This window comes from Seriola dumerili, unplaced genomic scaffold (genome assembly GCF_002260705.1).
Source record: "Seriola dumerili isolate Sdu_G_001 unplaced genomic scaffold, Sdu_1.0 BDQW01000716.1, whole genome shotgun sequence".
Classification (NCBI taxonomy): domain Eukaryota; kingdom Metazoa; phylum Chordata; class Actinopteri; order Carangiformes; family Carangidae; genus Seriola; species Seriola dumerili.
The window spans coordinates 197698-341230 of NW_019174971.1; the positions used below are offsets into that span (position 1 = coordinate 197698).

A 143533-nucleotide genomic window follows, 5' to 3' on the forward strand; every position below is an offset into this window, starting at 1 on the left:
TCAAGACCAATTACACTGAATCGTCTGATCCTCCTCAAATAAACCGCTCTCTGTGCCATGACGCACTCACACTAGAGTGAATGAAGTGGACAAGTAGGAGAAGCTTCTCCAAGTCAAATTAGCTGCTGTGGGATCTTGTGCATAGCAGCAGCCATGTGGTGGTTATTCAAGGTAATAAGCAGTAATATGAAACACTTTGGTAATGTGCATCACTGTGGAGATGGAGCATATACATACAGGTGACAGATGAAAGGAAAACGCTAAACAAATGAGAAACATATCGATTGCAGGTGCCTCTATACGGGGTACAAGCAACCACTGGTGTGGTGGTTTGACGGGTAGGAAAATGATGCGAGTCATATGCTACGGCCTTCACAGTCTCTAGATTCAACCCTAATTGACACCTTTGGGAGATTTTGGAGTGAAGCGTTCAGCACTCCCCTCCACCAGCATCTTCAAAACACCCAATGAGGGGAACATCTTTGGGAAGAACGGTGCTCATCCCTCCAGCACAGAATCTAAAAACCTTGACAAGCTATGCAAAGAAGCACCGAAGCTGATCTGGAGCCTTACTAACACACTTTATGCCGGGTTTCCTTTCACTTGGCAGCCCTCTGTACCTGCCACTTTCAGACTGCAGCAAAGGGAGTTAATCTGCTGAAAGCGAAGGGCTTCACACCTGCAAACTGTTGCAGGTAACAGATGCTTGTAAGACATTAATTCTTCTTAACTCTGTCTAAATGGAATCACTTGATTTTTTGAACAGCCGAGAGTGAAAAGAGAAACAGACAAGCAGCATGAATATGAGAAGTTTGTGTGAATATACCCTGTGCACGTTGCAGCAGTTTAACACTAAAATGTATCTTCTATATCATGACAACTCATTTGTATCTAGTGAGACGACCTTTTGAATTTGTAAAGATGATAGATAGTGACCTTATTCATCTGCTCCTGTGCTTTATATAATCGATGTTTGGTGCTTTGTGATGTCCGTACCTCGTCCTCGTGGGCTTCTTTCAGAGACTCGATTTCTTCTTCATGTTCGTCGTTCTTGGTGTTGAGGGCATAAATTACCTGGAGACAGGAAGAGAATTAGACAGCAGGCTGAAGACGGGGAAAAAGATGCTCTTATTAACTGTTTCGATATTAGATCAATAGCTCTACAATGAACAGTACAGCTCTGAGATGCATTCAACAACAGAATCAATACCAATAACTTCAGGAAAGTAGAGAAATAGATTTTGGACTCTGATTAAAAACGGCATTATCCACAGACAAAGTTGTGTATTCATAGCAGCTGCTCTAAAATATATTCACCTCCTTTTTCCAGACTGTTTTGTGTCTGTCTCAACAATCTGTTTCTTTAACAACACGTGTTTATACTCTAAAGGAAGCTAAGAAAAGTAGGGATTTCTGTGAAAAGCCTGACTTAACAAACTGATCCAGGATTACATCATAAGCAAAGACAACAGTTGACGACAAAGATGATAGAGAGAAAGCCAAGCAGCGCACACTTAACATAAATTATGCAACAAAAAAGACAAAAGCACCTCCGCCAATAAAAAGATCGTCATCCATCCTGCATAGCATAGCACTTCTCTGTAGTGTCCTACACAGCCAGGTGTTTGTGTCTGTTTCCTCCGTCTACAGTTTCATCTTCTGTTGTGTCTCAGTCAGCACAAAAATTTACTTTCAGTCCCACATGGCTCTCAGTGGTCACCTGTAAGGCCTCTGCTGGCTGTGGCTCCTCCACACACAAACCTAAGTGAATCTCAACTTGTCAGTCATGCTTGCTCTCTCTCCCTGGATTATGAGTAGGTTTTATGTAAGTGCTGGAGGTAAATGATACACTGGAGCTTTAAAAAAAAAAAAAAAAAAAATCAGCTTCAGCAAATTGAAGCCCCCAGTGAGCAGCTAATATTCAGTCATGGTCAGCTAAATTACCGCCCTGCCGGCATCAGAGCCAGAAGCTCCACATTTTTTCCACTTACAGGTGAGGTGAAAAGTTTGCATACATACATACATACAGCATGTAATGGGCAGATACATAGTAATTATCCACCATAGGGCGTAACGACACAGTCATTTAATTACGACTGACATTTAAAGACCGCTTGGTTCAACATCCAGGTAATAATCACAGCAGTGAATTTTCTGGTTATTGAAAGTTTCGCTGTACTTGACTTGGCAGGAAATACTGCGCATAAACCACGGCTGTAATAAGAATAACATTTACCTAGTGAGAAAATTTCATGGCATTTTGGCATTTTAGGTGACACGATGTGAAACACTTGACTTTGCATAGATGCCTCTTCATTTAATTTCAGGGAACTCCACAGTGCTCCGACATCTGTTTGGCCAACTCATGCTCCTCCTCATCACCTCTTCAGCTTCCTGCTTCATACTCCTTGTCTTAATCTCAACATGTTTCTGTCTGTTGATGAACATTTCTGATATGTATGATATGATAATTCAGTATTTTTGTGTCTGAGCTTCCAGGCGGACTGTGTCATGGCGCGTTATCAATCTGTACACTTCTGTTATCCGAATTTTCAGTTTGAGCATCAGTTTGATAATTTCATGTGTTATTTTGCAGACAATTGTCATATTGTAGTATATTACAGTGATATTTGGAAACATCTTGGGCTGCCTCTTAAATGTCAGGCTATAAACTTTTACAAACTGAGTCTTGCCAGAAATGAACAAACTACAAAAGTAACTGTGATGGAAACAGAGCCAGACGGTGGTACAACAGCTTCCTCTGCCGTTTGTTCTGCCATAAATATACAAATGTGGATAAAGGTGCACACTTTCAGGTGGTTCTCTCATCGCTGCCCACTTAAACACCTCCGCACACTGGGCTAATCAGTGTGCAAAGTGGGTGTTATTATCACACTGTCTGATTTATAAAGTTACATCAGATCCATTGTTGGAAAGAGGTGTTTGGTCACTGTTACATGTAGAAGCCGCCCTATCAAGGATCACAAGTCATTCGACCTATCAGAGCTCAAATCACTAAAGATAGTTTGCTATTGCAGCACAGATTCTGAGGTCACGGTTAAGTTGATCTTCAAAAAGCAAAAGACTACGATAAAACCAAAAGTTAATTCACCCTGCTAATGAGTGCTGTCTGATATACTGTAATTTGAACATAGCAATGAAAGTGTTGCAACATAACAAAGACCATGGGTGTATTAACCACTGTGTCACTGCTGTTACCTCGACAGCATGTCGGCGTTTGAAAGAAGTCGGAGAAAGGTGGGTTCGAGTGCGAGCCTTTGATTCCCAGCAGTAAGTCAGCCATGGAAATGTTACTTTAATTATACATGATTATTTTAATGACACTGGCATGCCTGCTGCTTTTCATCTCTCTCTCTCTCTGTCTCACTCTCCTCTGCCTTTGCTCTCATCCTTTTATCTCTCCCTCTTTTTGTTCTTTATCTTCTTCTCTCTCTCCTCCCCCCTTTCTTCTTTGTCTCTCCATCTCCCAGGAATAAAGATACCTTGCATCACTACTTGCGTCTGCAGCCCAACATGAGAGCTTGCTTCCCATAAACAATCTTTCACAAAAATGGTTCTGTTACAGAATACATTCGGCAATAACATATTTAACTGTTGTTGCAGGTTTGGACTTATCAATGAATTCAACAGTTCTCACACAGTTTTGAAGGACCTGAATATCACAACCCTGAAAGACACATGTTCTTTCAGAGTAGTGCTGAAATAATTAGTCAGTTAATCAGTTACTGAAGCTGGGAGAAAATAGAATTAACATTTCTGATGATCAATAAACCGTTTCAGTCATTTATGGAGCAAAACATGTCGAATGGTCTTGTTCCAGCTTCTCAAATATGATGGAGCAGATGGAAACATCATGGATAAAGGTGATGTTGCTTTTTGCCCTTTAAAAATGTGTAAATGTAAATTGCAAAAAAAAAATTGGTAAATGTAAAATGCTGCTGCGCAGTAACATCAACATAATCACTGAGGGAACAGAGGCGCCACAAATGGTCCACAAACGCAGTTGAGCAGCGGGCTGTGTGAGCTGCATTTAAACTGATCCGAATGCATTAAGGGTCAGATATGGTCTAGTTCATAGTTCACACATTACAGTCCACGCTCATGATTACAGGCTGTACGGAGGAAAAGCGACAGCACTAATCAACACTTCACTGCCAAGTTACAAAGATACTGTGTATGGGGCTGTTATTTCAATTATAACTTGGATATTTTACCATTCGCCGCTCCTACATCTGATTTGACAGACATGACACAATTTGACCGTGTGTTTATTTTACAGTCTGAAGCTCAGCCGATTCTGATTTTCATCCTGGGATCTGATGGTTTTCAGATTTGAGAGTTTCAATGTCCCATGGTCTCCAAGGCGTATAAACCCTGACACTAATGATATGCTAAAAGAAGCCCTGAAAACCTATTATTATTTTGATTTTTTTGAGATTTCAATAGCCACGTTTACAACTTAAATCCACAACTTTATGCACATTGTCATCTGAAGGGTTGAGCAAAGACGGTTTAGCTGTTGTAGACGACTGCGTGGAAGCAGAGTGTGACATTAATGAGCACATTAAACTTTAAATGCGAGTTGATTTCAGTGTGTAAAGATGTAAACATGCTGTGAAATCCATTGCTTCCACTGCGCTGGAGCTGAATCTGTTTTTACAGACTTTATTGGCATCTGTCAAACAGACAGGTGCAGCCTGACGGGCCATGACAAGCCGATTAACATTCTCAGCAGCAGAGAACTGAGAGCATCCAGCCATGATGCATATGGCACAATACACACAGGTAAATACATCAACAACATACATAGATGTCTTTATACTGAGTATGTGCCACAACATTTGTTTTCCGTGTAATCTTCCTCCCGTTTTTATCAACTCATCTCTTAACCCATGAGCAAACACATGAAAGTGAAGCAGGGCGTGCACATGCCCATGTCTGTATATGGCAAGTTTTACAATAAAAGAAAACTGAGAGGAGTGACAGCAGGTAGCAGCTTCTCCCTCTCCTCCCTCTTCTTTGCATGTGGGGGGGTTTCACAGGAAAGTTTTCAGGCCCGAGGCTCCGATCAAACCAAGCCTAAAGGCGACACAACCGCCTGCAGCTACAGAGTTCAGTCATTCAGTGCTGGAAAAAAACAGCAGTAAGATATCCTGAATCCTCCTTTTGTGCAGCACGGTCCCTGCTGCTACTCATGTCTTTCTATCAGCTTGTGTGGAAGGAAAATTACCTTGTGCTTCCTCGTAAATATACCAGCTCCACAAGCTGCTTCTTTTCAACCGACCCACAGAAACTTCAGGAGGCGAGCACAGAAAAACTACCTCCTGTGGTTGTGTGAATGATGATAAATAATGAATAATGCCTTCTCTAAGCCTCTTGGACAAAGATCAGCGCCGATACCGACCTGAATAAACAGATTGGATGTTGAAAATGAGGTTATTAATATTATATATGGTCTCTTTGTCAATATCATAAAACTCTGTGACTGTGCTGTGCGTCACTGAGGTCTGCAGCCTTGGCCTCATGTTACCTCACATAAAAATTATTTCAGTGAGTTCCATGAAAAAACGATTTTCTTCTCTTCAACCATTTATGGTCTGTTCAAAGATGCTGTTACAATATGTTTTATGGCATAATTATTCATGTTGCATGTCTTCTTATGCAAAGCTATGCAGTGGAGTCCTTTTTTCCCCAAGCTTTAGTTTTAATGCATTCTATTTTAGTTTTCTTCTTTTAAATTGACAGTGACAGTCCCAAGCAAAGTAGATGCAGCTGTATAATCATATATGTTAAAATGGACCACCAACATTCAGAATTATGATATCAGGCAAAACTAGTCACTAGAATGAAGCTTTTCTTCAAAATTGCTTAAATTAATCTTTTAAATGATGATTTTTTTTTACCAGAATATAAAAAATATATAACAAAGATTAAGTTTATTGCATCATTTTATTCCTGTCAGAGTGAAAGAAAATTTAGATCATTATGGTTCACTAAAACATCCCCGACGAATCTCATTAAAAGGTATCATTAGAGATAATTCAACTTGAGTTCCTCCGAACTGGCGGAGCAATGATCGATCCTACATGTGCTGTATAATCAATCAAACTCCACTGTATCTATCATTACAGAAGTGGACAAATGGCTGGGTAACATTAAAATGTCATCAGTTATCAGCCAGGTTTATAATCGGAGGCCTTTTATAACGACAGTGTCAAATATAGAGCTGCTCAGCTCAGAGCGAAAGAGGACCAATGGTGGAAATGACAATAGGGCGACTCTGAGGCTAAAGGACGTTTTCTACAGTTGATCACTATTGATTGAACCACAGAATAAAGGTTGCTAATGTCTGGAGAAGAACAACTCCCATATTTGTCTCTAACAAAACTCCATTGCTCTGCTCTCATCATTTTCAGAGGATTAGCATCATATTCACTAATTAAAGGATTAATGAAAGCCTGATTCTCCGAGGTGCTGTATTCTTAACAGGATCCCACGACATGTGAGTTTTTAGTCCGCAGTTTTCCTTCACCAGACACGACATGAAGTGGCAACACACACTCTGTTACCAATTAGCTGAAGCACATAGTGTGTTTTCTTTGTCCTCCCTGTCATGGTGTGAAAGCACTTTGCATCTGTTCCTTCTTTCGTTCTTGTGCTGCTCCGATGCTCCAAGGACATTCAGCACACACACTTTCCGCCCTGAGCATCACCACACGACATCACGACTGAGTCACAGACACAGCAGGCAAGAACGAAGGCACGCTGAAGAGAAAATATAGTTTTCTGTGATATTCAGATAAGAGCAGGTCACAAAGTTAAATCAAAACATCTTTTGGTTCCACTTTGCTCTGGAAACACTGGATCTACTCTCTCTTCATACTGAATGCACAAAAGGAAACTGATATTTATACGCTGCATTACACACAACAGCACAGACTTTAAGGCCTCAATCTGTGTTCGTGTGTGTATTTGTGTTCTCATAAACCTTTAAAGAGTGCTCTGACATTTTCGGAGATGTGAGGGTCCACAAGCTGGGCAAGACCCGCTGGGCAGCACCCACGGTCTACTCAGGGACATACTGATGTCTCAGAGTTCAAATCTAATATTTGCTGCTCACAAATTGGTTTAATGGAAGGTTATTAGGCAAATACTGTTACACAAGAGCGCTGCCTCTGTTTATTCCTTCCTGTATGTGCTGATGTTGTTGTTGCACTGCTGCAAGCTCTTTTAGTTTTCTCCCCAGGGATGCAGACTAACAAATCAACTCTTAAAAGACTTACCTATTCCTTTTGATAGTACTAAATCATCCTGATAATGTGTGCTGTCAGTTATGTCATCTTCATTGACATTTTCAATACTTTCTCATCATTTATTCAGGAGTGTGATGGCCATGCCATGCACACCGTGGAAACTTAAGAGGCAGAAATCAATTCTATGATCTTTTGAGCGACCTTTTGACCTCTTGTCAATGTTTCACCATTGCAGTCCAACTGTGAAGCCACTACAATAACCACAGCCAGGCATTCAAGCTGCAAATCAAAGTGACCTGGGAAGTCAGTCAACATGTAGGGCAAGCTCCAGATTTGAGTACTTTCTTCTCCTCCATCTGATGTGCTCTTCAACAAACAATAGCTCCACCAGGTGAGTGTAAAATAGCTGAGGAGTTGACTCAAGGCCCTTACACAGGAACAGCCAGGTGCCAAGGTGAGGAATTGCTCCATCTCTCCTCGGGGATGACGGCAGCTCTGAAGAAGTTATATTTTTCTCTTAGTTTTAATATATTTAGAATATGTTTTGTGCTATTGAACCAGCACTGCATTAACTCTTCAACATGATGTAACCGTATGAAAGGCGAGACCCAGGATGTCTTATTTAAATCGCTGCTACAGACTACTCAACAGATCACATGTGATCAGAACAGAGCAGTCTACTGTATCACCATGACGATAAGTATGTCTGATCATGGACCAAGGACAAGTACCTCATCAAGTTTCTTTGTCATTTACATGCAGCAGAGAAATAAAAGCTTTGAAACTCAGCCCTCTAATTATATTCTACTGGTATGAATAAAACAGGAGCCTCTAGTTTCTCTTGGGAGTATGGGTTAAAACGCTTTTTGTTCAGTTGAAACCATTCGTTAATCAATCAATTAGTTAAGCAGAAAATTCCTTTGGATCGTTGTTCAAGTAATTTTCAAGCTAAAATGTCAAACATTCTCTGATTCCATTTTATTAATTGCGAAGATTTGCTGATTTTCTTTGTCTTATATGACAGTAAACTGCACATCTTTGGGTTTTGGATGTTGGTGTGGACAGAACAAGTGATATGAAGACATCATTATTGCTTCTGGGAAACTGCAATGGGCATTTCACCTTTTTTAGGCATGTTATGGACAAATTAATTAAAACAATCTTTAAATAGTTGGAATATTATTGGAATAGTAACTTCTGCCCACCATCCATTTTAATTTTGAAGCGTTTGATTTTCGTTATCTCTAATGTGTAACGTGCTTTTAAGGGCTTCTTCTGATAGTCTATAAAAACAAGAAAGGTTCCCACAACTAGAAAATGTCCTACTTTCCTGTTTTACCTGAAAGCCCTGCTGCATGACAGGTATTGAAGGAAACAATGAGACACCTGCATGACTTCAACAACGGAGCACACAGTGCAAAATTGAAAGAAATGCTCGCACATCACTGTTCACAGAGGTGGAGTGACTGCAGCTTCACAGAGAACCTGGATTTAGTTCATGCAAGAATCATCACCCAAACATGGGAATCATAGTGCGGCGATATCTGATTCACTCATTTGAAAAGAAAATGTTTTCCACAGAGGAGTAACAATGCACCACGCTGAGCCTGACTAGTAAACAAATAGCGGTAGCCTGCAGATACTGAGACAGAAGCAAAACCAAGAGGCATAAATCTGCCATAACACTTTCAATTTTTAAAAAGCAAAGACAGCTGGACACAGAAAACCGGCAAGTGCTCTTTGGCGTTAAGGAGGTTTGAGAATACAACAGCAGAAATGCAGTAATATACAATGTAATTCCTGAAATAACTTGAAAAATCAATTTTAAGTGCATTTTCTAGACCAGGGATCTCTGTGACTTCCTAAGACAGGGACCTGACCTTGATCCCCACTGTACCTTTTACACTACATCTGATCCTACTAACAAATTTTCATTATCAATTAAATTACCAGTTCAGAACTCAAATATACTCAGTCTACAATGATATAAAACAGAGAAACAGGAAGCAAATCCTCAGATTGGGGAAGCTGGTACGAGAGGATGTTTGAGCTTCCACTAACAACCTGTACCAACCATACGCTACAGGTTGATCCTATTCACGTCACACTCTCTAAAGACCTGTCAGTCCATTTGTAATTTGTAATTAGTGATAAGTGAGTTGAATCTTGTGTTTACGTGTATTGATTGTGGCCTCCGTCCATCCATCCATGCAAATTTTACACTTGCTTATTCCGTTCAGGCTCATGGGTACGGTGGGGGGGTTGGAGCCTCTCCCAGCATGCACTGGGCAAGACATATCCTGGAACAGGTTATCAGGTGTAACACACAGAGACAGGCAAACACAGTGTTATTCACACCAATGCAGGCAATTTGCAGTTCACCTAACCTACATGTCTTTGGTAAACATGAGGAGACCCATCTTGGATCCAAACACATTCCCGGGACGGACTTCAAAGAGTTAAATCTGTTATTTGTGGACCTTAATTCCCCCACTGTTGTCCTGCCAATCTCTCCACCACTGCGAATCATTTTAATCAAGCACTGAAACACAATTTAATCCTGGATACCCACATTTTCAATCTATTTGCAATTCTGTGGATATTTGTCCATCTTATCTGACTGTACACAGTGCCTTATTCTGCCTTGGAATAGTATCACCATGCCTGTTATGTAAAATTTTCTGTCCTTTACCCCTGCCTCCGTCTCCCCATGTACTGAATGGTTGAACAAATTGCTTTATTTACATTTTATCCACCCATCCACTGAGACAAAAGCCTAGATGCTGAAAACGTAGCTGCCACCTTAAATCTTCCACCAATGAAACGACACATAGTATCCCTGTATGCTACACTGGTTTCAGGTGGACTACAAAGAAAGAAGCAGCCCTGCCAAACCCCTGCATCCCTCCAAGATTACATAACTTCCCTCAGCCCTTGGTGGCAATGGCAGCCCTACCATGACAAAAAAAAACACACATGCAAAGATTAAATAATAGAGTAAATTCACAGCATCACATTCCTCTTGGCATTTGGAAACCTCTTCAGCTATCAGTGTAATCACTCATGAAATACACCACGGTCAGTTTTTTGTTTTGTTTTTTACGGGCAGAGTACAGTGTACTACAAGCCTACAGAGAGTAGTAAGATTACAGGAGGATACAACTCTTTCTAGGTCTTGTTTTGAATTCACCTCATCAAAACTGCTGATACATAACTACCACTGTCCATCAGCAACAGAAAAAATAACCCTCCTTGGGTGTTTAATGGTGACCTATGAACCATGCAAGGAGCATAACTGTAAAGTATCATCAAAACATGCTCCAAAATACCAGCACATGTTACATTGCACATGTTTGGTGCTAATGTACAGACAGTACATATAAAAAAAAATACAGCAAAATAGCACCACATCCGTCCCCATCAGCGTGTTTACAAATGACACCCCATCCCACATCAGCACCAACACATCTCTACAGTACTACTCCACATCCACATCCCAACCTGCTCTAAATGACTTCACCACTACACCCTCCGTTATTCATTCACATCCACACACCTTGGTTAGTTGTGCTATCTTCTTGCTCATCTTCAAATGCAGGTCTTGAGTGTATTCCAGCGTTAAACTCCCGTCGTAAAACATGCTGGACGTTGGAGAGGGGGTATATTTGGTGTTGCTAGTCGAGGTGTTGTACGGAGGCTGCCAGCCTGTACCCGTCGCCATTTTCACCGGGAATAAACCCAAACACGACGCTTTAAATTCAAATAAAATGGAGCAGGAGCTGCTACGCGTTAAATCCGCCCATTGTTGTGTTTGTGGTTAATCTTCGGTTTCACTGAGGGAGAAAGACGGGAAGCAGGGACAGAGGGGCGCGAGACCGTCCCGTCGCACGCAGAAAGAGCGGGCGCGAGCGGTCGGACTGTTGAGAGAGGCGGGGACGCGCGCCAGATGCTCTGTTGCTTTACGTTTTAACGCAGCGCTCTTTGACGGCGCTTCTGTGCCTGCTGATGTGTTAAATTACAGACAGAAAATATCCGACATGTTGATGAAGAGCAGCCTAAAGTGAGGCAGGTCTTCAGTCCGGAGACGCACCAGCCTCACAAACTGCATGATAAAACCTTCAAGGCTGTCGGAAATACGGACGTTTGAGCACGAATATCTCAACCAATGGTAAACACAGCTGAGAGACTCACATAAAATCATGTCTTCAAGTACAACTTACTCAAGTACTATACTTAAGTACAATTTTAGCTAGCCTACTTGTGTTTTACTTTAGCATTTCCATTGTGTGCTACTTTATTCTACTCTATTGCAAGTTCTAGTAGTTCTAACTCTAGTTACTAGTGAGTTGCACGTTAAGATAATTAATACTAACCAATATTTGATATAAATTATATCTTAATTGGTCCAACCTTTACCAGCTGCAATATTTAAACGATGCTTACACACATATAAGTATTTATAAGTATGATAAAAAATCAGGGTCAATCAGCAACTGTAAACATATGTGATGCTGTTGGTCTTCATTGACACTTTACTGCATTACATCACTCTGGAGACGATGAAGCTGTGACTAATCCTGCACTGACATCTGCTGGTGATATTCACAAACTGCAAAAGAATTAGAAAAGGATTAGTTCATCCAATCTACAAAACTAAGTCAGGGCTTGCTGCACATTAAAAAAAACCTCTGGTTACTTTAATTATGAACCTGATAAGATTGTTGGTCTCAGGTAAAGGATGAACCTTCACTCTCAACATCTGGGTGTTTATGTTACACCTTTTTGCAAGCGTTTGGTAAAGGTGATTGAAAGGTGTTTATTTCATTTGCAAGCCTCCCTTGTCAATTAAAAGAGCATATCACAGGAACAGTAAAAACAAAATCATGTGATCCCGAGGGTCACATAACAACTGCACACAAACATATAGTATATTGCATACAGAAATAAAAATCTCAATTATTTTTGGTGATGTGTAATCCTGTGCATAGTATGCAGTTTATGAGACATTTTTTGAGACTAGTTTTAGTTTATCAGTTGCTGAGATTTCTGCCTCCATTGCAGTAATTTGTTTGTGATGCTCACAGCACTGTAAAATTACATTTGAAAAATGCAACCACATCTTGAAACAATGTCATGGATATTGTGGATGATCCACAAACCTCACCATGTGCAGTTTTCTTGACTGAATATATTTTGTGAAAGCTTTATAATCCCTTTTCCTATTTCATTGTTAAACTAAAATCTGAAAAGGCATCTGTATATTTGTTCGTTATGTGGTTTTATTAAATGAGGTCTTGACAAGCACCACACTAGCACTGACACAAAGCTGTAACTCAGAGGACTCAATACAAACACTTATCACTTGTTATTCAGCTCATGAGACCATCCCACTGGATAATCATTGGCAATGAATGAAAATTAATCAAATCCACCCAGTATAAAGTCTGTCCACAGTTACGTGTTATCCACAAACACACGGTTACATTTGAGCTTCATGTCCTGTAGATGGCAGCATTTCCTTACTAATACCACTCATGGCCTGCACCAGGACCAGTGTAACATTACAAGTGTGGTCATGCTTTATTCTGTTAACCTAATGACTAAAGTGCAACACTGCATTTTTGTTTGGGACTGGCTGCCGTGTCATTTTCCACCATCACCACCATCACCTCAGTCCTCCTCCCTCCGCCTTGCACCCCCTCATTTGATTGACACTGTTCTGCTGCAGCCATTTAGAGATGCCTTTTTCCAGATGCCTTTATCTTGTGCACCAGCTACTCCTGCTCAGTCTTTGCAGGAATTCCAGTGACAGGTGTGGACGGCTTAACTTAGCTTATAGATTTATATGCAGACGTATGCTCTGGGCTTTTGGTCCTTCCTATAGTGAGCCTGTTTTGTAAGAAGCAGTCATTCTATTCTGTAACGCAAGCTTGAATTGATTATATTATATGTCATAAATAAATAGAGTGATTTAGATGACAATGATTAATGTCATGAAAAGTAGACCTCTGTACAGAAGACAGCTTCATAAAACTGTCAGAAGTCAAATTACTCAGTAGGCAGCAGAATGGCCAATGTCAGTGTTATGTCATTTTGCTGGATTATCATCACTGAAGCAGTTCTGTGTAAGTGGAATTTAATGACCTTACATACTTTTTCATTGTTTAATCTACGACGATGCATCATATTTTATAAGCTGATTGTTGTATGTTCAGTCTTGATCTGCACAGTAGCAACAACTGCTGTAATATGAAAGTAATAGAGGACAAAGTACAGCCTGTTGTTTTTCTAACCAATTTTTGTGCTCTGATGTCTCCAGGACTCCGAGGGTCACATCCAAAGGGCAAGGGCAAATGAGGAGTTTCAATATAAAACACCAAAACACCACATACCAGAACTTCAAGTTACAGGTACTTAAGTTTCTGATTTTGTCTGCAGTTAGTTTGTGAATGGAGTTTTCATAACATGCCCAACATGCCAGTGGGCACTTGAGTTTACAAAGATGAATTAAAAATGAATCAGCCAAAATTACTTTACTGTGGGTTCAAGTGGCAGTCACATAAACTTTCACAATTTCACCAATTTATATTACATATTTATTTCAATTTAAATCAACAGAAAAAATGGTTACTAAATTCAAATAGAGGTTATGAAAAAGCATAACAAATGTCAATGGGAAACTTGAACCAACAGGAAACTCAGACATCAAACATCTGTTGACTGGAGGGTGTGCATTATCTAATGAAGTCTATCCATCCATCATCTAGCCTACAGCGTACTTGCTCTCCTAGATGACACTGGGTGAGAGGTGGGGTACACCCTGGACAGGAGGCCATCTATCAGAGGCCAACCATCCAGGCTCACAGTCAATTTAGAGATTCCAATTAACCTAAGATGTATGTCTTTGGGCTGTGGGAGAGCACCCATGGGAAACCAATGCAGAAACAGGGAGACCAATGCGAACTCCACATATAAAGCACCCAGCATCATCCCTTATAGAAGCCTGTTGTCAGCCTTGCATCACAGTATTTGGCATACTGTATGCATATAAAATATGTTATTTGGAATGCATGCCAAGTATATGTCCCTCATGTGGAGCAACATTTAACATGTGCGGGGTTTGTATTGTTCACACATGGACTAAATTGATGAAATACAGTTTGTATTCAGCACAGTATTCAAGAGTGGGTCATCTTTTGTCCATCCTGAATTAATTATTCATTTCGTTCTTGGAGTGACAAATTCTGCAGCTTCAAGTGTGAAACGTGGCAGAGAGACACTGCTGGAAATACCAAATGAATTCATAAGCTATGTCTGCCCAAAATAAAGAAACACTTTCATTTCCCCGCTTTAAACGGGCATTCATCATCAGAGCACCAAAGGATGAGAGGTGAAGAGGGACTGGATTTCAAAGAGAGAGGGAGAAGGGGTGCACAGGCTGGGGAGGGGGGAAGGAAAAAGCGAATGGAAAAGCTTGTTAAGTCTATGATGCTGAAGCGGGAAAATATTTGGAGAGAAGAAAGTGTTTGTACAAGAGAGGAAGAGAGAAAGAGAGAAAGAGAGAGGGAAGGGGAGGAGGAAAGAGAGATTGCATTGCAGTACACCCGTGCGTAAATGTGACCATCCTCGCAGTGGTCCCCTCCATCCATCCCTCCGTCCTCACCCCTCCAGCCTCCAGCGGCTCCTCTCTCCTCCTCTTCGACAGGATCACCTGCTCGGTGGTCGGTGGTCACTTTTGCACCGTGGAGTCTCGGGTGTCTCGGCTCGGCGCCCTCCTCCAGGGGTTAGGGGGAGCGCCGGGGACCACGTCCAGGTTCCTGCCGGGCTTCGTGTCCACTGCCGGCGAAAGCCAGGGCTCGGAGCGCCGGGAGAGACGCGGTTCGACACGCTCTCGGATGCCAGTGATGCGGGGTCTGATCGCACCACAAAACACCTTCTTGGACACCATCGCCACTCGTTTCGATGGGACCCGTAAGTACAGAGTTATCCCTGATCCCTTAATTTTACGATGCGCAGTTTCAAGCAGTTTGTTTACTTTGAACTGTTCATTTATTCAGAACCGTGTATTAATCTAATATGGAACAATTAAACTCTTAATGAGGACTGAGGTCACAAGCCTCACTGATGAATGAATTATAATGAATGAAAGCACAGACCCAGAATCCATGAAGCACTTACCTGAGCAGCCAGTTTAAAGATGAATTAACCACAGTCTGCTGGTCCCGACAGAGTCGGAGCTGATGCAAAAATAAATGACATAGGCTACTTTTGTATGCACAGAAATGCAGATCAATTAAGTCCACATTAAAGCAAGTGATAATTTATTCTCGACCAAAATAATTTAACCTTCCTCAAAGTTTACAAACTGTGGGAAAATTTATGGAATTGTTTAAGAAAAATTGGGGCATCCAGGGCAAATCTGTGGTGTATCTATGGTGATATGATGTTTTGCTGTAATGTAACGATTCCCAGTGTTAATTGATGCTATGAGTCAGTATATTTATTAGGCTACCATTCAAAGCCTCTGTCTCCATCTTGCAACTTAGAACCGTCAATCAGTTCAAAGAGTTGCACTTCAGCTTAATGTGGAGTCAATATGCTGTAGCCTTTACTGCAGATTCAATTAGAGATACTTCACATACAGTCACGGGCGGCTTCACCTGCTAGATAAGCCCACGACAAAGGATGAGCTGCTGCGCACATATTATCCTCCTCCCCTCTGTCTGTGCTGAAATACTACCTTTATTTGCTGTTAATTATTTTCTTAATCTGTAAAATATGAGCGCAAAACTTAATAATGAAGGTCCTTAAAGTTTCTCTCCAGACATGTTTTAAACTTTATAAGAAAATCTCTTTATATTTTGTTTAATGTGGTTTTCCCATAAAACAATAATAGTGAAAACAATAATTGGAAAACTGCAGCTGGAAGCACATCTGCTCTTACTTCCGCATTGAGAAATCTGGATCAGGCCTTGTGCCCCGCCCACCACCGCTGCAAGCTCACGCGAATCTCACAGGTGAAACAGCAGAGCTAATCAAGATGGCTAGCTTTAGAGAGACTCAGCTACATTTAATGTACACCAAAAACAGCCACATAGAAGATATATCAGAAAGGTAAGCTATTTATTTGTTTATGATGTTTGTTAGCTTGTAACTGTGAATCTGACGCATTGTTAGCGGCTGTGCTAATGCAAACTTTTGCTCTCTGTACTGACAAGGTTTCTGTGAAAGAGCAGACTACCAAGATGGTGTTAGAGGAAACATTGGAGAGACTCAGCTATATGTTTGAGTCTCAGTCAATCCCAGACTCAGATGAGGAGTGTGTTGTGACCAAAAGACGTATCAGAACGGTTAGTGCAGTTAGCATCTTTTATTTGTTTATGTTGTTAGCTTGTTCACTTGTAACTGCAAGTGGCTGACACAGTGTTAGTGGTTGTGCTAATACAAACTCTCCCTCTCTGTACTGATAAAGTTTCAGGTTGATTTTGTCCACCCCCTGTACCTGCAAATTGATGCGATTGGGTCCTTACGTGTGTGACGTATGAATCCCTGGCTGCCTGAAGCCGTTTTTGTGAGGCTGTCATTGGTTCACTGCAGTTCAAGGTGAAAATACGCAGTCATTTCCCTCATCACATGTCTTGTATTATATAAAAAACATTATATGAATGTTAACTAGGTTAACACTTGATTTTCATCGGAGGGCGTCTTCAAGAGAAGGCCTAATGGTCAGGTACTAAAGCAGGACTGCCTCTAGGGCCCTCATATCATGTCATGGGATTCTGTGTTTAGTTTCCCAAGCAAATTTTCATTTAAATTAGCACAAACCAGTTGAAACACAGTAAGACTTTGAGCTTTAGAGGACCTGGAGCAGTGGCATTCTTTGCCCCTTTAAAAAAAATCTAGCCCTGCTGACAGCATTTTTGCAGGATTGATTCTCAATAATTTACAACTGGCTCTATATAAACAAAACATTTCAAACCCTTACATCAGCTTCCAAACACAACATCGATCTATTCATAAAGTAAATGTGGCACCTGAACCTCCTTTAAAATCAGCATAATCACAGTTATGCACACAGTTCAGAGGAGGAAGAAACAGTTGAGCTGAAGGTTCCTCATATTGTTTGAGTCTTACTCAACTTACAATTATTACTCACCCATTTTCACACAGAATTCATTGCAGAACCCGACACATCTGTCAGTGCATTAAGCCATAGAGACATCACTGGCAATCAATATGGGAACTGTAGTTATTATATCTTAACACTGTTACATAACACAGCTCTGAAGGCACAAACTAACAGGTAGGACTGAGGAGCAGATAGAATGTGTGGATGAAGGATGCACTGCACAAGGGGCTGCAGGAAGATAAATTTCATTTGTGAAGATTACAGTAGGATTTCCGCTGCAAAGTGTTGCCTGTTAAGAGGGTGCTGTCATCTGATGATAGTGGCATCTGCAGGTATGTGATGTCTTCTGTATGTCCTCTGAAGACAACATTTTATGAGATAGCACTGATTCAATTAGAATTTTTCATTTTGTGTCAACAGTGATCAGTTCTCCTCTAATCTGAACATGGAACAGATTGCACTTCTCTGTATCTGATCACTTTCTGCAGTCGTCCGGCAGCCCCAGTGTACAGGCAGGCAGGAGGAGATCCATTACACACAGGACTCTTTTGATTGAGCAGAGATTTCACCCACTTCATCATTACTTGAGGGATTCTCAGCCTGCTCCTCCTGCTCCTCCTGCCATGCAGTAATAGTAATCCTTAACTTACCTGAGAACACCTCTCAGGACCTTATATTAATTAATGTAGCTACATGTAACACAAGGCTGTAATAAGGACAGATTCTGTCCATGATAATCACAAATAGAACTGGTGGCAAGCCTTTGCAGGGACCAACACCGACTAAGAATGCCCTTGACTTGCACTTTCTACAAACTCGGCTCTGGTTCTGATTATACAAGGATCAGAAGGCCCTGGCTCCCATGGCAACCTCCATAAAACGACCCAAGGGACACAGTCCACAAAGCACATACTGGACAGGCAAACTCCCATGAGCCTTCCTCTATTATCGCATGAGTAAAGAGCTGGTCTGCTGTTTCACAGCCAGGACTGAATCAATACTCTTTGGCCCTTTTGAATCTGAAGTGTCAGTCTCATCCTCCTCTCCAGCAACTTGGAATGAGATTTCTGGAGAAGGTGCAACAATGTGATACCCTGATTATTGGAGATCACCCTCTCATCTGCTTTTTTAAAGATGTGAATTGCTGTCTCATTTCACCAGCCCACAGTCTCTTCACCACACTGGAAAGGCTTGTCAGTCAGGACAGTCCAATAGTATTCGAGCCTCCAGGGTTTTAAACAATCCAAGCACTTTACCACTGAAGAGGTTTTTGGATTCAAGAGTTCCTTTAAGTGTTCCCTGCTTTAATCCCAGACAAGCTTAGCACCGTCTGGGTACTGCTTTGAGCAGCCCCCTCTGTAACAGAGGCATGGGTATATAGGTAAAGGTTTCCAGACCTTACCAACATAGGCCTCTGCCAGGGGTCCTCTGTTCCCCCATATGTTTAGACTTACTCAGTGTATCCAGAGGCCTCCCCCACCACCACCATCTTTTTTTCTCTGTGATGATTATGATTTGGTTATTAGATAAGGCATTAGCATCTGCCTGTTTTTCTACTCGTATAAAGTATTACTCATAATCTGAACTAACTACAGTGAATAAATACAACTTTTTCTGGGTATATAAAGATGAAAGATGACATCTATTAAGCAGCAGTTCCTCACGCTTGGACAACCTTATGTGAGAAAATTAAGTCTGGAATGATGCTCATGTTGAGCTCTTCATTCATGATTACACTCTTGTTCCTAACCTCTGGCAGGCCCGTGGTAAAAACACAGTAGGGGAATTTTAATGAGTTGCTTCTCCAACCAAATAACGGTATAACTGTATGTGGCCGTCTATGGGGTGCTGCCAAGAAAGTGTTGAAGAGTAGAAAGGGTTGTCCGGAGAAAAAAAAATAGTTTTTTGAGGCCTTCATGGACCAAAACACACCAAGCAAAATTGACTAAGAAAGATTTGTGGTGCCATATTACAGTATATCCTCACACTAATGACTTGGAGCAATACCAGGAAAGACAGTGCATGTGGATGGACATGTTCATTCTGAGTGATAGTGAGTTCTCAAGTACTAAAAGCCAGCTGAGCAGAACAGTATTTTCAGGTCAGAAGCTGGGATCTTCCATCTTTCCCATACAACATTAATGCAGCACGATAACCAGGGAGACTCCAGGGAATTTCTCTAGTGTTTTTTTTCTCTTACGTTGCAATAGAAAGCTTCAGTTAGAGCCCCTTTTAACCTGGAGATATCTCAATCCACTACATACATATTTATAAGGACAAAGGTTACCAGTTTCAATTAATCACTTTTTAAAAATGCAGTAAGACAGTAAATCTCATTGAAGGTAAAGGGAACTGACTTGTTTTAATCCTTTTCATTTCCCTTTACGTGCAACACTTCTGGGTAATGAAGTCCTCAAATTCAAACAGTTACTGTACCAGACACAGATGTGAAAATTGGCTCCTGTCATGTGGAGGAAGTTGAGAGCATCTTGTGAGTGTATAAGACAGAGAAGTGACTTCAGAGTGACAGAGTTCTGTGTTTTTGTCAGTGGAGTTGTGACACGAAGCCGTGGGTTATAAAGTTTTGAAGCTGATGCAGAGTGAATATGTGTTTTCTGTTAAAGTTTAGGATACACATCCGAACGCTGGTTTAACAAATAATCCTACACCCCGGAGTTATCTTGCCCTCAGTGGTGGTGTCTTTCATTTCTTTGGCATGGATACTGACTTACTTTCAAATTCAGATTCCTAACTGCTCAAATACTGCAAAAGTTTGATTTCATTTGCACTGAGCGGAAATCATTCACTGAGGTGAGGGTGAGAGCACCAAAGCAGCTGCACCTCATGTAGGAAATTCATCAATATTTCACCAGCACTGGCTTCAGCAACGACATAATGTTGTTGAGATGAAATTCAGATATTTATTAATAAATGTATCCCACCATTGTGCCTGCCTCAGTGGCAGATGCACAAAAAAGCTTGTCAGATTATTAGTTGAAGTCACTCACAAGAATTATGAGGGAGGTGAATGTTTTTGACACATTACATTTTAAATGATGATGAATCCATGACTGTCTGTAACTGTAGCATTCATTTTATAAATTGTTTCATAAAGTCTGTCATTCTCTTTATGTAGTTTTGCATAATGTGAATCTGGCACATTTAGCATAAATTTTTTACATTTAGCATAAATTTTTTAAGAATTACAAGTTCAGATTTTTAATGTGTGCACAGTGTCGAATATACAGCATTTTGAAGTTTTGATTGCATGCTTCAGATGCGGTACAATTTAAGTGTAAGCCTCTCGAAAGTGAATGTAAGTCAAAGCATTGTCCTTAAAAGGTGCAACCATGTGTGGCCTGTGTGTATGTGTTTGGCTTACATTGTGCATGGTGGTGAATGTATTGTGGCGGGCTGTCGCTGTCACTGTTATCAGCACCAGGGTTTATCGGGGTTCCCTAAGCCGCTCAGGGGCTGAGTCTGAGTGATTTTGTAGTTCAGCTCGCGTGTTATTACACCTGGACTGTGGTGTGGATGTGACAGGCCTGCCTAGTGCCTGGGGAATGTGCAGAAAATGAATACAACACAGGAAAATAGGATCACTGCATAGAGCCGGAGTAGAAGGAAAATGATGGAGGACAGGGTGTGTTTTCTGTAACCAGATCACGTCTTTGGGGGACAAGTGTTCATGTAAGTATGGGGCTGGCCACCACATACACATACTGAACACTGTAACCCTGCACAGGCAGAAAGCATCACACATCCAGATGATGTGACTTAGGCTGTTGAAGTGCAGTTAAAGTACAACATGTGGACAATATATTTTGGTGAGAAATGCTGAATATAAACCTTCCAGGGCACCTTTAAGTTAACTGCCTTTAGTAGCTACTGCCACAGCTGACTGAAAATAACACTGACTGACTGGTGAAACAAGCCAGCCATTTCTTGTTTCCACATTAAAATGCCCTTGTGCACAGTCAGGTCCATAAATAAATGGTTTTCTTAGTATGGTGTGGGAGAGGCTGACTAGAGTCCTGACCCTATTCAACACAATCCAATCTTATGGCTGAATGGGAGCAAATCCCTGAAACTGGGGTCCAAAATCTTGTGGAAAAAGCCTTGTCCATTGTATTGTCATAACATCTTCACATATGGGCGACCATGCTATTTCTGTGTGTTTCAGAGAATCCAGAGTTCAGTTCCTTTTATTTGAAAGCTCTAATGTAAGAGGCCCAGTAAGAGCTGCTATTTTAGCCTGATATAAAAGCACTACCCTTGTTTTCATGCAAAATGGGCTCTCTGCTCTTAAATATTAATATATTCCTCTATTCTACCACTTAATCATCTCAAAAGTACAAGCCTATTTTTTCTGGTTGAAGTGATTCATCAAATCCTATTATATTCTGTCACACTCTTCAAAATTGCCAGCTGCATCATTCTTATACTTAAAATCGTGGACAGCCTCTCTCCCCCCTCCCTGCCCCACAGAGCAGCTTGAATGATCGGATGTTACTACAACCATTTCTACATCTATTAACACCTGGTGAAACTGCTGACAAGGAGATGATGCTGCTGTTTGCTGTTGTTGCCCCTCACCACAAGTCCAACTGGTTTTGTATGAGTAACATGGCCTTGCACTTGTTGCATCTCATATCCCAAAGTGGACTGTTTGGCTAAGAGCCTCAGCAGCAAAAAGCAGCATCTTCACATGTGATTCTGACATATTGGACATATGACACTTTGAAAGAACCACAAAATAATCCACAAAAAGTCTGTTTTTAATTAGTCTTGTTGGTTTTTTCTGGTCTTTGGATTTAAATACAGAGGAAGTCATTTAAAACAATGATAGCTTAATGTCATATATGTGTTATTAATTTGAGCATCACATCAGGTGGTGATATTGGCTGGTAAATCAAATCAAACTGTTCCACAGTTTCTTTTCCAAGCTACAATGTAAGATACTGTTGAATATATGCATGCTATGCACAACATAAAATCCATCCATCCGTTTTCCAATCGCTTACTGGGCCCCTTGGTTGCAGTGGCAGAGGGCTAAACAGATTGATGAAGCAAGCAGTGTGACATCATCTGCAAAAAGCAGATATGCAATCCTGAGGCCACCCTAGCAGACAGACTCCATATATGTTGTTATGCTAGACTAAACTAATCTGCTGCTGGCTACAGTTTCATGTTTAGTGCACAAACATGAGAGTGGATTCAACTTGTTAATCTAACTCTGAAAAAGTCATTGTTTAAGTTTTTAAATTCAAAGTTTAATCCTCTTCGCCTCTGAATTTTGCAAGTTAGTTAGCCTGTGTCAAAAGAAAAAGTGACTATGAGCTCCACCCACTGAGGTTCACCTTGACCAATGAGATTACGTTAGGCTCAGAGAAATGTTCTCAGAGCAATAAACGCTATCTGTATGTGTGAAAGTGTATAAATATGAAATTCCTCCTCAGCCGTCATGGCCGATGTATCACTTTAAACAGCACATGTTGTTGACTTCATTTTGTCAGTTGTTGCCTATTATTGAGATCCATAACTTGTTGTACCTCTTCAGAGGAAATGTGATCCTCCTGCAACCACAGCCAGTTTACTTCTGCTCTGAGTGGTGCTTCAAAGTGGTTTGGCAAGAGTGTTTACACTGGACATGCTTTATTAAGGCATGAATTATTCAATTTCATTGTCCCCAGTTCATCTTCATGCAATCTCATTTTTGGAGTCTCTGCTAATCCATCTCTCTCTCACCCTCTCTGTCCTTCTCTCTCAATCATTTTCTTGCCTGCTCTCTCGTCCTCTATTGCTCACATTTCTCAACGTGAGCACTCCTCTTCTGGCTTCATTTATGTATGGACTTTAATGATCTCAGTCGAATGAATGTCTTGGCTGTGTGAGTCACCTATCATATGTAAGTCAGTTTCACAATAAATTATTCAAGATCGTCCCCATCACTCAGGCTGTCAAACCATTTGTTGGAGCTCCTGCTTCCATCACAGCCTGGCAGTCTGCTTACATACATTTACATGCATGTTTGTTTTTGGATTTTTGCATGTGACTGCAAACCTTACTACAACTCCTTACTGGAGCAGATGACTTTCCAGCAGAGCAGCGTTATATGAAATCGCATACGTCGACACAATGTTGTTCATTCATATCTTCACCAAGTGTTTCTAAACTTCAATGCATATGCAGATATTGTAGATAGAACAAATTTTAAAAACAGTGAATGCAATCCAGGATTTTGTAGAATCACTTAAACCGAAACAGGATTGGATGACCCTCACTAGAATATTATAGGAACTATATGTCGAATTTGTTGCCACTCCAGTGGTAGGAAAAAGAAACAGTGAGGCAGACAGAAGAGTAGGCTGAAAGCAAAAACTGTATCAGTTTTGTGAAGGCAGGAGTCAGTCAGTCTGGCACAGTACATAAAGAATCACTGTCTACAGAAACCCAGAAAGTACTTGAATCAAAATATGATTTTACTGCGTGTGAGACTGCACCGCTCGTGTCACTGCTCGGTTGTCAAGACTGAGACCGACTGGCCGGCTACTGCAGGGGTCATAAATACATCATGTACCACCCATCCTTATGACTACATTATGTTGCTTTGAAGGGCTTGCCAGATATATCAAAGTAATGTGTTACATGAGCATATATGAGGGGATGAATATGAATGTGACTGAGAAGATCCCAAATTCCCACACTGATATACAGTATGTAAGTGGTTTTATTGGTTTCTCTTCTGCACATGAAAATTCTTATAACCAATGCTAACTATTGCCCAAAGCTGTGAACATAAAGAAATTACTTTTATAATGTAAGTCTATGATGTCTTTGCTCTATGGAAAAGTCAAGTTTATTTTTGTAGCCCAATTCTATACAGTGTCTGATAAAGAGGCTGCTGCTGCTGCTGAAAATATTGTAGAGGACATAGAGGCAGAGAGAAGTGGGGAAGACGCATGGGACGAACAAAGCAAGATTATTTGAAGGGAACAATAGAGGGGAGAAGAAGGAAAAGTAGATGATAGGAAGTTCATTGAAAGGCAGCAGGCATGTTAAACTCTCCCCGAGGAGAGCTCTTCAAAGTGAGCAGAGTTACTCCGAGGCCTTTCAGAGGTGAGAAAGAACGCTGTGGAAAAAGGAGACAATGTGCATAAATTTTTAATTATGTTTTCTTTGAATCAACATTACATTGTTGTGAAATTGTAGGTCATGACCCCACAATGGAGTAAAGCATGTTGTGTGAATGAGACCGGACGTGTAACAAGCTCAAAGCTGCAACATGGCGTTTCTTGCTGACTTTGCCTTTACTGTGAATGAGTATTTTGTTAGCAGCTACAACTCCCATGAGGCTTTCAGGGAGCCTATGTATAAGTCTCATGGGAGTTGTAGCTGTTGCATGCTTACACAAAGCCAAATGGCAGAACGTGGACGCTATCCTGCAACAGTATATATTTATATCGAGTGACAGACGAGTGATGGATGCCTGCTTCATCCCTGTTCTGTTTCTCTGTTTCCCCACTACTTTCCCATCTTTTCTCCCCTCAGACAGTAACTTTGTCCTGGGGAATGCCCAGGTTCAGACCCTCTATCCCATAGTCTACTGCTCTGATGGATTCTGTGAACTGACCGGCTTCGCCCGCGGCGAGCTGATGCAGAAGAGCTGCATGTGTCACTTCCTGTATGGCAGCGAGACCAGCGACCGCCTCACCTCGCAGATGCAGAAAGCTCTGGATGAACGTCGAGAGTTCAAGACTGAGATCGTTTTGTACAAGAAGAGCGGTAAGACTGATTTGCTGGAGGATGTTGTCAAATTAAATCATGTTTAACACTGGTGGTGTCAAAAATATATCAAGCCTGGAAGGTTTGTGGATTGCAGGGTAATTCCTCTTAAAGCAGGAATACTCTGATCTCTTTTCTTTTAACAGGCTCCAAGTTCTGGTGTCTGCTGGACATTGTGCCCATAAAGAATGAGAAGAGCGAGGTGGTTCTGTTCCTGGTCTCACATAAGGACATTACAGAAAATAAGGACCTGGACCATGGAAACGAATCTGACACCGGTGAGAGGAAGCATGACAAAGAAGGAGAAAGTTGGCAGGATCCAATTCCACAATAATTCTCATGAAATGATCCAGTAGTGGCTTTGCAGCTGTGGCAGAAATGTAGCTGCAGAAATGACTGTTGATATTATGCTGGGGGTTTGGGAGCAGAATGACCCTATTTCTACTCTTTTACGACACCCTTTGCTGAATTATTTGTATATAACTGATCAATTGAAATGCATCTAAAGTTCAGATCGTATTTACACCACTAACATGCAGTGTAAAGCAAGACATTTCCATTTCCATTGAAAGTGTGGTCCTCTTGTCTGTGGTTTGGGAGTCACAGATTGAGTAACGATGTATGATGGATGTTTCTGCCACATGTCGTCATGTCTCTCTGACTTTGTGTCCCTGCTTTCAGATGAGGAAACAGGCATGGAGATCCGCCAGATCAGCCGCCCTCCAGGCTTCAACATGGAGCGCCGCCGCAGTCGGGCTGTCCTCTACCAGCTGTCTGGACACCTACAGAAACAGGACAAGTCCAAGAGCAAGCTTAAGATCAACAATGTGAGACATGACGTGTTTGGTACATTCTGTCCTATTTAGGGTTTGGCCTGTTGAATATTTTTTTTTCTAAAAGCATGACACCCTAAAGAGAAGAAGAAATATCACTGACTGAATCAACAGTCATGAAATTTGCTGAGCATATTCATGTGCTCCAAACCTTTTGATTGCAATGGCCAGACTGTTAGATTTTTAAGGCCCTGAAAGGAGTAAAAGTATTATTGCATTGTTTGTTCTGTCTAACACTTGTTGTAATAAACTAATTGTAATAAACATTGCAGCCTCTAGGAGGCACTAGCAAGGCTTAAGACCTTTACTCTTTTGCTAAATTAACTGCTGACTGGGTGCTATACACAGTGTCAGCAGATTAATCTCACAAACTTTCATTTGCTGATAAATGAGCAATTTGTTTGTCCTTTACTTAAGGGTTTCGTTTACATCATAACTGATTTGCATTTATTTCAACAAGATGAAAACTTGTAAATTCAAACAACTGACAAGACAGAAAATATGTCCTTGCAGCGCAATCTGAAGGACTCGGGACCCTAAAGGGAAGAAATTAACATAAAAGCTCTCGTTAGTTTTTTGAATTCATTGAGGGGATGACTGATAAGGTATCATGGCCGAAAGATTTCGTCCTCTTGCATCAGCTCACATCATTATTTACTAGATGGACAAATTTTGGACTAGTTATATTAGACAGTGTTGTTGGTTTTGTTTTCACCTTGTGAGTGTGTGTGTGTGTGTGTGGTTATAACTATATTATTACATCAGTACTCATCGCTCGGAACTTCAACATGTTGATGGGTGTCGTTCTTAGGAAATGCTTCACTGTATGGGTTGTAGTTTTACTCATATATATTTTGGAAGGCAACAGATTTCCGAGTGAAGCTGCAAATACGCCGTATTTTCTTTTGATGTTTCCATGTTTGACTAATGTATTTAAATATGTAGCATTCACAACACTTCATGTTCCAACTGAAACCATGAATAATACTACATCAGTAATACTGGTAATAAAATATTTATGCTGAAGAGTGGAGATCCTTCCAATGGTAATTACACAAATATAGAATATTAATATTGTTAATGTGACTTTATTATTAATGCTCTTGTGTGTGTGTTTCCATACACCATACCCAGAGTGTCCTTGGAGCCAATGCTAACCCTGTCCCAGAGTACAAGGTGGCAGACGTCCAGAAGTCCCGTCTCATCCTCCTCCACTACGGTGCGTTCAAGGCTGGCTGGGATTGGCTGATCTTGTTGGCCACTTTCTATGTGGCGGTTACTGTTCCCTATAATGTCTGCTTCACGGCTGTGGAGATACGAGAGGACGGCGGCTCGGCGGCACGGAACCCTCCGAGTGTCAGCGATATCTTGGTGGAAATCCTCTTTATCATCGGTAAGGCTGTTTTCGCATGAATGTCTCTTTTTTTTAACAAGTTATTTTGCTTTGGTATCCGCTTTAATCCAGTCTTACTTTTAAAGCCAATACCAATCCTTTAATCACAGACTTCATTCTTAATTCTGTCTCCTTTATTCTTTCATTAATTTCTCTCTTTAAGCCATGCCTCTTTGCTCCTGTCCGTTTATACTACTTTATACTACTATATCCATTTCTTCTAACATGCTGTCAGTTTAAGAGGCAGCTCCCTCCTGGACTTTATTTTCCAATCAAGTAGGCCTAGAAACGATCACTCCTGGTCTCTTAATTGGCCCCTTCAGCTGCACCATGGTCCGCAATGCCCTCCAACTCCTCCCGGCGCTTTGGAGCTGTATGCTAATTTAACCTCCTTAACAATCTCCACTTCCTCTCTATCTAAACCTGCTGTCTCCCCTCTGGCAACCAAGTCCACTAATCCCACTTGAAGAAGGCTTATTAAAGGAAATATTTTTACAGCCAGGATCTTTCTGTCACAGCTCCATATGTTTACTGAAGTGAACCTTTGAATGCAGCACTTATGCAGTATAATTCCATTGTGATGTTAAAATTTACAGCCTATATTTAAGGATTTTGTTACAGCATCCCATAATCCAGTGGTCTTTCTGATGCTTTGAAACTTAACACAGTTCATAGCTTCAAATATCCAAGAGTGAGTTGAAAAGCTGTGTTCAGGAGCACTGGTGTGTTTGTGTGTCAGATATTGTGTTGAACTTCCGAACCACCTACGTGAGCACGTCCGGTCAGGTTGTGTACGACGCCCGCTCCATCTGCATCCACTACGTCACATCCTGGCTGTTTGTGGATCTGATCGCCGCCTTGCCCTTTGACCTGCTCTACGCCTTCAATATCAGTGTGGTGAGTCTCACTTACACAACCTGGAACTTGCAAGTCATACACGTTTGACTGCACTTATTTGTGTGTCTTTCAGTGCAATTTATGGCTCTGTTAGTGTTAGCACTCTCCTGCTGTTCGATCCTCATTCAGCATTGATTTAATGTGACTGTGAAAGAGCCTTCAAACGTACAGTGAACACAGGGGCAACACTACACACATATATACACACAAAAGCTGCTCTGCTATAAAGACACAGCAGAGGAAACAGAGTAAACACAACCTTACTTTTATCTGAAAAAAGAAAAATCAAGATTTTCATAGATTTTTTTGCTGAATGTTTATTGAAATTCTGTCTCTGGCTTCTTTTGCTCATTATTCGCTGTAGTGGCTTCGAGGGAGTCTGAGCTTCAACAAGAAACTCATTATTAGGTAACTGGTAATTAAGCTGATGAATGAGTACGCTGACGACAAATTACAGGTGGAAGCAAGTAGATTAGCCGGATGATTTGGAGTGTAGAGCCTCCCAGCTGTTTAACAGCTATAATAGATAGTAGATCACTGTGCTACAGGGCAGAGGAATATGAAGGGTCATATGATGATTGAATTGTTATAAGCACGTGGAAATTACTTCTTTAAAACAAAATTATGTACATTTTTTAACCAAGTGAAGTAATACTTAGTTTGATAGCATACAAAAAACTACAGCTCCCATTAAGTCTGTACATTCTTATTGTATACTATAAGCCTGGATGTTAAATGATCGATTTTGATTTATTTGAAATGGTTTTGATTGAGGTTTTCTTACTTCTGGAAGAAAATCCAGAGGGTCTGGTTTCACTTTGACTCAAAGTAATAATTCCGGGATCTATGTGTAGATGTGGACAAGTTTATAATCTATTTTGGCAAAACAGTAGGGAGTGGTTCATTCATAGAGTATAGTGAAGTCATTTTTACCTCAGGACCACAAGAATCTTTTGAGATGAGGATGATGACAGTGATCGTCTCTGTTTACCTTCTCTGGCAAAAGCTGCAGCTGAAATTAAAGTAACTCTAAGTTTATCTTGAGTTAAAAATTGTGTTAAGGATTTTTAGTATTCCCATCTGAGCTGCAAGGTTCTGACTGCACTGTGGATGAGATCGTGGGACAGGTCCTTAGCTCCCTTTCAAGATGACTGATTAAAATTCCCAGTGTGCATGGGTAATTTCTAATTGCAAACCTCCCTTGGCTCCAGATAGAAAACCTTTAAGATTATATATGAAATCTAGTTCTAATTATGTCACTGTGCCTATCTAAGGGTAACTAATCCCATCCAAATAAGCTTCACTTTTTAAAAATTCTCTGTTAGATGTGTTCATACCTTAAAACCCACGACTCCTCCCTCCCAGAACTTCGGGGTTCACCTGCTGAAGACGGTGCGACTCCTACGCCTCTTGCGCCTCCTACAGAAGCTGGATCGCTACTCCCAGTACAGCGCTGTGGTCCTCACCCTGCTCATGTCCACGTTTGCCCTGCTGGCCCACTGGATGGCCTGTGTCTGGTACTTCATCGGACGCAGTGAGATCGAAAGTAACAGCCCCGCCTCCTGGGATATAGGTTTGTGTATCTGTGTTTGTTGTGTGTGTATGGTGTTATGGGCATTTTTACATTATGAAGTAACCATTAAAAGGTAACACATCAGTGATTACAAATAAAACTAATATTTTGTAATTTATTAGGCAATATATGCTTAATTGTCACTGAGCTATCCACAGGTATTGGAAAAGGAAAAGAAAAAGTTGGTTACCATTACGATGTACATTGACAAACATCAAACTACATGACCAAGTAAGCTTCTGGACGTCAAAGTAAAATTATATCACTTAATACAATTACCAAGTTAACTAGTCTTTAAGATTGTTGGCTGGTATCATGATAAGTAATAGCCATTGGCACCAGCCAACACAAACCCAACCCTCATTAACAGAAAAATTAAGGAAAAAGTCACAAAGGCCCTGCAAAAACAGACAACTATTAGTCCTTAACACCGAAATCAAAACCAAAACAGACATCACCTCTATCATTTTAACTGGTCCAGAGCATGAAGACTTGCTTTTGTGCGCTCAGCATGTGGTGTGTGTGTCCTTTTACTGAGAAAACACTTCTAATTATGGTGATGCGCCCCGTCTCCTACTGCGCCAAATAACACCAATCCTGTGAGGCGCTCATGGTGATGGCGGTTATCCTGATCGAGTGATTTAAATCAGCAACATGGAATGAGACTAGAGAAGAAAAATTGATGCAGAAAACACATCCATTGATGCACAGATGTACATGGTTAAAACTGGACACATGGGGTGAGGTGGAAGGTGGAGGAGTGGGCTGTCCATTAATTGTGGGGTTTAAACTGCGACACTTGAGCCCAAATTGCTTCCGATAAGCATCACTCCACCATTGTTGCTCAATGAGTGTGTGTGCATGGGGGAATGGGAGGCTCTTAAAAGGGCTTTGTCCTACACACCGTGAGAAGCATTATACTGTCCATTACTGTCCACATCATTACAATTTAACTCTAGTGTTTTTACTCATGACAGCAGCATTCGCAGTGTAATGAAGCTGCATTGTTCAGTTATGCAGTGTCAAAAATGAAAAGGGTTCATCATATGGGGAGCATGAAGGAGCTCAGTAATTCTGAAGTTGCCCAGTAGATTAGGACCAATGTGTTGGGAAATCTTGTCCTAATGGTCAAATCATCATCTGGATACCATAACTATAAATTATAATATTTCACAGCAATCTTCTTAGAGGTTATTCAGATCTGTTGCTCTGGACTAAACTGGGCTGATGGACAGACAGATCGTCAAAATTCTCGTCTTTAAGCAATGTCAATAATGATTTCAACTGAGACATTGTGAAATACTTCTAAGAATTATAATGGATTTTCCAGTTAGTGATCGTTTGGGCCATTTATGTGTTAACTATAGACATGGTTGGGTCGACAATGAGATGTTTGCCTCTATTTTTATTTGATCCGTTTTAATACCATTTAGGGTTCTGACATCTTGACTTTCTTGAATATGACAGAGCATGCCTGGTGGTCACATCTGCCATCAGGTCAACATCGTAGCTGCCACTTAATTCTAATGTGTGTTAGGCGGTTGAGTGACTTCATCTGGAGGCATCTCAGACGTTGTAAATAACCTATGATAATAACGAATAACCTTTGTTACTAACTTTTAATCTTTGAATGTAATATGTTAATATTATACCAAGATCAAGAAAGTGAGGTTTACATGTAAATATATTAATATTCAATATTTGTGTGTCTGTCTGCAACGCTGGTCAAAGTCAAACTTTAAAACAATACTATTTCATTGGTGTAGACTAATTATTATTTGATGTCCATTACAATAGGCGCTGGTACTGAACAGGGACGTAACATAATAAAACAGCTGCTAAAATATGAGGGTTGGACACATAAAAAAGCTAGATAAATAATTTTCTCCATGTGTAAATGTAAGCTGACATTATCTGAAACGCCTGCACTGTGTGGCCTGTACTACCAGATACACAAACACCAACAGTGAAGTAATTACTCTGCCCTTCCAGCCTTGTTACAGCTGCTAATGAAGCCTGCTAGTAAAGGTCATCTAACAAGCATGGATGCATTCTCATTAAACTGACAAACTCTTCTGGACTGTCCCTCTTCCCCCACCAGGCTGGCTCCATGAACTTGCCAAACGCCTGGGAACGCCATACTTCCTGGCACCGCTGACCTCCCTGTTGGGAGTCTCTGATTCGCCTGAAGGCACCGTGACAGCAGGGCTGACCAATTACAGCCAGTTGAATGGCTCGGGGTTGGAGCCACTGAACGGGGCGGGTTTGCTGGGTTCAGGCCAATGGAACAGCAGCAGGACCAGAGTGAGGACAGTGAACGTCTCGGGCACGACGCTGAGTGGCGGCCCATCTGTCCGGAGCTCCTATGTAACATCACTGTACTTTGCTCTGAGCAGTCTGACCAGCGTGGGCTTCGGCAACGTGTCAGCCAACACAGACTCTGAGAAGATCTTCTCCATCTGCACCATGCTGATTGGAGGTGGGCAAAACACCACACCAAACCATTCACACTTTGAGTCTGAGTGCAGCAGCAAGACATAAAGCCAAAGGCAAAAAACACGATCTTGGCTGTAGCACTAATCATGAGTTTTGGCATCTTCAATGTTTCCATAGGCAGACAATGGCTCACCGTGACGCTAAGCAGTTTTACTGTTGAGAAAGAGTTATTTCTCTTAGTTTTGGGAAGAGCGTATTCACTTATTCAGTAATGAAAACAGTTTAAATTTCACCAGACCATAACCTTAAATGGCACAATGTTATTGCACAATGATATTGTGCCATTTTGGCACTAAAACTGAACTGTTGCAAGAAGTCTTCACTGAGACAGGCTTTCCTGGTGTTTTTGTCTCTGTCCGTCACCTCTGCAGCATTAATGCATGCCGTGGTGTTTGGTAATGTGACCGCCATCATCCAGAGGATGTACTCACGCCGCTCCCTCTACCACACTCGCACCAAGGACCTGAAGGACTTCATCCGGGTGCACCGGCTGCCCAAGGCTCTCGAGCAACGCATGATGGAATGTTTCCAGACGACCTGGTCTGTCAACAACGGTATCGACGTCAGTGAGGTAGGAGGGACTCACCGTATCATGAATGACTGAATGAATTTAGACACATTAACCAATTAGATATCTTTACCACAAGACAATGTGACAGACTGACTGATATCAGTGTCCAATATCAGTGTTATGTAACTCTAAATGGCTGTTCCTTTAACTTTCTGCAAAGGGTATATGACCTCTGAGGCTTGGATTGACCTTGTCAGTTACAATAGGATCAGCTGGATTGGCTTCTAAAATTGAAAGTGCAAATCCGCTGACTTGCCCTTCAGGCCAACTAAAGAAACGGCTCAAAGTCATTGAGAGGATTTGGGTTTTGCTTTGGGTTCTATCATGCTGTGGCAGCTATCTTAATTTCATGGATTAATGGCCTCATAGACACTAAAATCACTCTTGGTGTATTTTACCATGGATACAAATCTAGATAATCCTTTTAAAAAAACATAACATGATGGTGATGATGGTGGAATCCTTTAAGGTAATAACCCACAACTTTTACCTTGTAAAGTTTTCCCTGTTGCACTTGCTGTTAAGGGTAAGAAGTGAGTAAATGAACAAAGATAGAATACTTTAAACCTTGAAAGGAGCTCTTTGCTGGACCAATCCAAGTGTCTCTGTTTCTGTGCCTTTGTTTCACTGCAGAGGTCAGTTCTTTTCCTTCTCATTCCCTTCACAGCTGCTGAAGGACTTCCCAGATGAGCTGAGGGCCGACATCGCCATGCACCTGAACAAGGAGCTGCTGCAGCTGCCGCTCTTTGAATCAGCCAGCAGGGGGTGTCTGCGCTCCCTCTCCCTCATCATCAAGACGTCCTTCTGCGCACCCGGGGAGTTCCTCATCCGCCAGGGTGACGCCCTCCAGGCTATCTACTTTGTATGCTCGGGCTCCATGGAAGTACTGAAGGATAACACCGTGCTGGCCATTCTGGGTAAAGAACTAAACTGACATTTTTGATTTTTTTCAGTATATGAAAATTTAAAGATTTTGAACAGTGGCTCAAAAATCAGCCGGTATCTGCATCAATATAAAGAATGAAACTATCAATATCAGTTGTCTAAAACTCGTAGTGGTTCAATCTTAATGAAAGGGAAAACCTAACTGTATTTATTACGCTTCTTTGTAGTGAAATTCTTATGTTTTATACACATTTTGTTAGATAGATTTGTTAGATTTCATATTGAATATCACATTTTTAATTAATCGGAGTGAAATAATATAATCAGAATATACAGTTTTGAAACATAAGCAGTAGAAATGCACATATTAAACAATAAAATCATAATAATATGTAATACAATACATGTCAGACACATCCCACATCACACAGCCAATGCCACTGAGGTTCAGCACCATGGACAGCACCCATTCCCACTGTGAGATTATATGGGAGGGCTGGCTCCATCCATCTGTTTTCCACCCTCTTTTATTCCTGCTTGCCCAGAACAAGGTTAAAGAAGTAGGTAAGTACATTAGTGGCCTGTGCCTCCTGTTGGGCCGACAGTCTGAGTGAGTCATTTTTCTACCTGAATCTTGAAGGGCTTCTCTGTCTTGGACTCCAAACCGTGGAAGCCCTCCTAGATTCCGGCAGCAAAGTGACTCTTCTTCGTCCGAGTGCAGTAGGAACAAGATGGAGGAGAAGAGATGCAACTGTCACCATTGTGTTAAGTGCCAAATATCCCTCCTAGGAGGTTCCCCACTGGAGCTGAGTCAATAAAACCTTCTTCAGCTGCCCAGCCATGGACACTACAGCCCTCATCCAAGTATTTTTTGGAAATGGAACATTTTAGTGGGAGAGGTTAATTTTTCATATCCAAGATGAAACAGATATGTCAGAGGTTCAGCTGATGAAGCTTTAGTTGGTAATCTACCACCCTAGACTGATTTGATGGCACCATCAAAAAATACACAGAAAAAGTATTAGGTTTAGCACAGGAATAATTATGCACATGGAAAAAGAACAAGCATACTTCAGGAACAACAAGGGAGCACAGATATGGGAATATATTAACTTGTGGGAAAGTGGTGAGAGTGATGGAGAAGAGGAAGCCAGCCAAAATTTTATCAAAAAAGTCACGAGACACAAACTTAAAAGCACTTGATAGCAAAAATACTAATTTCTAGATTGAGTTAGATATTTAAAGTGACCTATTAGGCAAATAAGTTTCAGGAAGCAGTTCTACAAACTGCTTGTACAGATTTGTTGCAGGATATAAGACTGAGTTTGTGTGTAGGTGCATGAAATTCACAAAATATGCTGGAGTGAGACCATGAAGTGCTTTTTAATATGTAAAAAAAAGACTTTTCACAATCAAATTGTGAAACTTTTTCTTAAGCATAGAGGAAGGAAGATACAAGATCTCTTCTCTTTGGACTATTTTGGAGTCCGCTTGGAGCATTATGAGCAGAAGATGAGAAACGGCTTTTACCACTGAGCAAGTTATTAGACATCCAGCATTTAATAGACAGTCAGCCAGCTTTTATGAAGAGGGACGTAATGAAGAAGAGCAGCCCAGTGATGATAAAAACTGCAATTATCCCCTTATTAAACTGCTCCTGTGGGCAGACAATTCATACACCATCAGGTGACAGATGGAGCGTGACCCAGAGATTGATGGAACAGTTTGGGGAGCAACCAGAAGTCCTACAGGAAATCCATAAACAGTATTAATGCATGAATTAATGAATGAATTTGTGCATTTATTTTGCCACTTAGCAGCAGTGGAACAAACTGTGAAAACAGAATTAGCATAATATCCCCTTATAAAGTTGTTATGGCGAAATGTGTTAGCAAACAGTTGCATATTTACGCATCCAGGAGACATGGGTCCATATTAACATTTATTTTGAGCTGTGATTCTGGTCATCTTATGAATGTAAATCCAGTGTTCACTCTCCTTTTAGCTCTGTTTTGTTCTTCATCATCTCCTAAAGGAAATATCTGTCTCTTTAGCTGCTAAATGCTCAACTATATTCACCAGCTCGGGCCAGAAAACCAAAACAAAGAGCTAGAAGAGGCTGAAAAACTGTAGAACTGCAAACTTTGCGATAATTATGTGTGGATTTGTCACCTTTTACGTCACATATTTTCATTTGATCCATTCTTGACATAAAAAAAACATTTATTGCAGCTTTTAGTCACTATTTTGTTATGTCGTTTTATACTAATGACAGAAAAAATTTGGCTGAATGATACTGACAAACCAAACTATAGAAATTCACAACTAAACACCTCAGCGCTTATAATCTTATAATATTCAATTCATGTACAAATATCAGCAAAAGATCATAAATATACAGACACAGCCCCATCCAGTCAAAATACTGCAACTCAAAAAGTCCAGAAAACATCATTCATACAATGAAAAATCAACAAAATACAACACTGATTAAACAGCTAGAACCAGAAGCCTGCTTCAGAGTCATTCCTCCAGAATAAGAGCCTCTCCAGAGCCTAGTTTTACAACACATACACTGATACTCCATCCTGGATGACATGGATGAAACAGAATGGAGAAACACAAACAGACTCACACCACTGGATTCAGTTCTGGTTCATATAAAGCAGAGGGAGCAAATTGGCAACACTGTTTCTCATATTAATGATCAAACTGGTGTAAATAATGAAGCGACTGCTGCCTACAGAGGAAAGAGGCAGAACTCATTAGCATGGTGTACCTGCTGTGTATGTACAGCATAAGCACATGCATGTGGATGTTGAAACAAGCACAAACACGCACATTCTCCTCCTCTCCCTCCTGTGTAGCTTTGTGAACACACGAACACACTTAGATATCTCTAATAGACACCCGAACAATTTGCTTTCTCTCATGCATGCAGATCGTCACACAATGCTCACACATCCTATTTTTCTTTTTACTTTTGATCCTGCTTGTTTTCTCTCTCTCTCTCTCTCTGTCTCTCTCTCTCTCTTTCTTTCTTTCTTTCTTTCTTTCTTTCATTCTCTCTGTCTATCTCACACACACACACACACACACACACACAAATTGTTTTGGCATTGCCACTTTGGATTTACAGCTTTGGAGAAAGCAGTGAGGTAGAGAAATAAAAAGCATAACACAGAGCTTCTATTCTCATCTCCAGCAGTCCATCTGTATCCCACAGTGTACAGTTTAACACGAATATAAAAATTGTCTAACAGTACACCTCAATCCTTAGGCTGTGTTAGAATATATAGTAGGAAGATAATTTCATTGACTTCTGCAGAAGTTATTTTCATAACCGCACAGGTTGATTGGATACCCTCCTCATACTTTGGCTACTTGCTTACCTTTTGCACAATCCTGCTGACAAATAAATAGACACGGGTGAAAAACATAACCTCTCTGGCAAGGGTACTAATCATGTAAAATGAATTTTACTTGTGTTTTCCAGGTCGGGGCGATCTGATTGGCTCTGACTGTTTGACACAGGAGGAAGTGATAAAGACCAATGCCTGTGTGAAGGCCTTGACCTACTGCGACCTGCAGTACATCAGCCTCAAAGGCCTCCGCGAGGTGCTCTGTCTCTATCCTGACTATGCCCAAAAGTTTGTCACTGAGATCCAGCACGATCTGACGTACAACCTCCGGGAAGGACACAACATTGAGGTACGATGATGACTGATACTTGAATGAGTCCATTTAAATCATTTGATTAATGTCAAGTACCCGAAGCTTAAACATGATTTCTGAAACAAAGTATGTCAGCATATATGATGGATTGCATGTCCAACCATCCTTTCATTTCCCGCCACTTATCGGGTTGTGGTGGCTACAGGCAAGGCAACGTATCCCAGATGTTCTTCTCCCCCAGCCACGTCCTCCAGCTTCTCCTGGGGGGATACCATGATGTTCCCCAGCCAGATGGGATATGTAATCCCTCAAGCGTGTTCTGGGTCTTCTCAGGGGTCTCATCCCAGTTGAACATGCTGTGAGGCGTCCTTATCAGATACCCAAACATCTTCAAATGGCTCCTTTCAACAAGATGGAAATTATGGATGTCTGCGCTTCTCTGCGCTATCTCTAAGTTAGCCTGGACACCCAAAGGAAAGTCATCATGGCTGGTTTTATCTCTCATTCTTTCAGTCAGCAAATACAGCTCGACTGGCATATTGAAAGTTGCTCATGCTCATCCGGCCAGCGGAGCTCCATCTTACGCTTACTTGAGAGCAAGACCCTGAGATACTTTTAGACCTTCAACTGGGGCAGCAACTCACTTCCAATGAAGAATCTTTATAGTCGCTGCCTTGAAATGCAGCCCAGGGTTTTTTTTCCCATTTGTAAACTACTATCATTATTAATATTACCATACAGCTAGGCAAAGGAGTGCATTGAAGGTGAATTGTCTCATGTTCTAAATGACTTGAAGAAAATTCTGGGTAACATGCACGAGACGAGTCCTTTTGTGTTTTAGATTAGTCTCGGCTGTGCAGTGACCTCCTCCACCCAACATTTTTACGCAATGCCGGAGTGATGGCTTTGCACTTGGAAAGGATTAGCCATCTGGACTGGGGAGTGAGGAGGAAGCCACCGCTTCTGCTTGAGATGCAGCCAACAGATAGAGGCATGAGCTAAACATGGACAATTCAGATGCCAGGGATTTACAGATGGATCTCAGCTGTAGCGTACACATGAATAACCAGCATATTCTGGAAGTAACTGAGTCACATTTTCACTGTGAGTAAGCCTGTTAATTGGAGCAGAGATCCAAGAGAACCTAGACACTATATCATAATTAAATGACCTGGATTTTGGCTTCAGTATAACAGCCAATGTGGGAGCAACGTGTTAACACCTGGCCACGTCATAGTAAGTTCTGCTTCATGTTTTGTTTTGCGACATGAATACTCTTAATGCACCTTGACAGCTTCCCAGTAATAAGTGTAACATTATACACTTGTATATTATCTGCTATACAATAGATAGGTTGGTGCAGTGGTTAGCACTGTCTCCTCACAGCAAGAAGGTTCTGGTTCGAACCTGCCGGCCGGCTCGGCCCTTCCTGTGTGGAGTTTGCATGTTCTCCTCATGCCTGCGTGGGTTTTCTCCAGGAACTCTGGCTTCCTCTCACAATCTAAAGACATGCAGGTTAATTGATGACTCTAAATTGCCTGTAGTTGTTTGTCTCTTAGTCCAATTTTTCATTTAAAAAGCTTGTCTCCAATAGTGCTGTATGTTGCCATATCATATCTTATCTTATCATATAATACAGTCAAAGGAAAATATAATCAGTTCAAGAGTAGAACAGAATTGACAGAAACGTTTACAAGACATAATAGTGAAATTACACTATAAACGTGGCCGCAGAGCAATAAGAAATAGCACCAATTTTAAGAAAAGAAAAAGTGCAGTAGAGACAATAAATAAATCAAAGGCAGAAAAAAGAAGAAGAAAAATTATTTCAATCCCTGTGTGGCGTTGTAGTGAAATAAAGCTTCATTGTGTTTGTTTCTGGTTTTACACTTTATATCAGAAACTAAGACAGAAAGTAAAACTATGTTGGAGAATTGGAGCTAAACTTTGATTCTCATATGTGAGGAATTTTGTAGCACTAACACTAGATGACAACAGTGACAAAAAAAAGCCTGAAAATAAAACTCAAATATATGCTTAGATGCCATGCAGATAAAGCTCCATATATGTCACCTTACACACACACACACATATATACATACAGCGAGAGCAGTAGAGGATCCTGCAGCAAGCGTGTCATGGGACTAAAAATAGTGCTGTCAGATGGGTCGGGGAGGGGTGGGGTCATCCCTGGCTGGATAAATATAGAGCAACAACCAGATGGAGACGAGACAAGAAAACATCAGGATGAAAGGAAGCTGCAGGGGGAAGGAAAAAGAAGAACCTTGCTGATATTTGTATTCACGTGCCAACACACAGACAACACACACACACACACACACACACACACATACACTGCGGACCGTCACACATGCAGCATCACACTCTGACACACCAATGTACCAAAACACATCATAGTTGTCCTTGCTGAATGATACAGAGGAGAATTCAGGCCAAACACACACACACACACACACACACACACACACACACGTAACACCATATATGAACACACATATTTCTCTTTCTTTACACCACAAAGACACACACATAATTGGCTGATGCCCTTATTGTGGCATGCTGCATACCAAGGGTGGCACGTGCTGCTCACACACACACACATAAACACACACACACTAGAATTCCAAACAGTGCGTTTCTCCACTCAGACCCCTCCAGGCAAACCACTGCTAAAATTAAACCACTGTGATCTAAAAATACCAGCTGGGCACGTGAGCCAAAGACTGGATGGAGATGACAACAAATAGAGGGGAGAGACGGGGAAGGGTGGTGGTGAGAGGGGAGAAGGGGAGAAGAGGAGGAGAAGGGAATAAAAAAAGGGAAAAGAGGAGATGGGGTTTGGTTGCCAGTGCTTTAATCAGCTTTAAATTTCAGTCCAGAGAAGGTGCAGGAAATATTCCCCTAATTGCCACCAGCAACAAGATGCTGACTGCAGGAATTTTACTTTGAAAGGACAATCTGTTTAGATATTAGGAGTCATGAACATCTAGAGAGGTCATCAATGTTTTTTTCAAATCTGAACTCATGAAGAACCTTCAGAAGGACTTCACGTGTCTGTGAGTGAATGGAGTCGATGCTTGTTTGATTTTGAATGAATCTCTTGCAGCGCAGCTGATAAACTGAATGGACATCAGCACCATTGCAGCCATTGTGAAATGCAACTACCCACTCGGAGTGAAGCCTCTCGATGGCTCAGCAGCTCCCCCTTCTGGTTAAAGAATTTCAACACTTCAAAACTGCTGTTAATTTCTGAGCTCAGTGATTCACAAGCTGTGTCCCATTTCCATACTGTTTATATTTGCTTTTCTTTGGGAAGTGTTTTGAGGCAGTGGCATCTAACGATACAGTGTAATTGGCATCTAATGATACTATTACATCCATCTCTGTCAGCATGAAAAGATTCAAGTATTTGATTCTTTATTTCAGATGTGTTCCACCGAAAAGAAATCAATTCTAAATGTTGTTTTATTATTATTATTTGGAACCAAATAATATCAACAGAGCTTATTGTAACCTATTGCACTCTTGCTGGCTGTCATACAACCATCATGTGGGAAATCAAAAATAGATATAGAAACACCTGGGGCCTGTTTGAGAGCAGCTTTCCAATCTCTCAATCACAAAATGAAATGACAGAATGTCTCTGAACCACATGTTGCCCACATGGACATGCTGGCTCTGTACACTCCTCTGTATCAATGCTTTTCTACTTCAGCAATGGATTAGTGATTTAACAGTAGAATAGTCAATTTGGGGGCATTTAAATATACCAAAATATTAAAATATTTATTGGATTAATGCTGTTGCAACCTTGAGGTAAACACTAGCATCATGTTTTCACCAGTCACATGAAAGTAAACCCACTTTGTGTGGATTCTTAAATTGTTGTCCTTCTTTCTCTGTCCTAAACAAATGATTGAACTTCTACCATTCTTCAGGCAGACTGCGAGAGCAACGGAGGAATCATAAAGAAGCTTGCCTCCATCAAGGAGGACGAAGAGGGATCAGGGTCCGAGGGGGAGCACTCCCCTCTCCCCAAGATGCCTGCTCTCGGAAGGCTGGGCCGAGGTCTGCGCTCCCCTCTGCGCTCCCCTCTGCGTTCCCCACTGCTGCCGCCGAGACCCTTCAGACCGGCGAGCGATCTCACTCGGCCCGCCAGCCTGCAGATCCCTGTGGTGAGCTTCAGCTGCCTGCAGTCGGACCTCAGCCCTCGGTAGGGAACCATTTATTGATTTATAAATGGGGCACTTAGCTCATTCAGTGGTAGAAAGTTGTCCTTAGTGGGAAATTTGCATTCCTTGTGACTTCTAAAATTATTCATAAACACAAACAGGCTAATTTGCACCTGTGTGGGGAGGTGGCAGCAGACGCTGGGCTGGGGAAATAATTTTATTTTGGAACAGCTGTGTGAGGATGCACACGAGCGTAAATTGTGTCACTGTGTCAGTTAGATACAGATATGTTGGGGAAACAGCAGCAATACAGAAGTAAAGAAGAAATCAACTAATATCTTGATTATTTTTTTTGATCAATTTGAGTTTTAGTTGCAAAAAATATATAAATCTTAGACAAAATTAGTGTGATCTAACACCACACCTGTCAGTGCTGCTGTAGTGAATGAAGGAGAGGTTCCAGTCAGATATAGCTTTATTATTATGAGTGTATCAGAGACTGGTTGGTAATTAGTATGCAGCAGTGTGCAGCTTCTCCCCAACGCTCCATCAACCTTTGACCTGCTGACTGTTGCCAGCTGGATAACATTTCCATAAGCACTCTCTGTCATGATCCATTTACAGGAAGGTTCAGTATGCAAGTCATGATTTTCAATTTGACTTATCGATGAGCTTAATAGAGTTTATAGAAAGTGGAAGCAGGTCACTTTCTGAGATCAGCAGGTTTTTTTTATTTGTTTGTCATAACTGCTACATAACCACGCTGTAAGTTTGTGCAAAATTGTCACTTTGATAAATGATAAATAACTAAATTTAAGAGTGAGATTGCCATGAAATTCACAGAGCATGTTTATTATCCTCACAGGCTACATGATCTTTCATCCAGCATTACTCTGATGCCAAAATATCAGCTTGCTCACAAGATGTCTCATATGCTACTAAGCAAATCATCCATCAATTTTACTGAATACATTCATGCTCCCAAAGGGATCAACCGTGGTAATTTCTCCATACTTCAACTTGAAGTTTACAAATTACAAATCAAAAAGTTAATGCCACAGTTCTTAATTTGTTAACTTTTCGTTTGGTGTGAAACTCATTGACTCCCTCCTCCTGTCTGTCCTCAGGTTTGTGGACGGCATCGAGGCAGAAAACCACAGCGCCGCAGCTCACAAGTTTGACTTTTCTCCCAGTGCGACTCAGAGATTCTTACCCAGCCCTGATTCAGCTACCTCAGGTTAACACACACAGCAAACATCAGCCCCATCTGAGATTCAAAGATAAATTATTGAACGAATAACCAAAGCATTAAATATCAGCTGCTGAAGCCCTATTCACTCAGTATGTATGCATGTATGTGTCCACAGGGGCCCATGATGATGGTGACACCATGCAGACTATTGCTAAGCTAAAACATGAGGTGAGGCTGGTAATACTGGTGTTACGAAGAAAAACTGTGACATTGTTGATTATGAATGTGGACTTGATTTTATACTTTTTGGTTGTGATGCCCGGTTTAAATGCCTTTGCTAACTTGACTTGACATGTTAACTTTAACCCTATCAGTCTATGATAAGATTATAATAAAAAAAAAATTCTAGGTGTTCATCCTTGAATCCTATGAAATCAGCAAAGTTAGTCACATGGTTCGACTGGAGAAAACGTTTTGTAAAAGATACCAAAAGGAAAAGTTTGTTGTTCCACGTAATCAATCTTTTACTTATTGGTTATTGTGCTGTTGTAAGATCATAGTTTCTGTCACTGGAACCAAAAACACACTGATTAGACAGATTGCTGCTCTGTAGTGAGTTATCATGTTTGACACACATCACTCATGACTCTTCCACCTGACTCCCTCTCCTCAGATGAGCGCCCTGTCCCGTCAGGTAACTGCTGTGAGCCAGGAGTTGCAGGAAATGACGCGTCTTCTCAAACCTCTCTTCCACAACCCCGCTGCTCTGCTGATACCCAGTGCTTTGACTCCGCCTCCCAGCGTGTCTTCACACAGCTGCTCCCCGGCCCCGCCCCTTCTTACCCAACATGCACCTGTGGACAATCAAAATCCTCCACCTATAATGGCACCCGAGCCGCCCTATCCTCAGCTGAGCATGAAGGTGTTACAAGGAGAGTTTGATGCACTTCAGTGTTCACCCTCCCGAACCGTCACCTGCCATTATCCTCCAGTTCCTCATCAGACCAGTGCAGCTCATCCACTCTCTCACTGCTCAGCTCCCCCGTCACTCAACAGCTCCCCCCATGAGCACACAGTTGTGCCACATCCCTTCTCATCTTCTTCCATCCCTTCTCTTTCTTCATCAAGTCACCCGTCATCCATCGTCCCCCTTTTAGTAGACTTATCAGGACCTGGTGGTGAGCCACAAACACAGCCTCAGTCCCATCACCACCTCCTGTCCTTGTCTGACTCCCAGCTCCAGTTTCAGCCCCAGTCCCACTTCATATCCCGGTCTTATCCTCATTCCCTCTCCCAGCCTCGCCTCCAGCCCCTTCCCCAGCCCTCCAGCATGGCTTCACACCCTCAAGAACCCCTCCTGAACTTGCAGGAGATGGAGTGGGGGGAAGACACCGCCCAGCTCAGCTTCATCAATGAAGGACAGCCGTCGGTGTGAACAGAGAAGAAGAAGAAGAAGAAGAAGAAGAAGAAGAAGAAGACCCTGACACTGACACGGGACTGACAGACAGGACCAGCATGCCACACAACTTACTGCATGACAAACATTTGCCTAAAGTTTGGCATGTGAGTTACATCGATTTTAAACTATTCTAAACTATGATCTTGAGCACCAGGTGTAAGCAGACCTGATAATAAAAGAGTTTGTTTTACAGTTTCACTTTGACTTGTTTGACACACGGACTGATATAACAGCAGGACGACTGAACTCTTTTTTAAAGTTAAGTATATATATGAATCATATTATATGTGAGATTGCCCTAGTTAGCTACCAGTACTCATCCTGATTTCTCCAGAATCTCCTGCCGCTGTTTTTCGGGACTTTTATTTTATTGCCATTTTAAAATACTAGTGACCAATTTCAGAGACACGCTGAGCTTTAGAGGTTTAGATTTTTGGATGATTTGTTTTCTAAAGTTGCAGACAGCTATTGGTTTCCATTGGAGTAACTCAACAACCCATCCAGTGCTTTAACTCTCCACATGCAGTGATGTAGCTGTGTACTCCAGGCTGCGTCAGTCCACTGTGACACAACTCAAACATCCACATTTCTAAAACAAAGTAGAATATTTTGCAAAATGTTATTATTATTTCCTTTTAACTGTGCTTCGGTCACTCAGACTAAACTCAAGAAAAACATCCCTGATATAGTACATTGCACATGCATTGCCAGACACTCACACAGTGATGAAACAACATTGTAATACTTTTCATTCAGGTTTATTGTAACCATGGTTGCAGCTGCATCTTGGACTTTTCAGGTGTCAATCAAAGGCCAATCAGCAACCAGAGGAAGAAAATCAATAAAAAGAAACAGAATAAAAGCTAAGTGGCTACTCAATGAGCTTTCTAAAGGACTGGACAGTCGGGCAGATGGCGCCCCAGTCCACCGACTTGCGGTACTCGCCTTTCTCCAGCAGGTACTGGCGGCCCTTGTAGTTGGGATGCTCATAAAAGACCCACCAGCCTCCCAGGACCCTGCAGGAGTGAACCTGCCTCCAGTGGAACTTCTCCAGCACAGAGGGACAGTCTTCAGTCTCTTCAAACACCTGGCCGCCAAAGTCCCCTTTACCATACAGCTCGATCTTGTAAGGATCTTCGCTGGCCTGAGTGAAGAAGATGCAGAGGAAGACAGCAGGTAGAGGGGAGAAACAGAAAAGATAAGGGATGGGAGATTTGGTAATTTGATGACCAGCTGGATAAACATGGAGAAAATATGGTTGGGGAGGGAATAGGGATACAGGCTGATATTCCTGAAAATGTGTCAAAATGGAGGAATCTGCACAGGTTGAGATCAAACTGGAACTGCTGTATCTTTAAACCCTGCCTTCTAGAAATCTAGATTCTGTGTTCGCAGGCTTACAAAGTGGATCATCTTGCAGGAGCTGACTCTGTCATTGAAGCCAGTCCAGCTCTGGTAGTCCGGGTACTCGCCTCTGGCCAGGACGTACTGGTAACCCGAGAAGTTCGGTCTCTCGTAGATCACCCAGGTCCCGCTCTCCACGCGGGCTGAGTTACAGCGACTCAGGTAGGAGTGGAAGTCGGTGCAGTCACTGTCACACTCATACCTGCGACCTTGGTAGTTCTTGTCCTCATAGAAGATGATCTGGGGGGTGGTAGGTGAATGATATCTGATAATAAATCATTCAAAAATCTGTGCTTGGAAACGCTAACTCATAACTGTAATTTTATGCAACTCTGAATCTCACTTCTACTCACCCTGCCCATCTTGAAACTAGCTGTGCTCCACCCGTGTGTTATGTGTGTGTGTTATATAATGTAAATACTATCGATGTGTGTGTATGTCTGTGCTCATATGTGCCCTCGTTCTCTTTTATACCTGCCGAGCCCTCTGTAAATGGTACAACTGCTTTGTCATGAGAATGAGATCCAAAATTTGAGTCAGTGTTTCCATTGCTGCTCATGTTTTCCAGAAAGAGGCTGTGGGATTACACTGCATAAAGACCTCAACCACTGACCAACCGTAAACACACCACACACAGATCTGCACAAACACAAACACACCCTGACATAAGTACAAACATTAAGGACCTCTATTTGATGATTATATAAATGCTACATTATAGTGGCTCTTTAACCAGCTAGGAATGTTGCACAAGACTGAACAAAACCTTCTGTCTTTTTGTGCACTTAGCTCAAGTCTCAGCTGGTATACACAGTACTAAATGTATGCATTGTGAGGACTGGTGTAGCTTTAGCTGCAGTTCCTCTAATAGCCACTAGATGCCAGTGTTTCTTCTCATTGATCCTCTTATCTTAATGTGAAGCCAACCTTGTCCTTAAAGCTATCTCTTTCTACTTTCAGGATACCTCACTTTGATTAAAACTCAGAATATGTGGACTGCAAAAATGAGTGTGTATTACCTTAGTGCACCTTTATGCACATAATGAAAGCATATTTTGTAATCAAATGAAATAGATAGTGAAAAAAAGATTAAGAAAGTCAATTAAAGTCCCACCTCCATGCTAAAATCTGTTATTCTTAGTGTCACTTCCCTTCACTTCCGTATGCTCTAGATGATTTGGAGTCAGTCATGGCCCAAAATGCAACTTACACAAGTGTGACGTGGAAACCTGTGCACACAGTGACTTCTCACTGAAGTGGGAGACATCTGGTGTTCAGCAGTTCAACTTTTGAAATTAATATTCAGGATTCTTCAATAACAGAGAAGGAGGAAAAAAACTTACTACACACAAAATATTATTCAAAGCAGAGCGTTTACACGTCTTCAACCATGTCTGGTGTGGATCTTTGAATTATCAGGATGCTACTTACACATGATTACAAGAGGCACCACAGTGGGGCAGCATTTCCACAGTGAAAAGAGAACAAGCTCTTCACACAGGTCCAAGTTTTCTATCGTTTTCTAAGTGATATGTCTGAACATAGAACAATCTCTATGCTGAGTGGGATGAACTTAGAAAATAGGGCATATATGAATCATGGACAGAAAATAAATAACCAATAATCAATCATTTAAGGAAGTGCTCAAGCGAAAATATCAAACATTTGATGTTTCCTCTTTTACTTGCCTTAACATAATCGATCAGAGATCTTTGGGCTTTGGACTGTTGGTTGTACAAAACCCAACATTTGATGACGACTCTAGGAAACTAAAGTAGATTTTAAATTTTTTTCTCCACTTTTTTCACAGACTGGACGATTAATGGATTTATCAGTCATGAAAATAATCATTACCTGCAGCCATAGTACATGGCATTTCAATTAAAATGTCACACATTTCATACACAATGAAACTAAGCTTTAAAACAACTTTTTCTCACCAGTGGACACTGGTGACACACTCCTGCCACTCCACTCCACACACATCTCAGCCACCACTGTAATCAGATATGCTACATGGTACATGGTGGTTTGAGACCGTAAATGCATTCAGAGCATCAATATTTGCTGTTACAGGTAATAGAAGCTGGCTTGATTTCACTGGAGCCTTGTGAAAGCACTCTTTAATTGCAATGCATACCATCACACACACACACCTCTTGCTCATGGTGAGCGACTTGTGGTGAGCTGTCAAAGACTCTTAGGATGATGTAGGACAGACAAGTGTTGGCAGTGTGTGCACAAACACACACACACACAGAAACCACAGAGGAGGAGCGACAGGAAGGCAGACAGCCTGAGTAGTAATGATAGGTGACTATTCTTCCATCTGTAAATCAAGGAGAGCTGACCACTACTGGTGAAATCTAGGCCTGCTGTTGGGAAAGTCACACAAATAAACATATAAGTGATGGATGGATAAAATATGTATGAAACAGATTTCACAATAGAAAGTCAAAGTTGGTGTTTTTCATTTCATGTATCTGCTCTTAAGAACAGGTCAGATTTCACTCTGAACTGCTTCTGTTTCGACCTGTGAGACTCTAAACTCTAAAAATGGAACTCCTGTCTGCACCAGCTTCCAGCCAACACTCACCTTCATCAATTGTTTTTATGGATTTATAATCTGAGTAGTCATGTTGTCATTGTTAACCCATTTTTACACATTTCTCCAGATTATCTGCATCGTGTGCAGGGCCTCAGGTAAGGTAAGTACAATATGAAAATATAGGCTCCGGGAACAAACACAAAAAAAGTACTAATCCGATAATACCTAAATTATATTATGTCTAAATCTAAATTGAATTATTTAACTGTGCAGAAAAATGCCTTTTTGTCAAGTTGTGCTACTATGGCAAAAATACACTCATTTATTTATTCCCCCCAAAAGAAGAAAGAAGAAAAAAAGATTGTCATGTACATATACTTGTCTTTTTGTGGAAAATACGGTGCTTTTTCCAATAGCTGCTCTTATATATTATATCTTATATAAAAAATAAACAGGAAACTGCAAAGGCACATTTTAAAACTTACAAAAACATAGTAATAGTATATAAAAAAAAGGGCATCAAAGGGGCAATAAATAGTGGGTGGACACTTACTTAGATCTTACCACAAGTGCTGTTCATGTATAATCAAAGGTGAAACTCAAATCAGGTGATCCAAGATAAGCAACCTGGTCTAAATTATCAGATGTAAGTGACAGGACTAGAGTTAGGGCCATGGTTGCCAAGCGTAGTGAAGGAGGAAGGTCTTACAGGGACAGGACGGTTTGCCTGGAATGTTCAACTCGGGGCAAAAAATTCCCCAAGGCATATTTTTGTCCCGTTCAATCCTTTAATTTGACTTTTTTTTTCTTTTCACCACTAGGCGGCAGACAATCAGCTTCACTCAACTATTATGTCCTTTTTGTAGAATCATATTCTGATTATATATAACTTCTGCATATCTCTTCAGTGCAGAGTCAATGAGCCTTACACAGTCTATAGATCTGTAATCTTATGTATCTATTTAGGTACAAGAGCTGTGACGTTGTGATCATGATGAACATTAATCACCTTTTTCTAAGCTCACACTCTTTCCACTTCTTCTCCTCTTCCTGTTCTCTGCCATCACAGCATCTGGGAAATTAATTATCCTTTCTAAATTTGTGATCACATTATTCATTTGGCTTTTCTAGAAAAAAAATAGATTTAGCTCTTTTCACCCACAGCATCTTCCTTTGTATTTTTACTGATTTAAAACATTATATTCTACCTGAGGGTTTTCATTTCAGTTAACATTAAAGATTATTGTTTGATTAAATGTAACTATGTTTTTTTCATGTCTGTCATCCGTCTCTAGGTTTCCCTCCCAAACCCCATCCACTCCCTCCCTCTCTCCCTCTCTCTCCCTCTCTCCCTCTCTCTCCCTCTACATGTGTCATTTTACTGCTCTTTACTCAGCCGGCAGCAGCAGTCTGTCCTCAGCCCTCCTTGTCTTTATATCTCCTTGCCAGGTCTCCTCATCTGGTGCGTTCTTTTACAAAGGGGAAACGTTGGAAAATTCATATTCTCTCAGGCTGGATTCACTCGTTTTCACCAATGGATGGAGTTTACTCCCCAGCAAGTACAGTGACTTCTTAAAAAGTGAGTAAGCATTTACTGAAAAGTTATTCACCTCCAGGTATGTCGCATTAAAACTTGGCAAACTGTAATAAGATGTTTAAAATAAATAAGTTAAAATGTAAAACAAAATGATTATGATGCAGATTCTCAGACATGCCTGACAATGAGATTATGACTTATGTTCATTACAGTTTGGAGCAATACAGAACTTATTTCATGGGGAAATGCTCTACTGGAGCTAAACTGCTTTGTTTTATTACCTCGTAACCATAACCAAATGTAACCTTGACCATAAAAACATACTTTTTTGGCTTTTTGCATCATTGCTACAAAACACAGCTGCCACTTTTTATGAGATCTGATATGAACATTTGTAGAAAATGCAGTTAATGATCGTGAAAATACATAACAAGTTGTTGCATTATTCAACCTTTGGTACACTTACACTTGATGAGTATTTAAGTAGAGTTAAAAATGTTAAGGAATTACATATGTGGTTTCTCTAATATAAATAGCACTCGTTCTTTCTTTGACAGTGCAGAACGCAAACAAAGTGTGGATGTTTGGTTTTGCTTCTATAAAAATACTTCTAACTCGTGATCACGCTGTCACATCCTTTCTTCTTTACACAGACCTTGCATTGGCACTAGGGGTCACCAGTAATTTGAAATAAATCTAATTTTCTAATTAGATTTTAGATTTTGTGATGGCAATTTATTTCAAAGACTATGATATTCAGTGTGTTGTTTTCACATCCACCAAATACAAATACATGCCCTCACTGAAAAGGATAATTGCTAAACTTTAATGTTATGAGGAAAATGGAAAATGTATGAGCAAAATGGCTAGTAGATAATTTATTTAATGCATTGTTACATGCAATGTATGAAATAAGAAAAGTGAGGACTTTACTGTTTGGAGATAAAGGAATCAATTAACACAATTTAATTTGCTTTTGTTAATATTTATGGTTTTGATTACTGAATGCTTTTGACTTTTAAGGTGACTTGTAAGCTGCATTCGTTGCTTCTGGGACTCCTAAACTTTCTACTGTATAATGTTGTCTTAAATTAAAAAGCTACTTCAAAGCTATACAGGACATTTGCAATTAATTATTAGGAAACCAAACAAAATGAAACTTCTTCTATTGCACTTTTACCACGGTCCCCAAGAAGCTACATTACATACCTGGACATGGAGAGAAATAGACAGAAAAAAAGAATGGAGTTTGGTAGAATCCAGGACTAAGAGCTTCTAGTTTACAAAGTGTTGTTCTGTTAATGCCAGACTCAATTGAATATTCCTAGAAACTAATATCGCCTTCTTTTAAGCGACGCAAATCATTGTTGAAGCATCAATCATTTTAATGACGTGCAGTTTAACTGACCCTCTTCACAGACGTGTCATTGGTCAAACACAGCTGCAGCTAATAAATTTAATAATGAGCAGAGCTACGTTTGATTTACTGAGCCATTGAGCATTAACAATGGGACACCGTTTTGTCAGTGCTCATTGGCATATATTGTCAGTGGTGGTTCATTTGGCACACCTGAATCAAACGGAGCTATTATTAGCCTAATTTCATTAGCTGCACCTGTGTTTGCCCTGCTGTCACAAGTCAAGTGAAAAGGCTCTGCTTTTAGAGCAGCTAGTATCAGTAAACTGCTGCTGCTGATAGCAAAGAAAGCACAGGGAGTCCAGTTGTAAAAGTTGAATCGTTACGACAACAAAGTAAGTAATCATTTGTACATGGTGGTAGTCAGTGTTTAAGATATGTGTGCATTTACAGATAATGCATCATACCAAATGAACAAATTATGATTTTAGATGCATTTAAATGAAATAGGTTGCATGCTCATGCCAGACAAAGTAGAGGTTACATCTCTGGTTGAAACAAGTTGGAAACTCTGTGCCTTAGCATCATTTAAGCCACTTAATTATGAAGATTATAGAATATAATATTATCAGCATTTCATGAACAAAATATGACTCAATAATATTATGTTATAGTGTAATATGATATGGTACAAGAACAGAGGAATGAGCTCTTTTGAAGTTAATGCTAGAATAATGTTGCACTGAACAAAAAAACAGCAAAGTTTGATGAATATTAATACTGTTCCCACTATCTGATAGGTGACTTAAATAAGCATATTTTACAGGGGAGAAAAAAGCAAAGAATATAAATAAAGACTTCAAAAGGAAAGCTGGAAATGTACATCATCTGCAGCTATTTTCACTTCAGTTTAAAGTCATTCTCATTGTGAAAGACTGGACGTTTTAAAGACACTGTAGGATAAAAAAGTTTTCTGTTCTGAGAGTGACATGGCAGTATCCCATTCAGCTTCTCCCCTCCGAGCTTCAGATTTACATTTAGTGATTCCTCGTGGATTGGATGTTGCGGAATATTATAAACCTGGAAATTTGAGCTAAAGCTTTGCTATTGTTGTTGTTCGACCTAAATAGAACGTGCGTTTGTGGCGTTTTGTATGTATGAAGAGAGAATGCTGATGTTTAATATACTGTATTCACTGTATCTGCCTGATTGTCTGCATGAGTCCCAGAGTTGATCTGATCTTGATGAGCCAGACATCAGTTGTTTGAAAGTAGATTGTGGCCTGCAAGAATCTCATGAATGATATTGTAAGCGCAGTTTGTTCCTGCTTCTGGTATTAAATCAGTTTGAAGTGTATTACTATGAATTTGTAGTTGAAGGGTTATTAGTATATTCTTAACCTTGCATCTGATTGAAAGTTAATCAGCTACTAATTGAAGCAATTCAGTACAAGTGTTTTAGTAAGAACTCACTGTGAGGCTGGCTGCATCATTTGATCAGACTTGAGATTGTGCGTCTTATTGTCTACATGCTTCTGTAATGTCCATGAACCCACCATTAATTTCTACTGAACCAAACTGTCGTCTTAATTTTACCTGGGATGTCCTGGAACCTTCTCAAGGACCCTGTGAACTCTCTCAAGGGCACTTGGGTGTCATCAAACTCCACTTCAATATCCCAGTTAACTTAATTACAGTTAGCCACTAAAATGCAGTTAAAGGCCATTAAAGCACTCTTAAACACCTCAAGAGACGCCCTAAATCAGACCCTGCCTACATTAATCTGCTGTTGTGCAGCCGGCTGAAGTTTCCTGTGTGTTTCTATGTGATTTGTCAGTTGGACGCTACTGAGTGTGACTGTACATTTGGTCTCCATGTGTGCTGGAAATGTGAACAGGAGTCTGTGCTGGGAGTGTGTGGTCTCTTGGCTGTGCAACCCCCTGAATGTGTTGAGTGAAGTGGTCTTGCGTGTGTGTGTGTGTGTGTGTGTGTGTGTGTGTGTGTGTGTGTGTGTGTGTGTGTGTGTGTGTGTGTGTGTGTGTGTGTGTGTGTGTGTGAGTGAGTGAGTGAGAAAAAGATAGGTTCAAGTGTAGCAAAGGTCTTATTCTTTTTTTTCACCTTTTCTGTTTTTTTAACTGATATTCAAGTATTTATAATAGTGTAGCACTTAGTTCATCACCATCACCTTGTGTGGAACAGAATGGGGATAAACCCAGAGTTTAAATTGGAACATAATGAATCCATTCAAGTTGAAGACAGGACACATAAACATAGAGTGACCTGTGTCTCAAAGAAATTTACAGACTCAAAGTAACAGTACGAAAAACAAAACCTTAATGAAATCATCGTAGCAGCATTTTATGCATGAAGGAAAAGACTTTTATTATGACATTTTAGACTTTGAGCTGAAACTTTAACTTCTGATCGAGCGCCTGTTTTGAGGAATCAGGATAATACATTAAACTGGATAGCAGCACAGTAAAGATTCTTTAAATCTCCTTCAGTCTTTGACCCACTGACACCTGCAGTAACGTGGTATCTTCCCTGGTGATGTGGCTGCCTTCATTTTCCTTCCAGTCAGTAGTAGGTGGCTCCTCATCAGAGGTGGAGAGGTCGTTGACGGAATAGGAAAACAGGAAAAACATTAAAAGATGCTTTTTTTCTCATTAATTATAGTTTCCTTTTTCACAACTAAAATAGCATAAAGAAATATCACTCTTTAATTGACCTGGTCACAAACCACAGGCACTAAGTTAATCAACCAAAACTAATCGGCAACCGTTTTGATTGATTTATTCAATTTAGTCATTTTTCTAGCAATAATATCAAGCATGACTGTAGACTGAGCATTTTGACTACATAATCTCACATAATCCCCATTGTTTTCTGACATTTTTCATAAAACAATTAACTGGCAGATTAATTGATAAAACATACCTGTTAGTTGCAGCTCTAGTCACAAGGAGACATTGCTTTGTTTTAAGGTGTCACCAGCCAAAACGATTGGGAACTGCTGCTGTTCACCCTGTATGAACCTAAACACCCTAAAGCACTTTTAAAACTGGCACTTTAACCTAAGTCACTGATGCTTAGCAGATCTAATGTGCTGTAACAGAGAGACAAACTAAAGAAACACTTGAGCCTCGCTGCTCCACGATTGATCAGACGCTTCTCATTAACTTCTCAAGCCGAAGGCAGCCATGTTCTGTACTGTAAGTTTGTCTTATGTGCACAGATTGCTCCGAGTGTTTCTTTCAAACACCACAGCCATTTTTTCCCCCTCATTAATGACTTAAATATTGCTCTGGTTAAGGGAGAAAATATGAAGGAGGGAAGGGGGCTGATTATAATCTATCGCCCCAAATATTCCAAAAATGTGTTTATTAAAAACAGACTAAACTCATATTGAGGAAAAGGGAGAGAGCAGTTTATGTTTAGAAAGTTGACATGCAATTTAATCATTACATTCCTGTTGATCAGCTGCTTATGATTTGGTACAGTTTGTCAGAATATGAAAACAATGTAGTTTCATTGGCGTTGCGTTCTTGTTTGGTGTGTGTTGATCTGCGTAAATGACTGAGGGAAATAAAGCACTTCGTTATTTTCCTCCCTGGAGTGAAATTAAGCCCCAGCAGGGGGATTTCTCAGGGAAGAGGAAGGAGCTTCAGAGGTTTGTGGTTTTGGTGGACTGGAGAATGCTCAGTAATGATTAAATCTCTTTCATGATAATAGATTGATGGGTAAATTAGCAAAGACAATGTGGGATGGACAGCTGCGCCCAGAGGGACAGAGATGAGCAGCAGCATCGCCGTGGTGGTCGTTTAGAAGTAAAACTGCCTTTTAATCTGTACTGTAGAAACACATAGGACACATGCTGTCTAATGCAGCGTTTGCGTTTGCTTCTTGCCACCATCTTTGTCAGTTACAGGGGTCAGAAAATCCTAATTTGGTTTTAGGGGAGGACGAGGCCTGAGATGAGGTGGGACAAACAAGCAGACAGTGACTTCATAATCAAGCAAAACACCCGAAAAAAACATTATATTCACATGAACTCTAACTTGTCCTGAACTTTTTCTGCCATGACTGAAGCGTGCACTCAAAACATTTGGTTCTTAATAATTCTGTTTATTGTGTGGGGGGGGGCTACATCTTGGTTTTAACTCCTGGCTGTAGATGTGGGTCAGGTTAAGCTTTCCAGGAACAGAGCTGGTCGTATCAGGAGGAGGTGTGGAGCATCATGTTCTAGGTGTGAAGGGTCGTAGTCCTTGCAGCTGCACTAGAGGACTGCCATTCATTTAATTTGTATTGTATTGAGTATTGAGTTGGTGTTGTGCAGGTTGACAGTATAGGATTCTATTAATACAATTTGAGGCATGAGGCGTTTGTTGTTCTTTTCAGGCACTTTTCTATTATTAAGAACCAAGGCAAGTATATCAGAGCTTTCAGAAAAGCTCAGTTGTAGTTGTTGTCCTTTTCCAGTTCACTTTTATTTTAATGCTTAATGACAGCTTTCCAAATTTGACTGAAGCTGTTGAACCTTCAGTGTTTTAGATTCTCCTGCTGCCAGCTGTTTTGTAGTATGTCACTCCCTTGTATCAGTGGAGCATGGAGTGCAAATTGAGAAATGCAAGTTCACTTACATAAAGCTGCAAGGGGTGTTGAAGTGGGGAAGGGCCTCGCTATGCTTCATACTGCGAGATATTTATTCATTATTTCTTTTCTTGTTTGTGTTGGACAGGCTTTTTTTTATCGTCAGCAATTAATTTTGCATGTGTGTTTTATTATAATCATGTGTCGCTTTTGGGTTCGGATTCGTGTGTTGCTGCCGGCTTTACAGTCATGCCAGTGGAAACCACACAGTGTGAGGCGAAAAACACAAAGCAGAGAGAGCAGTGCTCACAGTGCAGGGTGTAGCCATGCGTGATGCATAATGTTCATTTATATTTTTGCTGACTTTTGAATGTAAAAGACATGACAGCACAACAATGCAAAGACATCTTTTTTATATATATATATATATATATATATATAGTTTTGAAATACTTGTAAACACGATGCTTTACATGCTTCTGTGTGTGAAGATGACACAATCAAAGGTTTGTCTGTGTGAACATATGCAGCAGTCTAACCACATAGACACCTTAGAAACAGCCGTGATGTCCTCTTCATGTCGTGCTCTTGCGTTGTTTCCTGTGATGGTTGTGGCCTGCTGTGACCTGTCAAATGTTCTCTTAAAGGAGCCGTGTGACATTTTGGGAAATACACTTTGCCTCCTCACTGAGAGTGGGATGAGATGATTGATAACACTCTCGTGTTTGCACATTAAATATGCAAAACGTAAATGTACAAACACTGAAACGTAAAAATGATACGTGCTGAACCTGTGACCAGCGACCTGCAGTCCTGGTCCTGTTGAGTCAGGTCACGCAGTGTCATAAATTCCATGTCATATTGTGACTTGTTGGGTCATGTCCTGTTGTGTCTCGCGCTGTCATGTCACGATGCAATGTGTAACACCGCCATGTTCTGCATCCTTTCATGTCCTGTCTTGTTACTGCACAACAACTTATACAGCCAAAAGCACAAAGTCAAGGCTTAAATCACATCCATTGTTCTTCAATGACATGACAAAAAACATGTATAAAAGAGATGGAAAGATATTAAATATTTAGAAAATTCTGCTTTAATTAGCATAAGTAATGACCTCATTAGCATACGTGGATACATAATGGTGACTATGGTCAAACAGTATTCGAAATCTCTTAGTTCATCATCTTTTTTTTTATACGATAAAGTTTTATTGTGTGCGACTTTGTTACTACAGTATACAGAGTTGTCATTATAACGTGTCGTCTACTTCTCTGTGTATAAACAAAGGATAATAAACTTGTCTGTATTTAGTCTGTGAGTGAACGCCACTTGTCGACCTGTGATTTGTCTCAGACAGCTCTGACTGTCTGTCTGTTGTGGTCGTCCCTGCCTCTCTTGTATGTACATAACAGAGAAATGTGTTCGTTGTATTGGTCGGGGAGGGAAGGTAGAAAGAGGCAGTTGTTGATGGAGCAGTCTGTAATGTCTCCACACTGTCAACAACGTATGAAAGATGCTTGATCAACTGTAGGAGGACGGTTTCAGCCTGCTTGTTTTATTTCTGTCAGTTCTGAGTTTTCCAGTTGGGAAGATTTACTGATCTAGAAACTGCGTACTACTGTAAAATATACATGTTATCTGTTTTCAGTAATTAGTCCATTCCTGCTCTCATCAGAATTTGACATAAAAAACCTTGTAGCATCTTTTATTCATTTATATCTAACTGTGTTCATCTTAAAACATTTCTAAAATAAGTAGTAGCCTGTGTACCACTCTTTGTGTCATTCATGGTACTTTGTGTGATTATCCCTGTAGCTTGACTGTGACTTCTTCTGTTTCCTCCCAGCTTCGCACATTGTGCTGGGCGCTCCTCCTGAAGCACTCGGTGGGATGGAGCAGCGTGGAGGTGCAGGGGGGGGAGCAGAGAACCCCGGCCTTCGGGACAGCGCCAGTCCAGAGGAGAGAGGGGAGAGCCCCACCTCCAGCTGCCCCCCGCCGTGCAAGTTGAGCCGCGTGGATATCAACGGCAGCCCAGCAAACCCACAGACCCGGCAGAACGGCACACAGCTGAGACCACTGGGAGGTAAGATGCTAAGACACAAACACTTGCTTAAATCCAAGAGTAAGGTCATTTTTAGTATTTAGTGTGTTTGGAGTGAAGCAGCTAAAAGCCAGTATTTGTCCATATTAAGACATTAGATATGCAGTTGTAGCTTGCAGCTTGTTTGTATAGTGGACATGGACTACACTCCACTGGTTTTTAGTACTTTATTGCACCCACATAATTTCCCCACAGTGTTAGAGAAGCAAACACACTAATTAGCTGATTAATGCATGAAAAACACATGAAAAACAAAACATTGCTTTATAATTGATTAAGGTAACTTGGAAGAAACAGAGGGAGGAATGTACGTACCTTCCCAGGAAAGAAGTCCCGGATGAAAGTTTCATTTTAAAACACTTAAAACATTAACTCACATAGCAAAATAAACAGATTCTAAAATATATAAGCAACACTTTATAAGAATTGTAGGAAAAGTAGTAGTAGTAGTGGTATTGGACTGTACCTTTCAAAATAACACAATTACACAGAGTAATCTACCGGAGATACAGGCAGAATTTAGGTTCCACTAGTTCTCCCAAACACATAGTTCTTCAAGGGCTTATTATAGACACATGTAATCGTGATCATATAAAGTGCATTCAGCACACTGTGACCGCTTCTTCACACAGGTACTGTAGCTTCATAAGTATAGAGTTAAGTGGGCGAGAGGGGGCTGAATGCTTCATGGTCTGGACTCAGTTAGATGTTGAAAGTGTCCACACTGTTCCTCTTTTCTTCCACACTTGACCCCAGAGGCCTCTGTGGGATTTCAGTCTGTTATTCAATTATATCATAGTTTCCCAGTGCCCAAGATGAGTCTTAATATTTCTTATATGATCAACAGCCCATAATCCAAAGACGGTTTTATCAATTTCCAGTGATATGAAACCGAGAAAATCAACAATCCTTCATTATTAAGAAACCAGACACAGAGAATGTTTGGCATTTTGGCTTGGTTACTGATTTATACAGTGATGTTGATTATTAACATTGAGGTTGGGGAGAGGAGAGGATGTCATACAATAAAGCTCCACATCCAGGATTAAACCGTAGACATTTGTCCTGAGTTGATGCTCCAAAAGACTTTGGCGGGCCTAGAACTGTATATAAGGTAAAAGGAACATTGTATTTTATCGTGTGACCTTTATTATGTGTAGGGATGAATAAGCTTCAACCTAAGTTCTCCCTTTGCGACGTGTCCCGTCACATCCTGTCATGTCACATTACATTAGTATGAAGACTTACTGTATGTCACTCAGTATATGGTGCTGAAGTCTTAGCACCATAATACAGTCTACCAGGGACAAGACCGTGTCTACCATCCATGAGTGAGGTGGCCACACACACACACACACACATAGGTAACACACATTGTGCGTTGGTATGGCATGCACACTCTAAAATACCTAACATAGGAAACACTCATGCACAGATGCCCATTATTCTCTCATGCATTTGAAAACATCATCATGCATGATCACGTGAGGTGGCCAACAGTACACACACACACACACACGCACACGCACACGCACACACACACGCACACACACACACACACACACACACACACACACAGACATTCTGCTGTGTTGCCTCCCTCCACCCTTCCACTGAGTGGCTGGCTTATTGGCTGATAGTGTGCCTGATGCTGCTGTGGTTTGGCTCCGGCTGATCTGTCACTGTCCTGTCAGGAGCAGGATTGATAGCTTGTTAATTACCAGTTCCTGTGGGACACAGCACTGGATTGGATGGGTGTGAATGGTTCCAGGTTTGGAGGAGCTCTCCGTACTTGTCCGATAACAAGTCTAGACCAACGTCTTGTTTAGGAACCAGCTCCACCGCTGGAGTGATGGCATCGCTCCTGAGTGCTAGATGATATAGATATTATATCCAGCAGCACTTCAAGAGCGGTTATGGGTTTTAACATGTGGTGCAAACACAAATACAGTTGAACAAATTTCACACTGACTTATGTTCACATTGGCAGCTGCCCAGTTTAACCAGTCTTCCACTGAGACCACCAAGCAGCTATACTGCAGCGACACTGGAGAGACAGATATTTGTTGAAAACTGCTGCTGTCCAGCTCAGTTTCTGTAGGAATCCCTTTCACGCAGATCATATTCAAAATGCTGAAACACGGGTGACAAAAAAAACTCTAAAGATCCTCCAGAGAAGTTCCTCTCCGCCAGGTTTGTGTACACTCAGTAGAGCTGAAAAGATTTGTAGGTTATCAAGGGTTGTTTGGTTACTATATTGAATTTTGAAAGGGTTTTTTGTATTTGATGAAGTTTCCACTCAGGAATGACTGCAGTGTCTACACTTTATCTCCAACTGATTTTTATCTGTAAAATCTTATTGTGATACTGAAGAACTACACAAAGAAGCCTCAATGCTCATCCCAGTGCAGCTCAGTCTTCTGTAACTCTGGGTGAATCTCTGTCTGCCAGGTCTGATGATCCCGGTCTACTGTGTGGTCGAGCATGCAGACGTGGGCGTGGCTGGCGACTGTGAGGGGCGCGGCGACCGTCACGCTGAGTTTGTCTTGGTTCGGAAGGACGTCCTGTTCACACAGCTGGTGGAGACGGCACTGGTCGCCCTCGGTTACTCGCACACCTCCGCTGTACAGGCACGTGGTAAGTAGTGTGTGTGGGGTTGAGTGTGTACAGGGTGCATGTTCAAATCCACATATTGATGTTCACCTCTGCTTTAGAAGAGAAAAAGTTCATCACACAGATGGTATATAATACAGTTTCAAGAAATCCTCTTTGATAATGAATCAGTCATACTGTAACCCTGCCTGACAAATATTTCAAGTAAGACAATTTTATATTTTTTAAAAATTCAAAAAGCTGTTTGTCCAATTATTTATGAACTAATTTCTCTCTCTTCTCTAAACTCAATGGACTTGATGCTGAATCAAAGAAAAATCTGACAGTGAACTGAAAGGAACAGTTATCAAAAATGAAAAATCAATAACTAATAGATAAAAGGCATGTCTTCTTGATTGACAGTCAGGGTGGTTTCATCTTCCTCCTCAGCTCCTCCCAGTCTTCCTATATTTGCAAAATTAGTATTTTCTGGCACCAGGATGAGGGCGAGCAGTAAACCCAAATTTGAGCGTCAGTATTGAAACATCCCTGTTTTTCTAGTCATAGTCTTATTGTTGAAAAAAATTCATCAGCCTCCGTCTCTTAACATCATATCTGGGAAACACGGGTTTCTTAACTTTTCCATTATTACATGCTAATAGGAAACATGTCATTTTTCAGTCTTTTTACCACATTGTTTGGTAATTCATGAGTAATTAATTATTTCCAGCAGCAGCTGAATAGAGCATAACTGCTTTCCAGATGGGTGGGGTTTTCCACATGGGTAAAATGAGCACTGAAATGTTTAGGCGATCACAGGGAAGTTATTTACCAAGAAGGTATTTTAAAGATAAATCCGTCTGCTTCCTCATTTATCTGCTGATTCACTCCGCCTACCTGACAGCAAGAAAGTTGAAAAGAAAATAAATGTGTATCTGCGCATCTCAGCCCAGCATCAGAACTTCTTTTCTCATCATTTTGAAATCAAAACAAGAAGGCAGACAACATCCAGTCAGCCGTGAAACAGCAGCCTACACACACACACACACTCACACACACATAGAGAAAGTAGGGCAGTTTGACATTCCTGGTGAGTCCCCATAAACACAGGGCACTGTAACCAAATGGCCGACGCCCTGCGACCCCCCTCGCCTCTCCCAAATAGCTAGGTTTTGTTCTGAGAAATAAGCCTTTTCTTTTCAAATAAATAATTTTTGGCTGGAGTCGTGCATTTTTCCCCCCGTGTGGTCACAACCAAAATTATACAGAGTCTCTGCTATTTTCCTCTGCGATTGAATTGCATCTTGCATAACTTTGGCTGGACGAGTATTTTTAAGCTCTTAACTGGCACAGGGTTTTTTGGTTGTTGTTTTTTTAATTAACTGGCACATTATGGCTAATTAAAAAGAAGCTATTTTCTTATTTGGAGTATATGGTTTTATGCTTTGGGTTTAACACAGGCTTAGGTGAATTGCAGAGCAGAAAAAAATATAACAATTTAATTTAAGGCCGTGTTTTGAAGCATTCACTGATTACTCATTTAAAAATATCCATTTACCGTATTTTGAGCCCTGAAAACCACCAGTGGATCCCAGAAACAAACCAAATCTTATTTTAAAAAACACACTGCATTTCAGACAATTTATCTCTGAAGCAAATTATTTGAAACATTTTTAAATAGCACCAAAGCTCAACACGAGACAGAGTGAAATATTTGTAAACTTTTTTATTCATTCTCTGGGACAATGTTTTACATAGTGTGCATTTTGATATTTTTATATATATATATATATATATATATACTGTATATATATATATATATACGAGCAGCCTGATAATCAGACTAAATTGTCATTTAATTTCTCCTTCAGTCTCACATTTATGTTTGTCAATTTTGCTTTAGATGCGGGATAGTTTTGCCCAAACCAATCAGTAATGACTGATTTGACTGAAATATGTCAATGTAAGAGTTTTCTGCAAATTAATTTACAACAACCTGTCTCATCCATGTCTGTTACCATTTTCATATAGCACTTCTTCTTTGACAATTTTTCTGGCTCTGCCAAATATTCCAGTCTAAACCTATGAAGCTCTGATTTGCTTGGTTGTTCCTCAACCAAGGAAGCACCAGTCTGTGAAAAAATAAAAAATGTAGCATTGATTCAAAGATCTGAAACCAGATTAATATTGACTGTCAGGTTTTCTTACTCATACGGTACATATCAACATCTAGTCTAACAAATACTAACTGATAATGGATTTTAGATGATAGAGTTTCATGTGGGTTGGTTGGTGACATGAGAATTGATAAAGCTCCATTGAATCTAAAGTATTCATCTGTATTGTCAACCTAACTGTTCTGTTTATTCAATGTATTTTATATAGTTAGACACTGAAAATTCATATCAGTGACAAGCTCATGACATGTCAAAATTTTAACAATCATCTCTAAAGCAAAGGCAGCTGTAGGACACACAATAATTGCCAGTTATGGAGAGAAATCTCCTGCTGTCAGACAGGAGAATAATGACCTCAATGTTTATTCAGTGCATCAACATCAAAATGCCGCTCTCGTTCGCAGCCTGCTCCGGTCTTTAATGTTGAGCTGATTTTACATTTCTCCTCTGATTAATCAGCTGTAGAGTCCAAAGAGAACAGCCTTTGTTCTTTTGCCCCTATCACCACCATCCTCATGCGATGAAGACACACACACACGATTGAGGCTGGCAGGCCAAGGCCGGGCCGGGTCTGTGTTTGATTTAGCAGGTCCTAACGCGATTATGCCTGTTTAGATTTGCACTTCCAGTCATGGTTGCAGCGAGGCCAGGGGAATGTTCTCCCCAGGATGATGCTCCAAGACCAAGAGAGTTTAACAGACGGGTCAAACAGCACGAGCAGGTTCAGTTTACATTGATCAGAAATAAGCAGCTAATGGAAACTAAATGTCCAGCAGCCAACAGAAGTAAATTTAGACTTCTAACAGACAGTTAACACGTTCTCGACCAGGGGCGAACCCGTTACATTTTAAGGCAGATCCAAATAATTTCCTATGATTCTGAATTTTTTCTTCTGAAGTCTGGGATATGTTGTATGACGTAGGCCTTGGTGAATGCATGCACTCAACTGGGCACATTTTCTAATTCATGCTGTACCCTGCATGTTGAAAAATGACCAAGCGTCCGTATGTGACAACTTGGGAGTGAGAATGTGTTGAATCAGCACCTGCTTTAATTGTGTGTGTGTGTGTGTGTGTGTGTGTGTGTGTGTGTGTGTGTGTGTGTGTGTGTGTGTTCTCCAGGCATCATCAAAGTGGGCCGCTGGAAGCCGATGCCCATCCACTACCTAACAGACGCACCAGAGGCAACAGTGGCTGACATGCTGCTGGATGTTTACCACATGGTCACACTGCGGATCCTGCTGCACAGGTCAGCTGTTCATGTGTGTCTTGCATATTGTTTATTAGGGTCAGAGGGTGGGATGTTGAGCAATATTGACATTTTTGGAATCAAGCTGCTACTTTTCTGATTGTCAATATCTTGAATTTTGACACTTTTCATATAAGAAAAATCATCCAGAACGGTAAAATATAAATTTTTCTTTTGTAAGGGTGAATGATAATGATACATCTTTACCCCAAGGCCCCCAACCCAGCTATTACCACGGCTGGATTAAAGCAGTGTGACTTCTGACTTAATCCTATTCAACCCAGATCTTATCCATTATGTAAAAAGGACATTTATGCAGCAAGTTCAACTTACGATATTTTAGTTTGAGTTTGATTCAGTGTATTATAATGAAGTCGTTCGTTAACGCAGCTTCGCTCGGCTGGAGGAGCTGCCATCAGAGCAGTGGACCCACGCCACGGTGAGGAACGCCCTCAAAGAGCTGCTCAGAGAGACCAACCAGAGCGCTCTGGCCAAGGAGTGTCCTCTCTCCCAGGTAACAACTCAAGCAGCACAGCAGCTACACACTGTCTCCAGTTCATACACCTGTTGTAGGTCCTGGTACTGGCACCATGTTCATCTTTGTTCGGAAAGTACCAGGACTGTGCATGCATGTAGCAAGTAATGAGAGATGGTTTTAAATTCTTTTTCTAAAGCTAAATGGTTAGCTCGGTTTGATTCTCTCTCTCTCTCTCTCTCTCTCTCTCTCACACACACACACACACACACACACACACACACACACACACACACACACACACACATATACACCGATAGCTGAAATGCTGCTAAGTATTTTCTATAAACACATGTGGTTTCATCATCAGTTCACCACACCTCGCTCACACAAACACATGCACACACAAATACCATCCCATGGGAAAGGATGCAAATACACACACCTCAATTATCCTGCTCACACACACCCTGCAGTCATTAGACCCAAGAGTATGTCATTTCGACTTGTGATTTATACACAGGACTTAGTCATGATGTAATTAGTGATTAGGGGAAGCGTGTGGGTGGTGTGTGTGTGTGTGTGTGTGTGTGTGTGTGTGTGTGTGTGTGTGTGTGTGTGTGTGTGTGTAGCCTGACTCATGTGAGTTTTAATCCTCAGTGTTTCCCATGTAGAGCTTTGACTCCTCACTGTGCATCTTCTGCTCTGAGGAACTGACCACAGTGTGTTGGGAAAGGGAGTGGGGCTGAAGGGTTTTAATAAGTGAATCGGTCAGCTCCTGTTACCAAATCTCATCACCCAGTCTCAAGGCACGGCCACTCCCTGCAGCAGGCCTCAGGTTTTCATGAACAGGCTTTTTGTTGAATTGTATGAAAGATCGTTTTGAGAATAAACTTGAATTAATAATTACCTCTTTTTCCTCTAATTCTGACTTCAGAGATTTTTTTATTTTCCACACTGTCCTGATCCTCTTCTTGAAAATATCTCATAGAAGAATGAAATGTGTCACAGGCAGCTACAATATCCTGGTCACATTTATCCGGGTCATTAAAGTTTGGTTGATTGTATTATTTCTCAGACTCTCCTGTATGTCTCTCTCCGTCAGAGTATGATCTCAGCAATAGTGAACAGTTCCTACTACGCCAACGTCTCCACCTCAAAATGCCAAGAGTTTGGACGCTGGTATAAGAGGTACAAACGCATCAAAGGTAACTCAATGTCTCACTCTCATCCATTTTCAAAGCTGTCTCACTTTTCACAGCTCTGTCATATTCCCAGCAGTCTGGTTAACTTTATGACACAAATTGAATCCACGATGCTTTCCCTATCTATCGGATACTTTAATTTCTCCCTGAAGAGCTACAGTGGAGATGCTCTGGGTGAAAGTCTCTGAGTATGGTGGTTGTATAACAGATAACAGGTCACTCTCTGCCTATACAGACTAATCAGACCAAACTGTAACTCATTAGCTGCAGATTCTGTGCCCCTAATATTTACCCCTAATGTGTTATAACAAGGCGGATATCTCAAACTCAAAACTACCACTGGAGACAAGTGACAAAGCGACCCCTCTCCCAGATTTTTGCGGCGCATATAAACACAACACTCACTGTAGTCTGACTCCTTGTGTGCATGTAAACGCATTTCAGTGGTTTATTGTCCTTCTCCTGCCTTGTTAAAAAACTTTACAGTTTCTGTGACCAACTCTCCTGCACTCGAACCATCAACTGTTCAGCTGTTTATACTTTATTTGCCTCATGTCGCGTTGAAAACTCATAAAGGTGGAGACTGTCACAGCTCTTTTAAAACCAAGACTCGGCGCTACTCGCAACTCGACTTAATGTGGCTCACCTGCCTCGCTGTCTTTTGTTTTTTGTGATGTAGTTGCTTTGAATATGATCCTTTTTAATGAAGTCTTTCCATTCTTCTGTCCACCCCCTGTATGTGTACGAGCATGTGTCAGCCTGTATGTGTCTAATCTGCAGCATGAGACGTCTGTCAATGACAGCTCTCAGTAGGAAGGAACTGTCACACATGGTTCACATTAATGTCACCCTTAATACACATGACAAAACTAAAGGCTCTTAACTCCTAATGGAAAACAGCAGCAACCACCCCCAACACACACACACACACACAACACACACACACACACACACACACACACACACACACACACACACACACACACACACACACACAGCACCAAAACCCAGGAATAAGAGCTCCTCTTACACTTATTCCACACACACACACACACGCATGCACACACACACACACACACACACACACACACACACACACAGACACAGGGAAGGTAAAAATCTGAAGCCCTGCCAAGCCTCACTCCAGCTTTTATTCCCTTAATAAACGAAAATGTGACTCTCAACCAAACCCAGTAGAAGCATAATAAGAAGCAGATTTATGTGGAGACGAGCAGAGAGGCTGTTTAAATCCAGGAGAAAAGACCGAGTTCAGCGCAGAGATACAGTGGAAACGTTCTTCACTTACTTGATAATCTTGTCTTGAGAACTCAGAGCCGGAAAGTGAAATAGACTTTGTGGTCATGAGATCATCCGTCGAACCGCTACACCAACCTGTCACCGTGAACAGAATACAAGGTTTAGTGGAGGAGACGCGAGTCCACACTGTATGATGTGAAAATTAAATATTACCTCAAATAATAATGTATTAACAGAGCAGATATGATATGAAAGTGATTATGTTTGTGTATTTTCTTCTGAGCTGTTGTCTTTCTATAACAAATGAGAGTTTTATAATGGTTCTATACAGGAAGAAGAGCTCCTGCACTGAGATGACAGACTGTGTTGAATATATTTATGTAGGAATAACTGACAGACTTCCTGCTCTGATTTTTTTCTCCTCAGGTGAATACATTGAGAAGATGTGGTCAGCACAGGAGAAATCAGACATAAAAGGTACATTCCTCTTTATTTTTTTATTCATGTATTTAATTTCTATGCGCCTTGTGATGGTCGTGCTGCTGGGTTGAGCTTCAGTGACCAAATGAGTGGAAAAGAAATAGGTCACTTGAGGGCTGTCGATAGGGAAGTGATGACTTTTCCACTAGAATAAATCTGATGCTTTACTTTTTGGAAACGGCTTTGATTTTTACATCAGCTAACATCTGACAGGATGAATCGTTACATGTTAAGTGATTTTTGATGCGCAGCACACAGTCATTAATGAATGTCCAACTCAATATCAGCTGTTTTAAGAACCGTTAACCTTTTATCACAAAGTATAACATAAAAATGTGTGTGTGTTGACGCAGTGGAGAGGGATTTGGACCTGAGCGTCATCAGCCAGCGTCCTCCCTCTCTCTTACCCTCACCCACCCATTTGGGCACCATTGGTGGCTCTGGAGCTCTTCCCATCAAGAGTGGCCTCGGGGACACCCAGACCCCCACCCAGCCTCACTGCCTGCCCCATCCCGCAGGCCAGCACCACCCCAGTCCTCCACTGCGTCCCCAGGCCCCACCGCTCCTGGGCCACAGCGGTCTCCTGCCCCCCCAGCTCTCCCCTCAGCTCGTCCGTCAGCAGCTTGCCATGGCCCACCTCATCAACCAGCAGCTGGCCGTCAGCCGACTGTTCGCCCACCAGCACCCACAGGGAGTCAACCAGCAGTTCCTCAACCACCCGCCCATCTCAAGGACCTGCAAGGGCTCCGGGGCCGCTACTGAGCCCGGCCTCAACTGCTCGGGGGCCGAAGTGTCCTCTGACATTTACCAGCAGGTCAGGAACGAGCTGAAGAGGGCCAGCGTGTCCCAGGCAGTGTTTGCCCGCGTGGCTTTTAACCGCACGCAGGTAAACTGAATAAAATGACCTCACTGTTTACCAGAGGTGATGTAATGAACTTCATTCCCTAAAACATAACAATGTGATTTATTTGTACATGAGTAACTCTGTGTGTGTGTGTGTGTGTGTGTGTGTGTGTGTGTGTGTGTGTGTGTGTGTGTGTGTGTGTGTGTGTGTGTGTGTGTGTGTGTGTGTGTGTGTGCGCACGCGTGTGTGTGTGCGCGCTACAGGGCCTGCTGTCAGAGATCCTTCGTAAGGAGGAGGATCCTCGCTCTGCCTCTCAGTCGCTGCTGGTCAACCTGAAGGCCATGCAGAACTTCCTCAACCTGCCAGAGGGCGAGCGAGACCGCATCTACCAGGAGGAGAGAGAGAGGAGCACCAACACCAACCACAACCACACCACCAACCACATCTCCAACGCCAACACGCACAGACACACACAGGTACACACACTCCCACGGGACTGCACAATAACACCTTTCTAATACCACACACAGTAGTTTATCACCTCATTAGCTTGATGTAGCCTGTTGCACATATTTGCACTGACACAAACATTAACACATACTTTAATTAGAATATATAAATAACAAAATGTGCAGAAAAACTAAAAAAACATTTATTTTCATGCAGTATGAAATAAGTAAACGAATCAAGATACTGTACCTGCAAATTAGAAGAAAAAAGAACCTGAGCGGGGGTGGACACAATAACAGGAACAGCAGTAATACCAGATTTCAAGCTGAGAATATAATAAACTGGCTGTTGTGCTGAATGTTTGGGGCCTAAATGTGAAGTTAGCTGCAGAAAATTACAAACCATCCACCCCTCACTAGCTCCTTCACACTGGCTTTAAAACAGTCAAATAACATATTGCATTTACAGAATCGTGATGTTGATGATTTTTGTTCTGTTACTGGTATTTTTGCATTAATGTTGCAGTTTGTTTCTGCAGTGGACATAAATAAATAAAGAAGTATTGTCACAAAGTAGATGAATAATATATTATAGCAGAGATCACCAAACCTCTTAAATATAAATCGGACACTAGTGAAATTGCGGTGAATAAACAGTGGATTTATGCAACACTTAATTTTTTTCATGTAACCAGGAAAGCCTCATTGAGATTTAAAACCGCTGTTTCAGTTTCATCTCAGTTTCGGTTTCCCGCTCTGTGTAGACGAAGTGCGGCGTGTCGGGTGCAGAGCTGCCGCTGAAGCTGGACTCTCTGGTGAACATCACGTCAGGGATCTACGAGGAGATCCAGCAGGAGATGAAGAGGGCGAAGGTCTCCCAGGCTCTGTTCGCCAAGGTGGCCGCCAATAAAAGTCAGGTCAGTTCCAACGAAACAGCTGTTCTTAAATGCTTAAATATACACTCCTTGATTTTATTATAGCAGATATAGAATTGCATGGATGGATACACTGAGATGAAACCTGAGCAGAGACAAGGGCAAAAAAGAGGGACTGAAGAAAATAGAATGAAATATATTCATCAAAACCTTTTCCAAACGTCTTATTTATCTATTTATCTTTCTGTACAGGGTCTTGTTGACATATTTGATTATATATTTTTTTATATATAAGTTTACATACATAAACATCCTGTAATACATACTCGCACACACTGGGTTCATGATGTTTGAAAGAGCTGATGAGGGTGTAACGGGGAGGTGTGTGACTGCGTGTGTGGGCGTGTGGAGGATCTGATTACCCGCTGTGGCATACCATCATGTCTCCATCCTCGGATAAACAATGCGGGTGATCGAGGGCGAGATCAAAGCCGAGTCTGCACTGGAGGGAGAGAGAGGGAGTAGGGGGGGTGGAGAGGAAGACGATAGTTTTAAAAGTTCTCACATTATTTTACAAACTTCATTGCCAACACAGGCAGAAGCTGGAGAGAAGGTGTGTATTAATGCTGAAATGATAAAACAGTGAATGGACTGAAATTGAGCGAGGGATGAGGGGAGGAACAGAATGGTGATGGAGGAACAGAAGGATGCAAGAAGGAGGTAGACAAGAAGACGGAGGGATGATCACATTATTACCATTAATTTCCAGGCTGAAGGCTGCGCATAAACAACAGCTGGTGGCAGATCCTGGGTCAGCCTAGCAGATATAATCCAATCTTCACACACACACACACTCGCTGCTCCCCTCAGACAACAGTGATGGAAACTGTTGGGCTTATGTCTGGCACTCTGCTCCAAACATACACAGAACAAATAAATAATCACATGCATCAGTCAACAACAGAGTCAAAGTCAAAACAGAAATGCAATTATAGCAACTTACCAGTGTTTTTCTGTCCTAACAGTGGAGCCTAATGACGGCAGTTCATTTGTCCATCCGCCCCAACGTTTAGCTCCAAAACAACATGTTTGAAAAAGTGCCATATAATGTATCATAGACGTTTCCAGAGGATGGGGATGAAGTGAAGATTTTAGCCTTAGGGTTTGTGTCTTTGTCTTTAAAAAACCAAAATTACCACAATGCGCCTCAGGGATCTTCAATCTCTTATTGATTCAGTCCCGCTGCAGGAGGTTTGATAACATTATTTTGCCAAATAAAAGAAATAACAAGCTTTTTGTCATTTTGTGACTAACTTTTGGTCAAAATTTTGGTTATGTGATTTTATTGTGCCACGCACATACAAGCATTCAGCCCACATGGACTTAGAAGGACTACTGCTGTCGTGGTGAGGCTTTTTTCAAGCCATAATTCAGGTTATAACTTCTTCCATGTAACATTACATTTTTCAAACAAAGAACTTTGTCTTCTGTCCCATAAAATTTGCTACAAAAACATCCCCCTCACAATTGAAGTTATAATCATCCATTCAGAAGAAATGGGTGTTTTACTAAAAAAGTGGAGGCCTTAATCATCACGTACTGAGCAACCAAACATGAACTAGACTTTGTCCTCAGTCTCTCCTAAATAACATAACAATCAAAACCTTTTCTCTTCAGGGAGATCATTAAACTGACCTGTTTTTAGAGTTACTGACAGTGTACTTGAAAGTAGCACAGAGCACACACACATCTTTGACTTTTGGTTAAAGTTTGTTTCACCAGAGCTTCTACACTGCAGTCGTCTTTCATGAGACAATATGTTTGCAATTTCAGTTTGTGCCAAACATGTAGAAACCATCTTTCATTATACATAGGGGAACAATTTGTGCTTTGAAGAAAAATCAGTTGTATAAAATAAAGATTTTACCTCACTAATCAAGAGATGTCTATGTTCAGGGACATTTTAAAGTTAGGTCACCTTCTTGCTGATTTTTCTTCTTGGTGGCTCGAACCTTTTTCCCTCCACGTGTGTTCCAGGGTTGGCTGTGTGAGCTGCTCAGGTGGAAAGAGAGCCCGAGCCCTGATAACCGCACACTGTGGGAAAACCTGTGCACCATCAGGAGGTTCCTGGCTTTACCGCAGGCCGACCGAGACCAGGTCTATGAAGACGAGTCGAGGCAGCAGCACAGCGACCGGGTCCACACCGTCCTCCACATCCCAGAACAGCAGGTACGACCATGCAGGCAGTAGCCAGGTTTGGCGGTCCTGTATGTGGAATATACCAAGTTTGTTTTTGTCAACTACGATGGTAAAGTAGTTATGGATCATCATTTAGTTTCTGCTTTTGCAAAAAAAAAATTATCAGTGTTTATTTTGAAGATTAAAACTAGTGAGGAAAAAAGTCGCAATCGCAGTGCAGCCTTGTGTGAGCAAAAAAAAAACAAACACTAATCAAAGTGTGTTTTTTTTTATGAGTGAGAAAATGTGGAAACCAGCATGCGATTGCTTGATGTTTAGAAAAGTTTCCTCTATCTCCCTCCGTGTCTGATCTCACCACCTGCTCCTCTCTGCAGCCCTTCTCTTTGTCTTGTTTGTGCCCCATAAGTCATTGAAAATAGAAGTGGTAAATGACCAGCCCACACATTTCCTGCTAAACACTCCTCCATCCCACCCTCTCCCAAAAAACCAAAATGCTCTCCCGTCTGGCCCTAACCTCAATATTATTCAGAACATAGCCTGTAATTATTGAAGCAGAGAAAAAGGAATTGCCATTATCTTTATTTAGGTCCTTTCATTTGGATGGACCACAGATTTATGGTGTTGGATTCCTGTGTTTGGGTGTGCAGGCCACCCCGCCCTGTTAATAAGCTCTAGTAGTGTGGTTGTTTGTGTGATGAATTTGGGAGTTTTTGCATGTTGGCGGGTGATGGAAGCTGGTCAATCACACTTCCGCTTGTACTACATTTCCTTGTAATGACTGTGCAGAGGGGCACTGAGAGAGTGGTTCACTTATTACTGCGGTGATGAAGCGCTTGTGGTTTCATCACACATGAGTCATGTTCACGTAGACTGTGATAGAAATTCTGAGTAAAATTATAGTTTCTCTACATCCACTTGTAGATGCCTCACTGCAGCAGTTGGATGTGCTGGTTCCCACACAGGCCCAACAGTCAAAGCTAAATTTGCCCCATTCTTCTCCATATGTCATTATCAGTGCAGCATGGCCTTTAATATTACAATAATGATATTGACAGGCAACATCAGGAATGTGGTGCTTTCATTTTTCCTCCAGACTGTTTTGAACACATGCACAAAGGAAAGATCATTTTTAAATCTGTTTAACAACTATTTTAAAAATCATATGACATGATACAACTCAATATTTGATATTGACACAGTGTGTAAAGTGCATAATGTAAATGTAGTAGGTGTGTAGTTATGTTTATCCTTTTTACTGAAGCCAAAGGTGCTAGGGTCGTACTGCATAAAGCAGCAACGTCAGCGTTGCATCACAGGCACAGCTGATGGTCTGGTGCTTTTAACTGCATCTCATGGCCTTCATCAGCATTTGGAGTCTGCATGAAGATGGTTCAGTTGTCATCATTTGAACTAAAGGTACACTGACCAGTGATCGGAAGAACATAATTAGATGAAGAACATATACAGATGAAGAAAGTGAGATTTGGTTAAAAGCTCCAGAAGAAAGTAGTAAGTTGTCCTTTTTGGTCTTTAAAATGCTGTAACATCCTTTCACATACCAAAATGCGTTCTTCAAATTATTCTGATTTTCTAAACAGGCACTCCACAGACAGCCCCTGCCACCTCTGACATCCCCATCTCCGATTCATGAAGACCCACAGCCGGTTCCCCTGCTGGTGTTGCATGCCTCAGAGGACGGGTCCCAGCGTGGGATGAGCCCTGGCCCTGGAGGCGGAGGACCAAAGAAAGCCCGTTCACGGACACGGATTTCCCTGGAGGCCCTGGGAATCCTGCAGAGCTTCATTGGCGACGTGGGCCTCTACCCCGACCAGGAGGCCATCCACACCCTGTCAGCCCAGCTGGACCTGCCCAAACACACCATTGTCAAGTTCTTCCAGAACCAGCGCTACAACGTCAAGCACCACAACCAGGCCAGAGACTCCGTCCCTGAGGAGGACGACAGGGAGAGCTCGAGTCCCAGCGAGGGAGGCATCGGCACAGGGGAGAGCCGAGGGGAGGAGGGGCTCTCTGCATGTGAGGAGTCAAGTGAGGATGGGAGAGGATCAGTGGAGGTGTTCAGAACAGAGGGAGGAGAGAAAGGAGAGGAAAGAGAGGTGGACATGGAGGTAGAGAAGGAAGAGGTGGATGATGGGAAAGCCTCAGGGCCAGCAACTTCCTCTCTGTCCCCATACAGCAGTCTGGACAGCCCCCACTCTGCGGAGCAGCAGAGATAACAGCAGAGAAAGGAGACGGAGGAACCAGAGAGAAACGTTAGACGGAAACAAACGACACCATCAAACTGTGAAGACCACACACAGATAACCTGTGAACACACACACACATTTTCATCACCTTTACTGGAGCTGATGATCAGAGCTCGTTAATATCTGAAGAAATGTGGAAAAATATTGATGTAAGGTTTGACGGAAAAGGGATTAGAAGGTACTACCAGTATTTTTGTTTTGACGCTGTCTATAGACACTATTTTTGGATGATTTTCAATACTCCTGAATTCCTCAGTCTTTCCCCAAGCTGTGTTTTTCTGGTGTTTTTCTGGTGACGATGGAAAAAGCATTTCAACTCCACTGAAACACAGATCACACATTAACACATTTAACACCTTTGTTTTAACGTGATACTCCACCAAATATCTAAAACACTCGCTCGGCAGGTGACTGGAGCAAGACTGTAGGTCATGAATAAACTCCTGCAGCACAATCCACTTTGTTTGTTCCACATACACAGCTTCCGTGGCAATTATCGCCACACATGGAAACTGTGCATTTAGCTGTACAGGATTTTGACATAAGGATACATACATACTGATTTTATGCTCAGACAGAGAAGGGGATTATGCTGCAGGAGAAGTTTCCATCCTAAAAGTCTTCAGCCATCTTTAAAGACTACAGACTTTATGTTCATGTTTAGAGGGTGAGGGTTTGACACTAAAGAGATTTTGGGGACAGGCTTCTTCTGCAGACATTACACGTGTATACAGGAAGAACCAGACTTACATACAGCACAGTTTTCAGTCCAAATTAATTTGAATTTTACATGTTCTCACAAGGAAAACTGTGCATTTGTGACCAGAAACACTGTAACTGAAGTGTTCGGATTTGCTAAAGTCAACCTAACAAACTCATCCCAGTAAAGCTGATGAGTAAAATCCTCCCAAACTACACAGTCAGATATTAGAAAACAAATATAATTAATTCTATTATTTAATAGATTAAGACACATCGACAAGCTGCAGCCACACGTGGAAACACTTGACTCATATCTGTTTTCTTTTTGGGCTGAGACATCATTACATTGGGACCAGGGGTAAAGATACTGACACTGAGCAGTGGTGAAGTGGACGTCATGTGAAGGGCATACACATAAGGGCATAACAATAACACTACAACGTCCATTGAAAATGAAGCCAATTTTCTATTCTACTTGTTTTTTTGATACATAATTTATTGTCTGGGTGTCCTTCCCATGATGCTTTAAGTGGTCCCTACGTCAACTGAGCTGTTTGTGACACTTAAGCCTTTACTGACAATAATGAGTCCCCCACTCTTCCCACCTTAATATTTATTACAAAGTTTATATTTACTAAAATCAAAGTGTTATTGTTGTAATTATAGTTTTCCTATGATTTTCTTTGATATGACAAACGTCGTAAATGTGACAAAAGTGGACGAGCAAGTCTGAAGAAGTTTGAGCTCAGTGTTACAGTTTAAGTTTAAAATTATGATTTTTTTTAATTTACTATTTGTGGACTGAACGGTTTTTCTAATGGAAAATTATGTACATTATATTGTAAATGTTGACAGTCCACCTGCAAAAGTGAATCTGTCATCATATGTGGGATTCAACCACTGTCACTTGACACTGTTTTGTGTATTTTTGTGCCACAAAGGAACAGGGTAGAAAACAGATTTTGTGTTTACAGTCTGTTTCAGTTCGACAATCACTCTGTACTGGATGGAGCACAAAGTTTCTGATTTGTTCCACTTTGATGTTTAACCATTGTTTGTTTGATTCTGTTGTGGGCAGGACATGAAAATCTGATAAAACTTTTCCAAAGTATTCTGCGTGTGGAAACTTTACCCTCTTTGCCTGTTGAAACCATGAAAGTCAGTATCAGTGTGTGACAGCAGTGTGATAAAGGCAACAGTGGCAGCCCGATCAAACCACAGTGTGTCCCAAACTGCACTGCATGTACCTGTGGAGTCACAACATTTTCTAGGGTTCTCCTGTTGGATTTCACTGTCCGGTTTAAACTTTGTGGAGGTAAATCTACAAAACAGTGTCATGCCAGATGACGACTGCAGAACTATAAGAGAAGCTAAATGTCATCATGTAAACACAGGCGACAAAAGAGTTCTTACATACCGAAACTATAACCACAAACACTATAAAGAGAACAAATACAAAGTGCAAAGTCTTTACCAACCAAACCACAGACAAAACAGTACAAGTACAATTAGAAGCTGTCTTTTTAAATCCCCTGTGCAAAACGTATTGTAACTACGGAGTACTGTGCATGAGATAAAGTGAAAGATGCAACATGAGTGGGTGGTCCTCGATGGACAAAGCCTGCAGTGATCCCTAAAAAAATGTAACATCATTTTGGTAAATTAATGATAAAATTTATCTGATCTGAACAGGTTATTACAGTTGGTCCTACTGCAGGTAAGGTAAGGTATGGTTGATTGTGAATTAATTTATGATCAAACTCATATCCATTATACACTATATGATGGTATCTGTTGCTAAGTTTGCAGAGGCCTGTTTGGATTTCTCTTCTTCGCTCTGGGAACCATTAGAAACAGATAAATTTATGAGTCTTCTTTGCTTGCCACGGCACCTGATAACAATTTGAGTAATTACAATTTAACAACTGCCATGTGTGACGAGCAAGTAAGTGGTTCATATCTCCATCTGCCATCCTCTCCTCTTGTTAAATATTTGGCTTTTCCTGCATAAGAAGTTGAGGCACAGCTCAGGGTGAGCATCCACGCTGAAGGTCCAGTGTGTCAGCGTGCTGCTGGTGTGTGAGATGCCTGTGGCAGCGGGTTTTACAGACCAGCTGAACGCCCATAAGTAAGTGCTCCCAGTGGTGCTGCTTTCTGCAGACTTTTCTCTGGGTTTTACATCAGGATGGGGGTGTGAACGTGAACCCTGAAACACCTTTTAAAATATAAAAGTCCTGCGATTCAAAAATCTACTTATGTTAAGGAAATCTCAGCTAAAACATAAAATGTCCTGGTTAGTGTGTGTGTGTGTGTGTGTTTTCTGTGTTCATCGTGTGTGTGAAGTGTGATGAAAACTAATTGGAGATCATAGTTAACTCACATCTAATATTACAACTGCATCAGTGAGTGTTGGTACGGTCCACCGGATTTCTGCTCACACAGCTGGCTATTAGAGCCGTATGGCAGGCTGATACAGGGCCATTAGAAGTGTGTGTGTGTAGTGGGACAGGGACGCAGGTGCTCCGTGGGCTGATATTACCCAGGATGCTCGGGGTGGGGGCGTAAGGGGTTATAGGGGGAAGGAGGCTCTCTGTGGAGCTCGCAAACACACCTGTGATCCCTTGCTAGCACGCTCAAACACACACTCACATACACTGCCCCCCCCCAGCCTCTGCGCTGCAGCACGTTAATACACACTCTGATAAACAGGCTAATACTCGCAGCAGCAGCACTTTACACACCATTGAACACAACACACGGTAATCAGTGGAGCCAACACGTGGCCCTGTGTGTGTATGTGTGTGATGTTTTGGAGACTTCCTGTGTGTGTGTGTTTGTTCATTTCATTGCATGTATACAATGAAGAGGCATTGCAGCCTCATTAGGCAATGTTGTGTGTATATGTGTGTGTGTAACAGCAAGGGCGAACCTGGGCATTTTTATTTTTGAAAAAAGATTAGATAAGAATCACAATCATATCTGTGTGTGTGTGTGTGTGTGTGTGTGTGTGTGTGTGTGTGTGTGTGTGTGTGTGTGTGTGTGTGTGTGTGTGTGTGTGCGCGCACCACAGAATCAAACCCAGCAAACCATTTAGCTTTACAAAAGGAATTCAAAACCATCTCTCATTACTTGCTACATGCATAAATGTAAAAAGACTATATCAATTAGTTGATTGAAAATTAATTGCACTGGACTAAACACCAGTCATCATCTTCATACACCATATCATCTTGTTACAACCCAGCTCCTAGTTGGGGAAAACGGGTATATAATAATGGATAATATAACATACAATCAACGGAGAAGAGGGGAACAGGGCAAAAGAGTGATGCTAAATCATGCTAAATCATGCTAAATTTAACAAAAGAAGACTTTAGCTAAACAGGAGTTATCAGACTTACTTTCTATAAATATATATATATATATATATATATAAAATATTCACAAAATGTCACAGATAACAAGAGAATGTCACAGATAAAACGAGCTACAGAGGTAAACAGCGGCCCAGACGTTCAGAGGCAGGAAGGTCAGCAGCTCAAGCTGGAAACTCCTCCCACTTGCTGTAGCCAATCCCGACGCTGGGTCCACGCAGCTTATTTCACATATTGTAGACAATGATAACCATCATTTTACCCTCATTTTTGAAACTACTGAGTTCAAAGTGTAAATGAAGGTGGAGTTTAAAGCTGTAGTCCAAAGTTAGAGTTAAAAACTTACCAGTTTTAAGCATTTGTTGAATTTAAAGAGCTACTTTCTGACTATTCACTTACATACCATGAACTGGTTTATGTTGAACAGATAGCCTGGTTGTCCGATTGTAAAATGAAAAAAGTTGTTAACCTGTGTTCAGCACTTATCATCAGTCCCACATGTCAGCTGTGAAATGAGCACAGATACAAATGTAGGGTGAAAATGACAGAAAAACGAGCCTAAAACCAGGTTGCAGCCATCAAATGTTACAGTGTGTGACAAGTGAGCCACCCAGTTAAAGTTTGGACATTATCACAATTTATGGTTTCATTGAATATGTTTGTTCTGTATTGTGCTCATAGAGGTGTCACGTTATGATCAACTGCACATGGTAACACTAAACATCACAACTTTTGGTCCATCACACACATGCGTGCACACACACACACACACACACACACAAACACATGCACAGATGGTGAAAACACCCCTCAAATACCCAAAGATGAAACGAGTCAGAAAACAACCACATCACATCTCCTTCAAAAACAAACATTTAATTATGGCGGCTCTGCTGCATTAGTGGCAGACCAGCGGGTTTTGATGTGCGCCTCTAAATAGCGTTATAACATTTTTACACCCTCAAAAAGACATTCAAAGCAAATCCCTTTCGGAGGAAAATGAAAAGCAATTAAAGACTAATAGTGCCATAACTTCTCAAAGTCTGGAATTTGATAATTTAATGTTCCATTTATTTCCAGTAGTAAAAAGCCATATTTGTTGTAAATGTAAAAACGTTGCCATCAAATAAATTTAAAGCTAAATTAGAGAGCTCACTCGCTGTTTTGGAACAACTTTAAGAATGGCTAAATTATTTTTGGGTCCCTCATTGATGCATGTGGTTCATTAAAGTTTTTTCTCTACAACTGATTAACCTTTTTTTTAAGGTTGATATCATGACATGTCAGCAATGGGTTTCCTTCATATTTAACCCATAGATTTCAGAGAGTTGAGGATCAAAGTTATAAATCCAGAATGACACATTGATTCCCACAGGGCCATGTCCTTGCCCTCTGTTGTTTTTTACAATATGTGAATGAATCGGAATTTTATCTGTTTAACTATCTGTTTCAAATGGATTTTTAAATGCTGATGACTCACTCATTCAGTTTTCATCTCCCGGAACAGGACAGGTGAATGTGTACTCATTTTGGGTGGATAGGCTTTTTGCTACCCCAGAATTCAGCACACCCTCTTGTGTGATGTGGTTTGAATTGGGAGGTTTGCCGCAGATGAAAGAAGATGAGGGTCGGGTCCATTGTAGAAGAACTGTAGATGGGGAAACACCCTGTGGAGGAACCTCTTTTCATCTTTTTGTGGTCTCTGGTTGGGACCAATACAGGCAGCCAGCAGTGTGAACCTCTTCTAGGGCAACGAAAAGGAAGCCAGTGTGTGGAAACCAGGGTTTGTGTCCTGTCTTCTTACACAAGTCTGTTTCAGTTATCTTTAAAGTGAGACTATATGACTTTTGAAAGAGGAAATAACACATTCTTACTCTTGCAAATTAAAACTTGAACTCATAAGTGGTAAAAAAAACACACTTTGAGTTTTGATTGCTACACCCTCACTTCGTCATCTATGGTCGCTTGATGTTGTTACCTTTAAAACAACTGACTCTATAGAATCTCGACAATCAGTGTGCACGACAACGGGCCTCCTGCCTTAATGCATCCCTGAGCTTTGACCGCAGCACCGGCCTGCTGGCTCCAGCGAAAGTCAGAGTAAATGAGCTATTTAGGCTTTTCTGTGGTTACGTAAGGCAGCACTGGCTTAATTCACGCTCTGTAAATAATTGTGTCATTGCACAGCGAGCGCGCTTCACCACCCTGAATTTCACACCATATCCACCAATTCCAACTTTGGTGACTTTCAAAAGAAAAAAAAAAATAACACAGAAACAACTCACAGGCTGTGATGAAACCATATTCTGTAAAAAAAAAAATTACAAAAAAATTATTTCCAAATATTTTTATGTAGATCTTATATTTATTAAATTTTACTGTACACAGCAACATAGCAAACTTTACCTAAACTTATTTCATTTTCACACTTTATTTTATTCCCTCACTTATTGGCTGAGAGAATGACAGTAAATTTAACTCTGACCTTGTTTTAACTTTAACCATTTAGCAAAGCAACAGATTCTTCCACTTTAGAGAATTACATGATTCTTTAAATGCTTTCTTTTTTCAGAGTATAAAAAACTTTTGAAACAAAGTCAAACACTAATGGGACAGTTGAAAACACTGAAAACTAAGCATAGCACAGATCATTTCTACAACAGGTAATCAGACAAGCTGCAACATATCCATGACCTACTGTAGAAGGGGGATCAATTCTTTAACTCGTTAAGGAGGCTAACATCAGTCCATGTAACCTCAGTGTACAGCGGAGCTGTCGAGGAAGCACAGCTGGCCGGGTGGCTGTGGGCCCTTGACACCAGCTGCAGACTCTTGTGCAGAAAGAGCCACCAGGTGTCGGGGATTTCACGCTCCTTCCCTCCTCCACTGGTTCCCCACTGCAGCCTGCTGAACCGTTACCGGGTTGGATTAACACCGGCTGTTCCTCCACGGTGCCGCCATGGGCCTGCAGCTCAGCACGCTTTGCTGCTTTTTGACTTGTGCTCCCTCGCACAAGGCGGAGGAGGCTGAGTTTGGATTCAAGTTTACTTTTGAGTTGCTATTCTGTAACCTCTCCTCGGTGGAAGGAGCAAGTTGTTTGCAGAGCAGCCAATCACATGCTGTTTCCACTCTCTTGGTGCTGTTGTCAAGTCATGGAAAATTCTTCCAAGACTATTGAATTAACATAAGAAACTGAAGGTAGATAGATAAGATGGAGGATAAGAATCTGCCACGTCACTCAAATTACAAATAGGTGAATTTTCTTGTTCTCATTTTTTCATTTTCCCTGCAGATATTTTTTTTATTTCTTAGAAATCTCTATCTATGTGATACGTGTTACAACCTTATTGTGGAACTCTTTGCAATATGACTCTTTCCTACTTCTCCTTCCCTTTTTTTCCTCCTTACTCTTTTCTTCCCCCATCCTTCCTTCATTATATCCTTCCATCCTTTCTCTCCTCCTTCCTTCCTACCTCTCCTCTGTCTCTCTTCTATCTAATCATGAGTGTTTGAGGCTTAACTGGGATGTAAACAAGGAAAGGAAGTCTTTAGAGCTGTCACACACACATACATAGATACACACACTCGTGCACATATCGCGTAGGTGTATATCACATTCACAGAAACATACGAAGCTACATAAACATGCACGCACTGGGATATATGAGCATGTAGACCAGACCGAATTTGCAGCCCAGACAACTGCTAACAATTACAACAATTAGTGGTTCGGCATCGCCAGCCAGCCGCGCTGCCTGTTTATAATGTGATCGAACACAAATGTCATAACAGTGAAGTTTGGAGACAAACAAGATGCATTATCAACATGATGCCTGAGAGTCAGGAGAAAGAGAGCGCCGGTAAAGCAGACTTGCAATAGAGCGGCTCTGTCCTCATACATCCGTCGAATCCAAAGTAAAGCGTCTGCGTTCGTGCCGACATGTTAACTTTCCTGCCTCTCCTCTCCTCTCAGGCCCTGCTGTTCCTCGTCCGTCCACCAGTCGCTCCTCTTGAGTTGCCTTCCCCTGTCAATCACCCTGCTTCCCCCTGCACACCTGTCCCTTTTTCCTTAGCCACACCTTTAACTTGTCCTATTAGTTAACCCCAGTTTATAAATACCAATGTGTCTACACTGTGCATGTTTTTTCATACTAAATCCACTGTGATCTGCACAGGAAATGTCTTAGAGGTCAAACTTGACTTCGTAGAGCAGAACGCCGCTCAGAGTGATACGATGTGGCTTCGGTATCATGTCACATTCAGGTGGGTAGAAGGTTCGGCTGCATTAGGACACAGCAGGAGATCCATCAACGGCTGCTGCTGGATTGAGCAGCTCTAACTGGATTAACCCGGGGGGGGGGGCTCGCAAGTGACTAAAATAAGGTTAGTGGGCATGAATGGGAGTGTGTGTGTGTGTGGGTGCAAGCGTGCGGATGTGTGTTATGGCCACTCACAAATGAACCATTATCTGTGGCCGGCCCCGCTTGCACATCATTCTTTTAGTTGGTGAAACGCGTGCGCACACACACACACACACACACACACGCACGCACGCACGCACGCACGCACGCACGCACACACACACACACACACACACACACACACCTCTGTATCTTTATTTCCGGAGAACAAACATAACAGGCCTTTTTCACAGAGGACATTTTGACATGTCACCGTAGGAAAAGCACAGGTGTAAGTACTAAAATGAATGATGCCCCAGTTCTGTTTAGCTGCTTCAGTTTCAGGGTCCTGGTATTGTGTGTGTTGGCTCACTGTCGTGTCTTACTGGGACTCTTGAACAGAACTAAACCATTAATGACATTAGTAACACATACTGACAGGTCAGAGCGTGTGCTGCGAAAAAGGCCTGTGGCTGAGCTGTGTTCTTATTAGTTTCCTCACCTCCTCTCTGTTCAGATTGGTGATTATGGCCATTTACAGTAGGATCTAACCGTCAGCTGATAAAGGTCAAGTAGTGTGCAAAACATGAATTATTTAACTCAAAACGTACCAAATTATTAATTCAATTATCAATATTTAATATGCATCTGGATTTGGATTTGCATGACTACTCCAACTACTACTTATGCTGCAACTACTTTTTACAGATTAAAGGAAAAAGCTGATGTAGTTTTGTGGATTTCCAGAAAAGAATATGACTGCATTAAAAGAAGTGTCTGTATGTGGTTATGCAAGTCTCCCATGACCAGCGGTTATTTCGCCATGTCGGTGCGGGGGGTCAGAGTGGGGGTGGGGGCGTGACATGATTAGCATTGAAGTGGCATTAGCTCATTGCAAGCGCTCATCTTTCCCACTGTATGTTTGTCTGGGAGGTTTTTCTTTTTTTTTTTGTCAACTTTCCACATCTGAAATAACCAGTTACAAGTTGCACGCAGGGCTGGTTGGTCAACAGCCGATGATGCGACGTTGACACCGTTTATTCATGAGACGTATTTGTGCCGTCCTTCCCTGTCTCATGACTGTTACGCCCGTTTTGTGTTAATATGTAGGAGGGTTAAATACAACTGGACGGTGATGCACAGCTAACAAGCTACAGAGCTTCGTCAAAGCTCTTTGGATTGGATACCTTTTTTGGTCATATATAACTTGGATGTTAATGACACACTTTTTAATATAAAAAAAAAATCTTAATTTTCATTCAGGTTAAATCAATTTCAACAAGAATATGCTTCATTACCTCAGTCGGTGCCTCTGAGGGAAAAACCATATTTGTTCACCTGTGTCGTTTCTTTGACTCAAGCTCATATTTCATTTTGCTTTCTTTTTAAACAAGTTTAAATGGCCACTCTGCTGTAGCCTCATCCCCTCGGCTCTGAGCACTTTCATGTTGATCTCACACCAACAGGATATGTTTTGTGATCCCACTTTTAATAGAAGACAAATCTAAGATTGGAACTGTTGTCATTCAAACTGATAATGAAGATGAAGATCCCGAACGTGTTCAGTAAACCACGCTGGCTTTACAGTGGATCGACGACCATCCAACTGCATCTGTCTCTTTCTGTCTGTCCTCTTCGATCTCTCCAGTCGTCTGTCTTCCTGGCAGGCAGCAGTCTATCCTACACTGGGACCGAAGCCTCCTCGGCAGACAGCGGCCCTAATTTCATTAATTATAAACCAATATGCTGCTGGCAGCCCCTCTGGAGAGGACTTTACCCAGCGCTGGCATCTGTTCAGCACAAACACAGCGAGGGATGAAGGGATGGAGGGAGGAGAAAACAAGGACATCTCTGACTCCCGCCATGGGTGAAGCATGGCGCTGTGCAGGGGAACGGATGGGGGAGGCGGCGGTGCGTAGAGGAGGTGGTTTTAAAAGTTCATGCTTCTAACATGCAAGCTTAAATCAGCGATGCAAGACGATTTCATCATAAGTTTTAAGAAGAAGAAGAAGAAAATACCTCTTCTCAATTCAACTTGAAATGTATTTCTGCCTTTACCGCACTTCTTTACGGGAGAGGAAATCTTATACACATGAAGTCAAAGAATAGATTTTCATGACTGGAAGTTCTAAACCTCTGACCTGAGACTTTCCATAAACTTATGAGGCTTTGTCTTCAGAAAAACTAACCAGTCATTGCCCCAGAATCACATAAAGTTTGTGTGTGTGTGTGTGTGTGTGACTGTGGTCCTTGTGTCTTGTCACAGTGTTGTTTTCTCTTTCATCTTTCCATTCTTTACCACCTCCTTCCAAACGATATCGTTCCCCTGAAGGCTTATCCGTGCCTACTGTATGCCTGCGGGATGCCACAAGCACTTTCCATTGTTTTCGTTTGTTAAAATAGCAGCTGTGGATGTTGCATGATGAGTAGTGATGTGACAGTTATTGTCTTGTGCTTGCTGTAATAGTCTTTGTTGGGGTGTGATGACACATTAGGAGGTGAGAAGGCTACGTCGGTCAGCACTTCAGACTGTGTGTGAATGTCCGTCGGCCTAACGACTGCTGATAGCTCCCATCCACAACATAACAACATATGTCCAGACTCAACATGTAAGTTCTAATGCGCGTTCTTCTAATACCACCAACAGACCAACAAAGGAAAAAGAAGGAGGTACAGTAAGAAGGAAACAAAGAAGTGGAGTACACATAAACAGGCTGTTAATTCATCCACAACAAAACTGCACACACTGACACACAGACACACACATGCAAAGTGCAAAAGCATGTTGCCAAAGTGAAGCTGTTTACTTCCTCATTGCTCATAAATTATACACATAAACACGCTCATTCACACACACACACACACACACACACACAGGATCACTGACAAAAGTGGAGCGGTTTTGTTTTATTTCTCTGTTGCACAAAAAATGGAACTGATTAATAATCATCAGTGATCATTAGTGACTTAGAATTAACATGAAGCAGCAATAGTGGAATTTTAATAAAAAAATGAACAAAAACATAAATGATGTCCATTAGAGGCCAAATGAAAATTAGTAATGTATGCAGACACACAATGCACAAAAGGTAGTGATGATAATTGATGAAGATGAAATAAGGTAATATCCATATTCAATGTGATTTGTGTTATTTGTCTGTCATTTCCAACCTGTTTACTGTGACTTTCTGAATCTTGATTTGTAATTATTTTTTTTAACCTATTACAGTTGATAGCACGTAGCTGCAAGGGCCTCAAAACCAACCACGATGGGAAAAGGTGAGCTACTTCCTGTATCACAGAGCAGCTTTAATGTGATTTTCAGCTCTAATTAGAGTTAAGTCACTTAGTGTGTTGTAATGATGTTTGGCTCACAGAGCAGCAGACGCCGTCCATCAGCCAAATGAAATATTAACTGACCTACCGCTGGATTACGTGTGTGTGTGATTGTGTGTGTGTGTGTGTGTGTGTGTGTGTGTGTGTGTGCGCACATGCGGATTCATATTTGTAGTTGTGTCAGGAGACCTCCATAGCGCACAGTGCGTCCATTGCTGCCACATAGACTAAACACACAAAGAGCGACAGACAAACACACACGTACACAATTTCTGACCTACATTCACTATACACAAACAACAGGGTGTCAGGAGGGGCAGGGCAACAAATGTGCATGTGTGTGTATGTGTGTTGGGGGTGAAACTCTGCAGGTGCACTGGGCTGTGAATCTAATGCAAAATTAGTGTTATCTTCCTGCCAAATAATTCATGATCCCGCATCTGAAATGATAGCAGAATGACTCGACTTGTCATCCCCTCGGTCTTTGTCACTCTCCCCCATGAATGATGTTTTATTCAAAATGTCACATGGAGCAGAAACTAGTAAATAAGTACAGCTACAATTGGCAATTCTCTGGTTTGATCCCAAGTGACTTTTAGACCTGATTTGAGCCACAGACAGTATATAAAGGGAAGTGAGATGACCTTGACTTTCAGTATCTATAACCTTTGTGAAAAATGCTTAATTAAGCAATTCTTTACAGATACAAAAATCAGTCATGGAGAACAGATATAAACGCATAACTAATCATAAAAAAGGTTTGTTAAAGGTTTTGTCTGTGGGTTCATAATCAGATCATCACTGTAGCAGATTTTCAGATGATATTTAAGTCTTAGTATATTATGGAATTGTAAAAGTCCCGGAGACATTTAAAAGTAGCTTAACACCTGCTTTAAAATCTTGTTTCGTCTGACCTCTGGTGGTTCAACTCTCGCCTTCCTGCAGTGCATTCGACAGTGTCAGTACATTGCGACATCGAAGAGCCCACGGCCACATCCATCAGTGATGCCAGAGGTGGTCAGAGGTGTTGCACATTTGAAGCTTTTGACACTGCTTTTCAACATAGTCCTCAGTTACTCTATAAAAAGCAACTTAACACCTCATTTTAGCTTATTTAGCAAGATGTATTCAAACCAATATATATTTCACACACTGCTAATGTCGGTCTGAAAATGGCCTTTTAATCAGAAGAGGTCAGTGAAAGCATTTTTTTTCAGTTTAGTGCAGCAATTCTTCCCTCTGCCATGTGGATGATAGTCATTGTTGGATTGTGAGTAATGACAGTCTGCTTGTCAATAAGGGAGTAACGTTAGTTTGACAGAACATTCTGATTTCTTAGGAAGGAACGACCAGGAACCACACCCCTGAAAATAACCAATGCAAGTCACGCTCCAGGATTACATAACGCAGAAACGTACCAAAGGTCAGTGGCAGTACAATTTTGTACCTGCTATGTCCAATAAAGAAAGTATAGGAGGTCAAATCAAACAGCAAGGCAAGCTGGCTTTAGTTTTAGTTCACTGGCCAGAGCCCAGTTGAGTGTGTTTCCTTTATTATAGGTCAGTGTGAGCACACCCACTAACTATAGCCAGGGCCCCAGCATATAAAACCCTAAATAATATGTCTACATTTAGAGAAATCATCGGGTGTTGCTGTGGAATGCAACACCATTGTGGTGAAGCATTTTCACAAAAGAACAAACAACCACTGGAGAAAGCCAGAGAGGGGACAACACACTGTAGTTATGTTGATATGGTACAATGTGACTGACACATGTTGTTTTTTCATTTTCATTTGTTGTTGTTTTTTTTAATGGGCATAACCAAGAATAGTCTAGTTGTGTATGAAAATGCCAATAATTTGTATCATGCACAATATACCCCCCCCCCACCCCCCAGCAGATATTTCAGGCTAACAAGGCCAGACCCCTATCCAAATGAATGGGGAGTTATTTCTGAACTGAAGAGGCCTTTTGCATGAGAAGTGACACGTCTTCAAGAACCTCAAGCAAAGCAGTTGCCTTCATACAGCTCTAAGAGATACCATGACTTGGATGACTGGCTAGCTGTTTCCATCTGCTTTCAGTTTTCATGCAAAGCAAAGCTAACATCTGTGGCATCATGTATAACAAGTAGTCCTTACGTGTGCGTGCAGGTTCATAGCTATGCAAACACATTTCCAGTGAAGATTGAAGACACTGTCGACTGCTGATGCATTTTGAAGAACACAACAATAATTTAGATCTTCTCCTCTGAAGTTTCCATGTAAACTGACAGAAAGTTTGGTCTTATAACTCAAAATCATAACATACATTAAGTTGGGTGGGTCATCTGGTCCACAGTGCGAGGGTTAAAGGATCTACAGTCATTTTCCCAGTGCTGCAGAAAATGAATAGGGCTGGGAATAAGTTGAATATGAAGAAACAATGCTACGCAGGCGACATATGATCTTTGTTTTGTCATTAAGCAAAAGCTGACCAGAGGCACATTCAGCAGAAAAGCCTTCCTTCTCTCACATCTTAAACAGACACATGATTGCATATACACATATTCACACTCACAGCCACATGTCTCAGTTGCTCATATATACTAGGGAAGTCCTATGATTGTAACATAAACAAAACAGAGCCCAAAGAGGGAGGTCTGAGTCCTGTAGTCACCTGAGTATTCCCAGACATGAAGGTGTGTTTATGAGTGTATGTGTTTTCTTTTTCCCACTCCCTCACATGCAAGAAAAAAAAAGCCGGCCTTGCTGCCATGCTTTGCCCTACTACAAAGTCACTTCACCTCAGCTCATACGAGCTATTTTGTTGAACCATCACATCTTACTCGCAACCGCCCCCCCCACACCTCCCCCAGCAAACCCACTGCCATTTAGAATAACAGATGAATAAATGGACGAGGGGGAAAAACAGTAGACTGAAACCACAGTGGAACTCAGTAATGGTCAGCCAGGCCCACCACGCCTCAGCAAATGTTTGTCCAAACCTGTTATTTCTGGCATTGTACTGTCTCAAAGAGATCATTTTATTCTCCGAGAGGAATGCAGCAGCTATAAATAGTCTGGAGATGAAGGAGGGGAAATCAGAGATTTGTAGAGTAATTACAGAGCCAGAGTCGAACCCTTCTGTTATGGCTCATTTTTCATCAACCTCTGTCTCCACGACTGTCTGACTGACTGACCGACTGAGGTAAAATGGTCGTTTTCTCAGCGCGACATGCACATCTGACCTGATATTTGACCTCACACTCAAGACTTAAAGACTTGTCATCAAACTCGAGAGAAGATGATGCAGTATAATCTCTGAAGTGGGTCCGAGACAAAACTATCCTCACAACAGGAACAACAGCATGCACCGAGTCAAGTGAGAAAACCCTTACTGGCTTCCCAAGTGAGAACATGGTCAGCTGAGTTTGTCTAAATGTGGCGGAACAAACCTTTTCACGTTGGTGTTAAATTAGGTGAAGGGGATGTCCAGTGTGGAATTGCAGGTAATGCCAAACTTCACAATTGTCAGTAAGGATGTAATGGTGCTGTCATGAACTGTGATAGAACATCCTGATCCCTTACAAGTTATCTACAGCAGCTATCCGTTTCACGTGCATAATTGCAGCTGTCTGAACAATCTTTTTTTGTTTTTTTTCACATTTCATTTGTACTTTGTTCCGACTAATCAAACCAAATAAGTGGCAGATCAGAAAACATCACACATTGTTTGCCTTTTTGTGTCTTGGTGCAGGGTATTATAAAAGATTAGCTGGGTTTTCCTCAGTGTCAAAGTTGTGTCAAACAGTCCAGACATTCACCACTGCTGGTCTCTTGAGACACTGAGGCTGATTGGGATTTACCTGAGTCCTATATTCTGAGGAAAAAACATCCAAAGTCCTGTTGCTCTGTGTTTGACATGGTTGCCTGGACTGCTCTGGTACTTTTCCTCCAGCACAAAGCTCACTTCAGAGCCACATTACTCACATCGTGACATTTCAGATAAACAGCGCAGATGAAGAAATGCATTACTGGAAACAAAATGTTGCATTGAAACATCTAGTTACACTCTATGGTTTGTGTCCAATGGTAAGAATGTAGACTGGAAGAAATTTTGCTGTGTCATTATATCTAAGTGAATTCAAATTTGAAATTATCATGAAATACAGTAATTAAAAAGGCACAAACACTCATGCACACAGAACTCTACATGTGTGATCACACAAGAAAGACATTAGTAATAATAATATAATATAATAAGAACATAATATTAAAGGGAATCAAGCTAGAAACTAGTCAATACAAAGAGCGACCAAAAAATAAAATCCTCATTCACAGCTTCAATCCCTTTTGTTTTTAAATGAAAACTCAGCTAGACAAGTTGCCCTGACAACACTTGTGTCTTAAATCATATTTGTGGAGTATAAAAGGACTTTTAGCTTGTAAATTGCTGTAATTATCAAACATGCCCTTCTCATTTTGCACAGTCAGACCTTGTTGGCAAATTCACCCCGCAATTAAGAAAAGCTGGAAATAAATGACATGTAATGGTGTGGCCCACATTACTCAGATGCATACAAACAATCTGGAGAAAGGAGGTTGTAATGATGGGAAATGTGTAAGACAGGCAGACAGGATATACACACTGAATGTCATAAGCTTTTTATTGAGAGGAAGTGGATTTAAAAATGTAGGATTTGCAAATGTATCCAAAGTAGTATGGTTGTGTTCTAGGAAAAACAAAACTCTTTGTTCACCCTGTTTTGTGTTGCTCATTCATTCCTGGTATTACTGGCTATGAATCGGGTGCTTTTTTCTCTGTTGGAAACACTTTGTAGGCTTTCTACTATCGCTTTGTTGTGGTCTGAGGGAGGAGGAGGAAGAGGTGGGGGGCATAAGATGCAAATGACAATGTGTCAGAGCACTTTATTGCCAATCATAGAGAAATTATAGCTCCATGAGTATTTTACGTAACATCTGAAGAGGCTCCTTGATGATCCAGAGAAGAAAAGTAGCTCTGACTAAAATGTACATGCACTGTAGTTATTCAGTCATTGACAATTAAACATTTTGACTGCTGTGGTTAATATTTGTAGATCAATTATATAGCTGGTCTTATTAAAATGAGCTTATTACTTTAAAAGAAAAAACTGTAAGCATACCCTTAAGTACTTTGCATAAGCTTTAACATCACTAAATGTCTAAAAACAATCTGTTCAGTCTGTGAAAACTGTCAAGGTCTTATTTTCATTATCAATTTTGATATGTACAAACTACATGAAGACTGTGATGATAGGTGGCATATTTATTCAAAGAGAAGTGACGCCCCCGTGTGGGCACTATGTAGTACTGCACAAATCCGGCTCGGAGTACTATTGTACAGATTCGACTTTGAATTTAAATTCTGCTTCATAAAATTCAAACTCGAAGTGCACACAGGTTTTTATCAGTGAGGTCCAAACTGTTATGAAACCATGCATATTTCCAGGATATCTATCTTCTGATACAGTGCCTATAAACCACACCTCTTGGAAGCTTGTTTTACAAACTACACACAGGTGATATTTATTTAACTAATTATGTGACGAATATACCTTTGAAGATACAACTCCATGCTAGATAACATGTTTTTTTTTTTTAAAAAAGAGAAAAGAAAGAAAGTTTAGACCTTGAAGTTGGAGGCAGAAACGTGCAGGGACGTAACTTGCGCACCGATGAGGTCATATATTAAGCTAGGGGCGCGAGAGCAAGTAGCAAAGGGTACGTTTTGGTTTAAAGAGTCAGACCGTTGGACAAATATCTTAATATAAGGCAATGATTTATCTGAGAATATTAACTGTGTAAGTTTTCAGAGGCAGACTTTAACCAAATGAATGTGGCTATGGAAGTGGAGAACCAAAACGCGGTGAGTGAACTGCCCTTACCGTTTTGCTAGCTTATCCTTTAGCTTCTTTTTTAGCTAGCAAAACTATGTTATGGTAATAAATAACGTCAATCGGTGTTTAAAAGTAATTAAGTACATTTATTTAAGTACTTTACTTGCGTACAATTTTGAGGTACTTGTGTTTTTCTTGAGTAAGGTATTCTGAAATGGGCCATTCTGCATAATGTGTACTTTTACTTTTGCTACTTTATGTTTAGATGCTAATAGTTATACAGTTTTACTTTAGTTTGAGTTTGATTTGTAACAGAGTATTTTTACAATGTGTCACTACTTTTATTGAAGTAAGAGCTGTGAATACTTCCTCGGCCTCTGAAAGTTACTTAATCACTGTAACCCTTCATGGTAAGATTAGTTCATCATACATTATGAGCCCCTCTCCTCCCCCAAACTCAGTTCCGTTTACTTAGATCAACCGAGCTAGAAAATGCTAACTTGTGTAACTTGTAAGTGGTTCTTAGATATTAAATTTATAAAAGTTGGAAATTTATTTAAAGGAGCTAAGAGGCGAACTAATGAGTGATGCTTGGTAGTTATTAAGTCATTCACCTATGGTTTAATTTTACAAAATATTTTGGAGCTTATTGGACTTTATTTATGGAATTGGCAAGGTTATGTCAGAGCTAGATTGCAAAAAAGCTAATGTTGCAGTAATATTACATCTGCAGTTTTACTCACCAAAACCTGTGGAGTTAAACGAAGGTTCACCATTGTATACCACCCTTTGTCATATTAATCACTGCCAAAAACAGTGTACAGAAATGAACAGTTAGCAGTAATATGCCACCACACCTTGAAGAAACCGTTAACTTTGACCATGTCCCGTTGCGTTGTAGTTTGCTAGTCAGATGAACAAAAGAGAATTTTTAAGTAAATGTTGTCGAGTAGGATGGATGATGCTGCTGTGCTTGTAATTTATTTTGATCTGGTAACATATAATAGCAGAAGTAAGTGTCCTTATATCCAAACCCAAAAACTCCTCAAGTACGAAATCCCAGTACCCATCTACTTCCTTGTTGGGAAGAGGTGTTATCTCACATCACTCACCAGATCCAGTCTGAGTATAGTCAGTGTTTATTTGCCAACAAAGTAATTAGACCTCAGTGTCTTATTATTATTTTTTTTTTCAAGTTCACATTCACCTGCAGCAGCTCCTCCACTCCTGATGAGTTACCTCCAGAAAACCATGCTGACGGCCATACTCACCGCACTGACAGCCCGACCCACCACACCTTCCACCTCGGCACTGTTATCCCCAATCGTATTTTTGTTGGGGGGCTTGACTACAAGGTGAGAGCTGCAAATTTGCACCTGCAATGTGTCTGTTTGGGCTTGTCTTACTGTAGAAAGGTAGACACTAGAGAGCAGCAAATCATATAAATAAGCTAAGGTCAGGATGACAGAGTGGCCTGAGAGTGAACAGAATTCACAGTAGGCCTACTTTTAGTCAGCAATAACACCAAATTCCTCCAGAAATAGATTTTTGACTGTTAATATGTAAAACAATCAACTCTCTATTGTTCAGATGCAGCCTGAATGATAGTCAATTTTCCAATATTTACTGTTCAATTTGTCTAAAATGTGCAGTGAGGTGCACCCAAAAAAGAACCTGTATAACTATCACAGATGCCTCCTGATGCTTATTGGTGCACACAAGTACTGTTGGCTGTTATAAATGATCTGAAGTGATGTGAAATTGTGTGTGTGGTGTTTGTGTTTATGAAGGTTAATGAGAGCGACCTGCGACATTTCTTCTCTCAACATGGTGTAGTGAAAGAGGTGAAGATTATAACGGATCGTTTAGGAGTGTCAAAAGGGTGAGTTGATCGTATCATTCCTGTCATATACAGACATTGACTGATAAATAATACATGCAGCCATGGTTTTCTGTCCTTTGACTCTGATCATTATTCACAGATTTACTGTTAGCCAGCTGAAACATAGTTTGTCTTGATTCTACCTCTTTGGACAGATATGGGTTTGTTACATTTGAGACCGAAGAAGATGCAATGAAAATCCTTCATAATGTAAGTACAACAAGCCATTAAAGTATCTTAAGTACATATAATGATGTAGTTTAGCTAGCACACTTCGACATTTAATATGACTGCTGTTCTCTCAAATACTCATATTAAAGGCAAATGGAATCTGTTTCAAAGACAAGAGGCTCAGCATCGGTCAGGCTGTCCGCAAGCAGCAAGCCTCAGGACAAAGTAAGTCAACAATCTGATACTGAAGCACCTTTTGACAAATGGTTGAATTATTTTCATTCAGTTTAGTTTCGAGCCATTTCCCTGATCACACAGTGGCACTACCAAGCTGCAACGTATCACTTTTACCTCACCAGTTATAAAATGATAAAATGTAATAAAATTCACTCACTGTTTATGATGGCCTGCAAAGTGATTTTGGTACAATTCCAAAATGCCAAGGTAACTTTTTACTGATATAGCAAAAAAATGAATGGAAATGCTTCTTCATCAGAACCACAACAAGTACCCTGAATTGAATAATTAAGTCAATTTTTAAAGCTAACCAAATACTGGCCCCTCCGGACCCGTAAGGTGACATATTTGTTTTTGAAATGTTTATATTGTGTGGTTTCCTACTTTTCCCAGTTAAAAGTGTCCATGTGGCCAGCCCCGACCCTGCAATGCCTCTGCCAATGTCCTGTGGGTCCCTCTCCTTGACCACATCCACAGGCTATCCCTACACCTACCACAACGGAGTGGCCTACTTCCACTGCCCCAACATGAACCCTCCTGCCCACCACTGGCCTGTCAGTTCTCTCTATATCACACCCAAATAACACTTGACTTCAATAGAAATATTAAAGGACTGTTCATTTAAAAATATGTATGTCATTTGAATACATCATAATACTCTGTCCCACTCTGCAAGTTTTTTTTCTAAACTCAGCATTAATTGCTTTAATTTTAGGACACTGGTAAGGTTATATTTGTATAATCATCCAGTAGCTTAATAGCAGTAGTACTAATAAGAAGTTTAGCAATACACAATAGAAATTAGCCGATATAACATAACTGCAGTAAACATAGACATAAGATACTAAAGACTTGAACTACCAGATCCTGCGCACTACGTAGGAAATGTCTGATGTAAGTATTCTTCTTCTCTTGCAGCCTTCTCCTCCAGTGATACTCCCTCAGTCTCAGCCTGTCTACCAGCAACCAGCCTATCACCACAACCAGGTCAGCTAAGCCCGTTTAGTGATCCATTGATTTCTCACCATGTCACCATTTACCGAGTACAGCAGGGGTTTGAACAGTCTGCTTTTATTCTGCCTCCCCAGTGTGTCCCAAACCAGTATCAGTGGACCGTCGCCCAGGTAAGCAAAATAAAGCAGTACCTTCTTTTTTGCTCTGGTGAACCCGTTGTTCACCTGTCGTCAATGTCTTGTTGTCCAGTCGCCGATCCCCTCCAGTCCAGTCATGTACTCCCAGCAGCCAGAACATCTGTACCAGCCCGTTGATGGAGGCTGTGTCCAGCCTTCTCTGCCTGTCATGGAGGACACCACAACAGAGGTACATCACCAAGAAAAATAAAAATATAAAAACAGACATGAAAGGACGACTGTGATTCTGCTCCCATGGTAATTCTTTGGTAAAAGATTTGCTCTTTTAACTTATTGGAAGACAAACGGTTTATTGGTGGAGAGACATCTATTGAGCTCATGGTTAAATGTTGTAGCATTTGTATGATTTTAACAAGCTAGATCCTGTTCAGATTGGATGTGTAATAGTGTACATTTTAAATACAATAAAATGTTTCAGTGTGATTCTGCTGGTTTTCTGAGTGTTTAGTAAACTTGTTCTGAACTGGAGCTGACTTCAGCCTGTTCTACTTCTGCAGTTTGTAGAGCCCACAGTGCAGCAGCTCTACCAACTGTATCCTCAGAGAACAGAAGGAATGGCACCCATTGTTCTGCAACACGACCCTGGAAAGGTAAAAGGCATTTTTTACTATATATAACTAAGCTGTGCATAGAGGGGAAACGCCGCAAAACCACATGTTGTGATTGTTCAGTGTTAATGACAAGTGTGGCTGACTGCCTGTATTCTGGACTGGACCACTGTTTCTCTTCTAGTATTCCTTTTCTGTTTGTGCAAACCTTCACTGAGTCTTAAGGTCACCTTTTTTCTCTACAGAATCTGATGTTTCCACACTCGCGGATCCACCTGAAGCCAAAGTACCACAGACACGTCCACCACAAAGACTATCACTACCTGCCAGAAGCAACAGAGCCACCAGACGTCTCCATGTTTCACAGCACCCATCCTCTCATGTAGGCTAAATCCCACAGAGCACCACAACCTGTCATGTCAGTTGCTCGTCCTCCTCCATGGAATTAACATATATAATCTATCGACTGTTTAACCCACGCCTTACAACACCAAACAAAGCCAAGGTAAGCTCACACCTTGTAGGCCTTACTAGACTGGCAGCACCCAGATCTGTTTCTGTTTCTGATGGTTTAATACAGTATCTTTGCTTTTCCCAAAAATATCAAAGTTAAATTTGATTGTGAAAAGCTGAAAACTGAATAGCTTATGCCACCAAAAAAATCTTTTTTTAATTAAATTCATAGTAGCTGTAAACCATATCAATGTACAATATTGAGCAAATACCTTTTTTAAAAACTGGGTAGAAAATTTCTAATTATATTATTTACATTTCTATTATTTACATAAACTAAACAAAAAAACATCTGTGAACAGTACTTTAAAGCTCAGATCTACAGACTTTCCAATTTGATTTAGCATAACTTGAAGCCTTGTTTTGTCCTTTTCATTGTGTTTTTGTGATAGCAGAAAACTCCTAACTACATATACACAAGCACAATGATGTAGCTGAGAAAATTTTTTTTTTTTTTTTTATTCTTACCATGTCAGTTCTTTCTCTTATTTTATTGTATAAAGGGGCTATGTAATGCGTCCTCTGGATATTTGGAAGGCAACAATGTTTATTTAACATGAGGGTATATGTTCAATGAGTCAATCCTAACAGTATTAGGATGCTCTTGATGAGCCTCTTTTTGGCTTCATCAGTGTTGGGACGTCTCAGGATCCACTGTATAATTGGTCTTCAGCTAATTAATGTTAGAGCAGCGCTTAAAAACATTGTTTTCTACCATTTTTCAGTTTGATGATGTGAAGAAATTTGTCTGCAGTATTGTTACATTACTGGCCTGTATCTGTTTGAAACCAACTCTTAATTGGTTTAATAATAATATAAAACCAGCAATAGGAAGGTGTATTGTTGAAATAGTACAGATGTACAGTAACAGCAACATGACAATTTAGTATAGTCTATATAAAGTAGGCTGTTAGGTTGTTAGCTGTATGTTAGCAGTTTTGTTTTTCAGGAATCATAAATATTGATTATAATTGGAAATATAGATATTGAAGTTTGGCAGACAAAACTATGTAAGAAGCATTAAACACATTTGAGCAGGTTATGATATTTAAGCATGCAGAGACAGATTTGTAAGCACATAAAATGTTTCGAGTGAGTTAATCAATTTGGTGTATTGCTGACATTTGCATTGTGCTCAATGTCATTTGTCAGTGTGAATTAGTTCACTTACTTAAATCACTTACTTTAAATGTGTTACAAAGTTGTTGTGCTCATGTTCTGGAATCTCAGGTTGCGTTGTTGAGTTCAAACGGGCTGTTTCCAAATGTTACACAAGCCTGCCTTTAATTGAATATAAAGTATATTCAATTTAAATGATGAATGTTACTGTAAACTATTTCCCATACACATTTTATTGCAAAACTTTTACTCTATTCACTAGTTCTCACTCCTAGAAATTCCCCTGTCATTTAGATTTATGTGTGCCTATAATTCAGGTCAAATGTACCCTAAAGTCTTTTTACACCTGCAGGAATACACTTGAAATTTTCAGTGTGCTTTTATGACATTACTATTTGTCTTATTGAATTTAACTACATTTTGTCTTGGGGCATTTTTCTACTATTGAAAGCAGAAGGCTTTTTGTATAACCAAATAATAACCTAATCTAAAATATTTTTGTGATTTGTTTATGCTCTGTTGAATAGATATATCTATGTAGTACATATTGAGCTCTGTATATTGGTGGTATCATATGACCACCAATCACGTTTTGTTTTACAGACATTATTTTTGTTTCCAGTTCTTGAATGGAAATAAATGTTTCCCTTGGTGTAGTGGCTGTGTTTTGCATTCACATGCAACAGTTCTATATTAGTGATTGATTGGCTTTATGTTAGTGAATGGAAACCAGAGGCTGCCAGGAAGGGAAGAAAATACATATAACAATTTTAAGGAGTACTCAAGTGATGTAGTCTTGCATTTCCAGAAGGTTGGAAGACTCAGAGATTTAAAAAGAATGGTCAAAATCAAGCCAGCAGAGGCCGGGATACCCTGAACTTTATGGGTCATACTCCAGAAATGCTGAATACTAATGTTCACTAGTTAAATCTACCTTTCTTTTTCTTCTCTCTCTCTCTCCCTCTTGACCAGGTGTCACCCTGTGTCACTTCCTGTTACTACATTTCCTGTGTGTATATACAGTATAACAGAAACACTGCAACACTGATCAACAGTGCTGCTAGCAAGCCAGATAGTGACTTCAGTTTTATTAGGTCACCATTGCTCTTCCATGTTTTACCATCTTCTGATGCAGATAGATTTGTTTATAGGATAAAGTGTAACCCTTATCATGATTAACTGAAGCAGTAGAAACACTGAGATGTATTTATGTGGGCATCCAATGGTATAACAAGAGTCGGGGGCAGTATTGGACCAGACCCTTGGCTTTGATGAATCAGGGTTTTTTATCTATATGAATGGCATCAAAATCTTGGCAGGGTAGCAAAAGCACCAAATGCCTGCTCATTAGAATGACAAAAGACTGAATCTCATGACCTTGGATTGAGGTTTATAAAACAGCACTGTGTCTCTGTGTCAGCTGTCTGTGCATGATGAGCTTGATACTGTTTCGAGTAACTTTTCATATTTTATGGAGTTTTACCTTTCTTTAAAGCAGAAATAGTTTCGAGAAAATTGAGAGTAACCTTTCATATGTGTGTAATAGTGGACTGTAATGTACAGCATTATTCCAAAAGCCTCTACGTCAAAAACCTGTACCTCAAAGACTAAAAATTAAAATTAAAATAGGCTGCTTATTGACATGCAAACATATATAACTAATTTTTATTTCAATTTCGCAAATGTCCTTCATAAAGCTTAGTGCAATTTCAGCAATCCAAACATGTATCATGCTCATTTTTTGCCAGATATCACGGATGCTGAAAGAAGAAAAATCTATTTCTTGTCGCATCCTCAGTAGCTTCTGGGCCCCCTGAAAACACCTCACTTGGAGCCCAGAAACAGCAAATAAAGTTATGTTCAAGGGCCCTTGTCCACCTTGCAAGAACAGCAGGTGTAGTGAAGGGAAAGCAATCCGCACCACTTCAGTCTCTCAGCTTGCTAGTAAGCAAGTTTAGCCATTCATTTATTACTAATTGTTGAGCTCTTTAAGGTGATGAAGTGCGTGGTCTGTTTACAGTGCATTTGCCTGCTACTGTATATTATGTAATTACTTCAGGCCCACCTGATCAAGAGAAATTAGAGTACAAAATAACGGTAGCTTGGGCTCTAAATGCTGTGGTAATAGGCATAAAAATACACATTGAATATTAGCAGTGATTGGTGAGTTTCTGTGAGCGAACACAAGCTAGCAAGTCTCTGCAGAGCTTTGAGCTAATTGCTAGTCAGCAAGCTTACATGCTCACAACTGCATTGCTCATGCTGATGTTAATGTTGTCAGTGTTAAAGCAGGTATAATGAAATTGCTAAGTTAGTGCTTAATAGCATGCTAGCATTTGCTATTTATCACTAACCACAAAGCATAGCTAAGGCGGATGGAAATGTCATTATTTGGTCATCAATGATAATTTTTCCTTATGGTGCAAGGAAAGTTAGGATCAAAATTCATCCTGCGAGAAACATGAATGTCTACTAAATTTCATTGCACTCAACCTAATAGTTGTAGCAACATTCAGCCTGGACCAGTGGTCGACTGGTTGTTTTATGCTATTCACATATCTTGCAAAAAAATTGAACACCAAGAGAATGACACATTATTTTCTGAGATTCACTGTAGTAAATATGGATAAAAGTGCATAAAATACAAGCAGCCTGAGGGATAAATTAATTTATCTTTTCATCTGAAATAATCCTATATGGTTTAATAATAATTTGCAGCCTCTTACATTTTTATAACGTGTTAACGTAACAGATAATATACTCTTTATTTATGTATGTGTGTGACATGGTAGCGGTTGAGGCACGTTCTGGCCCTGGCATATAGTGTTAGCAATCTTTTTGAGTGAAAAGGACACAAATGACGCCTGTTGTTTTGCTGATACTGTGAACAGTGACCCCAGGGTCACTCTCACACTGTGGTGTTTTGATGAATAGTGATGAACATGGGGAAAACAGGACAACAATAACTCATCACACTTTGGTGCATCGCTATACATAACCAGATTTGTGTTATGAAACCTATTTGGATGACAATACTTTATGCTGTGCCATCACACAGTAACTATATAAAAGGACAGCGGTACAGAGAGCGTCTATTGAGCATCCATCTGGCCCCCACTAAAATAACAATGGGAAAGGTAAGCTTATTATGTGTTGCTACTGAAAATACAGAATGGAAACATGTAAGCTTTGGAGTTAATAATTAATAAATGCAGATATTATATATATATATATATATATTTATGTTATAAATTTGCAGATCATATTCTACGAGGACAGAAATTTCCAGGGTCGGCACCATGAGTGCATGAGCGACTGTGCCGACCTGCACCCCTACTTCAACCGCTGCAACTCCATCCGGGTGGAGAGCGGCTGCTTCATGGTGTATGAGAGACCCAACTACCTGGGCCACCAGTACTTCCTTCGCAGGGGGGAATACTCCGACAACCAGCGCATGATCGGCATTAACGACTGCATCCGCTCCTGCCGCATGATTCCCATGGTAAGCCTCATCCAGCTGGTACAGAAAGAGTACGGAGGAATATGCAATTACAATCTACATGAAAAGATAATGGATGTCAACAGATATCAGGAGGTTTACATAAATATATTGAATGTAAATCTGTATGTATCAAACTAAACTTACACAACATTTGGGAAAAAAACTCAGTAATAGATGTCTGTAATGAACATGAAAAGTAGCTAATAGTATGCTTACCTTAAAGATTGTCAAAGTCTTAACACTGAGAGACTTTTGAGACATAATCTTCAAAAACTCACGTTTGATTGAAATCCCCCAGAGCAAAAATATCATGAGCTATGGTGGAAGATGAGCTTAGATCAGGCTGGTTAAACTCCGCCCATCTGGTACTCCATGAAGCTTAAACTGAAACTCTAGGCTGAGGAAGAACTTCTGGTCAAGACTACTTTTGCAAACCAGTCTTTGTATAACTGTATGTGTTAACCTGCAAATAGTATTAGATAATTGGGTATTTACACTTAGGGACTATTCATGAATTTCACATGTTCACAATCACCCAAAAATACGACAGTACAACACAAAAATGAAACAAAACTAAAACAGTTTGACTCATACATTTTTTTCTTTGTGCAGCATCGCGGTTCCTACAAAATAAGATTGTACGAGCGTCCAGATATGGCCGGCCAAATGCAGGAGGTGAGCGACGATTGCCCCAACGTCCAGGACCGCCTCCGTATGTCTGACATTAATTCATGCAATGTGGTCGACGGCCACTGGCTGCTGTACGACCAGCCCAACTACAAGGGGAGAACCTACTACCTGCGACCCGGCGAATACCGCAGATACAGTGACTGGGGCGGTGCCAGTCCAAGGATCGGCTCACTCAGGCGAATCACTGACTTCAACTAGAAGTCTTCTGAACCTTCTTCCTCTCTCTGTTCTCAATAAACATGCTGGGCTTAAACTGTGTGTATGCGCCTCTGTACTTATGTGTTTGTGTTTTAGTCCCTTTCCCCTAACGTGTGATCCACCCATGAAATAATAGTCTTAAAATAATAGTCTGGAAGGTTTTGTTTTACACTATTAGTCTAAACCCTCATGTTCTGATTTCTCCACTTTCAAAGCACTGAACATCTCGAAGAGCCTCAATAAAACAGAAGCAGATAGAACTATTGGATAAATTTATTGACAGTACTTTATTGTCTGTACTTCACATAAACAGTGTGCAAACATCAGATTTTCTCACATAGTGATGCGTCTGATGGATCCCACCCTGGGACTCATGCTTCCCCACTCATTGAACCTCCTGTATTCGCCAGGGCGCATCAGGTACTGGCGTCCCCTGTAATGGGGGTGTTCGTAGAAGATCCAGTAGCCGTCCATCACGTTGCAGGAGTAGATGTCATTGAAATGGAAGCGTTCGTACAGGGAGGGGCAGTCATCAGTCAGCTCCATCATCTGGCCTCCGAACTCTGGGCGCTCGTAGATCATCATTTTGTGAGAGCCTTGGTGCTGCATAAAAGATGAGGTCATATAATTGCCTCTAGAACAGTGAAAAATATTAAAAGAAACTTTAAAAATGCCCAACGGAGGCTTACCATGGGGATCATACGGCAGGAGCGCACACAGTCGTTGAATCCCATCCAGCGCTGGTAGTCTGGATAGTCGCCCTTCCTCAGGAAGTACTGGTAGCCCATGTAGTTGGGTCTCTCATAGACCATCCAGTCACCGCTGTCCACTCTGATAGAGTTGCAGCGGCTGAAGTGGGAGTGCAGGTCAGAGCATTCGCTGCTGCACTCATAGGAGCGACCCTGGAAGTTCCTGTCCTCGTAGAAGATAATCTGGAAACATATCATTCGAGGGATGTTTCTAATTTTAGCTCATTGTTGGTTCAAGTTAAGGAAAATATGCATACTGTACCACCTAAAAAACATGCTTCCAGTTCACCACTTTCGGCTGAGTAATCCTCGCAGGTATGCAGAAGCACAAAAACCACAGAGCAAAAAAGCAGCCTTACCTTGCCCATTGTGTCGGCTAACCTTGGTCACACTGTAGCAGCAGCCGAGGGCTCCACGCTGCCTTTATAACCCATGGATGACCTGTGTCATTGTGATACAGAACAATGACTGGGCTCGTCAGCTTTTTCTGGCAGAACAACTTTTTTTGTTTTGCGTGGTCAACAAAGCAAATCAGCTTTTTTCCTTTCAGCAGAGGTTTACCCATTGAATTTGCTCTGGTTAGTGATGGAACACTCACTGAATGTACAAAGAAACTAAAAAATATGTATAGAATAACGTCAATAAATCTGGGACTTTAATGAACTTGTGTATTTATGACTTTTGCGGTTGAATTTGAACATAGACGATATAAGAGAGAAGCTCATTTATTTAGTTACAAAGTTAATTTCTCCATCTCCAGTTAACATATATCTTTAGTATCTTAGTGCAACAGAACACAAAATATTATACAACATGTGAAATCCCTGTTAGTGCAGGTGATTGAGGCACTGGATATACTGTATGGCCAAGGCTGTAATGATTCTGTCACAACAGTGAGAATACAACCAAAGATGCGGGCCTTGGTTCGCATTCCTTTTTTATGTTTCATGACACATTTTGACTTGAACAGTGCAAATGTTCTTTTGAATATTCAACATGATGCCACTTTCCTGTCCTGTGAAGTGAACACAACCACTGCCTTTTCCTCTACACACGGCAGCACCTTTTATAAGATTTACTAATCAGAAAACATTGTTTTCTTTATGTCAGCAACAACTTGTTTTACAGAGATTCTAGTTCTTTCAGTTTTGCTTTTGTTTGGCTTCAATCACCCATATTGTTGATATATTCTATGGACTAAGCTCTAGAATGTTATTTCAGTAGAGTCTGCACGTGACAGATCTTAAACTCAGAGCAGCAGCAGCATCAAGTGTAAACGGCTATTAACAGCACGTGGATCAAGACATTTAATTGAAGTAAATTCTGTCTTGACAAATTTAACATATTATGTGGATTCTGTCTGGTTAAAACACCTGCAAACTAATCAGTGTAGTATATGTTCTGCAGTACACGTGGATGAATGATTGATGCCATCACATGCTTAAAAGCAGCATTGCCTAATGTAGACACAAGCACATGCAGTATGGGCCGATGCATGTCTTTTACACAGTGTGCACTTAAAGTAAACTACCTTTTTAAACTGTCTATAAATCTTTTATATTTTATATTACATCGCAGAAACCCCATACCTCATAGATGTATGGAGCAAAAACAGCTTAAAATGTCATAATTGGCCTTGTTTATATACTTTGTGTACTGTCTATAAATTGTCAGTTATATGGCATAATCTGTAGTTGTTACTGTGGTTGATGTTAATAGTGAAGTGTTAGTGCTGGTATTCAGTACAGTGGAAACTGTAGACGACATGGAGGCGGTGTTGTTGTTGTGTGATGGTCGTTATTATGAGGAACTCCCCGTTTCAATTGCTTTTCCTACTGTAATTACAACAGTGGAATTGGGTGCATGTAAACCTCTGCAAATATGAATGCAGCATTTTTAATTGCTTCAACAAAAATGTATGAAATATTGGTAAATATCCGCATTTAAGTTACTTAATTTTCCTTACAATAGACATGTTGTAGTGCATATTTTTTGTACAGTTTCTGATTATTACCTGCAAAAATACTGAGCGGGGGGGGGGGTTAGTGTTACCTGAAATATAAAGCAATATTCTCTTGGTGATGTATAGTTGTGTTTGTGATGTTATATATTTGGGGTTCTGTAAATTGGCTCTATACACTTTCACCCCATGTTTGTATTTGGATTTTAGTTTCAGGAAAATAACCTCACGTTTAGTATTGCATGAGTGGATATATGGGGACACATGGAATAAACTATATGCTTATCTATTCATGAAACTGAATACAACCAATTGGGCAAGTCAATTATTGAAATTGTGTTCAGAAATAATTCACAAAGATATGCTGCAAATCATTTTATTGTGCGCGTCACACAGTAAAAGAGGTAAATTCATCGTGGCTGGATTGCACAGTACAACTGGAACTACATGCAAACAATGCACAAATCACAGTTTCAGGATAAAAACAAGGCTTTTTCTTTTTGCCTCTCACTTTGACAACTTGTTTATATTAATAAAACAAAGCATCTGCAAAACTTCTTAGCTAAATATAAGTCATGAGACAGTTAAGATTCTGTGATGCGTCTGATTGAGTTGAACCTCAGGTCATCACTGCTCATCTCTCTGAGGTTCCTGTACTCTCCTGGCCTCAGGTAAAACATCCTGCCCTCGAAGTTTGGCTGCTCGAACATCAGCCAGTAGCCTTCCATCACGTTGCAGGACTGCATGTCAGACATGTGATAATGATCCTGGATGGAGTCACAGTCATTAGTCAGTTCATGCATCTGGCCTTCGAAGTTTGGTCTCTCGTAGATCCTCAACTTAAAGGGTCCCTTGTGCTGTAAAAAGAACACATAACAAATAGAATGAGATACATGAGAAAACTGTGGGAAAAAGTAGTGAAAATGAGAAACTCAGTTTCAGTTTCATCTGAAAGTTTCCTCTATATCTCAAAAGTTGTCCTGTTTAGGAATGTACAGTATAGAATTGCAACTCATCGGTAGCTGCTTAACACTAAAAAATTAACTCCCTAGCTTGAATTAAATTTTTAAATTCTGCTTCTAGTGTCTGTGCTATGCATGTCTGAACACATCCAAGACACACTGTCTCTCTTCTCATCTCATTCTGGTGAGTCAAACCATGTACATATCTATCTATACTACAGTACATACTTTTTATATTTTGGTTGGCAATATCATACTCATATTTACCACAGGGACAATGCGGCAGGACTGAATGCAGTCATTGAAGCCGATGGTGTTCTGATACTCGGGATACTCTCCCGTGGTCAGGAGGTACTGCAACCCAGTGTAGTTGGGCTGGTCATAGACCATGAAAGTCCCACTCTCCACCCTGCAGGAGCTGCATCGACTCAGGTGAGAGGCGATCTCAGAGCAGTCGCTGAGGCATTCATACGAGCGGCCCTGGAAGTTCCTCTCCTCGAAGAAGATGATCTAGAGAGAAAGACACAGATTGTGTTTGGGTCCAACGTTAGAAAAATCTCCAGAGCAAAACATACAAGAAAGTGCTATGTTTGTCGCAACAGTAACAGAAACAGTGTTGCATGGCAGATGTTATTTGCTGCAGTATTTTGGTACATAATATTATTGAGCTTGAGGCAGTATATTTATCAGTTAGTTTCTGTGTCCTGCACCCTTCATTACCTTTCCACTCATGGTCAAGCTATTTGATTTCTGTTGTTCATCTCACTGGTGCACTGCCTTTTATGCATCATGTGACATGAAAAGAATCTGCCCCCTCAATTGTATGAAATAACTGAGTCAGCTTATCAGCATGGAAGTCCCTACGGTTTTATACATCAAAGCTGTGAACACTGCAGTCAGTAGTGATTAAACAGTAGTGATGTGGATTTTACAATAACAAAGCAAATTCTAGTTAGTGCATTACTTTTGTTGTTTTGTGCCATCATTTTCATTATAGGACATCTGTTTCTAGAACCATATATAACAGATTGACATCTAGACATATGCAAGATTGAGTTAAATACCTTGATTGAAAGATAAAATATGTAATTTTAGGAAGAAAATATAGGCCTAATACAATCCTCCTCTTGCAAATGAAAAGTAGATGCAATGAAACACACATTTCCTCTTGTCATTGCACTCAGGATTTCTGCTGCTACAGCCTCACTCTGCGTGGTATGACCTTATGGTGGCTGGCTAATGTAATAAAAACATTTTGATAGATATTGCTGTGTAGTCAGTTCCCTGACTTTCATGCTTCCATACTTCCTCCATTACTGGTAATTACCACCAAATGAGCATCGCCTTGCTTTTAGGATCTGTATGCAAAGATCAGTATTTATAGTGTTCTCTTTGTCTGCTTAAATATCACCCTTGCCTAATATTTTAGTGCCCCCAGATCTTTTCTCTTGTGTCACCATGAAGCCAAAATTTCCCATTTTACAAAGTCTAATGTGGTTCACTATGCCCAACAGCTGACAATATTCTACTGTGGAAACTCACAAGCTTCCCTCTGGACATAACGTTAACTTTGTACACCGGGTAGCTCATAATCGAATGTGCAGTTTGCTGAGTACGTTCATGTTCTGAAGGAGTTTCAAGCTTTTAATTTTAAAAACCCCATTGCCTTTCCTTTAGCACTACCCTCAGGGCAAACGTAGCATTTTTAGCTCCACTAACTGGTAAGACTACAGAACCTGAAACCTCATCACTATGTTGTTGTTACATTTACTAGTGGTTCCAGTGAAGTGCTGTCCATCTCCAGCGACACTAAGTATCAGCACTGGAGATTGAACCAGAAACCGACTATGATACAGAATAATGATATTTACTAAGACAAAACGGTACCTTATTATTCTTGTCTTTTTAGTTTTGGCAAAGGTGAAATGCACCCAAATATCTATTATTATTATATTATGATTAATATATTATGGTATATTGTCCACTGCAAAACTATGTACACAAAATGACTCTGTAGTGCTGTGATATAATGGCTTGTAATGGATGTTTACAATGGACAGTCTTGGTAATACCTTCATGATGTTTTAGTGCTCACTTCACTTGGCTGCGAGTGACATACTACAACCAGTGTAGCAACAGCAGCAGCATTATGGAGCATCAGTTCTATTGGATAAGAGCAGTTGTAATCATGCTGTTGAAAGTTTTTTTTTTTGGGGGGGGGGGTTATCAACCATCCAAACACTCAGAATCGACTGCCAAAGTGCACAGAGCACAGTATGTACAATTTACTGGATGCACTAGCATTCCCGGCTATATAATTCAATGGCTTTATTGAGGAATTAAAATGGTGCTGCAGTTGCAGTACTCCACACAAAGAAAAGCAAAAGAGATACTTCGAAATATGGTTTATTTGTGACCCACAGTTTCTCATAATGAATGGCAATCAGCACACATCCATGATGCGTCTGATGGAGCTGATCCTCGTCATGTTGCTCATTCCCATCTCCCGGAGGTTCCTGTACTCTCCCGGCCTCACGTAGGTCATGCGTCCTCTGTAGTTGGGCTGCTCAAACATCAGCCAGTGGCCGTCCATCACATTGCAGGACTGGCAGTCGGACATGTAAAAGCGCTCCTGGAGAGACTCGCAGTCGTCCATCAGCTCGTGCATCTGGCCTGTGAAGTTCTCCCTTTCATAGATCCTCATCCTGAACTGTCCCCTGTGCTGTTGGAGGAAGACGAGACATTATAGCATACACATTTTCTAGACCACCTCTCTTGTTCTGGAACAAAAATCCTTTGGCCAAAGAAGGCAGGGTCCTTCAATCTATCACAGGAAATTTAAGGTTTCCATTTTATAAACTAAGAACCAAGAATGTAACAAGAAATCCAGGCCCATCAGAACTCCACAAAGGCCACGAATGTCTAATTCAAACCCAGTGTCTTGGAAGAGGAGACTAACAACCAACCAGACTGCGATAGCAAGTTGTACACAAATGTCTTACCATTGGGACCATGCGACAGGAGCGAACAGTATCCATCATAGCCATGCCCATCATTCCCATCATGCTCCCCATGCGCTGAAAGTCAGAATACTCCCCTCTCCTCAAGAAGACCTGATTACCCATGTAGCTGGGGCGGTCGTACACCACAAAGCACCCGTTGTCCACCCTGCAGGAGTTGCAGCGGTTCAGGTGCATGTGGATGTCGGAGCAGTCACTGTTGCACTCATAGGAACGACCCTGGAAGTTCCTCTCCTCGTAGAAAATAATCTGCAGCGAAAAACATACAGGAAATGTACAGTTGTTAGATGTCAATATCCCACAATGAGACTCTTGTAAGATTCATCACTTGGATGGAAAAGGCTTTCTGTTACAATGCAGTTTCACAACAGTTTGCATCATACTGTAATTTTTTTTTTAACATTATACAAATATATGATGAATATTACCCTGCCCATGTTGACGGTTTTAGTTTTTACAAATGCTGCCAACCCAGCGTCACGTTTATATAGACTATCAGCAGCAGACTACCTTGCACACCTTTGTGTGAAACATCATGACTCATCATGAGGTTCACGTGGGCCTGCATTCATTTTTTCTTTTTACAACACACCTCAATAGTCATTATTGTATGTTGAATGCATAACAGGGAGGTCATGTCAGGTCATGGAAAAAGCCAAATGTTCTTCAAATGACGTATTATTAATTGCAATTTTCAAATGATACAAGGCCAAAACATTGTTGTTCTGTGGATTCTACAGTGTTTCTCGCAATTTGTTGAATGCCGTTAGTGTTATGACAAAGTTCACTCTTATCTTTAGATCTGATATTCTCACCATGTAGATTTTTACAGAAGGCTTTTTTGCAGAGTTAAAAATGTTGAAGTTGCTGGAAACAAGCATAGAACCCAATATTCAATCCTCAATAACTGTTGCAGATTCTGTCCCAGTAAAGTCTGCCCACTCTATACTGCTGCTCTGTGCCACAATATAGAGTGATGACTCAAAGGTTTCAGCACAAGTCATGTGGAAACACGACGGCTGTGCAATGTATAAAAAGGGAAATGGGTCGACGTTGAAACTGTACATCTGAGATCAGCTCACAAAAATCATGACCATGGGAAGGGTAAGTGAAACTTTCAAAAGATTTTTTAGTAAAAATTAATTCATGATGATATTTATTTATAATGTAGTGGACTTGGAAAACATCAAACAAGACATTGAGATATTTGTTTGAGGCACAGTTTACATTGTTGTTTGCAGATCATATTCTACGAGGACAGGAACTTCCAGGGTCGCTCCTATGAGACCAGCAGCGACTGCCCTGAGCTCACCTCCTACCTGAGCAGGTGTAACTCCTGCAGGGTGGAGAGCGGCCTCTTCATGGTCTATGAGAAGCCCAACTTCATGGGCCATCAGATGCTGGCTAGGAGGGGCGAGTATCCAGACAACCAGCGCCTGATGGGAACCAGCATGAGCGACTGCATCAGATCCTGTCGCATGATCCCCACGGTAGGTGGACGAGTTTGACACAAACAGTCGCAGTTACATAGTTGCAATTCTAGACAGAACTAGAAAGCTGCTGCACCGATGACAACAACTTTAAAAAAGACCTGCAGTACATCTCTATCGCACTGCATTAGATTTAACACACTGACATTTCTATTGGTCAACAGTGCAAATGTGTAAGTTGAGCAAATGCAAAAAGGCAAACCATATCTGCAATAACATAAAATCGAGGGCCACTCCGCATTTTCCAGAGCTTTTGACCATATCTCGCATCCTTTTTCAGCAAATGGAACCTGCTCGTGTGTCATCACCGAGTGCCAGAGCACTGAACTTCAGTGACACAAACACGACCCGAGCAGGTCCCATTCACTGAAGACTGCTAAAAGCTCCTGGAAAATTCAGTTCAGAATTAGGTGCAAATGTTTCTGACATAAACTGTATTTGTGCAAGGCTGCTGCCAGCTCAAAATGGGTAGTGAAAGTACACTTATAAAAATATATATATATATATATATATATATATATAAAATATATAAAACGTGTAACAACATGACTATTCGGTGATAATTTTTAGAATAATTTAGACTTGCTCTTTCTCTTTTCTGTTATAGAATTTTTTTACTGCACCATTTCATAGATCGGACACCAGCGTGTGATTTTGATCCTATGGCAGTTTTACAGATGGTCTAGTTTTACCAAATAAATATTATATTTTATTTTATTTTAATATACATTTTGCAGTCTCTCTTATCCCAAGATCCCCAAGTAATTATCATGTTATCATTGCAGTTGTTTTCTCATGATAATTATCTCGAAACAATGAGATAATAATGCTTCCATACACCAGTCTCACAGTCATCTCCCCGCTGCTTCTTCATCCACAGCACAGGGGACCCTTCCGAATGAGGATCTATGAGAGGGAGAACTTCGGGGGCCAGATGCACGAGCTGATGGACAATGACTGCGACAACATGATGGATCGCTTCCGCATGTCCGACTGCCAGTCCTGCAACGTGATGGACGGCCACTGGCTGATGTTCGAGCAGCCCAACTACAGAGGCAGGATGCTGTACCTCAAGCCAGGAGAGTACAGGAACCTCCGGGAGATGGGGATGAACAACATGACCAGGTTCAGCTCCATCAGACGCATCATGGACTCCTGCTAATTCCAACTCTAAATGTACTTTGTGAAAAAATAAAGCAAAGCTGAAATCAAGTGTTTCTAATGTCCGCATGTCATTTTAGTGCAAAATAACAATTTTGCAGCCATTCACAACTTGCAATTTGAGATAGTATCCATAAGTGAAAACTTAGCCACTGTGTTTATGGAAGCTCTGACATTCAGGTATTTGAGTGAGGTGTGAAAAGCTTTGCCATTAAAAAAATCAAGCCCACAGGAGAAACAATAAGTCAACAGGAAGGTGGTAAAAGGGCTCATCATGTTATATCTCCCAGTATAAGGGCTCAACAGCTGACTCAAAGGAGTTTCCCCACAAGCACTTCAGCATACCAGCAAGTTTTCAAAACAGTCACTGATTGCAACTCTGTGATTTAAACCAAATCTGTGCGAGCTGATGTTCATCGTACTGTCCTGAATGATACACACACAAAAAAAACTGTGCACAGGATCTGTAATGGGTTAAACAGACAAAACACCAGACAGGCTTGAGCATTAATGGCAGTGGATGGGGAAAATGTTTCAGGATGATACCAAACAGAGGTAGGGGGATACATATTTTTTAGTCTTCAGAGAGTTTTGTTTACTTTAAAAGACATGACTTTAAGAAGTTTATCTAGTCCACAGACTAATTCTCCGTTTATAAAACCTTTCATTATGTACTTAATGCTAAGAACTTGATTGGTGGACAAAAACCTCCCCTGATGTTCGGCTCTCTGATGACTTCAGAATACATTGCATTGCTTCCAGGCTAATTAGCCTGTTAAAGTTAAAAGATTTGGAGCATCAAATTTGCTAATTAGCCATTACAAGCATGTCATGATGCCTCCGTTATTATGGATCCACTCTGTAGAGGAAGGAAAAAAAATGTTTTTGACAAAGCAAAGAAAACGGGCAAAATCCATGAGCTACAATTACCCAGGACTGCATGTTTACCCATTTACCAAAATGCCAAAGCACTTCTGCACCAAAACAAAAATGATGACGAGGGTAAATACAGTGTGTCTTGTGAGAGTTTGTCCATTCCATTCCGGAAATTGATAAATAAGCTTTTGGCAAATCCATAAGGGGAACTACTTTCTCTACACTTGTGTTATTTCTAGTCTTATGTCTCACATGAAACAGCTGTAACGGATGTACCTAAATTCACAAAGAAAATCTCATTTAACTCAGCAAGTTAACTGCCTGGATGAAACCATAAGATGTATATATTTTTTTTGTCAACTCAAAGTTCTTTCCGTCACTGTCTGACACTGACCCCTCTGCCTTCACTGTTCCAGCATGTGTTTGATACAGAGTCATCATCAGACTGGAACAAAGGCAAATCAAACAGCACCAAGCCATTTTGCTGATATGTAAATCTCCCTCATTTGGGTATCAAAGACTTGCCACACTCTGCACATTTTGTTTATCGATAAATACTATGATGGGGCTGCAGGAAAGAATGAGGATTACAGTGCATCCAAATGGGGAAGGTGAGATAAAAGCTATTACAACCAGTATAATTTTAAAAAAACATTTGTTCATTGAGTAAGTATATGTTTAGTTTCAGAAAGTGCTCACATTTCTCAACTTTTTTCCACAGATCACATTCTTTGAGGAGACGAAATTCCAGGGTCGCTGCTACAACTGCAGCAGCGACTGTGCCGACCTGCACACGTACTTCAACCGCTGCAACTCCATCCGGGTGGAGAGCGGTGTGTGGGTGATCTATGAGAGGCCCAACTACAAGGGTTTCCAGTACATCCTCAGCCCTGGGGAGTACACCGACAACCAGCAGTGGATGGCCTTCAGTGACAGCGTCAAATCCTGCCGTGCCATTAAGAATGTAAGAGTCCTCACTCAGGTTTCCTCAGGAGTATTTTAGGTTACTGTATAGTCATAGAAAATATGTTGCAAAATATATGCGCTGAACAGAAAGATAGTAATGCACAAGGGCACAAGACCAAGTTTTGTGAACACTGTGAAGCCAACAGACTAAACAAGCAGGCAGCAGCAGCTTTTGCCAATAAATAAACCAAGCAACTGTGAAAGGGGAAGCTCAAAAAGATGCCAAAACTAGATATAGTGAAACATCTACGAGTTAAAGAGCCAGATATGTTTCTTAGGTGTTGGTGGAGACCAAAACAGAGCTAAAAAAAAGAGGGTGAATATTGGACTTACATTCACTCACTAATTAAACCAGTAAAAAACCTAGATGCACTTTTTTGGAACTGATCAAAATGTGTCCTGCACACCAATGTAACGCCAGCTACTACTGAATATCTGATCAGATTTGTAGTCTTCTTTACTTCCTCTTTGATCAGTTCCTGCGAGGACAGTGTTTCTAATGTCAGATAATTGTATTCAAGCAAAGCTCTTCACAGCTGCTTGTGTTTGGTCATTCATGCATAGGGAAAGGTTTGTATTTCACAGAGTGAGGTATTGAAACAGCGAGTTCAGTCTCAGGAAAACACTGTTGTGTCTTTCAGGTGTATGGCAGTGCATGGAAGCTGAGGCTGTACGAGAGGCCAGACTTCGGAGGGCAGATGGTGGAGTGCTCAGACGACTGTCCCTCAGTGTACGACACCTACAAGCTGCGCGAGGCGTACTCCTGTGTGGTGACTGATGGAGTCTGGGTGTTCTACGACCTCCCCAACTACAGGGGGCACCAGTACCTCCTGGAGCGGGGCGAATACCGGCAGCACGGCGACTGGGGGGCGTCCTCGCCTGGTGTCGGCTCCTTCCGCAGGATCACAGAGTTCTAACTCTACCTCAGATTGAGCCTGAACCAGGAAGTGATTTGAGACCTTTTCAGATGCCTACACTGACACGACACAATCAATAAATGAGAAGCAAACGCTGACTGTGTTCTTATGGTTTTTCTGTAAATATATCACATGCTAGACAACTGGTTTGATTTACTGAGCCATAAATATGGAAGACTACAGTGTCTTTGGTAGATAAAGCCATTTTTTGTGATCGCAATCTACTTATCTCAGAACATGAAATAGCAATAACATAAAAACTGCAGTAAAAGACAAGGTTGAAGTAGTTGTGAGGAGATGAATTGAGATAACACATTTTTAACAAATTTTCTCTGGATAACTGCCTTACAAAATAAGGGGAGTAAGATTTTTATTCCAAACAAACACTATCGCACCTGAGTTCAATGATTTGTACAACTTCAACCAGAGAGAAAGGATGAATCAGAGTAATTTCAGGACCTCTACTGCTCCATGCATGATGGCATTAAAACAGAAATTAAAATGTGTCCTGTCACCTCTCAAAATATACAAAGCTGCACAATTCCCCAGAAGCCACCAGGAGCATTGTTCTTGGCAAAGAAAAAAATTGATATTGCTTGTGTTTTCATAAATATAAACACACTGCATATCTACTGTGATTCATTCAAATTAAAGGAAGTATGATGCTTGTCCACTGGAAATGAGTGGAACCACAATTGTTCCCTAAACCTAACCAAACCTTAGCCTTAGTGCTGTCAGCTCAGAGAAGATTTTTATTTTTGCAACAGTGATTTGTGAAGGATTTTTGGAGGCACGGACAAATGATGCCGTCTGGCTGAGAGGGGCATCAGACTGTAAAACAGACGTGTGTTATCCTGCAGCGCAATTACAAACAATGTATTTTGTTGTGTCATTGAGAGGACTTGTTGCTTTTTTAATAGCAGTAAGTGGAACTTGACTTAAGATGTTTTCTCAAACCGCTGTTTCCAGGTTCAGTGTTCATTGTCCAGGCTCATGATTCATTATCACCTGTAAAGTCTCTAGTGCCTTCCCGCTGTGTCACTGACTCAGCTCAAAGCATTTCATTTGTTTTTGTCAGCACGCTCTGCTGCATCCAGTGGCTTTGGGGCCGCTTTGCACTTTGCATTTGCATTGTTTAGGGAAACAGGATTGACTGCATCAGAACAATGTGGGACAAGCCTGGATAAATATTTGAATTGCTGATTGAATAATCCCTGCCACACAAAGCAAGCCATGTGCTGAGCTTTATTGTTCTTGTTGTGTACAAAGAGAATATTGGAGGTGGCTGCTTTAATGTTTTACATAACATACCAAATGTTTATTGATATTAACGCACGTTTCACATTGTTGCCCATATTTAGTGCCACATATATGACTTATTCATATTTTTGATATAGATAATAATAAATACATCCAAACCATATGCATATATATAACGAACATTACATAACATAACCTCCTGGGTCATCTCCTATGAGGACAGAAACTTCCAGGGTCGCTTCCACAAGTGCAACAATGACTTCAGTGAGCTGCACGCGCATTTCAACCGCTGCAGCTCCATCAGAGTGGAGGGAGGATTCTGGGTAATCTATGAGAGACCAAACTACATGGGCTACCAGTATGTGCTGAGCCGTAGACAGTATCCAGACTACACAATATTCAACATGCAGCAACACCATGAAGACCATGAGACAGGGTTGAAAGCTGTTGAAGAAATGGATCTTGAGTTTTGTGACTTTAATTTTATGCAAAAATGATTAGTGACTTAATAAAAAACAATGTTTGGTTGCAGCCCTGGTTGAGTCATATTGAAACATAATGGCTGACAGAAGAAACCAATGTGGACGCTTGTCAAGCTGCAGCTCCTCCACCTCTACCTCCACAGGAGTCTTGAAATATAATGTATTGTTCTACAAGACTTTTGTCTCTCCTTAACTCATTTTACCTCCTCTGATATATTATTAAAGAGAAGTATTTGTTGAGTGTATGCATGCTCCATTCAAAACATTGCGTTAGAAAACAACAATACAGTTTTTCCTCTATAGCCTTTCATCGTAGCAGATGGTCAATGTCCTTGGATCTTCTATGAGCATCCCACCTACAGAGGGAACCAGTTCCTGCTGGAGAGGAGCGAGTACAGACGGTACTCTGAGTGGGGGGGGGGGGGGCAGCCCACTGTAGGATCCGTCCGCCGGGTTAAGGAACACTAGCCATGTATTTTTTTTTTTTAAGTATAATACCTTACAGTATAACACCTTGCATACTGCACATCTTGAAATATAGTCATAACACAAAAATAATATACTGTTGCTTATATATATTTTTTGTTTTGTTTTGTTTTTTGGTCATTTATTTGAACCTGTTTCATATGTTGAGTGTGTGAGTACATATATTCCAATGATCTGATGAGCTGATATTTTTTGAGCTTCGTTAACATATAACTCAAAAAAAGTTATACTTTTATAGACTAAGTGACACAGACATGAAACTAACTTTAAAAGGGTTACAGGAATTATCCAGATGTACCATATATACTGTAAGATAATATTGTAACATAATACAAATGAACATTAACATGTGTATTGTATACAAAAACAGTATTATAGCAAGAAATAGTAAAATTTCCACTAATTTCTAAGATAATAATACAAGTGATATGGAAAGTAGTGTAAATGAAAAACTGAACTAACAGCAACATAACCACTTATAACACTATTCAATGCAATAATTTTGGCCCAGTCTTTTTCTAGAGTTTCTGCATCAACACATATAAAGGCCACATACTGAAACAATTGCAGGGTCAGCTAATGTGCCAAAGTTAATGGAGAGCTCATTTGAATGACAATTGTTCCACTGGCGATGCATTTCATCAGGCCTCATATAAAAGTGGGCCACCGCTCATACAGTGTCAATGAGTGGCTTTAATTTGATTGGGTGAAGAGGAACATAAGGTGATTATGGAGCGCACGGGGAAAGTGAGTACTGTAATCCTGAATATATCTGTGTATATCTGTACAGTATAATAACACGTCACACTAACTGGTGGGTTGTAAATGTTCATTAAGATTCAAAGTGATAATCAGTGAGATGTTGTTGTTGCTCTTTGACAAAGCTGGATGGTTTATTCATTTTTCTTATAATGATATGTAATCAAAACCTTAAAGCAGTAACTGGTTGTTTTGGCCACCTGGGGTCAGTGGAACTCACTGAAACCACCATGTTTCCTATCAGTAATAATTATTGTACTCACCAAGTTAATTTATGAGATCTGGGAATGCAACAGACGGTAGAATGGGGCAAGAAACATGAGCAGTAAGACAATCAAATAGTTCAAATGGTAAAAACAAATAAAAAAGTTAGTTAATGGTAGAAATAGTAGTTGTCATGGAAGCAGATATCTGTATCACCTTAGCCCAGACAGCTTCTTACCCAGACTCCTGCTTGCAGATCTTCTTCTATGAGGACAAAAACTTCCAGGGTCGTTACTACGAATGTAGCAGTGATTGTCCTGAGCTCAGCTCCCACTTCACCCGCTGTAACTCCATCCGGGTGGAGGGCGGGGCCTGGGTTATCTATGAGAGACCCCAGTACATGGGCTACCAGTATGTCCTCATGAGAGGAGAGTACCCCAACTACCAGACCTGGAACGGCTTCAATGACACCATCCGATCCTGTCGCCTTATCAGATATGTAAGTCCTGGAAAATAGCCTGGGTCGGGTTAACATGACCTCACTGATTATATTTAAAATTGAAACAACTGGCCTGGCTTCAAGTTCAAAGTTCACAAAACATACCTGACAGAACCCCTGAGCTCACCAGTTAACATGTGTGTTGTTTAATGTTCAAGCCTTCCAGCAGGCACAGGATCCGCATCTACGAACGTCCAGATTTCAGCGGCCAGATGATTGAGTTTAGCGAAGACCTGCCCAACCTGCTGGACCGCTGGCGCTACCGTGACGTCCAATCGGCCCACGTCCAGGACGGCACCTGGGTCTTTTACGAGCATCCAAATTACAGGGGGCGCCAGTACCTGCTGGAAAAGGGTGAATACAGACGACACGCAGAATGGGGGGCCCTTCATCCAACTGTGGGCTCCATTAGACGTATTGTGGACATGTAGACACACTTGAAACCACACCTTACTCCAAACCATCTTCTTCCACTCATCCTCCAGAAACTGAACTTACCTGCAAATAAAAGCAGAGACACTGCAGCAGAATGGGTGTGATTTTTTCATGATAAAACAACAACAAATATGTGCAAATATAAGACATCCCATAGTAGATATTTGAACATGTTGTGATGGTGGAGCCTTATGGGATTCATCCTCAGGGGACCATTAACAGACTCTTAGATGAATATACCTATTAGATGTTGATATTTGTTGAAACTCAGCCCACCATGAATATCCACCGCATATTTCCTGGAAATTCGGCCATTTGTGATGATTCAGGAGGATTCACCAACATGGACCTATGCTTTGTCTGCAGCCATTTCTCTCAGATGGCAGCCTGTGCCAAAACATTTGAGCAGATTTATTGAGAAAAATAATTGTGAGAAGTTTTCTTTCTTCAGTGCAAATGATATTTCCATGAGTGTAGGAGTCATCCAGCCGTCAGGATGTGAAGGATGTTGGTATAAGCATCATCTAGTGGTGTAAGAGCTTCATTACACAGGACAGGACACAGGACAGGACAGAACAACCAGGAGGCTGATAAATAGACTAAATTCATAATTATTTCTTTTGCCTGTTTTATGCATTTGGTTTTTCTTTTCTTCCTCTCCCTTACCACTTGTTCACACCATGTGTTATAAACTTTATGAAATGCAATAAATAATTGTCACCCCCCCAACAAAAAAAAAAAGAAGATAACACATCATATTTAGTATTTCAATTTTAGAATGTCAGCAAGTAAAACCATAAAAGAGATGCAGAGGAAAAAAAGGCAATAGGACAACAGTAGAGAGCAGAAGAAAAAACATCATCATAAACACAACCTGTGGACACGTTTGATAAGAAAGTGTAATGTTTAATTTCCTGTTGCAGGACATGTTAGATGATATCATCCATGCTGATCTTCCAGAACGGAAGAATAAAAATCAGTGATATGATATGTACATAGTAGTAGACGCGTGATGGCCGGGCAAACAGGAAACGTTGCAAATCAGTAACTGAGGCGCTGAGCTCAGCTGATGTTTGAACTGCAACTTTTATCACACACACAGATCCGTTCTGGCATCTCCTGACGCTGATCAAGCAGATTCCAAGTAGGGCACGAACAATCAGTGCAACATGTGAAAAAAAAAAAAACATCCACCTGAACAGGTCATTCAGTCTGAAGTCATAATACTGCACCAGGAAGAGGGTTTCCTGTGCTTGCTGCAGATGCGTTGAGTGCCAAGTCAAAGAAGAACATAAGTGAGACTGAAATACTGATTGAACATACTGTATATTTAGTTGGTCTAAATATAGTCAGTCTCCTGAACTTTCTCAAGACTGTGTAAGATACAACACCTACATTACAGGTTGAGGATGTTTTAAATAAATAACAGCCTTTAGTGAGAAACATTACACTGTATCTGTGCTGATGCTGAATATTAAGACTTTTAGTTTTCTTGTCCAATTTAGACCAAAGTTCCGAAACTGCTGCGTTTTTATACTGTAGATTTCCATCCACAGTCTACAACTATGAGTTTACAAAGAGAAACCCCAGTGCCAGCCACTGCATTCCAGATTTACACATAATCAGGTGATATCTCTTTGCAGCGACTGGTAATGAAGTGGAAAGAGACCAAAGTGGAATTAAAAGTGGAGGAGCTGCTGTGCCACCCACTGAGATGAATGGACTTTCAGGCAGTCATGTGTGATGCCGGATTAAATCTGTCAAACGTGTGACGGTTACAAAACGGCAACGTGTGTGTCTTGGGAGAGGTATTACAGTACAACTACACTTCAACAAATGTGTCCTGAGAGATACCACACATGAGAATCCTCCTTCAGATCCTCTGCACTATTAAATCCCAGGAGAGACTCTGTAATGACAGTGTCTGCCTCTCAAAAAAATATATTTCAAATCGAATTCAATTAAACTTCATTCCCAAAAATGTTACATTGGAGCTTGAGACTACATTTGTCATTCTACATTCCTCTGAGAATCTTGTTGTTTTCAGTCAAAGGTAGACATGTATTTCTTGAATTTTGTTTGGATTTGATTTATTTACGTGGCATAATGGGAATTGCCTTGAGGTACAGAGCACCCATTGGTTTATCAAAGGTGTAAATGGCCTCTCATCTGTAATTATTGCAAATACTAACCACTTAGCTGAACCTTTCCAGTGATTTACTGCTGATTATTCTGTTTGTGTAATAGCTCTTGTTCAATGGAATGGCAGCGCTGTCCCTTTAAGAAAGCGCTGACTCCATGAATGAAACGCAGCCATTCATAAAAAACACAAGGAACGGACGTCAGAGCAGTCTGGAAGACGATTGGCTCGCCCTTTGACTGACGTTGAGTTCTAGCCAATGGGAGGGCGGCACAGGGCTCGCACTGGATCCAGCGACCAGAGCTCTTCATTGAGAAAAATTCACTGGCGAGTTTTTGATGGAGGAGCTACAGGGGACGTAGGGGAGGAAACCTGCGTCGAGTTCATTTCACACTGCCAAGAAACTTCACTGTTCAAGTGAGTCCTGCATGAATATTATTATTATTCTGTGTGTGTGTGTGTGTGCCTGCTTTGCTTCGTTTGGTCACCCAAATGCTAACTGCAGCGTCGCGGGTTGTTAGTGGCTCTAAGGGGAGCAGATATGGGTTAAGAGGCGAACGCCATTTTCTGAAAATCAAAGGCAACATTGCGTCCACCCCCCAAGCCGCATCTATCAGCTTTGCACCGCTGTTTTTCCGTCTGCAGCAGCTGTCTTTACGGCCCATTAGCATTGCGGATCCTTCTCCGTGTTCTGTGGCAAATTTCTCAATGGTGAGCTGTTGCCCCCACCCCACCTGCCCACCTCCCCCCACTTCACTTTCCTGCAAGGATCAAGTTTCACTTCATTGAGAAAAACAAGGAGGGTCCTAGGATACGTGCCTTTTGCTCAGTGTGCGTCACACCGGACTCCATTCACAAATCTCTCACTTTAATGTTTTGTTTATGTTTGGTTGAAAACATCCGGAATAGCAGTGATGTTATATGTTTTTCGTGTTTGTGTTGTTAGTAAATGGACTAAACTTTAATTCCAACTTCCCCCTTATTATTAAAACACGATTTCCTCAAACAAAAGCAGTTGCAGCCAAATGTTTTGTTTATCTACGGAAGCCCGCTGTATTCACCCGAGGGGCGAAAAAAAGAGTCATTTACTGGTAATTACAACTTCCACATGCTGTAATTATGAGAAAACTATCTCATAATTACCAGGTAGAGGTATGAGACTTCTAACTTATGAGAGAGTTGGCTCTGTGTACTGAATTGGACTTTTACAAAATGTGTTTTTAGTGGGTTTTTAGTGGGTTTTAAAATCAGTAATAACCACAGTAGTGAACTTAAAATATTGCTGGACCAAAACTTAAAAGGGATTGTTGTATGATATGTAAATAACAAAAATAATCAAAACAGAGGCTGTTCAGAAAGTAGAAAAACACATTGATCCAACTTCACTATGCTGTGAAATATGCTTTTAAGTTAGATCTGCTATACTGCACACATCATTTGAAATAAATAGGTTGTAACATAGTCAAACATTTGCCTGCTCCTTTTTAAGAAGGAGACAAAAACAAAAAACTGAAAACTCTGAAAGTGGATGACAGCTGTTGTGTATCATGTGAGACTCAGTAACTTTTTAGTACTTACTATTGAGGTTACAGTTGGTAAACTGTTGTGTAGATCAAGCGTCTTGTGAGCAGTTAAAATCCACGAGAGGATGAGTTAGCGTCAGCAGTCTGAAGAAAGAAAATAAGTTGAGAGAGGCTCGGGTCAGGACGGAGCTAATACAACTGCGAATGCCAGTTTACTAAGGTCCTGACAGAAGAGAGTGAACGGATTGTTGCAAAGTTAATTTGAAAGTACAAGATAGAGGTGTAAAATGAAAGCTCCAGTACATCCAGATTAAAGAGAGTGCTGACATGTTCAGGAGATGTGGCAGACAAAATAAAGTTTCCTGACTTTACCAGTAATTTTTTTTTTTTTTTTTTCCAAGTTGCATGATTCAGAGGAATAGTTTGGACATTTTGGGGAAACACACTTATTTGCTTTCTTGCCCCTATCTAAGATGGATATCACTCCCATATCTTTCATGTGTGTCTGCCTACCAGTGTCTCTAATGAACCCATGAAGGTCACCACAGTGCAGACTCTCTCAGATCTCCTCAAAACAAGCATTGCCATTTCAAGCGTCTTTGAAGACTGGTTCCTCCTGCAGCTCGAATCCACGTCAGACAGACGTTGCATAATGCCGTCATTGACGACAACGCTTTTACAGCGACTCTAAACCCTGTAGGGGTTATGGAGGCTAGAAGAAACAAACAAACAAACCCACTAAGAGACGTATGTAGGAGAGGGTAGTCACGTGGGTGGAGTGGTGGTATTGGTGGAAAATACCCGGGCAAATTTAGGAGAGAGATTATTCTACCACAAACCTGCAGAACAGCTTTAAAATATATCCCTATACATCCCTCTTTATTCCAGAGTGAAGACTCCTGCAACATGGACGGCTTTTATGACCAACAGGTCCCCTTTGTGGTCCCTGAGAGTGTGAGTCTGAAACATTAAATCAAATCTCATACATGTATCCTGTTTTGCACAAAAAAGCGCCTCAGGATTAATCACATTTACGTTTACTAAACTGTTTTGTCGTTAAACTTGTAGAAATGTCACACGGAAAAAGCAGAGAAATGCCTCAGCGACAGGAAAAGGAAGTTTGTGGACACGGAGCTGGCTCAGGACACAGAGGGTATGCTCCTTAAATCACCTGTGTTTACTATATTTAAATAAAGTTGTGAATGTAGTGACAAATCTTATATCTTATACAGCATCCATCCAAGATAGTAACACTGATATTTAACATGTTCAATAATGTAACACCCATTCAAATATAATTTCATGACTGTCTCACAGAGCTTTTTCAAGATCTGAGCCAGCTCCAGGAAATCTGGATCGCAGAAGGTGAGACCACCGTGAAGGGATTAATGACGTCAGGAAATGTCACCGTTAAACAAGCCAGCATGAATGCAGTGGCTATAAATGCACTTCCTTGATCGAGAGCAGTGTGCATGCCCCTTTCGACAGGGGAGGTCAAAGGGTATTCTGGGAAATGTAGGAAGTGACAACCTGAGGGAGAGAAATTTGAGGCACTAAATCTGACATACCTAACTCCGGGAGTGTACTGAGAAGAGGCTTTTAACTTTCTGTCTTTCTCCCCTGACAGCTCAGGTTCCTGATGACGAGCAGTTTGTCCCTGATTTCCAGTCCAATAATCGTGAGTAGCCGCTTCTCCTCTAATATTCATAGAGAGTGCTCAGAGTTGTACAACAGGGAGTGCACATTTTGTAGAATAACACATTCTTCATTTATGCATCCTTTTCCTAATGACTCTGTCCCTGAACACTGCAGCAAACACTGCGCAGACTCAGGAAAAGACGATGAATTGATCCTACTCACAAATAAACACTCAGTCCAGAAAAATGTGTATTAATGCACAGTTGAAAATAGTTCAAAACATATATTTTTCCTCTTCTTTAATCTGTTTTTGGAAATAACTGAACATGTTCTAAATAATGGAAATTTTAAAATGATATTTTATTGTATTCTGTTTTAATGAATGACATCTTCAGTCATGTTGAGAGGGTCATGCTGTTAATGAGTGTGGTGGTGTAAAAAGTACAATGAGGCTACAGCCAGTCTTCAGCAGATAAGCCCGGCTCAACAGTGTGGAGTGTGAATGAGTACGATCCATGTACTCCTCAAGGCCACAGGTGTACATAGAATTGTGTTTACAGTGTTCACGTTGACTGCCAATACTGTATATGGCCCTGAGACACGCCCACAGTGGATCTGTTCCAATGAAATGATAGTAGTCATGTAGCACAGGAAATTGGGGGGGGGCTATAAAATGACTTCCAGCAACTCTAGCTGTATCTTTAAAAAGAGTGATGTCACAGATAAGGCAGGAGCTGAGGAAATAGTGTTTGCTCCTGCTGCTGCTGCTGCTGCTGCTGCTGCTGCCAAACACGTACGAAATGCCTTTATTGCTGCTTGAAAGCTGCCTCAACAGAATGACTCTCTGCTCACACAATAAATCTGACAGCGACTGTGATGCGGATGGAAACATTACCGGTGGCGCTGTCGTCACTGCAGATTCCAGGAAGGCTGAGATCAGATAGGGGGCTTTCTTTCTTCTACCCAAAAAAAAACAGAGAAACCAGAGGCTGAAATCAGTGTTTAACCCTTGTTTTACCATCACATACATACTGCTCTGTAGTTATGTGTCTTTTTCCAGACTTTAATTTTACTCACTGAGGTAATACATCCTGATCATTTGTTAGGTAATCTGTGTGAACCAGGCTGCTCAGTTCTCCACTGTACTATTTTTTTTGCTTAGTTAAAAATAGTTAACACAGTTGGGGAGCACCATAAGCAAAATTCTACTCACCTATGCTGTATTGTAGTGATGGACCTCAGCGTCGGGTCATCTGCAGAACAAAGTGATACTTATTTGTGTGTGTGTGTATGTGTGTTTGCAGTGATGTTTCATGGACCGCCTGTCAGCAAAGTGAAGCGAGAGCCTACGCCGTCCAAAGACCTGTCTCCCTGCAGAACGCCTCAAGCAGACATGTGCCTTTATAGTTACAGGTACCAAACACATTTTAGGCGGAATGCATGATATGATCACACTGAGTCAGAATACTCTGAATGTCCAACTCCTTCCTGTTGCCTCCTCTCTCTTCAGTGCCTGTGACAACAAGCCAGCCCTCACTCCAGCCTCCACACCCGCAGTACAGTGTGGTTCCTCCCATCCGACTGGACCTCCGCCCTTACAGGGGCAGCTACAGCCATCAAGCCCCCAGCTGTCCAACAGCTGCCCCCCGAGCCACGTTCCTGCCCTGAGCCCTTCCCACCAACACAACCTCCCACCCACCAGCCAAAACCAGCAGTTTGCTCTGCCACGTCCCCCCGTCAGCTGTCCCGGTGCAGCTTTCAGCAGGGATCAAAGGTGAGCTCTGGTTATTACTTTTATATGATGTAAGCTAGAAGCAAATTTCATCTGAAACCCTAAAATGTTGCTCCACGATTCAGGTTTCAGCGGCAGATGTCAGAGCCCTGCTTGTCCTTCCTCCCGCCAGAGAAAACGCTAAACACATTATACCCCCCCTCGAGCCGTGATCGGCGCCCTCTGTACCAGCGCCACCTCTCAGAGCCCCTGGTTCCCCGCGGCCCCCAAGGTTTCAAACAGGAGCTGGTGGACCCGCGGTACCCAGACCCAGGGCTGTCAGGTCCAAGTCTGGGCCAGCCCCAGACTACCTTCAACCGTGTCACGATAAAACAAGAGCCAAGAGACTTCGGCTTTGACTCAGGTCTGTGTGTTATCTGCTGAGTAATGTTTAGTATGGCCGAAGACACGCTGCACACCAGCTGTAGGCTCAAATTATACGAAAGGGTGCACTCACATGTAAAACACACAGGCTTGTCATTACAGAGATCAGCATTCAGAGGTTTGCAATTTGCTCATGAACACTTGCGATTTGACTTGTGTCCTCCAGAGGTTCAAACCTGCCAGTCGTCATCATTTGGGAAATCTCCGGTCTTGTACCAGAACAACAATATCGGTGAGTTTGTGTGAGTTTCACTTTTGCAAATTGTGTTGTTGGAGCCTCCAGTTCCTCAGTACAACCGATGTTAACTTTTCTAATCATATATAATCATATCTCTCCACAGGATTTGGTCACGACAGGGAGCCACATTTGTACTACGACGACACTTGTGTTGTACCAGAAAGGCTGGAAGGTGAGACTGAAACAAGACTAGAATTTGAACTTTAAAAGATTAGTATTTTTAATTGCTGATGTTGAGATAAATATGACTCTTTGTTGTGACCAGAAATCGGGAGCTATGTTCTCATTGTGTCTCCTCTGACTCCGTAAGCAGGGAAAGTGAAGCAGGAGGGTTTGCCGTACCAGCGCCGCGGCTCCCTGCAGCTCTGGCAGTTTCTGCTCACGCTGCTTGACAACCCAGCTAACGGACATCTGATTGTGTGGACGGGACGCAACATGGAGTTTAAACTGATTGATCCCGAAGAGGTCAGTCACTGGCAAAACCTAGTGTGAGATTTTCTAAAAGGCAAAGTGCAAATTACTGACATGCTGATGCACAATATCTAGTAAAAAGACAAACCTTTTTTAAAAAGAAAATCGAATCCAGTTGGGTGTTTAATGGAAGGTTTCCTCTCTCATGTTTTGTCCAGGTGGCTCGACTCTGGGGGATTCAGAAGAATCGACCGGCCATGAACTACGACAAGCTGAGCCGCTCACTGAGATACTACTACGAGAAGGGCATCATGCAGAAGGTAAAGGCAGGTCATGTTTCTATTCTGTCCTCCATTACTCTTACATGTGGTTCCACATTTATCATGAAATCTTAGCTGAATTTTATCTTTTTAATATTTGGAACTGTATAGTCTGCTATAGATGGATGTGCCAGCTTTTTTTTTTTTCCACTTTGGGAGGAAGAGGAATAATGATATGGAGGGCTGTCAAAAACCAGTCCGTGGACAGTGAAAGTTAACCCTCAGAAAGTTAGTGTGCACTGGTCCTGAGGATCCTCCATCAACCCTAATAGAACTACACGTTAGGTTTTACTTGGGTCACGCCTATCAACATCTGCTGCATTTTACAGTACATATCCTGCATACAGTAGTGTTACACAAACACACAGAACCGAACAAAGCACTAAAATGACACAAGATGTCCTCTTTCCATTATATTATTAAATTTACCCGTGTACCTGTTTGCATTTTCAAGCAGCTGCATGTGTTGCCAAATGCTGCAAAACTCTAGTAATAATAGTAATAAGTGGAGTAACAGTGCATTCATGTTTAAAGACTCCTTCAGTGATTAAACAGTATTAATTCACAATGCCTAAACAAAGTCACTAAACAATAACTGTCCAATGAATGCCACTTAATTTCTCCCTTCTCTGATTGGTTCCTCCTGCAGGTGGCCGGGGAAAGGTACGTCTACAAGTTTGTATGCAACTCCGAGGCGCTTTTCTCCATGGCTTTCCCAGACAACCAGAGGCCGAGCCTGAAAGCTGACCCAGACGCCGTCCCACCTCCCAGCGAGGAGGACGGCCTCCCCCTGCCCAGCTATGATGAGGAGGGTCCCTACCTGGGTGATGGAGGTGAGCAGGGCACCAATGGACTGGCTTTCCCGGACAGCTACCCATACTAAACTCAATAAAGCTGGAGGGAAGATGAGATATTATAAACAGGAGGACCCTGAAATTACTGAGCAGTGTTTGTGATTTTTCAAAATGTACACCTACATTATGAAAGTCACAGAAAAGATGAACTTAACAGATCATTTTTATTGAAAGTGTCTGTTTTGCCAAAAGTTTTGTTTGCAAAATGAGAGATCAGAGAATCTCTGGGACTGTTTATTTAAAAATACTCCCATTGCAAAAATGAAAATCTGTGTACAGATCTACTGTAGTTCAGATTTGGCTTTATTTGTTTTTTTTTTATGACATAACAGTTGTAATATTATGAGAAAAAAAACTAATTTGTGAATTTACAAGAAAACGTGTTATTCAGAAAAGTCATTGTTATACAGTATATTTTGAGATAAAGTTGTAATCTCACAGGGAAACTGTCATGATATTATACGAAAAGTCAAAATATTTCAAGATAAAGTGGAATTTTAGGAGAAAACTAATATAACATGAATAAAGTTCAAATTTGGCACAGAAGCTAACAGACTGCTGTTACGACTTTGTTGTAGAAATGAACGTTTTGTTTCAATATAACATTTTCTCTTGTAGAAACAACTTTATTCTTGGAAAATTACAACTTTTGTCTCATACTCAAATATATGAAAACCTTTTCTCCAAATTATGGCTTTTATGCTCTTATTAATTATGACTGGTCTCTCAAAATATTCCAGTTTATTCCTTAAAATCTTTTTTTTGTTTGGTCCTTAAATTAGGGTAATTTTGTAGCATGGCCGTCGCTGTAGTCCTTGCATATGTGAACTCTGGGATCTTTATTTCAACCAAAAAGTATCTAGAAGCCATGGCACTCCTTCACTAATTGACCAATCAAAGTTTTATGGGTGAACCTTATACTTCTTGAAAGGGACACAAGTTTTGGTCCTCCTATAAACATGTATATTGATGGAAATGTCTTTTGTGAATGTTTTCTTGTTTTCAAAGCTAATATTTTTGGCATTATATGGACTTGTAAGTTTTTCCTATAACTGTTTTATGACAAAGGTACTGCTACTATTTTTGATTCTGTAATACTGCCACTCTGATGCTAATATTAAGCATGGACTTTCTTACAAACGGCCCACCAGTTATTGTGCCGAGATAGTTTTCTGCATTTTTGTATAGTTGATTTGCTTCAATGTGTAGAAAAGGTGTATAATTATATATGAATATATTTTTGCTAAAGGCTCTGTTTGCTTGACATTGTACTATGAGCTGCAGAGTTTAGCTTGCTAATGTGTTGCATCAATTTCAGCCTCTCCAAGCTGGAATGCCTTGTACCCTTTGAGTCCTGCAGATAGAAACTGGACGTAATGATGTATCTTGCTGTATGATCACATGGTGGTATGAATGGGGGAGGTTGTGTATGATGAAAGCTGGAGAAAGATACTGACACTGGTGTGAGTCTACCCTCAGATACTGTATGTGTGCCTTATGTTGATCTTTACTGATACAATAAACTATTTTACTCTTTTCTTTCGCGTCATTGTAAATCATTAAAAACATATTTTCATTACTACAGGGGTGTAGAAAAACTTTATGAATTACTAGTCCTGAGTGAGCATTTGAGACAATAAAGCATACTTAATTCTTCAAAATTCAAATGAATGATATGCTGCATGAACATTTTGAAGTCCAGCTCAAATAGCAGCCTCCGGCTGTAAGACTGCCTGCTAGTGCAGAGGCAGTCTGTAGGTTCAATTCTTATAAAATGCAGCAAATTTATGAGGTCCAGATGAAAGACATAACTATAGAAAAGGGGTTCTGTTGTCTGGTTAAATAGCTTAGGGTGTTAGAGGAGTGCTTTGGTGTTGTGAGGATGTAGGTTCAATTCTTATTAAGTTACAGTAGCTGAGTTTGGAAGTCCAACACCCCATGCAAACAGTCAAAGGCAGTAAGAAAAAGAGAGGAATTGTCTGATCAAATGACAGCATTCTTGTGAAAGGTTTTCAGTGTTCCGTCCGGGTGTTGTTGTGAAAAGTAGTAAGATCATATGAAATTCCAATCCACAACCTCTGAGTCTGTAGAGTAGCCCTCTAACCCCTTTAGCCACTCGGTCAAAGGTGAAAAGAACCATTTTTCTCAACTCTTCTAAGTCCTGTTAGATCTTACAACTTAGATAATTCCAGGGTGTTTTAACCACCAGAGTTTCAGTCTTTCCTCTCAGTGTTGGCCCTTAAAAGTTCATATGATTGGCTGAAATTTCAACATACAACCTGTACAACTGCTGTTTCGGGCAGCAGCCAAACACCCCTCTGTTCTCTACCCCGCTTAGTACGATCCGGGTTCCCCCTTGTATAAATCACGTTGGATTCACCCACCTCCTGTTTGACAGTCTGACCCTTCACCTTGGCTTGGAGGGAGCACTGATGGGAGCATGGATGGGAGCACATGCTACAAACATTTGGGTAACTTCAATTTAAGGAAATATCACTAAACAACTATCAAAATAAGTAACATTTAATGTCTTTGCATAGCTCTTCCATTAACTTTGAAGTCATGTCAAAGGAAATCACAACTTAGTACTCTCAAATGCAAAATAACCAAATTATTCACACTTAGCTAACTTAGCAAGCCCAGTTCACCCCACATGCTCAAGCTTCTCTGTTGACTTTCAAACATCTTAACTCATGATATCCTTCATAGGAAATGTAGGAAAAAGCAAAGAAAACTCAAAACAAAGGTCCAGAGGGGAAGACGGTCTACAGTGCTTTGGTGAGGAATTTTACACCACATTTGTGTTTGTGTTCACTTCAGGTCTTCTCTGGCCCCTTTTCTCTCTTCATTCATAAATAACATTGACAAAACATATTATATTTTCTCACACTTAAGAGATAAGGCTTTGCAGAAAACACTGTATTTTTGCTTGTGCATCAGTCCACTTTACATGTGTGGGAACAGCGCATTAACGCCTCTTATTTCCTCTGTCAGCTCTTCAGTCTTTCTCACTCTTAACAGCTCATGGAGCAACATATACAACAAAAACACCTTGTGCCGATCAAACCAGGGACATTATGCTTGCAGGGTTTCTACCTTACACCACTGCACTATGGAACATCTTCCCCAAAGACACACTCTAACACTTTCACAATCCATTGCATATGTACTCGCATGGGAAACAGCTCAAATGTCAGGCAGAATACCCACCCTCCCTCATCTCAGCCTACAGAGTCTGTCTGTCACTACATGTGCTTGTGTCTTCTTTTAATGCAGATGTCCCGCTTTAGGAGACCAGGACCAGCGCAGTCCAGCAGACCACTCCAACTCCAGCTCTTCACTCTTTACACTCCCATGTGCCACATTCACCAATCTTCTAATAAAGACCAGCGGCTGTCCATAAGACCGGAAGGTGGAGCCCACCCGTGACAAAAGGTAATGGCCCTGGCCAGCTCATTTGGGAATTAACTGCTCATCATGTACTGTAGCTGTGTAGTCACCACTCCACATTATTTACAATACTCACATCCATCCCTTAAGTGTCTTCTCATTTAAAACACTCTCATTATATCACTATCACAAAACAAACACGCTCTATTAAATACGCACATATCTTTCTCAACTGTCTCTGGACAGTGTGTCGCCCGCTCCGGAGGTGACAGCTCAGAGACCACAGGTCCCACACCATGGTATCCATTACTTTCATCTTTTATTCATTTATTTATAACATTACAAATATTCACTTATTCCTTTCTGGCCTGCAACCCTGTTACTCCCTCCAATTAAAACACCAACACAAGGCGTTCTTGTAGATACGGGCATTTATTGCATCCATACTGTTAACATGCCGTGAGAACTCATTGGCCACGTCAACTAAAGGGGGTAAGAAAATGAACCTCCAGCCTTTTGAGTCTTCATTCAGCTTCATACACTTAATACAGTGTGCAACCTTTTTCCATCCTCTCTGAAGAACCCAACCCTTTTTACCCGTGCTCTTACTCAGTGCGCAACTAACCAAAAATCCAACCCACAACAATGCAAAGAACATTTGTTCCGCTATCAAATATTACACAGCTCCTTTTCATGTATGTTTTATGTGTACTCTAACTAATAATCATCTTAATAAACCAAATCAATATTTTTATCCAAACATAAAATTATTCTCATTTTTAACTTCAATTATTAAATCAATTTCAATTGTATGACTATTTCTAATGGCAGCTACAACCCTCTTTAAATTTAGTCTGTCAGTCTGTAGTTCAGTCTGTCAATTACAAAATCAAACAATTAGTCATGTCCACACACTCATTTTTACCATTCACAACTGCAATTCAAATTCACATCTTGCACTTTTATCTTATCACCACCAGATCACGCCAAATCACCACCAATCACCTGTATGGAGCCACGACTCAACCACTTCAATATTTAACAATAAAACACACTCTAAGGCTCATTTTTACATTGATCACTGCAGCTCAAACATTTACAACACCTCAAAACACTTTTGCTTTATTTCTTCTCACAGGTGGAGTCAGCCGTTTCTCAACATCGCACTCAACTGTGTCAGGACCGTGACTGTCTGCAGAACAGTAAGAGGATTTCCTTTATCTTCACATCTTTTACTCTAAGTGCCACAGAGAGATTTCATTTAGCAAAATTATTTTACAAAATACATGCATTTTCATCTCAATTAAGTCTACCCTCCAAGCCCTACAAAACATACAAGAATATCATTTGGGCATCATCAGTCATACCAGTGTCATATGTAACCCTTCTATCCATCTTCATTTTTCACACAAGGATCATGGCTCAATCAGCAGGCCTCAGCTCTGACCACCTCCTGTCATGTCACCTTTGCTCAACTGTCTGGACCCTCTGGACCACCTGGACAACACATCACGTAGGTCACATTTTTACAAACCTCATATCAATTCATCTGCAATCAATCCTACATTCACAATGCACTTGATAATTTTAGATTCACTCTTTTTGCTGCTACAACGGTATGTCACCATTTTACTCTGCTCTACAACCTTTAAATCCATATTACATTTAAAATTACATTCAAGTACAAAAACTCATCACACAATAGTCTTCATTTTTATTCAACTCAGCATATCTTACTTCTCAATTCATTTTCATTTCATATATACTGCTAATTTACTATTTACTATTACTATTACTTATTCAGAAGATCCCAATGAATATTACGAACAAGAACTTGTGTACCCGGCCCGGAGGGATACCGGGGCTCCGCCCTGGAGCCAGGCCTGGGGTTGGGGCCCGTGGGCGAGCGCCTGGTGGCCGGGCCTTAGCCCATGGGGCCCAGCCGGGCCCAGCCCGAACCGGCTACATGGGTTCGTCTACCAGTGGGCCCACCACCTGCAGGAAGAGTCAGCAGGATCCGGTGCATTGTGGATTGGGCAGCAGACCAAGGCGGGGGCCTTGGCGGTCCGATCCTCGGTTACAGAAACTGGTTTTTGGAACATGGAACGTCACCTCTCTGGCGGGGAAGGAGCGGGAGCTTGTGGAAGAGGTTGAGTGATACCGGCTAGATATAGTCGGCCTCACCTCGACACATAGCGTCGGCTCCGGAACCCAAGTCCTTGAGAGGGGCCCTTGAGGGGTGTGGTGGGGAGGAACGGCCTGCCCAATCTGAACCCGAGTGGTGTTTAGTTATTGGACTTCTGTGCTAGTCACAGCTTGGCCATAACTAACACCATGTTCAAACATGAGGATGTCCACAGGTGCACATGGCACCAGGACACCCCAGGTCGCCGGTCTATGATTGACTTTGTAGTCGTATCATCAGACCTGCGGCCGTATGTTTTGGACACTTGGGTAAAGAGAGGAGCAGAGTTGTCAACTGACCACCACCTGGTGGTGAGTTGGATCAGATGGCGGGGGAAGACGCTGCGCAGACCTGGCAGGCTCAAACGGGTTGTGAGGGTCTGCTGGGAAAGCCTGGTGGAAGAACCCGTCAAGATGATTTTCAACTCACGCCTCTGGCAGAGTTTCGATCGCGTCCCGAGGCCAGTAGGGGACATTGAGTCCGAATGGGCCTTGTTCCGCTCTGCTGTTGTTGAGGCGGCTGTTGCGAGCTGCGGCCGCAGGGTAGCTGGGGCCAGTCGTGGCGGTAACCCCCGTACCCGCTGGTGGACACCAGAGGTGGGGGAAGCCGTCAGGCTGAAGAAGGAGGCCTACAGGGCGTGGTTGACCTGTGGGTCTCCGGAATCAGCTGACTGGTACCGGCGGGCCAAGTGGAGCGCAGCCGCGGCAGTTGCTGAGGCAAAAACTCGGGCGTGGGAGGAGTTCGGTGAGACTATGGAGGAAGGCTATTGATTGGCTCCAAAGAGGTTCTGGCAAACCGTCCGGTCCCTCAGGTGGGGAAAGCGGCAACTCGCTCACACTGTTTACAGTGGGGGCGGGGAGCTGCTGACGTCAACTGGGGATATAGTCGGACGGTGGAAGGAATACTTTGAGGAGCTCCTCAATCCCACCAACACGTATTCTCAAGGCTCTGGATGTTGTAGGACTGTCTTGGTTGACACGCCTCTGCAACATTGCGTGGACATCGGGGGCAGTGCCTCTGGAGTGGCAAACCGGGGTGGTGGCGAATACAAGCAGCCAAAATGAGTTTCCTCTGCAGAGTGGCCGGGCTCAGCCTTAGAGATAGGGTGAGGAGCTCGGCCATCTGGGAGGAGCTTGGAGTAGAACCGCTGCTCCTCCATGTCGGCCAGTTGAGGTGGTTCGGGCATTTGGTGAGGATGCCTCCCGGACGCCTCTCTGGGGAGGTGTTTCGGGCATGTCCAACCGGGAGGAGGCCTCGGGGCCGACCAAGGACACGCTGGAGGAATTATATCTCTCGGCTGGCCTTGGAACGCCTCGGGATTCTCCCGGAAGAGCTGGTGGAAGTGGCTGGGGAGAGGGCTGTCTGGACCTCTTTGCTGAGGCTGCTGCCACCGCAACCCAGATCCGGATAAGCGGGAGACGATGAGTACGAGTATTACTATTACACCCAAAAACTCTAAAAGATTATACCTCTAATCCTCTTTCTACCACAACAAAACAGTCAAGATGAGTGTTTTTACTATTTTTGATGTATTTCTTCTTACAGGTGGAGACGGCCCTCTCTGAACATCACACTCAACTGCGTCAGGAGCGTCAGACCATAAAGCAGAGGAGCTGATGACTGTCTGCAGAAGCAGTAAGAGGATTTTTCTTTTATCTTCACATAATTTTACTCTACACAAAACAAGTTGCTCACTTTTCAATTCACTCTTACATCAGAAGAGAAGACTTCATTGGGAAAAATACATTGCATTTTCGATCTCAATTTAGACTACCTCCAAGCCGTAAAAAACATAACAAAACCACCACTTGTAATTTCACATCATAGACATCACTTCTGTTTCCTCTCATAAAATCGCACACTTACTTGCTAACTTTATGCTTAACCTGTTTGAAGACCTTCAACTTGGAGAGCTGAACTGGACCTCTGGATGCTGCAGATAACAACACTGAGCCTGTCTCAGTCCAGTACGCTTCTTCTTTATAACCTTGACCCTTGTTTTCCTCTTCCTGTTGATTCCAGCACAAAGTCCAAGAGCTGTCTTGAGACAGCATACAAGTGTCTACTCTCGCGCCGTGTCTCTGGGCATTCATGTGAAGTTTATGTCATTGTTCTTTCATGTCCTCATAAAGCTTTAAAAAACATACAAACCACCACCTGCTTAATTCACATCATAGACATCACTTCTTCCTCTCAATAAAAATCACACTTCCCCAAATCTACCACAACTCTTCTTTACCAAATTTCACTTGGCTTTGGTATTATTCCTTGGAATTAATCATCAAAACTCTTACAGTTAGTTAGAATATCATTTGGGCATCATCATTCATAGGAGTGTCATATGTAACCCTTCTATCCATCTTCATTTTTCACATAAGGATCATGGCTCAATCAGCAGGCCTCAGCTCTGACCACCTCCTGTCATGTCACCTTTGCTGGACCTGCCTGGACAACACATCACGTAGGTGACATCTTTACAAACTTCATATCAATTCATTTGCAAGCAATCCTACATTTACAATCTTTACATTTGTACTCTATATTCTTGCTCTTTGGTTACATGCCTCTTTTAGACTAAGTCTTTTTGCTGCTGCAACGGTATGTCACATTTTCTTCTGCTGTACCGCCTTTAAATCCATATTAAATTTTAAATTACATTTAATACAGAAACTCAATAGTCTTCATTTTTATTCAAGTTAGCATATTTACTTCTCAATTCATTTTCATTTCATAGATTCTGCTAATTTACTATTTACTATTACACACAAAAACTCTAAAAGATTATACCACTAATCCTCTTCTCTATAAATGCAGCTGGAACCCTCCACTTCTCTTTGGCAGTCGCCCTTCCACCTCCAACTGACTGGACCGGACCGGACCGGACCGACGCGGAATCCGAACAGCCAACACATTGATTAGATTTTGGTTTAACTGTCAGGCAAGTTTCATTCTTAACACTATTATATGTGTAAAGTACATTCTTTTCTTTGCTAAAGAAAATTCATGCTTCAACTAAACCACTATTCTAGCTTAGTTACACCTGTTTGTGATTCTTCAGTAGTGGAACTTCAAAGATACAATGTGTTTGAACAAATTTAAAATGTCATTGCAGTTAAAAAGTTGCTTTAAATTTGCCAAACAAATCCAACATAAACAGTCTTTACAAAGTAATAGTTCTTGTTACGTAGCAGGCTTGTACGATGACGTAAGACACACTATGGGAAATCTGGGGTTTGTAGAGATTTGTTAGTGCAGGTTTTTGACTGAATGATGCCACACCTTGATTGTACTAGTAAAATTTCACACGGAGCAAGGACTCTCAAGCCAGCGGACCTTAGTAGCTGAAAAAATAGCAATACAAAGAAGGGCATTTAGATACAGCGACTTGAAGTTCGCAGTATCTTGAGCTTGCACTTGTAAAATCCATCATAATCATAAAAAATAATAAATAATAATTCACAATTTTCATGCCAGTAAACAAGCTGCTTTAAATTTGGCAAACACATAAACAGAATACTCTTTCAAGCATGGTAACCTCTTGTGAGAGCACCTCCAGATAAGTGGTTTGCTGAGACTGTTTTCCTGATCATCTAGAGCTGATGTCACTGATGAGCATAGAAGCTTTCTCACACATCCATCGCTTACCCAGATATACTTCAGTGACCTTGGCCAGTTTCCACGTCATTCCGTGGTCAAGTGTCATCTGCACAGATCACTATATCATCGAAACTTTGAGCCATTTTCTGCACGCTTTTGCCATTTTGTCTCTGATTGCAGGTTTAACAGGTACTCTTTCTCCATCTAGACCAGAAAGCTCATGCCTAAATGTTGCCACTTACGCTTGCTTTTTTGTAAGATACAGTTCTCCTTGACGAACTCTCCAGGGTGGTGGCAAGAGTACTGAAAGACTTCATTTGTCAAGAATATGCATTACTGTAAGAGGGGGCATCGCCCTCCCGGTTGTGGCAACAAAGCTGGGTCAATGAAAATGAGCGTTAAAGTTCTGCGTTTATGATTGTCATGACGTCTGTTAAAGGAAGTTGTCAAACCGATGACACCATCACGCCTTCTGGGATGGACTTGATCCAGAAATATGGTCCAGCACACTTCTTTCTTCTAGATTTGCCTTTTCCAGGCTCCACCCATATGGCTGGGCAGATGCGGAGGGTTTCATGACAAACTCACAGTCTAGTGCCCCCTGGGGAGGTTGTTCCGGGCAATGTCAAACCGGGAGGAAGGCCCTCGGGCCGACCAAGCACGCTGGAGAATTATAATCTCTCGTGCGGCTCCTGGAACGCCTCGGCCATTCTCCGGAAGAGCTGGTGACGTGGCTGGGGAAGGAGGGTCTGTCTGGACCTCTTGCTAGAGGCTGCTGCCCCCGCGGACCCGCATCCGGATAAGCAGGAACGATGAGTACGAGTATTACATTACACACAAAAACTCTAAAAGATTATACCACTAATCCTCTTCTTCTTATAAAATGCAGCTGGAACCCTCCACTTCCTCTTGGCAGTCGGCCCTTCCCACCTCCAAACTGACTGGACCGGACCAGACTGGACCGGACTTGAACGCCGCGGGACAAACCATCTTGCTTGGTAACTATTGCTTAACATTCAACACCATTGATAATTTTTGTAATCGTGCGGGCCACATTTTCATTTCTTAACATCTTATTTTATATGTGTAAAGTACATCTTTTCTTGCCTAAAGAAAATCATGCTTCAACTAACCACTATTCTAGCTTAGTTACACCTGTTTGTGATTCTCAGTGAGGGAAACTCCAAAATACACTGTTTTTGAACAAAATTTAAATGTCATGCAGAAAAATTGCTTTAAATTGCAAACAAATCCACATAAGCAGTCTTGACAAAGAGTAAGTTCTGTTACGTTACAGGCTTGTATGATGACGAAGACACTGGTGAAATGCTGGTGTTTGTAGAGATCTTGTTAGTGCAGGTTTTGACTGAATAATGCACACCTTTGATGGTACTAGTTAAAATTCAAGGAGCAAGGACTTTCAAGCAGGGACCTTAGGTAGCTTGAAAAATTAGCAATACAAAAAGGCATTTTAGATCAGACTTGAAGTTCAGTTATCCTGAAATTTTACTAGTACAATAAAGTGTTGGCATTTATTCAGTCAAAAAACCTGCACTAACAAATCTCTAACAAACACCAGCATTTCACCAGGTTCTTACGTCATCATACAAGCCTGTTACGTAACAAAGAACTACTTTTGTAAGACTGTTATGTTGGATTTGTTTGGCAAATTTAAAGCAACTTTTTACTGCATGGACATTTAAATTTGTTCAAACACAAGTGTATCTTTGGAGTTTCCACTACTGAAGAATCACAAACAGGATGTAACTAAGCTAGAATAGTGGTTTAGTTAGAAGCATGAATTTTCTTTAGCCAAAGAAAAAGAATGTACTTTACACATATAAATAAGATGGTTAAGAAATGAAAATGTGGCCTGACACGTTAAAACAAAAAATCTCAATCAATGTGTTGAATGTTAAGCAATAGTTACCAGCAGATGGTTGTCCCGCGGCGTTCAGTCCGGGTCCAGTCTGGTCGGGTCCAGTCAGTTGGAGTGGAAGGCCGACTGCCAAAGAGGAAGTGGAGGTTCCAGCTGCATTTATAGAGAAGAGGATTAGTGGTATAATACTTTTAGAGTTTTTGTGTGTAATAGTAATACTCGTACTCATCGTCTCCCGCTTATCCGGATCCGGGTCGCAGGGCAGCAGCCTCAGCAAAGAGGTTCCAGACAGCCCTCTTCCCCAGCCACTTCCACCAGCTCTTCCGGGAGAATCCTGAGGCGTTCCAAGGCCAGCGAGAGATATAATCCTCCAGCGTGTCCTTGTCGCCCCGAGGCCTCCTCCCGGTTGGACATGCCCGAAACACCTCCCCAGGGAGGCACCTAGACTGTGAGTTTGTCATGAACCCTCCATCTGCCAGCCATATGGGTGGAGCCTGGGAAAGGCAAATCAGAAGAAAAAGAAGTGTGCTGACATCTATTCTGGATCAGTCATCCAGAAGGCTTGATGGGTCATCTTTGCAAACTTACCTTTTACGAAGTCATGACAATCATAAAACAGCAGACCTTTAACAGCTCACTTACTCAATGATCCAGCTGTGCCACAGCCTCTTACACGTAATCATATTCTGACAATGAAAGTCTTCAGTACTCTTTGCCACCACCTGGAGAGTTCGTCAAGGAAGACCTGTATTCTTGACAAAAGTAGCGTAAGGTGCAACATTTTAGCCAATGAGTTTTGGTCTAGATGGAAGAAAGAGTACCTGTCAAACCTGCAACAGAGACAAAATGGCAAAAGACGTGCAGAAATGCAAAGGTCGATGATATATAGTGATTGTGCAAGACGACACTGCACCACGGAATGAGTGGAAACTGGCCAAGGTCACTGAAGTAATCTGGGTAAGCATGGATGTGTGAGAAAGCTTCTATTGCTCATCAGTGACTCAGCTCTAGATGATCAAGGAAAACATCTTCAGCAAACCAACTTATCTGGAGCGGCCTCTCCACAAGACAGTTACCATGCTTGAAGAGTATTCTGTTGTATGTGTTTGCAAATAAAGCAGCTTGTTACTGCATGAAATTTTGAATTATTATTATTATTTATTATGATATATGATGGATTTACAAGTGCCAAGTCAAGGATAACTGAACTTCAAGTCTGATCTAAATGCCTTCTTTGTATTGCTATTTTTAGCTACCTAAGGTTCCTGCTTGAAGTCCTTGCTCCTTGAAATTTTACTAGTACAATCAAAGGTGTGGCATTATTCAGTCAAAAACCTGCACTAACAAAATCTCTACAAACACCAGCATTTCACCAGTGTCTTACGTCATCATACAAGCCTGTACGTAACAAGAACTACTTTTGTAAGACGTTAGTTGGATTTGTTTGCAAATTTTAAAGCAACTTTTTACTGCATGACATTTTAAATTTGTTCAAACACAAGTGTATCTTTGGAGTTTCCACTACTGAAGAATCACAAACAGGTTAACTAAGCTAGAATAGTGGTTTAGTTGAAGCATGAATTTTCTTTAGCAAAGAAAAGAATGTACTTTACACATATAAATAAGATGTTAAGAATGAAAATGTGGCCTGACACGTTAAACACAAAATCTAATCAATGTGTTGATATGTTTAAGCAATAGTTACCAGCAGATGGTTGTCCGCGGCGTTCGTCCGGTCCGGTCCGGTCCAGTCAGTTGGAGGTGGAAGGGCCGACTGCCAAAGAGGAAGTGGAGGGTTCCAGCTGCATTTATAGAGAAGAGGATTAGTGGTATAATCTTTTAGAGTTTTTGTGTGTAATAGTAAATAGTAAATAGCAGAAATCTATGAAATGAAATGAATTGAGAAGTAAGATATGCTAACTTGAATAAAAATGAAGACTATTGTTGATGAGTTTCTGTAATTAAATGTAATTTAAAATTTAATATGGATTTAAGGCGGTACAGCAGAAGAAAATGGTGACATACCATTGCAGCAGCAAAAAGACTTAGTCTAAAAGAGGCATGTATCAAAGAGCAAGAATATAGAGTACAAATGTAAAGGTTGTAAATTGTAGGATTGCTTGCAAATGAATTGATATGAAGTTTGTAAAAAATGTCACCACGTGATGTGTTGTCCAGGTGGTCCAGAGGGTCCAGCAAAGGTGACATGACAGGAGGTGGTCAGAGCTGAGGCCTGCTGATTGAGCATGATACTTGGATGAAGATGGATAGAAGGGTTACATATGAACTGGTATGAATGTGGATTGCCAAATGATATTCTAATAACTGTAAGATTTTGATGATTAATTCCAAGGAATAATACCAAAGCAAGTGAAATTTTGGATAAAAGAGTGTAGTTGGGAAGTGTGATTTTTATTGAGAGGAAGAAGTGATGTCTATGATGTGAATTACAGGTGGTGGTTTGTATGTTTTTTAAGTGTATGAGGACAATAAGACAAACATAGACCCTATGCAGAGACACGGCGCAGAGTAGACACTTGTCATGCTGTCTCAAGACAGCTCTTGGACTTTGCATGAAATCAACAGGAAGAGGAAAACAAGCGTCAAGGTTATAAAGAGAACGCTTGACGAGACAGGCTCAGTGTTGTTATCTGCAGCATCCAGAGGTCCAGTTCAGCCTCTCCAAGTTGAAGGTCTTCAAACAGGTGTAAGCTAAAGTCAAAAGTTGTGATTTTTATTGAGAGGAAGAAGTGATGTCTATGATGTGAAATTACAAGTGGTGGTTTGTATGTTTTAGGGCTTGGAGGTAGTCTAAATTGAGATGAAAATGCATGTATTTGTTTCCCAAATGAAGTCTCTCTCTATCTGATGTAAGAGTGAAATTAAAAAGTGAGCACTTGTTTGTGTAAGAGTAAAATATGTGAAGATAAAAGAAATCCTCTTAACTGCTCTTGCAGACAGTCATCCAGCCTCTCCTGCTTTCATGGTCCTGACGCAGTTGAGTGTGTTATGTTCAGAAGAGGGCCGTCTCCACCTGTAAGAAGAAATACATCAAAAAATAGTAAAACACTTCATCTTGACTGTTTTGTTGTAGGTAGAAAGAGGATTAGAGGTTATAATCTTTTAGAGTTTTGGTGTATAGTAATACCTCGTACTCATCGTCTTCCCGCTTATCCGGATCTGGGTTGCGGTGCAGCAGCCTCAGCAAAGAGTCCAGACAGCCCTCTCCCCAGCCACTTCCACCAGCTCCTCCGGAGGAATCCGAAGGCGTTCCAGGCCAGCCGAGAGATATAATCCTCAGCGTGTCCTTGGTCGGCCCCGAGGCCTCCTCCGGTGACATGCCCGAAACACCTCCCCAGAGAGGCGTCCGGGAGCAATCCTCACCAAATGCCCGAACCACTCAACTGGCCGACATGGAGGAGCAGCGGTTCTACTCCAAGCTCCCCAGATGGCCGAGCTCCGTCACCCTATCTCTAAGGCTGAGCCCGGCCACTCTGCAGAGGAAACTCATTTTGGCTGCTTGTATTCGCCACCACCCGGTTTGGCCACTCCAGAAGGCACTGCCCCGAATGTCCACGCAATGTTGCAGAGGCGTGTCAACCAAGACAGTCCTACAGACCATCCAGAGCCTTGAGAATACGTGTTTGGTGGGATTGAGGAGCTCCTCAAAGTATTCCTTCCACCGTCCGACTATATCCCAGTTGACGTCAGCAGCTCCCCGCCCCACTGAAACAGTGTGAGCGAGTTGCCGCTTTCCCCACCTGAGGACCGGACGGTTTGCCAGAACCTCTTTTGGAGCCAATCAATAGCCTTCCTCCATAGTCTCACGAACTCCTCCACGCCCGAGTTTTTGCCTCAGCAACTGCCGCGGCTGCGCTCCACTTGGCCCGCCGCGGTACCAGTCAGCTGATTCCGGAGACCCACAGGTCAACCACGCCCTGTAGGCCTCCTTCTTCAGCCGGACGGCTTCCCCCACCTCTGGTGCCACCAGCGGCGACGGGGTGACCGCCACGACTGGCCCCAGCTACCCTGCGGGGCCGCAGCTCGCAACAGCCGCCTCAACAACACAACCCAAGCCCATTCGGACTCAATGTCCCCTACTGCCTCGGGACGCGATCGAAACTCTCTGCCAGAGGCTGTGAGTGAAAATCATCTTGACGGGGTTCTTCACCAGGCTTTCCCAGCAGACCCTCACAACCCGTTTTGAGCCTGCCAGGTCTGCGCAGCGTCTTCCCCGCCATATTGATCCAACTCACCACCAGGTGGTGGTCAGTTGACAACCTGCTCCTCTCTTTACCCAAGTGTCCAAAACATACGGCCGCAGGTCTGATGATACGACTACAAAGTCAATCATAGACCGGCGACCTGGGGTGTCCTGGTGCCATGTGCACCTATGTGACATCCTCATGTTTGAACAAGGGTTAGTTATGGCCAAGCTGTGACTAGCACAGAAGTCCAATAACTAACACCAACTCGGGTTCAAGATTGGCAGGCCGTTCCTCCCCACCACACCCCTCAAGGCCCCTCTCAAGACTTGGTTCCGGAGCCGACGCTATGTGTCGAGGTGAGCCGACTATTCTAGCCGGGTATCATCAACCTCTTCCACAAGCTCCCGCTCGCTTCCCCGCCAGAGAGTTGACGTTCCATGTTCCAAAAACCAGTTTCTGAACGAGGATCGACCGCCAAGGCCCCCGCCTTGGTCTGCGCCAATCCCACAATGCACCGGATCCTGCTGACTCTTCCTGCAGGTGTGGGCCCACTGGTAGACGAACCCATGGTAGCCGGTTTCGGGCTGGGCCCGGCTGGGCCCATGGGCTAAGGCCCGGCCACCTGCGCTCGCCCACGGGCCCCAACCCCAGGCCTGGCTCCAGGGCGGAGCCCGGTATCCCTCCGGGCCGGGTACACAAGTTTGTTCGTAATATTCATTGGGATCTTCTGAATAAGTAATAGTAATAGTAAATAGTAAATTAGCAGTATATGAAATGAAAATGAATTGAGAAGTAAGATATGCTGAGTTGAATAAAAATGAAGACTATTGTGTGATGAGTTTTTGTACTTGAATGTAATTTTAAATGTAATATGGATTTAAAGGTTGTAGAGCAGAGTAAAATGGTGACATACCGTTGTAGCAGCAAAAAGAGTGAAATCTAAAATTATCAAGTGCATTTGTGAATGTAGGATTGATTGCAGATGAATTGATATGAGGTTTGTAAAAATGTGACCTACGTGATGTGTTGTCCAGGTGTCCAGAGGGTCCAGACAGTTGAGCAAAGGTGACATGACAGCGAGGGGTTCAGAGCTTGAGGCCTGCTGATTGAGCCATGATCCTTGTGTGAA

General features: G+C 41.3%; 13 protein-coding genes across 17 annotated transcripts in view; 8 read left to right on the plus strand and 5 right to left on the minus strand.

Annotated features, from left to right (window-relative positions):
• Positions 1 to 10995, minus strand: part of LOC111236737 (protein FAM184A-like) — a 38723-nt gene extending 27728 nt beyond the window's left edge. The window contains exons 1-2 of the mRNA XM_022765588.1: positions 10831 to 10995; positions 997 to 1074 (exon numbers count right to left, since the gene is read on the minus strand). Of these exons, the coding sequence (XP_022621309.1) occupies positions 997 to 1074; positions 10831 to 10995 (243 nt within the window). The remainder of the gene's footprint in view (positions 1 to 996; positions 1075 to 10830) is intronic.
• Positions 10996 to 15169: 4174 nt separating this feature from the next.
• Positions 15170 to 44331, plus strand: LOC111236738 (potassium voltage-gated channel subfamily H member 3-like). The gene is made up of 15 exons (XM_022765589.1): positions 15170 to 15245; positions 24955 to 25188; positions 25335 to 25466; positions 25870 to 26015; positions 27156 to 27414; positions 28154 to 28311; positions 29677 to 29884; positions 31986 to 32363; positions 32752 to 32951; positions 33619 to 33868; positions 37333 to 37547; positions 41471 to 41745; positions 42832 to 42941; positions 43072 to 43124; positions 43570 to 44331. Exons 1-15 carry the CDS (start codon positions 15170 to 15172, stop codon positions 44329 to 44331), a joined length of 3456 nt encoding a protein of 1151 aa, XP_022621310.1.
• Positions 44332 to 45226: 895 nt separating this feature from the next.
• On the minus strand, positions 45227 to 46121 carry LOC111236752 (beta-crystallin S-like). The gene is made up of 3 exons (XM_022765605.1): positions 46113 to 46121; positions 45757 to 45999; positions 45227 to 45499 (listed from the first exon to the last, which is right to left on the minus strand). The coding sequence occupies exons 1-3, from the start codon at positions 46119 to 46121 to the stop codon at positions 45227 to 45229; spliced, it is 525 nt and encodes a 174-aa protein (XP_022621326.1).
• Positions 46122 to 55081: 8960 nt separating this feature from the next.
• On the plus strand, positions 55082 to 73959 carry LOC111236744 (DNA-binding protein SATB2-like). Its single transcript, XM_022765595.1, has 12 exons — positions 55082 to 55088; positions 57703 to 57873; positions 60343 to 60528; positions 63782 to 63908; positions 64299 to 64422; positions 65489 to 65591; positions 67272 to 67322; positions 67679 to 68211; positions 68433 to 68645; positions 69389 to 69535; positions 71531 to 71722; positions 73291 to 73959. Exons 1-12 carry the CDS (start codon positions 55082 to 55084, stop codon positions 73924 to 73926), a joined length of 2490 nt encoding a protein of 829 aa, XP_022621316.1. The 3' UTR covers positions 73927 to 73959.
• Positions 73960 to 91094: 17135 nt separating this feature from the next.
• Positions 91095 to 96004, plus strand: boll (boule homolog, RNA binding protein). The gene is made up of 11 exons (XM_022765590.1): positions 91095 to 91099; positions 92843 to 92984; positions 93420 to 93511; positions 93667 to 93721; positions 93832 to 93907; positions 94313 to 94473; positions 94838 to 94906; positions 95008 to 95043; positions 95123 to 95239; positions 95568 to 95660; positions 95864 to 96004. Exons 1-11 carry the CDS (start codon positions 91095 to 91097, stop codon positions 96002 to 96004), a joined length of 987 nt encoding a protein of 328 aa, XP_022621311.1.
• Positions 96005 to 100363: 4359 nt separating this feature from the next.
• Positions 100364 to 101640, plus strand: LOC111236685 (gamma-crystallin M2-like). Its single transcript, XM_022765501.1, has 3 exons — positions 100364 to 100387; positions 100510 to 100752; positions 101365 to 101640. Exons 1-3 carry the CDS (start codon positions 100379 to 100381, stop codon positions 101638 to 101640), a joined length of 528 nt encoding a protein of 175 aa, XP_022621222.1. The 5' UTR covers positions 100364 to 100378.
• A 333-nt stretch (positions 101641 to 101973) lies between these two features.
• Positions 101974 to 102757, minus strand: LOC111236684 (gamma-crystallin M2-like). Its single transcript, XM_022765500.1, has 3 exons — positions 102749 to 102757; positions 102330 to 102572; positions 101974 to 102243 (listed from the first exon to the last, which is right to left on the minus strand). The coding sequence occupies exons 1-3, from the start codon at positions 102755 to 102757 to the stop codon at positions 101974 to 101976; spliced, it is 522 nt and encodes a 173-aa protein (XP_022621221.1).
• Positions 102758 to 104933: 2176 nt separating this feature from the next.
• LOC111236735 (gamma-crystallin M3-like) lies at positions 104934 to 106043 on the minus strand. Its single transcript, XM_022765585.1, has 3 exons — positions 106032 to 106043; positions 105579 to 105821; positions 104934 to 105206 (listed from the first exon to the last, which is right to left on the minus strand). Exons 1-3 carry the CDS (start codon positions 106041 to 106043, stop codon positions 104934 to 104936), a joined length of 528 nt encoding a protein of 175 aa, XP_022621306.1.
• A 1711-nt stretch (positions 106044 to 107754) lies between these two features.
• On the minus strand, positions 107755 to 108783 carry LOC111236733 (gamma-crystallin M3-like). Its single transcript, XM_022765582.1, has 3 exons — positions 108760 to 108783; positions 108314 to 108580; positions 107755 to 108033 (listed from the first exon to the last, which is right to left on the minus strand). The coding sequence occupies exons 1-3, from the start codon at positions 108766 to 108768 to the stop codon at positions 107755 to 107757; spliced, it is 555 nt and encodes a 184-aa protein (XP_022621303.1). The 5' UTR covers positions 108769 to 108783.
• A 637-nt stretch (positions 108784 to 109420) lies between these two features.
• Positions 109421 to 110983, plus strand: LOC111236732 (gamma-crystallin M3-like). The gene is made up of 3 exons (XM_022765581.1): positions 109421 to 109435; positions 109573 to 109821; positions 110702 to 110983. Exons 1-3 carry the CDS (start codon positions 109421 to 109423, stop codon positions 110981 to 110983), a joined length of 546 nt encoding a protein of 181 aa, XP_022621302.1.
• A 1477-nt stretch (positions 110984 to 112460) lies between these two features.
• LOC111236746 (gamma-crystallin M2-like) lies at positions 112461 to 113741 on the plus strand. 2 transcript variants are annotated; one of them, XM_022765598.1, is made up of 3 exons: positions 112461 to 112469; positions 112580 to 112840; positions 113487 to 113741. In XM_022765598.1, the coding sequence occupies exons 1-3, from the start codon at positions 112461 to 112463 to the stop codon at positions 113739 to 113741; spliced, it is 525 nt and encodes a 174-aa protein (XP_022621319.1). The 2 variants fall into 2 exon arrangements, with proteins under 2 accessions (XP_022621319.1, XP_022621318.1); XM_022765597.1 differs by having other exon boundaries at positions 112580 to 112822; positions 113466 to 113741.
• Positions 113742 to 117125: 3384 nt separating this feature from the next.
• LOC111236741 (gamma-crystallin M2-like) lies at positions 117126 to 117862 on the plus strand. Its single transcript, XM_022765591.1, has 2 exons — positions 117126 to 117431; positions 117590 to 117862. Exons 1-2 carry the CDS (start codon positions 117126 to 117128, stop codon positions 117860 to 117862), a joined length of 579 nt encoding a protein of 192 aa, XP_022621312.1.
• A 2476-nt stretch (positions 117863 to 120338) lies between these two features.
• On the plus strand, positions 120339 to 128682 carry LOC111236753 (ETS translocation variant 5-like). Of its 4 annotated transcripts, none has more exons than XM_022765607.1 (13): positions 120339 to 120423; positions 122418 to 122483; positions 122598 to 122682; positions 122847 to 122894; positions 123157 to 123207; positions 124472 to 124580; positions 124678 to 124941; positions 125025 to 125302; positions 125489 to 125554; positions 125664 to 125732; positions 125871 to 126025; positions 126190 to 126297; positions 126941 to 128682. In XM_022765607.1, exons 2-13 carry the CDS (start codon positions 122436 to 122438, stop codon positions 127172 to 127174), a joined length of 1515 nt encoding a protein of 504 aa, XP_022621328.1. In that variant the 5' UTR covers positions 120339 to 120423; positions 122418 to 122435; the 3' UTR covers positions 127175 to 128682. The 4 variants fall into 4 exon arrangements, with proteins under 4 accessions (XP_022621328.1, XP_022621330.1, XP_022621329.1 ...); XM_022765609.1 differs by having other exon boundaries at positions 126190 to 126291; XM_022765608.1 differs by having other exon boundaries at positions 125874 to 126025.
• Positions 128683 to 143533: the final 14851 nt, after the last annotated feature.

Excerpts from the sequence above, each read along its gene's own strand:
- LOC111236738 (XM_022765589.1), top strand. The coding sequence starts at position 15,170 with ATGCCAGTGATGCGGGGTCTGATCGCACCACAAAACACCTTCTTGGAC. Across the intron at positions 25,467-25,869 it reads TGGAAACGAATCTGACACCG|ATGAGGAAACAGGCATGGAG; the intron begins GTGAGAGGAAGC and ends CCCTGCTTTCAG. Across the intron at positions 37,548-41,470 it reads GGGAAGGACACAACATTGAG|GCAGACTGCGAGAGCAACGG; the intron begins GTACGATGATGA and ends ACCATTCTTCAG.
- LOC111236752 (XM_022765605.1), bottom strand. Across the intron at positions 45,500-45,756 it reads CCTGCAAGATGATCCACTTT|GCCAGCGAAGATCCTTACAA; the intron begins GTAAGCCTGCGA and ends TTCTTCACTCAG.
- LOC111236744 (XM_022765595.1), top strand. Across the intron at positions 60,529-63,781 it reads CTCCGCTGTACAGGCACGTG|GCATCATCAAAGTGGGCCGC; the intron begins GTAAGTAGTGTG and ends TGTGTTCTCCAG. Across the intron at positions 67,323-67,678 it reads GGAGAAATCAGACATAAAAG|TGGAGAGGGATTTGGACCTG; the intron begins GTACATTCCTCT and ends GTGTTGACGCAG.
- boll (XM_022765590.1), top strand. Across the intron at positions 93,512-93,666 it reads CGTTTAGGAGTGTCAAAAGG|ATATGGGTTTGTTACATTTG; the intron begins GTGAGTTGATCG and ends CTCTTTGGACAG. Across the intron at positions 94,474-94,837 it reads CTCCTGCCCACCACTGGCCT|CCTTCTCCTCCAGTGATACT; the intron begins GTCAGTTCTCTC and ends CTTCTCTTGCAG.
- LOC111236685 (XM_022765501.1), top strand. Across the intron at positions 100,753-101,364 it reads CCTGCCGCATGATTCCCATG|CATCGCGGTTCCTACAAAAT; the intron begins GTAAGCCTCATC and ends TTCTTTGTGCAG.
- LOC111236684 (XM_022765500.1), bottom strand. Across the intron at positions 102,244-102,329 it reads CCTGCCGTATGATCCCCATG|CACCAAGGCTCTCACAAAAT; the intron begins GTAAGCCTCCGT and ends TCTTTTATGCAG.
- LOC111236735 (XM_022765585.1), bottom strand. Across the intron at positions 105,207-105,578 it reads CCTGCCGCATTGTCCCTGTG|CACAAGGGACCCTTTAAGTT; the intron begins GTAAATATGAGT and ends TTCTTTTTACAG.
- LOC111236733 (XM_022765582.1), bottom strand. Across the intron at positions 108,034-108,313 it reads CCTGTCGCATGGTCCCAATG|CACAGGGGACAGTTCAGGAT; the intron begins GTAAGACATTTG and ends TTCCTCCAACAG.
- LOC111236732 (XM_022765581.1), top strand. Across the intron at positions 109,822-110,701 it reads CCTGTCGCATGATCCCCACG|CACAGGGGACCCTTCCGAAT; the intron begins GTAGGTGGACGA and ends CTTCATCCACAG.
- LOC111236746 (XM_022765597.1), top strand. Across the intron at positions 112,823-113,465 it reads CCTGCCGTGCCATTAAGAAT|GTGTATGGCAGTGCATGGAA; the intron begins GTAAGAGTCCTC and ends TGTGTCTTTCAG.
- LOC111236741 (XM_022765591.1), top strand. The coding sequence starts at position 117,126 with ATGGAAGCAGATATCTGTATCACCTTAGCCCAGACAGCTTCTTACCCA. Across the intron at positions 117,432-117,589 it reads CCTGTCGCCTTATCAGATAT|CCTTCCAGCAGGCACAGGAT; the intron begins GTAAGTCCTGGA and ends TTAATGTTCAAG.
- LOC111236753 (XM_022765607.1), top strand. The coding sequence starts at position 122,436 with ATGGACGGCTTTTATGACCAACAGGTCCCCTTTGTGGTCCCTGAGAGT. Across the intron at positions 125,555-125,663 it reads GTACCAGAACAACAATATCG|GATTTGGTCACGACAGGGAG; the intron begins GTGAGTTTGTGT and ends ATCTCTCCACAG. Across the intron at positions 126,298-126,940 it reads GCATCATGCAGAAGGTAAAG|GTGGCCGGGGAAAGGTACGT; the intron begins GCAGGTCATGTT and ends TTCCTCCTGCAG.